At 43.3% G+C, this 129,662-nt stretch overlaps 2 protein-coding genes across 3 annotated transcripts; one reads left to right on the top strand and one right to left on the bottom strand.

Moving 5' to 3' along the window:
• Positions 1 to 5,755: 5,755 nt before the first annotated feature.
• On the bottom strand, positions 5,756 to 30,152 carry GXYLT2 (glucoside xylosyltransferase 2). Its single transcript, XM_068409586.1, has 7 exons — positions 29,938 to 30,152; positions 22,177 to 22,366; positions 21,832 to 21,963; positions 15,366 to 15,617; positions 14,198 to 14,321; positions 10,835 to 11,007; positions 5,756 to 10,091 (listed from the first exon to the last, which is right to left on the bottom strand). The coding sequence occupies exons 1-7, from the start codon at positions 30,150 to 30,152 to the stop codon at positions 9,909 to 9,911; spliced, it is 1,269 nt and encodes a 422-aa protein (XP_068265687.1). The 3' UTR covers positions 5,756 to 9,908.
• A 4,967-nt stretch (positions 30,153 to 35,119) lies between these two features.
• SHQ1 (SHQ1, H/ACA ribonucleoprotein assembly factor) lies at positions 35,120 to 89,028 on the top strand. 2 transcript variants are annotated; one of them, XM_068408982.1, is made up of 12 exons: positions 35,120 to 35,171; positions 37,690 to 37,870; positions 40,068 to 40,132; positions 41,016 to 41,138; positions 41,958 to 42,109; positions 42,201 to 42,313; positions 44,303 to 44,430; positions 55,010 to 55,164; positions 56,905 to 56,958; positions 59,586 to 59,709; positions 66,966 to 67,086; positions 87,894 to 89,028. In XM_068408982.1, the coding sequence occupies exons 2-12, from the start codon at positions 37,728 to 37,730 to the stop codon at positions 88,540 to 88,542; spliced, it is 1,827 nt and encodes a 608-aa protein (XP_068265083.1). In that variant the 5' UTR covers positions 35,120 to 35,171; positions 37,690 to 37,727; the 3' UTR covers positions 88,543 to 89,028. The 2 variants fall into 2 exon arrangements, with proteins under 2 accessions (XP_068265083.1, XP_068265084.1); XM_068408983.1 differs by lacking the exon at positions 87,894 to 89,028 and adding an exon at positions 80,667 to 80,873.
• The last annotated feature ends 40,634 nt before the right edge of the window (positions 89,029 to 129,662 follow it).

Raw genomic sequence — 129,662 nt, 5'->3', positions numbered from 1 at the left:
TTCTAGCATTAGAAATCTGTATTAACTGAAACTACGTTAGTTTGCTTTTATAATTTGACAATAATATGCTCTCTACAGCAATAACAATATCCTCCCCCAAAACATCAGTGAAAAATCTCTTCAATATGGAAATAGCTGTGTGGAGAAAAGAGTTGGCAGAGGACAGGGGAAGGTAGGTTTCAAAGCATGCAGTGGATGCTGGGCTGAAGACAGAAGCACCAAGGCCTGTATGCAGATGCACCGACAGTAGAAAGGACATTACAATTCAGATTACAGGTTAGCCTGTGTCCTTTTCCTTGAGGTCCACTTCATTATTTTGAAAGAGGTATCAAAGTCCAGCTAAAGCAACAAAAATACTAGTTTACCTTTGCAACCTTCAGAAGAGCAGAGACCAGACCTTTCCCAGAGCAGAGCACCTCTTACATAACTTCTATACCCCAGCTGCCTGCATTTCCCCCAGATACCCCATTAGCTCCTGTCCCCAGCACAGCTTGCTCTTTGTAATAATTCTCAGAGCTGGTCACATGCTCTCAATTTTCAGCTCTTCCCGAGGAACTGCATTTCGCAGCATGTTTGCTCTTAAAGAATCCCACCAGCCCAAACAAGCCTAGAGAGGCCTAAACATGCATATTAAAGTCTAGTAGAGTTACACAACCTACTTAAAAAACCCTAGGAGAGCAAATTCAATCATCCTAAACAACATCTCATTCCATTTACAGGTATCACCAAAACGAACAAAATAAAGCCCATCATTGTCAAATTGAAAGCTTGTGTTGCTAGCCTGTTCTTTTAAAACAGAAAAAAAAATACAGTTGTTCCCAAGATACCTAGAATCACTATTGAAAACTGGGACAACATAGCACTTCTTCACTAAAAAAGCAAGTTGCAGGAAAAAAAAAGTATGCTTTTTCTAAATTCTTGTACTACAATCTGTAGAGAAACGGAAAACTAATTTAACAGTTTGTAATAGCATAAAACACACTCAACAGTTTTATTAAGTACTTTAGAGTCACTTTGCACTCACAAAACAACAGGTGAGGTTTGATTCGAATGCTGCCTGATGCCGGAGGTATTCTTGCAGCCCCGTGCCTTTCTGCACCTTTGCTATTTAATAGTTACACATTCCCTTGGCACTGCTTGGTAACAGCCCCTGCTCTGAGGATGGGGCACCCTGAGATCCTGTCTCTGAAAGTGAGATAGAAGCTAATAGAACAGTTTCTGCAGGATTTACCTGACAGGGAAGAACGCCTCCGGTTTCATTTTGATCCTTTTAGTTCTTACTTTGGAAAAAAGTGGAATTTGGAATTTCTGTTTGAAAACAGAAGGACCTTTTTGGTTTCTACAGGAAAGACATTTTAAATTGAATTTTTCCTTTTTTTTTTTTTTTTAGTGGAGGTTTGCATCTTTTGAAACCCATGTCCCCTCAACTAACTGAAAAATATTTCAGTTCACAGCAAATAATCTTTTCCTTCTGTTTTCAAAGGAGAAACATTGAAATACAATCCTAGAATACCAAAAAGCTTGTCGGTAGTTTCATCATTGATTCCGTGTGTGATCTCAAGCAAATGAGTTAGGCAATCATACCTGCATTTCTTCGTTAATGAAACAGAAGTGATAATTACCCTTCTTTGTCAGGTATTTGGCACACCTTGTAATAAAAACATACTCAGGGAGTGTGATTTCATTTTGTGTCAGTTCCCAATGCTGCTTGTAGGGTATGTACTGAGAATCAACAATGAAAAAAATCCCCTAGTTACGAAAGGAGATGCGGTGGTTTGAAGCTTTTAACAAAAGAACGATGAGAAATTGTTTTCCAGTCCAGATTTTGGTTTTCTTCTTGCACTGAAGTTACACAAAGCCTTGTTCAGATTTACATTTTAGATTTCTTTTATACTTCTGCAAAACGTAATTTTTTGAGAGTTTTCAAAGAGAGGAGGACCAGGTCCTGCCTGCAATATGAGTCCAGTTCTGCCTGATGCGCTTGGACAAATCTCTATTTCCTTACTTGGTCTCACACTTGAGCAGCTCAGATGAAGCATTGGTAAGAATTATGTTCATATTCATCCGTCCTGAAGGAAGATACAGAAGTAACATCCAAGTTCTATAGTGTAATTACGTACTTTCACATTCTCATCTTCTTGAAATACCAACACACCAGAACAAACTAGAAACCAAGCGACAGCAACATAATCATGTCACGCTCTTTTGAGACAAAAACAAAAACAAAGGGCAGAAAATCTATTGCCGATTCTGATGGATCTTTAAGGGATTCACGTGCACTACCCACAAAGGGCACTCCTGCATTTCCTATTCCTTCCTTCCTGTCGATCCAGGTGAAAACGATTATTTTTGCAAAGTTAGCTCTCAACACCATCAGCAGCTCTCCAGCACAGCGTGGCCAGGCCAGCTAATGCAGGGAACAAGCAGCAGCGCATGGGGAGAGCGGAGGAGCAGAGTGGGGGCTCAGCTGGGCTAGTTTATCTCACTGCCCTAGAAGGTCTTTGACTCCACAACAACCAACAAAACCTGATTCTTGAGGTTTAGGAGTGTAAGACTGCTGCAAGTTTCCACAGAATTATAGACTGTCCAACCCCTGGGCACAGATCAATAGGCCCGATGCCCATTAAAATGATGGAGGGCGTAGGACCAGCAGATATTTTTTGCTTTCAATATTGAAGCTTAGATGAGCTATCAGAGATCCCTGACCTAACCTGACTTAAAGTAATTTCATTCATTGATGTGTGGCAGCAATTTATAAGGTATTTCAACTCAGTTTGAACTGAAATTGATTAATTGGTTCATGTACTTTGAAAGAATCTGTAGCAATTCAATACAGTACCAAGCAAGTGAGATGCAAAGGAATCTGAATGGTGAGTACAAGAAGAAAATGAGAACAATCCTATGTTTCAAGACCCACTTAGATCTTCAGAAAATATGGTACATCAATACACATCAAAGGATTTACAAAAGGAGGTTAGGGGTTTTGTTTGGTTGGTTTGGTTTGTAATTTATGGCTGCAGAAGCTCAAGTCTGGTACAATAAAATGACATTGAAATATTGTGTGTCTCTGAACCATTCAGAATGGAGAAGTGTTTTGTTTTTTCTTTAAGGTACCTCATAGCCACTTTGAGACAAATTATGTCCCTCCTCTGAGAGAATGACTAAAAATCTTTAATAGGCTTTTAATAGATCCGGAAGACTTGGGAGTATCAAACGATCAGAATAGCTCATGCGGTGCCTCAAATCCAGAAACAGCTGACAACATGAAGGTCGTATTTGTGGGAGCTGGGTTTTACTTTGAAAGAGGACTCGCAGTAAGATTAAAAAAAAGGCAGTTACATGTGATAACCATTCTAGGCTTTACCTAAATAACTAATCCCTACCCTGACACACATCAAGTCCACACATATTTTCTCATATTACCCCGAGAGCCCACGGCAAACGAGTGCCAGTGCCGTTTTCTTCCCAAGCTGCTTTCTCACACCTTCCTCCCAGCACATCCCTAGGACAGAAAGCTGCTTGTAGGCCACTCTACAAACTACAAGAGCATTCAGATTAAAACCAGACTTGTTTTTTCACTTGGAGCCACAAGTGTGAGGAAGCCAGTATTCAAACCAAGTTGCCCTTCAGGAGTGCTGAGCAGAAGAGGAAGGAGATCTTTTTTAAAGGTGTGTACCCTGAGAAGGCACCTGCTTTGCACAGTTCTGACCACCACAGCGGGGAATTCACCTGTTTCAGAAGGATTCAGGAAAGACAATTCTGCAGGAACAGGTCAACTGATGCCACTTTTTTTTTTTTAAAAAAAAAGGAACTTGTAATTTCAGCATCATTATTTCAGTACGACCAAAATATTTTAGTTCTAGGACACTGTTACACATTTTTGGACTATACTGTAGTTTTCACAAAATAACATAAGCAATTATGGTACATTTATAGAAATGTAAAAGTCAAACCAAAATATTTTACCTCAAAAGAAAACATTAACAAAGTGCTTTGTTAACTTCAAATGCCGATTCTCATTTTGGTGTTTTGTCTCGATTTTCATTTCAAAGGAAGTGTTGACAGTTTGGGTTTTATTCCAATCCAGAATGAAAGCAAAATTTCCAAACATTGCTATTTGTTTTGAAGCACAAATAGCAGTTCTGTATCTCATGCCAACAGGAGGCTGTAGCCTGTCGATCCCAGCATCAATACGTGCTTGCCTCAAGAGCACAGTGGGGGAATGTTCCCAGCCTCTGTGGGGCACAACCCCTGTACCTCTGCCATCCCACCTCGGGGTGGGCACTTAGTGTCTATTTACTGGTATCGTCTGTTACTAGAGCTGATGGAGAGGAGCAAAACATTCTCTGAAAGCTGGCTCCTTTATGGTTACAGGTACCCGATTCACAGGAGAGGAATCTCTTCTTGAAGCAGTGGGAAGGAATTTATTTGAAATTAATGATCAACAGTTTGTGCTAAAGTTGATAAAGTGTTGAGATTTATCCAGTATTAAAGTCTCACATTTTTTTCAGTTAGCTGTACTTTATTCCCAGCTCTGAATGTCACAGAACACACAGAGAAGTTATCTCTACTAGGATCATACTTATGAGGATGAATGTAAAATGATAGCTGAGCTCCATGATGTCTCCTGGCATCAGAGCCATGGTTATCGATGTGTGTACAGCAGTGAGGGCAGGAGAGAAAGAGACCATTCCAGCACCAGGTCCCTCAGCTGTGCTTAACTGAGCTCCAAGGCCTTGCTTCACTGAATTGAGAGTTTATTTGTTCCAAATAGGAGAGCTGCAGCCAGCAAGATCCAACTGATGTAACGAATCCAGGAGCACGGCAACAGGGATGTGGGAAATCACGGTTCAGGTCCCTTCCTTGGAATCACCAGCAAAAGGCAGGTGCCCATCCTGTTCGCTGTTGCGCCCGCGTTACCTCTGCCTGGCCTGTACCTTGGAAAAAGTCTCTGTTCTCCCCACAACACCACTGACTAAAGCCACGTTTGCAAGTGAAAAACCTTGCATGAGGACATCACTGACCAGTCTGATTATGGACCACATAACCAGCCACCACACAACCACATGCCTCCCAGGCCAGAGATGAAGCAGCCCTGTACAGAGTACTCTTGTTTTACAGCTGGCCTTACCTTTTCTCATGAATATCAATGGGAGTTTTATTCTTGACTTCAAAGAGAGCGTGACTGAGCCCAACATACCATACAGCTGAGCAAGCGAGAAAACAATTTCATCACCAGGTGGACAACTGGTTTGGCTGGACAGCTCACAAACTTCTGTCACACAGAGGTGTCACAGGAAAACCAAGGACACAAGGACATCGCAGCAGTGACTGTACAAGAGTGTCAAAAAGTAAAATTAAATACAAGAAGAAAGGAAGGGAAATGATGCTAAATGACCAAATCCTTTAAGGAGAAGATGATATTGGAGAAACAGTAAGACTAAAAGGTAAAACTTCAGTTTCCTTTGAGCGCAGGTTCTGATCTATGGTCACCGTAACACAACTGGAGTTGCAGCATGACACATCAGCACTTTGAGGAAAGTTAAATGTATTTGTCTCTTTCAGTAACATTTCCAATCTAATACTCTCTCAGTACGGCAAAATTGTAAAAGAGGAACATTTTTCTCTGCTTGATGCAGACATACCCTGTATACATACACTGTAACATCACTAATACTGAACCCCATCCCAACCAGACCCAGTACACACACACACAAGATCTTGTATTTAAAAGAAAACTATCAAAATACAGAGCTTGCTTAAAACTTCATTTATTTGTAATGTAAGCCAAAGGATCTTAATCAACACAGAAATGCACTGCTAGGCCTCCTTGGGAGCTATAAACAACTGGTGCACTTGTCACATAAAAATACACAAGCAATTAAATGATAGAGAAAAGGTACAGAATTCTTTACACACGCTCCTGTTGTGTACACACACACACAGAGCAGTTTCCAGTTTCCACCTGTAAGGGAAATACTAGCGGCGCTACCTAAGCCCACTTTGTAATATGCAGGCAAATAGCCTAGAAAAACTCTCACGTTATAGAAATGACGCAACCAAACGCTTCCCACTCCGTCAGTTGTTTGCTGTGCAACACGCACTGGTAGCCTGACACTTGCTTAAATGGCTTTGGGCTAAAAGGAGGTGCTCAGCAGCCCTTAACACGAAGCCCCTATTTATCTGTCTTCAGCAAGTTCAGGTATAATATAGCAAATTTAAAACCTGAATATTTGAAGCTGATGCAGCAAGGACTTGGTTACATGCTTAACTTTATGCGTTGCACATAAGCCTACTGACTACACAGGCAAAATTCAGAGCATCAAACATTTGCTGGGTTAGGGCTTACGTTCAAACAACCCGGGCACAGGGCTCTGGGCTGTGCCCTGCTGTTTCCCTCGCGGTGGGAAAGGCGATCCTTTCCCTTTGTTAGCAACACATCCCATGTGCTGGAGGTTCTGTTCATTTAAAGAAAACTATTTTTGTTCCCCCCGCTATGTTATGATGACCCCGCTCAAGGTGTTACATTAGCAAAGGTGTTTTGGTTACATTATACCACTGGAAATAACTAAAATACATGAGAGGAAGGGGAAATGAGGATACAAAGCCTACATAAGTATTTACACATCCCATTATTAAAATAAATGAAGGCTAATTAACAAGGAATTAGCCACAAGTATGAAATATGAAATGAATGAAAACTGGTTTCTAAGATTAGTATTACAATCAACTACTGTTAAAACCAAAATATAACATGGTTTTGGAAGCTGTAATAAAAATATAAATTAATAATTCTAACAACAAAAAAAACAAAGTTACATAATTGTTTTAAAACACTTTGGAGAGCTCAAATTATAGCTTTATTCTCAGAAAAAGCACAGCAGGGGGAAACCTCCCCCATTCTTCCTGCAAGTTGATACTACATTAACAAAAGTCTTCATGTTAAAGCATATACTTCATATATTTTAATAGCTGTTGAGAACAGAACACAGTTCTTTCTAAACATAATGTAGCACCTCCTGTAAACATAAAAAGCACTGTTCTAATCTCTAATCATTTTATATGCAATAATGCCTTTGTTTTGTAATGAATTCCATTCCTTCATTTTAATGTGCCCATAGTTGCAGGGTTCTGCTGAATCACGGCTTACACAATCACAGCCTCCGAGACTTCAGAGGCTTAGCACCAGAGTTGCAACTGTCTGGGCAACAAGACTTTTGCTCTGCAACTTTCTGTGGCTTGTAGATGCCAGAGAAATGAGGAGTTCAGAGTGCCCAGCACGCGTCTCATCTACCCTTGTTTGACCTACAGTCAGCTTTGCCCTGATACTTGAAAGGAAGGATCAAAAACCAAGCTAATATTTTTTACAACTCAGCACTGCTAGCCTGAAAGGTTTGCCTGTTGTATGTTAGGCTTACATTATCTTAAACTTTTTAAAGCAGCATGCTGAATTTTTCCTTTCATTGCCTTCTGGTTCTGAAGTTTTCAAGGTTCGTTTGGGTTACATTTTCAAACTTTCCTCCGTAGCTAGAAATGTACCGTTCTTTTTAAGCGACAACTAAAACTTCAGTTAAAATAGAAAATACTAAGGCAAGTTGTGAGAGACACTAACGTCTACACTTCAGTTTAAATGCCTTTCTGGGTCCCCGGCTTTCAGTCAAAATAGACGCAGAGCTGCCTCTGCCCTTTGCATGTCAATCGACACTTAGGTGGCAAACACGGCAAGGTAGGGATCTGAGTCAGAAACACGCACAAACTGTTGATTCGAATTTGCAGCACACAGAGGCACGAACCACAGACGTTTCTGTCTGTCTGTCACGCCTGTGAGGACTAGCGCAGACCAGCAGTGACACTGCCAGGACCAAGACCATATGCCCCTTCTTCCAAGCCTCTATCTTAACACCTCCTCTCTGAGACAGCTCTGTAGTGACGCTGTTTGCTGCGTCGTGTCGTTCACACAGCATGCTTGTGGATGTGTCACAGACATTGTCACACTCCAGTGTTTGGAAAAAGTTTGCCGGCACTTCATCCTGTGTACAGCCTGTTTATCTGGTGCCAGAGACACCAGCAAGGCTTGCATTTTACCTCCTCTTGCCAGCTGCTGCACAAGGAGGGAGGAATGTGCATGCTAACAGGACTCTCTCTTGGGGACTGTCTTCTTATGAAACTGTGCATCAGTCCTGACTGGATAGTGTAGAAACCCCCAAAACAGCAATTCTTCAGAAATCCTACCTTTAACTTAGGAAACATATCCTTTCCCTCATCCACACACCCCAAGTATTTATCTCTAATAAATGTATGTTACATGTACAAGATATACAACCTGTATCAGTTTTCCTCTCATGAGAGAAAAGCTTCATGTAGCTCACCCTCCTCACCCCTCTCCTACTTTGCCTATTAGATATAAAAGTGAGTAGTTCCAAGTCATGGCTAATTTTTTTTGCTGAACAGACTTGAAAAGTAAGATCATTTTCTCTGCTGTTTTCTTTAAGCACTCACCTACGCACATTCCTCAGGGCTTACGCTTAGAAAATGCCCTCTGGGAGTCTTGCTCTCCTGTAGCTGCTCTGTAAGAGCGTCCTCACTTTCAGCTCCCCAGTCACCTGTCCCAAGCACCTTCCAGCTACTGCAAGTTTCAATAAGCTCTTGTCTGTGCATATCCTAAGATGATCGTCATACTTTCAAAATCTAAACTAAATGAAGTATTTAAAATAAACAAAGCCATCTTGTATCCACTTTGAGGCTACGCATTATGATCCTAGCATAAAACTCACTACTTCCAGGAACTTCCAGGCAAAAATATGTCCCTGTATCCCAGGTTTCTGGGGAAGCAGAGAAGGGGGGGTCAGAGGCAGCATTCTCAGTCTCCCAACACAGGGATGGAAGAACAGTTCTCAGTGGCACACCACTGTCGCTGTGCAGTAAATAGCAATTAAAGAGGAAAACAGATCAATAGTCCCTGGTTTCGTACTCTTCATTCACAATATTCGTGGACTGAGTCTAATATAATTAGTATTACCAAGTTAGGGAATACATTCTTAAAACTGTATGATAGTGGAGGGGAAGACCATGACTGTACTCCGTGCAAGAAAGGATCCTCTTTCCGTTCTCCATTAGCTGTGCAGGTGCCACAGCTGCCACTGCATCCCCCTCCCACTTCTTGTACACTCTCCTCCTATTTATGCTGTAATTATTTGCCTTCTATTTCCTTCATGAGAAGCCCTCACAAAACTACTGAAGAGCAGAGGGAAAAATGACAATCACTAGACAAAAAGTGCTGTAAAATACGAAGTAAATAGGCACTTCTATTCCCCTAATCTTTTCAAGTAAGAGAAATCTTAGGTCCTACATGTGAAGAATAGCAGGTAATACACCTTCAGACAGAAGTGCAATTTTAAGCAAATACTTTCCCTTTACTATAGTAAATCTTAACTCATCCTATCACAAGAGTGATCTTTTCTGTAATTCAGCATTCTCCTGACAGTCAAGAGTATTTGCCCTATCATTTCAAGAGTTATATTCCGTATATGTTACATAGCTCAAACCGTAACTTCTCCGTTAAACCTAAGATCAGTACAAGCTTTTGCACAACTTCATAAAAAGTTACTGTGAATACAGCTGTTCTAAAACAAATAATCAAACTAAACTCATCAAATAAAAGCGAGGATTATCACCTCTCCCTGTTGCAACCAAGAGAAATGTAGGAAGAGAAAAAAAGGCCTAAGAAAGGACAGTTTAGGTAGACTTCTAAGATTTCTTCTGGTTTTGTAATTTCAAAGGTTATTAGGAATTGGATAAGGAAAATATTTTAATTCTGAGTTTCAGTAAAAGAGGTCATGCTCTTCATTCATATGCTCCATGAGATCTGGGTGCAAGAATAAAAACTCTGCGTAAAAATATAGATACATTTAGTATCTGTGGTTGGCCCCCAAGTACACAATGACACGATTTTCATACACCTTCTTCATAGTTTTCTCAATTTGCTTCAAAAATACTTGTGGAATTCTCCCACATAACGTGTGCACTGTATCCAGAAACTTAGACTGCAGAGGGTAGTACAAAGACTGGAAGAGATTGTCTTCAAATGGAAACTAAGAAAAGAAAAAAAAATCATTAGTTTTCACTAGTTACAAAATGGCATTTCAGAAGTTTCTGCAAGATGAAACCTTATATAGGTGGGCAATGAGTTGTCCCTCACCTTCCCAGAGTGTCATCAAAGCCTATCAACTTCAAACACTGGTCTGCTTCAGAGTGCTTGCTTTCAGGAAAGTTTGTCTGGGTGCATTAGCTGAAATAGCCAACTTTCCAGAAACTGTATTTCTGGAGTCTGTATTTCAAGGGGGTTCACTAACATAGGGATAGTGTAACAAAGCAGGTGTTTTAGAGAGTGGAGGTGTACACATACAACATTCCAAGTGGAAATACAGACCTGTGTCTGTATGCAAGTTTCTGCCTTCCCCGCGCCCAGAGGCTCTAGGTGCTCAGGAAGGACAAGCTTTCCTTGGGTGTTCATGGACCAGAGCTGCAGTACCAGCAGGAAGAACTCCATTCAAACACTTTTTTCCACCTCTAGTATTATAGAAAAGCAATTTATCAGTCTTTTTGATTAGATATTTACTCTAATATGAAGGAGGATTGTTTAAACCACCTCAAATACACACACGTAGTAAGACAGGAGAGGCCAAAGCAGCCTTGTTATTTTGTGTCTGATGGGAATACATAAAGCCCAACGATGCTCAGCCTGATCTGCTGTAAGAGCAATCTGAATGACCCAGTTAAAGCAGTAACCTACACTGAAATAAAAGGATTGCCTCTATCAAGATAGAAGACTTACATCACGTATCACTTCATAGAGTGCCTTGAACGTAGGCTGTTTGTCATCATGGTAGACACCTCGATTTCCATGCAGAATAGAGACACCTTCTTCTTCTGCACCTTTACAGTTGCTTCCGTACATACAGTGATCAGGGCGGTAGTTCCACTGACATGGAAACACATAGAGACACTCTGCCAATGTTGGTCAGGGGAGATAGGGAGGGCGGGGGCAAAGAAGAAAGACACGTCAAACGAGTTACAACAAATTAAACCATGTTTCTGTGAAAAAGCTGGGACTGATGATCAGAAAAATTTCAGTTACTTCTTCTGCAAATATCCCAAGCAGGAGCTAGACACAGAAGCTTCCTCTCCCCAGGGGATGACTATACAGATCTCGGCACTGCTAGACCTGAACTAACAAAGAGAGGGCAACACAAAGACTGGGTGCAAATATAAACCAAGGGAGCACTTCACAAAGCTAGAAGTGACAGAATCAATCCCAGAGAGTATGCACCAGGTGGCACTATCCAGGGTCCTCTGCCCTTGTAAGAAGCTTCTGGAGTTACAGAAATGAGTAGGGAAGCACACACAGCAGTGAGGGTTATGCAGAATCCTAAGTCCTTCTGGAGGCCATGGGAAAGCTTGCAAAGTATATCCAGTGTTCGCTGCTGAAGCCTTCACTGAGGCTATGACAATTTGTTATACTGAGATATAGCAGAGCATAAGAGGTAGTGTACTTTACCCACAGGCCTTCTGAAAGTTGTCACCCATTAATTTCACAGGTCCAAGTTATTTAAAGATAAGCCTAATTTCTCAAAAGGGCTTATAACCTCCTTTCTCCTACTGATTTTTTTTAAACTTTCTCCACGTACCCACAGCATTTGCAATATTCTTGTAATAAATCACACCAGTCCCTGTGACCTTTTTTCTTCAGAAATGGCATACAATGAATCATTGCACTATGCCAGCAGGTTGTGTTAGAAGTACTGAAGACTGAATTCTTCACTTGGCCTTTTTTAGCTTCCCAGGAAGTCTGCAGCTGGTCCTGTGTGGTTCTTAAAGAAGTAAGAGAAAAAGTTTCTGAAACATTTCTTCCCTTAAGGCCTCTCCATCAGGAGACTGCTCAAGAAAGTGTAGATTGTATGTGGTTTCCATTCAGTCTGACCTATCACACACTCAGAATTGCTCCCCTGTGTAGCTGGAAGGGCAGGAAGAGCTGTAATGCCTGATCCAAACCCTGTTACACTTAATGGGGATCCTTTTGGTAACCCTGGACAGATGTTTGCAAGTACAGCTCATGAGCAGGTCACTACAGGGAGAGGATGTCATCATGTGCTTATTAGCTTTTGTACACGTCACCTGAGTATTCTTGATCTTCTCCTCACCATGAGGCTTTTGTGCATTTTTTGCTGTCACAGCTGGACCCAAACTCCAGCTGCTCTGCAAGCCTTCAGATCCATTAATCATCAGAACAGCCTTCAGAGATGGGAAAAAGGGTGCATCTCTTCAGGCCTCAGGTAAGAGAGTTCTGTGTATTTTTAAGCCAACACACTGCATCTATAAAAAGCCACCTGCAGCAGTCTTGACTGATTCCTTCTCAGCTCAGTCTCAACAATCCAGCAGCTTAAAACCTCAGGAAAGTCTAGTTTGCTGTTTTAATTGTATCCAGTTCTTTTGTTTTCTTTTCTTGTGCAGTCTGATATTACGTAATTCGTAAAAAATTATTTACCAGTTACAAGGAAAAGACAGACTATGGTGCAGAAAAGAGTCTCAACATGTGGATTTGATAGAGAATGCTCTCATCACAAAATTAAAGTATTTTTGCAATCTTTGTTTTTTTCCTCCACACTTAAGTTAGAAGCTTGAGTTTGACTTCATACCTTCATCTTTTTCTTCGTCCAGTAGAGCCTATTCCCATAATTTCCAAAAGGAAATGGATGTTAATTTATGACTCTATAATGAAGATTTCTTCCACTTTATTTTCTCCCTAGGATTGAGGGCGATACATAGTGTACCAGGGACACTGATGTTTGACATCTGTCTGCAGTAAACAGATGTTAGCTTATTGCTTTGCTTTGCTCTCTCCTTTTATTTGCCTGGATTTGGGTATATCCAATTACCTACCCTATGACTCCTTAGAGAAAACGAAAAGGGAACGGAATATATAAAGATAAATCCAAACTTATACTGTTCTTAAGATCACTTGAGGGAATACAACGTCACATATGAAACAAGGAAAAGCAAGTAAGTGGATACTCAGCATATTCAGAAGCATGAAATAAGGTTCTCAGCTTCTTTGGGAAGCACGTACTATGCTACAATTTTGAAATCCTTGCATTTTTCAGATGTTACTGTTTTTGGAAGCGCCTGAAGTCATTTCTGTGTGGTCAGTGCAAAGTACTTACACGGGGCTGAATTTCCAGAAACTGTCTCGGCACTTGTGGAAAAAGTCACACCCTTTTAAAACAGAGGTGCCTAAACTTGCCAGTTCCTTGGAAATGTGAGTAAGACTCCAATTCAAGAGGAAACGAAGGACAAACCAAAAATGTTATAAGTTGCTTATGGAGGCACTGTGAAGGGTGACAGGCAGGAATCAGATATGACATTTTGCTGGGCTGACAAGCACATACATATTGGTCATGCTAGTCCCCACTAGAACAGGTGGGTTATGCCATCTGTTCTCTGAGAACAAGGTTTTGAGAGACTTGAAGTCCTTCATAGCTCTTCATAGTCCCAGAGCAAGCAGAATACAGACGAGTAGAAAATGCACAAATCTAAGCAGCAGAATATAGATGACACCATCCTGGTGCCTGCTGAGACTGGAAGCACCTTTCTCAAAAAGTACCTTTTAGTGAAGGAGTGAAAGTAGGGGGGGCAGCAGTTTTAGACGAGATATTCCAACGGCTGTGTCCATTTTCTGTTTATATTAGCTTTTTTACTCATTTGCATAAATATCAGAATTCAGCTGAATTTCAGAAACATAGAGCATAGCTTTGAAGAAAGTTTGGCAATTTCACATCCAGATAAACATGTGAACTAAAAATATTTTCCAGCTAGGCACTCGTCTAGTGATACTCTTCAGCATATATAGAACCTGAACTTTATTCCCCCATTTGATCATTAATCTTATACTTCCTTATTTTCTCAGAATCTCCAGAAAACAGATATACATATTCAATAGGACCAAGTCCGAGTCCCACTACCTGCACCACTTTCAGAAGTATTTTCATAGGTTGTAAATCCTAGGTGCGCTTACACATTAACTTCATGCCAGAGTACATCATGCATATCATAAATAACAAATAGCAGGGGCTTTTTAATTTTTCAAGTTCAAGAAATTCTCTTAGCACAGATAACCATGACTCCAAGAATCATTACTTACCTGGGTTAAAGTAAAAAATTATATTTAGTAAATCCTGGTCTCCCCATGTAATGTAATTTTTGTACTTTTGGTATAATGGATATAACATTTCCTCCCAAGTCAAACCACTCGGTACCATGCTGTTCTGCAGGGTAGAAAAACAGAAGCAATGAGTTAATAACATAAACAGTGATGTGATATATGACTCAGTGTGGCACCCACAGAGCTGTAAGTCTGCTAAGCCATGTCTGATACCTAGGTGAAAAATGAAGAACTGTGGGGAGATGTTAGACCTGGATAGGGTGGAACAGCAGAGCTGACTGTGCTCCTGTTTATCTAAACAGGAAAGTGGGGTCTCCTGGGTCTAGCTCTGATGTCAGCTCCTGCTATTCACAATCTTCCTATTCTGAGCACCAGGAAGGAGAAAAAGTGGAAAAGTGGAAAAGTGGAAAAATGCAAAAATGCAGGGACAAGGCGAAAACAGGTTTAAAAGCACGGAAAAATGCAGACTAAAAATTATCTTCTTCCCTGGGAATTCTGACATTAAGAGCAAGGGCTTTTTTTACTCAAGCTGTTCCTGTAACGGTATAGGAAACCCCTGGCCTTGACTGAGGAACAAGACCGCTGGGGGTAAATAAAGGTTTTAAAGAGATTAGAGAATACGTGCTCAATGAAACAAACAGAGAATTTATAAGTCAGGCCTTTCACAGAAGAGGGGAGATGTCAGATGTCAGGGAAAACGTTCCCTTCTCATTTATTCAATTCATGGAGTCACTTGATCTGCAGCAGGGTAAAGAATTCTATTTGTAGCAGATGCAAAACATCACCAATTTCTCTGGGTATTTACATCAAGCTTCCCAATTTTAAAAACAATTCAGTGACTGCACTGAAGATCCTTGAGTTTATTCTTTCATGTATCTTTCAAGGGAAAATGAAACATTGAAGAAGCCATTTTTACTACTGCTAACAGACTGCTTCATCTCCAAGTTCTCGGTGCTCCAGCCTCTTGAGGAAGTTTCACTAGTTTTAATAATCATTTTCACTAAATTGCTTTTAGTATCCAATTACATATAAAGAATCTGAAAAACATAGAATATATTACAAGCTTTATATAATTTTATACTAAATTTTACAAGATGTGAAAAATATATAAATCATTAGTTTCTGCAACAGCTGTATTTCTTCTCACCTTGAACTGAGTGTTGCGTATCCGTGTTAAATTCATTAGCATCACTCCAGAATTGACTCCAGTTGTCCCATAATAAGGGTGACGTGCAAATCGACTATACCAGCCAATCTTTGGTATTTCGTGTTCTGGGGCCATAGCAGCTAGCTGTGTGGAGTTGAACTCTTTCAGGATGTGCCAGATGTCATCGATGGGCCTCAGGAAGAGAACATCAGTGTCCACGTAAAGGAGAGAATCCACATCCTTTAAAATGACCTTTTGGGTTTGCACAGCAGGGAGAGGAAGAGACAAAAAAGAAACCAAATAGACATCAAAAAGGAAGATTATTGGCAAAAGACACTTTTATTTTAAACTGATAATTTGAAAGAGATTATTGATTTATCAGCTAAATGTAATTACACATAGGAACAACAGTTATCAGGTTATTGGCTGGCCGTTTTTTTGGGTTTGGTTTGTTTTTGTTTGTGGTTTTTTTTTTTTTTTTTAAAGTGCACAGTAAAACAGCTACCAGACCACAGAAGTTAGATTCTAACCTTCATATGAAACAGTACTCCACTAAGCTCTCAAAAAAACCCCCGCAAGGCCTATTTAGTATCAGTTCAGAAATAAAATGCAATGAATATATGTTTACATAACTTTGTTAGTTCTGTTAAAGATCTGTAAGTGGTATTGTTGTACAAAAAAAAAATAACCATTTGTAGAAAACATGTAATTTTTGCACACTGTATAGTGAGGATTCTGAAATGTTACTGTTGAAAATGATATACTAATAGTATCCTATGAATCTGCTACTCTGTGCATGTGTGAAAGATGCTTTCATGATCAGTCACAAAAGTTAATTTGGACCCGGATCCTGCAGCTGGACTGGCTAGCACATACCTTGATGAAACACAGCGCTTCCTCCACAGACAGAAAGGGTAAGCTAGTATAACAGAAAACTTTTCATCTCCATTTGGTATCATGTTTTGTTCTGCCTTTCTAATGACTGTTTTTCTTTTTATGACCTTGTGCTCCTAGGAGACTTACATTCAGTATTAATATATATACAAATGTTTTACATTAACTAAGAAACACCTATCGATCACAAAAATGTATACGCATCCTCCTGAAGAACACAATTCGCTTGGTAAATAGGAATGTCATGTTAAAACTTATCAGGTCAGATTGTGATCTCTCTTATCAGACTCTATATCAGCAATAACCACAGTAAAGTTAGTCAAGTCAGAAGGGTGTAGACTGTAAATTAGATCCAGGATATTTAATCTATCCTTGTTGACAATGTTCCCCCTTGTGGCTATCCAAATCCTTACATGCTCATTCATTAATTTTAGTAGGGCAAATTAGTGCTTCAGCAGTCCAAGAAAACTCCCCTGATGTTTGCACCAGCTATTTGTAAGGTTGTCTGTGGAGTAATAAATATCATTAGCTAAAGCTGACCACCAGTTCCAACTGCATTTTTGTTGCTCTTCTTCATTATTTGCTAAAACTGCCCAAAAATTCCTGAAGGACTGAAATTTTCTTACTTTGGTCTCAGCCAAAAGCCCAATTTCTCTCTCTTTCTTTCTTTGAAAAGCAAATCCAAAAGGCTATTGATTTTCACCATGCCATGGAACAGAACAATCACTCTCTCATCCAATTGCAATGATACTAATGAAAAACTGCTATTTATGCAGGTAACAACAAATCCTAGTAAAGGAATTGAATTTTACATAAATTGAAATGTGTTGTGTCTGAAGATTACCTGTGAAATAGAGTGAACAACATTAAGATTTTGAGTAACCGGGGGGAAAAAATTACGTTTAAGGTTGCTCAACAGGCATCCACTAAGATGCCAAATCAATGAGTATGGACTTAACTGAGGTTTTTCACCTGACTGAACACTTTGGGATTCAGACTGACATTTAGCCAAGTTTAACAAATCCCTGACCTGTATTGCTGACATGTTCTTCCTACATAGCAGGACAAGGCAAGTGTCTCTACATTTTAAACAAAAGCTTACAAGAAACTCCAAGTAAACAAGTCCAACACAATCCAGTCACTCTGGATGGAAGGTTATAGCAATACACCATTCCTCCACAAAAGATACAAACAAATAGTTCAATAACATGCTAACAGCTCAGAGGTAAATATTTGCAAGTGTTAAGTATCCTGGAGTCCAGTACTAAAAAAAAAACCCAAGTAAAAAAAGACAGCTACTTAAAGAGTAAATCAATAGAAGACAGAGTTGAAAAGAAGAAAGGGTTTTTCATCTTAAGGATATTCTGGATATTGTAGATTATTCTGCAGCACCTAGAAGCCCTAATTCATAGCGACTTCCTATATGAAGACATATAAAATCAAAATATATTAAAAAAGAAATCACGCCCAAATTTCATCTGAGACAGGAGATAACACATGAATACAAACAGAGCAGAAGCGATTAGATTTCGTCTGAGGGAGCCACGGCGCACTGTAGACCACGTAAGATTTTTTTCTAAGGGTCCCCTGGTAGAGAGACAAGCTCAGGCATTTTCCAGCAGAGGGTTAAGGGGCAAGTTTAACAGGTGCATATAGACACTCCTCCCAACAGCCTGGGCGCTGCTTCTTCCAACAGAAAACTGTTCTTCCAGCAACCTTAAACATACACATAAATTTAAGTCTGTGGAAGTCAATGGACTGTAATAATTTTCCTGTATGTAAATAGATTCAAGCAGGTATTGCAGTTCTTTGTGAAGTGGGTGCCTACCAGCATTTGACCCCACACTTTCTGCCTTGTATCCCTCCACTCAGGATTCACAAGCTCTCCTTTCTGGTTTGTCAAAAGATTCTTCTCTCTCCTGTGTCCGAGGTGTTGCCCTGCAGTGACACCCAACAGGCTAAAAGAAAAGCTGTGCTAGTTCCTTTAAGCCCTTCACAATTTCTCTTTCATATTTGAAGTGTTAAGAATTCTTTAAAACCTACGCATGTCAGTTTGAATTGATCCCGTCCCCTTCTGGCTTTCCATTTAACTTTGCCTAGGGTAGGGGAATTTAATTTCAGAAATAGTGGCTGTAAGAGTTCCTTGCATAGCTCCCGGGATTTCAATGGAGTTACACTGGGGACAAACTTCATTTAAGTAACTCCAACAGTCCCAGTGTCCCATGGCTTTCAGGTAGCTCTGTTCCCAAACTAAATAAGAGTTTTCAAAAAAATACTTTAGGCTTGACACAACCCTTAAAATAATATTTAGTTTTTACTTATTCAAAAGCATGAAAGAGGAGACACTGAATTTTTGACTCTGCCGATTTTCAATGTCAAAAGGAGTGGAGTACAAGGCCAGCCTGTGGCACAAGAGACCTTGTTCTAGCTTGCTCCACCCGCATCAGACACCACACAGCTCGGGCTACCAGGAGGGCTAACCAGAGGGACCGTAGGTTAAAAATGACATGCACCTGACCTGGAGCATAAGGAATGCAAGACTGCATCTGGTAGTGTGAGTTCACGCTTGCTACCACAAACCGTGTAGACACATCTGACAGACGGTGATTTTTGAAAAGAATGGTCAGGAATATGGCTTGGCTGTGCTTGTCTTCCTCCTCGCTCTACAGGCGCCTACAGCTTAAAAGAAGTGTGATTTTTTTTTTTTCAGCTATACAGAGTATTCTTAGTAAATCTGTCAAAAAGTTCTGCACAGAACTGGCTATATTTAGCCTGACACTTCACTTAAATACTCAATTATCTGTAACTTGATTTCACAACTTCTGTCTCCATAGATTCTCCCTGTGTTAGCAAGGTTGGCAAGTAATAACACACTACTATCTAACCACATCTTGGTGTATTGGGAAGCTGTGCTACCTAATGGTTTGTAACAGCTAACGTGGCAGTTTATCAGAGCTTTATCCAAAATTGGGGACAAATCACAAATATTGATGCTAATGTAGCAGTACCATGAAGTAACTTAATTGTAGTAAGCAATTAACTGAAGTTACAACAGAGACGGAGACTTGTCTAGATAAGGTCCTGGCATCTATTCCCAGTGCTGCCACCGATCCACTGGGTTGGATACTTCAGCGTACTCAAGAGGACAGCTATAATAGAGGGATATTGCTGATCTACCTTAACAGCTCTTAACTAGATTGTGTTTTGAGAAGGGTTCTAAATATTAGTTACTATTAGAACTAAAATCATCCAAAAATCCCTTAAGCATTTCATGATACTTTTAGCTCCAAAACAGCTTACATGGAGGCTCAAACTTCTTTCCCTGCATATAGTAGCAAACATGATCAGATGTCACAGAATGCCTCTGTAAAATGTAGGAAGCCGTATGATCTTCCTTAATATTTTAGTAACCCAACTCAATGCGTACATCATCCTGTTACCCAGGACAAAACAGTCATTACTACAAGCTGCAGGATCACATCCCATAGCTCTAGTTTTATCAGTGAGTAAAAACATTGAAAGATTCTTACACAATCTTCCCTTAACACATTCCTCATACCCTCCTGTCCATTTTCACACGCCTGCTGGTGCTGCAGGAGAGAGAGTTCTTTGGCAGGAGAGGCACTTGTGAATCAAAGACTCACATTCCACTCAGGCTTAGCATTATCAGGAGCAAGACAATTTGCACAACTGAGGGCTAAACAGCTGATAAACTCAACTACTGCTCTCCTGGGGTCCTCCCTAAACCCAGTCACATTTTATGCCACTGCAGGGGAAAATACTTAGGACAGGGAAGGATAAGAAAAAAAGGATACTGACATCCTGCTGGTATTTATTTAAAATACAAGTCAAAATAGTTCTCTAAACAATAACACTAGAAACCCTTTGCTTCTGCTGTGTGCAGACTGGATCTCTACAGGATTGTCTCATTCAAAGGGGACATCAGAACCTAGTTATCAAGAACTGATAGAAATAGTGGTGGCTCAGATTACTCAGAAACAGCCCAAGGTTCTGTCAGCCTGCAAACGTGAGTACCAAAAGTCCAACTGGACACTTGCCACCTCAGCTATTACTACAACTTGTTTTCTTTACTATATCTGTATCAACTCAGTGTCGGCTGTAACTACTCTCAGACAACCCTTCCTATTCAAAACCTCAGCCTGCTCACACACAACATTTTGCAATTGCCCCAAGAGAAACAAACATTTACAGTTCATGCTGCCTCCTAGTTTTGCTAAGATAACATGCAACAGTCTAATATTCCTTACGAGAAGTTCCTGGAGAACTTCAGCAACATGTAAGTGACCAAAAAGGAACCAAAAAAGCACTGCCCAGCCTAAAGGAATCAGTATGAATACATAACTCTTTCTGTCATCAGGAGGGTGATGACAAATAAAAATGAAACTGCTTCTGTGATGAGAGTCTACCGAAATGACAAAAAATACCACAGAAATAGGAAGAACAGAAAAGTGCATTTACTCAGTGAAAACAACCCCATTTGAGTACATCCTTACAAACAATCTGTATTGAACAAGCTAACACTTAGGGATTATTTTCCAGGTGATATAAATATTTACTCAGGGAAGAGTGGATCCCTGCTGAAGTTGGAGTTACTTTCAGCCCATCTGGCCTTTGTGCATTTGATAGGCTACCCCTAAATGGCAGATAAACAGAACTGCTGACAGCACATATTTTCTCACATATGTATTCATAGTCTACGTATCTGGACGTGCAGCTGTCTCCTGATTGTTTCCATCTGAGAAAGTAAAGATTTCTTTGTCCCTCCTCCATTTCTCATAAGACAGCAATGAAGAAATCTGGATCATGTGAATAGCATGTCACTTTGTTGGAGTCACCCCAATCAACAGCAATGCACAAGATATTTTCCATAGATGTTCTCAATTCCACAGAAATCGCTTGATGCAAAAGTTCTTTCTGATATTTCTGCATATGCAAAATTGTTCTCAACACCTTCCTTCTCTCCAGCAACCTTAAATACTTTCCAAGTTTATGACATGAAGTATTATACAGTAAAGAATACAAATTTTCAGTGAACCTGAAGATCCCAGGATACACGGGGCTCTTGAATGAAATCTGACCTTGAGCACAGTGGAACTTTTACCTTAAGGGCAAATCTGACAGTCTTGGAAAAAGGAATAAAACTCAAGGAGAAAGGATTGCTGAAAGCATCAGTCTAAGGACTAGCACATGGAAGGGGAGATAGTGGGGAAAGAGGATATGATGACTGCACGATGAAAAGAATTTCATTTATGGAAGTTATGCAGCATCTCCCCTGAAAGCATCTGCCCTGAAGAGCTCTTGCACTGAGTCTTCAGAGTCTGAGAGGCTGATGGAACCAGAGACAAATAAGAAACACACATCCTTTGTTAGCAGGAGAGAAAGCGAGGCTGGATTTCTGTTTTGTTTTTTTAAGTGGCTAAAGCACAGACTAAAATACCTTTAAGCAGATGTTTCAGCCTAAAAATGGTTTTAATATTACACCAGCAAAGCTTCCTTTTTGTGGAATTAACCGTTTCCTGAAGCAACCTACTCAGAAATCCAGGTGCCTTACCGGAAGAAAAAGGCGCTGGGCAGCACATGGTTTGAATAACTTTTTCCATTCCTGAGCATTTCCTACTGAGAAGGTTATTGGGTAAATGTTGTATTCAAACTTCTTTGTATATGAGGAAGGCCATTCCTTTAACTGAAAGACATGGGGGGAGGAATTAGACACTACATGTTATAGAGCTTTTTTTAAAAAAAAAAATGCATGCACAAGGAATTTATAAACCACGTACAGTAAAAAAGTGCTTAGTTGCTACTTGTTGATGTTGTTGATGTCAATATAATTTTTCTCAGAGATTTGTGACTTACAACTAACTCATTTATTTATTTACCAAATGACAAAGAAACTCACCTTCTTCTCAAATTCAGGCTTAAGGGAATCCTCAGCAAAAATGTGAAAGCAGAGCCTCCTGTTGCTAAAGAGAACTGCTGATTTCAGCATGATTAACGTCTCTTCCAGCCGGTCCCCACACGCCACAACTGCCAGGTGCATGCATTGGGAAGATGAAGGCTCTTTTGGATGTTTCTGTTCTGCAGGCTTCCTGAAAATTCATAAATAGGCATATCAAAAACACTGAGGTAAACATGAAGAGAATCCCGCATTAACAGATATCAGGGGTTTTTTCTTCCCCTTCATTTTGTAAGAGATCAGGATTTTTTTCCTGATTAGACACCCACAGAACATGCAGGTGGCACACCAATTTTTGTCAATGGTACAAATCAAGAATGTTAAAATTACAACACAAAGAAACACACTATTTTCAGAAATTTTCTGGTTATTCCTACACTTCTGGATTTGCACAAATCACTACATACACACGTGAAACTAATTCAATAGCACCTCAAACCAGACAACAACTTGCTCTGTGCAAATTATAGCCTTTTTTGGCAGCTTAGGTTATGAAGCCAGAACTGACTTATTACTGCCCAGCCAACTTTCTAACACAATGCAGGTTACAGAACGACATCCAGTAACTTCATTACCAGGCCTATAACTTTTGGCTAGACTGGAAGAAGACATCCATTCTTTAAAAAAATCCACTCCATCCATATGTAAATTATTCTAACAGTTAATTAATTTTGCTGTTAAAAATGCACGCCTTAATCCTGGCCTGAAGGTACTGGCGTAGTTTCAAAGGACTGCTCTCCATTTCACCCCATGGAATCCCTGAGATTTTGCTAAAATAGAGATTTTTGAAAACAAACATATTCACATGTCCCAGGTGACTCAGACTATATTCCACAAGCAGTCAAGGGCCAAACTATGGGTTTTCACTCAGCATGCATCTGTGCAAGCTTTAAATAAATTTCAGCTAGACTACAAGGGAATCTGCCTGTAAAAGGCACATTGAACCTACTTGCTAGCCAGAAAAATCAGGGTTATTTTGGGGAGTTGAAGACATGTTGGAAATAGAGCCTTTTGGTTTTGTGTGCCCCCTCCCATCAGTACCGAGGTAAAATCACATCCTCCAGGAATGCTTCTACCGTACTGTATTCACATTCCAACGCGGATCACATTTATACTCCATTAGGTGGATGTGTGCTGACAAAGCAACTAAACTACAAGCATCGTAATCATTATAGGAGAGTTCAAAAGGCTAATCATAGATCACTACCAGTTCTCGACATATCACTGAACAGAGGACATCAATCCCTGCCTCTTCTCAGCACACACAGTTACGTACATACAACTATTCAGCAGAGTTAATACTAGAAATAAAAGTTCTAAATAAAGAGAAATATGGTAGTTAATAAAGCTGTCATTATCTTTTTCCAGACAATAAAATGCTGCTCTGTATAATGGCAGCATTCTAGACTGCAGAGTAATCCACTTCTGTGTTAAGGAATACCAGCCAGTGGTACTTTACTGACTATACAAAGCAACATGTTTCATTAAGGGTTTAAAGTCTCAGGCTTTAGTCTTAATTAAACCCCAATTTCATCAGTGTATAAATAATGGAATACTACATCTATGTGAAGTGGTATTTACTTTCCAACCTATTAGTGTAAAAACCACTGAATTATTGAAGTGAATAATTAGCTGCTCGCACAGATCCCCTTTTCCCCCCTTCTCCCTCTCTCTTTAATGTTTCCTCTTAATTGAGTCTCTAAATCAAGCCATATGCAGGATGAGAACTGCTTTGATATAGCTTGTGGCAATGGAATTCACTGGGAGAGGGACTAAACTCTAAGCTTTCATTGCAACATTCCAAAACCCAGCACTAAAGCACTGAGCTTTTCTTTGTAAATTTTAGCCACAGTGAACTCTCCAGTATGCAGCTATTTTATAGCAAAAAATCCAGTATACATAGCCAAGCACTTCCAACGAAGAGACCTGGCAGAAGCAACCCTCAGTGAAAGCAGAATGCCCCATAAGCCCATGGGAGCTACGGATGAACAAGACATCCTGCCTGCCAACAGACACCCTCCCAGCCCCAGAGAGCGCAGGAGAAAGCTGAGCCTTGGAGGAGACAAGTAATTACCAAGTCACGAAGGTCTGGGCTGAAGGGGTTCAGGAACGTGCAGTTGCCTATGTGGGAATAAAAATCCCCAAGAAAAGGAGCACAAGGTAGTATTTGAACTACCTCTGTAGCAGTCTGGGACACTTGAGGGCAACAGTTAGTGAGGAAAGTAGCAACGAGGTACAGAAGAACGTTGGGACACAACACTTTGCGTCTTTTTTAGAAGTGTATAAAGAAACCAAGGGGACTATGAGAACAAAGGTGAGCTGGAAAGGGACATACAAGAGTGCCACAGCAAGATGCATTTAACTGCAATTTTAGCTTAGCCTTTACAAAATCACTATTACTATCCAAAAGTCTGAAAACAGGCAGGTATGAAGGCAAAGTCAAACTGCTAGGAAGGCAAATGAACAGATTACAGCAAAGAACATCACAACTCCCCTTCCCTCCTCTGCTTATAGAGGCACGTACATACAGTGCAGGACGAAGGGAAGGGACAGGGAGATGTAACATCTGGATGAAAGGACATTCCTTAAAGATCTACAGCATACAGCCAATGTCTCCAAACCAGAACAGTTCCAGTTCGACCAACAGCATGTAGGATGCTTCTGCTTTACACAGAATAAATGGCTATGCTGGCTTATCTGGATCCCCTCTTGAAGATAAGAGGGTCTCCAGCATGTGTTGTCAAGAGAGAAACTGGAGGTTAGAACCTAGCTCATACCAGTGCAGCAGCTACTTCATTTCTTCTGGGGCAGGTTGGGCTGGGCACCAGGAGCCTTATCATCCAAAGACTTACTGCTTAATGAAAGGCCTTCTTTAAGCTGAGGTTTCATACAAGGTATACACTGAATCCTGATTTGATACAGTGTATCTCCTCTAATTGCAAATGTTTGTTTATGGTGTAGTTACCAGTGGTTGATGCAAACATACTGGGAAGCTAAATGTTTTCTGAAACACTACCTGTTCAGATGTTCCTAGACAATACAACAAATGGAACAGAGGAAAGATGCATACTTTGTTTTAAAGAATGGAGTATGTTAATACTGTGGTAAATTGTACAAAGGATAAAATTTGTTACACAGAAGAAAAAACAGCTGGCAAGAAAGCAAGAATATATTGCCAGGTTATCAACCTGAAGACATTAACAGGGTTTTGACACAGATAAGTACTCAGGTAGCAGTTGAAGGGTAAGTGAGCACCATTTTTGGCTTTATTTCAGTAAGTCAGCCCCTGCAAAGCTTTGGGTGAGTCATTAATTCTTTATGCTTTAGTTGTCCTACCTGTAAAATGCGAACAGCTGTTACAGTAGTAACAGTTACCTACCTCAAGAGACTTCCAAGCACATTAAAAAGCACATAGATCCACAGAGCAGTACAATTTATTATTATTAGACCATTCTTCCTAATATTTTTACATGCATTCATTCATTTGTAGTCCAACTTACTATGGATAGAGTCTATAATTGGATTTTATGATCTAAATTAAATGTTTAAATGCATCTAAAACAATACTACGACCTGGGCCTTAAATTTTAATGTGTGTGACAAGAACAAATAAACTACATACAGAAGGTCTTTGTTGCCTTGATATCCTTCTTTTAATTTCAGTACATAAATGTAGCTTGTCCATATATTATAAATCTAATATAACATTATGTCAAACTCTTTGCTCTGTTCCCTGTTTTACCCATCTGTTCAGAGAAAATTGCTTCCCGCACTCGCTTTCCTCCTGTTCTCCTATTATATTATTATATGGCTTTAAAATTAAGCATTGTTGCCTAAGATTAAGCACTACAGAAAGCATCATGAAATACTTGCAGAATACATCCCTATGAAACAGCTGAAGACAGACTTGGTAAGACACAGCACGAGAAAATGTTTACAGCAAAAGCCTTCCAACGATACAGACCAACTCCTATCCACTTGCCCAATGGTATTTTATTTACTGAATCCATTTTTTTCTGACAGGCATGGCTATTGACATCGCAGAAGAAGCCTGAGTGCTCAAGCACAACAGTGTACATTTCTAGGTCTTAAAGTTTAGATTACATGCAATTTTCTTATTAGTCACAGCCAAAGTGTCTCAAACATAATTAACCCCAAACCTGTCTATATCAATCCAGATCCATTCAAAATAATGCATTCCCATCTCGTTACAGAGCCTGCTAATCTATTCAAGCCTTCAAATTTACTCCTGAGAGAAAGATAATGCATGCAGATTCTTACAAAATGCAATATAGTTCTTAGTTTTTGAAACCTTCTTCCTAATATGATCTCATTTACTCTTGCAGCACAAACAAGGTTACATGTAGGCAATGTATCAAAACTGGTGATTCACTAAATAGGCTCCTTTCCTGACAGTCATCGCTGAGTCAATGTCCCAACAGTGGCTCCATTATATGAAACACATTCTCTCACACCCTTGAAAATATAAATTAGAAAGGCTCAAAATGTTTTTAAGTAAAGTTTTCTCACTTTAATGCAGTTACACAGAACTGACTGTAGTTGCTGACAATCAAAAATCGTTGAAGTTTCAGTCTCCTTCTACCACTCAGAGAAAAGGGAGAAAACCACTCAAAACCAGGATGGGTGTTTATATCGTCTCCTTTTATCGAGTGGGTTCTTTGTTCGACAAGTATGAGGTATTTGGGGCTTCAGCATGTTATTACAGGCTACCAAACGCAAGCCAAACTTGCATGTGTGTGCACACAGGCTGCAAAGAAAGTAAGTATCTTGACAGGTTGCCATGTAAGAGATGTTTTGCTTTGGACAAGTTACTTCCAGGGAACTAAATGTGCTGGCAAAGGTTCACTTCCCGAGCCTTGCCACGCTGGTTTAATAGAAAGTGTGGTCACATCTGCCCTTCAAATGTAAAATAACCCTTTTGCTTTTTGATACTTTGCACACATTGGTTTGGCACATACTTATAATTCTTCATATGAAAACAATCTTACAGAAGGCACAGGACTTGCTACTTCCAACAGGAAGGATCAGTAAAACCACGATCAAAAAAATCCGTTTTCAAAGCTAACCAGAAACTTAAATGCAACACTCATCCAGATTTGCCAAAATTATCTAACGACCCAAGCAGGACATATGAAAGTATTTACTAACGTTTGCTAGGTACCAGCCAGCTAATGATAAGTGACTAAGTTAAGCTTTTATCACACATGACTACCTATATTAGAAGAAACCTGCACTTCTTAAAACTTAAAATTAATGACTTCTATTATTATCAGGCGACTATAGAAAGCGGTACTACAAAATCCCCATTAAAATACAATTCACCTTGCCTGCAACACGACTGATTCTTGTAAAGCAAACACACATCCTAGAGAATGCCTTTGATGAGTTCTGAGTTCAGCCCAAAACCCGGATCCTTCTGATGAAACTACACAAATCAACTTGGCAAAACTGAATTAAAACAACTTTTTACATTCACATAGACAAGACTTCACTAAGGTTATTTGAATCAGTCATGCAGTCTACATATAAACACATACGCCATGATCAGATAACAAGATCCTACATAGTCACTCTCAGATTTTTTTATCATCCTGAAGGAATCAGTTAGATTACACATGATCTCTCACATAAATTTAAAAATATCTCCCTTTGCTCATAAGGAGTAACTAAAATAACAGTACAGCAGTAACAACCCTGATTCAGCATGTTACATTGGATGTGCTTTACTGTAAGCACACGCATAAGCAAAGCCTATTAAATCAATCGGAATACTCACCCCTGAAGTTGATAACTAGTTAAATCATTGTTTCTTCCACCCCAAATTCAAGCCCTCTGGAAACAGCCTCACACTGCTCCCAGTATATCTTGGATCAGGCTTTTTGAGCCAAGCAGATCCCACCACCTCATGCCTTCACTGTGCTAACGTGGATGTGACCCATTCCAGAATAGCACCCGTTGGCAGGTATTTCTGCCTTTACAAGAAGGCAGGCATCTCCTTGACTTGGACCACGTTATGTCACCCTCCCAAAAAAGTTATTTTTTATGGATACCCTCACTTAAATAAATTTTATTTTAGTAGTAACTAACACAATACAGAATCTTTCAGCAAGGGGCAGAACTGGACCCACAGAGTTGTGCTTCTCAGTGATACAAACTCCTGCTGGTGCCAATGGAGCAGGATCACGCCCTGCCAGCAGATGTGAGGTAAAAAAAACCCCAACAACCAAACCAAACCAAATTTAAAGAAAAGGCATGCTTTAAATACAGCATTCCTCTCTTCTTTTGTTGTTGTGTTGCAGACCTTGTATAATGTACTTGCAAAGTCAATAAATAATAGAAAAGTTAGATAATGTCAAATTTTGGAACATGAGGACGCTCACTGAAAAGCTCATTGAAATGGAACAGTTGTTTACACTCTCTTGCAGTTTCATACTTTCTGGGCTCCTTCCTTCAGTGTTCCTCTTGATTTCCATGATAATCGCAGAGATATGCCTTAAAGAAAAATGACTTCAGGAGGTACAGTTGCTAATGGAAATAATCCTGCTTTAATACATGCATTTGAATTCTGTCCATGATCCATTCTCAGCCACAGTAAACATCTCTTGCATTCAGTAGGGTAACAATGCTTGTAAGAAACCAACTGCTTTAATAAGTTAAGGAATAAGAGCTCGAAAAACAGGCATAGTCTTTCATTCAGAACATCTCTGTGAAATCATGAATCAAAGACACAAAGACATACCAAGTTAATTAGATATATGAGGTCACAGTGACCATAATATAGTTGGAATGCAAAGGGGAAAACAGTCCTCCACCCACCGAAAGCACGCTGCCCGTATCTTTTTCCCGAAGTAATTACAGTTTTTTAAAAAATATTCTGCCTGTAAGGTGCTGCAAGAGTGAACACAACACACCATGACTTCAAACTATTTTTAAAGTTCTGCTAAATTAATTTACATGTAAAAAGCTTTCAAAACAAAAAGCTCATCAGCTTGAAGCCCATCGGTGCCTTGCAGTTTGGGACCCAGCAGTACCACACAGAAATAGCCAGCCACCTTCCCCTTCCCTGCACCATTAATGAAAAATCTCCCAAGACTGACAGCAGCTCTTCACAGGCACCAGCCAGCGAGTACCACATGCCCCACGTCAGCCTCCAAAACAAGGCCAAAACTCATGGAAAAGCAGCTATTTCAGAGGCCACCCTCGCACAGGCACGCAGAGGAGGTATTGGCCCCGTCGGGCGCAGGGACCAGAGGCGGAGGTAACACCTCCACGCACTTTCGTGGCATCTCTGGCAACCACGCTCCAAGGGAAAACATGCAGGAAAAAGTTTGCGGTTCTAGAGCCACAGCAGTTCACGCAAGGGTTTCTGATCACCGTCACTCGCAGGGGCGAGGGAAAAAAGATGTGGGAAAGGGAAGTGCCCAAAGGACCAGGCGGCAAAGAGACACCAGGGAGCGGCTGCAGCAGAGGGGACCCACGGGCACGCGTGGGGCTGGGCACGCCTGACAGCGGGCGGCTCCAGCGGCCGGGCCGGAGCTGGGCAGGGGGGGCCCGGCGGGCTCCCCGCCGAGGGCAGGGACGGGGGCGGTCGCGCGTGGGGCGCCGGCCGGTCACGCGTGGGCTGGGCAAGCTCCCGCGTCCCGGCACCGGCCCGGAGCGCGGAGGCGGAGCCGCTGCCGTTACCTGGCGCTGGCGAGTTTGCCCCCGGCCGGGCTCCTCCGCGGCGGGCTCCGGCTGAGCCGCGGCTGCCGGCGGGCGGGCGGCGCGGCGGGGCGGGCGGGCGCGGAGGGCGCGGGCGGCGGGCGCGGGGGCGCGGCGGCGCTGCCCGCCAGCAGGTAGAGCAGCAGGAGGCTGCCGAGGCCCAGCAGCGCCGCCGCCACCTTGCACGAGAGCCGCATGGCGCGGGAGGTCAGGGCGCGGGGCGCGCCGCCCGCCCGCCCCTCAGCCCGCCCGCCGCCATCGCCCGCGGCCCGGCGCGGGGACGTGGCCGCCGAGCCCCGGCCCGGCTCCCGGCTGCGGGGGCGGGGCGCGCCCTACCGTACTCTCTGGACTAGCCGCCCCGTCCCCTCGTCGGCCCCCGAGAGGCGGGGCCAGCCTGCAGCTGCGGGGGCCCGGGGACGCCCGACGCGGCAGTGCGAGCTCGGCAGCGCTCGCCCGATCGCCACAAAACCTCCGGGAGACGGTGCGCGGAGGTAACGGGATCGCGGAGGCGTTGTGAAAGTCTTGTTATTCCAGCACGCAGTCGCCAAGTAGCGTTTCCTCGTTGCAGGAAGCCCGGCGAGGCAGGGCGCTGGGAGCCCAGCTGCTGGCAGATTGCGTTACTCAGAGGTACCTTTGATTGTCACACCCCGCAAAAATCTCTGCTTGTGCAGGTGGGCAGTGCTGGGAGAGCGTGAGTGGGCACAGAAAGGTGAGCAGGAGAAAAAGGCGAGAGAGGAAACCGGTCTCTGAAGCGTGTTTCATCTGTCTGTTCCAAGAAATAGGTGCTGAGTTTCCCTCCACCTGGCAGCCCCAGTTTATCACCTACCTACACGCTATTCTCGTCCCACCTGCTACGAAGGCAGGTCGTCTCGGGATAAACTGCACTATGTATAGAACAGTGAAGGAATATAAGCATTCACTTACTTTTGTGTGGCTCTGAACTTGTCCTCATATGACTGATCAAGTTACTTAGCCCGTCTTCTGTGCAACATCAGCAGAGATGGCAACACTGTGAATTTAACAAAAATAAACCTACTTAGGTTTGTAACCTGATTTATCACTTTAAAATGTATGCTATGACAGAAATACAAGTATTCTTGCTGCCCCATGGAGCTGGAGTATAAGCTGTGCAAAGAATGGAGACACCAGCCTTAGAATGGGGAGAGCAGGGCAAGTGGAGCCTTGAACATCCCTCATGGTGTTAGTTCTGGAAGTGAACTTGACTCTCTGCGTGGCCGGTTTCAGCTCCAGGGCCTGCTGTGCTGTGCAGCAGCTACACGCTGCTGAACTACACTGGAGAGGGGCTGTGGGGCTGATGCCCAGCACGGCTCTCCTCATGCCCCTCACCTCCATGGCGGTGTGCTCTCTGCAGGGCTATTTGATGTCTTAGTTTTAAAACAGATGCTCAGTGACAACCATCCTGCGAAGACCACCGCTGAAGTCACAGGGCTACCTGCGGGGGAGCATTACACCTCAGGCAGGTAGCCACGCAGACTGCGAGGACTACTCTTGAACTTGCAGATCAGGACCTTGCCAAGGTCAGGGATCAGCATACTGTAACTGATGCATCTCGAGCAGAAGGGTGAACCTCCTGCTGCACAGCCCTACTCTGCTTTTAGGATAAACCTTCAAGAGTCGGTCCTTTGTGACTTTAATGGCATTCGCTTGGCAGTGAAGCTATGCAGCCTGGCCACTTCATACTGCTGTCACAACATGCCTTCACTACTGGTATTCCAAAATGTACTGTACCTCAGTACCAATGCAAACGCAATAAACAATTACTGTTTCAGAATTTCATCCAACTCAGATTCTGAGCAGATGTAAAAACATAAATTACTTCATGCTAAGAGAAAATAGCAATACTAAATGAGAAACTGCAGAAAAACCACAATGCATAAACATACGCTCTGTTCTGAGCATGTGCATACTATAATAAAACCCTACCAAACTTTATTCTTAATAAAAAAATGATACCAGTAGCAACCCCCTGAAATTCTCAACCTGTACAAATGTGGCATTTTATACTATCAATAAAATCTCTTTCATGTAAAGGAGATGCGTTAGCAATGTCTGTATAAAAATACAAAGGTAAACATGATGAAATCTGAAAAACATGCTAAGGGTTTTTAGAGACTTTTCCCCTTGTTTCTGTGACCACTTACCTGCCCACTTGCACCATTTTCTTTCAAATTAAGTTGTGCAAATATCAAGTCTTCCATGGCACCAGTGTGCATGCTCAAAATCAGTTCCACTGCTGGACCGAAACACGATTACGCTGCACAGCTTCAAATCACCGCTGCTGAATCCACTGCACCCTCCGAAGTGCTCAACTTTGGCAGCAAAGCAGTGGACTGGACACGAAGTGCAGTCTGGATAACGTGACCGTGGCTGCTGAGATATTCAGGCAAACTGATGGCTTAGATCTAAAACAACAGTGAGAGACAGCTTAAGTAAAACTTCACATATTTTAGACTTGAACAAATTTATTAATACCAAGTTTTTGGCATATTGTGTATTGCAGACACAGTATCATGGCATCGTCATATATAATGAGAGGCAAATCATTCAAAGGCCTGTACTATAATGTAGGATTTTTTATGTAGCTCTTTAAGGAACTAATTTAAAGCAAAGTTATATTTTGAGAAAATTTTAAAAATTAAGACTTCTTAGTCAATTTTATTTTTTTGGATTACAATTTCTAAGGTTGTGTAAGAGGTGCTATTTTCTGCAGCAGCCAAAGATTCAAGCAACACAGTGGCAGAGTAAATGACTGGGTTAAAAGAGCCAGATGCCCACGAACAGGCCTGTAACAGAAATACACCCTCTACAGGTGTAGAAGGTTGGAAGGGACCTTAAAGATCACCTAGTTCCAACCCCCTGCCATGCGCAGGGACACCTTCCACCAGACCAGGTTGCTCCAAGCCCCATCCAACCTGGCCTTGAACACTGCCAGGGAGGGGGCACCCAAAACTTCTCTGGGCAACCTGTTCCAGTGTCTCACCATCCTCACAGTAAAGAATTTCTTCCTAGTATCTAACCTAAATCTACCCTCTTTCAGTTGAAAACTGTTACCCCTCATCCTATCACTACATGCCCTTGTAAAAATTTCTAAATAAAACTTTTTAATTACCATGCTAAAAAACTCAGTATGCTTTTTACAGAAGAAAGCAATACAAATTTCTTAGAGATGCTCCTTCATAAGTTACTTGGATGGAAAAGCAGAATGGCTGATGCACCAGTTTCTTCACTGAAATCAGCAAATAAATATTTCCTTTACAAGGGAAGTATTGCCAGATGAAAAAGGCTGGGAGCTCTTAGACTCTAAAATAAATAATCCTGAGGCAGTCTTAGAAAGTGTCACTTAGACAAGAATAAACTCTCTGATGAAACTTCTTCATTATCTTTCATAGACTTGTCTTATGCAAATTTGAACTTATCCAAAGAAGATGGTGCCTACTGGTTCATAATTCAGCTTCCTGTCCCACATTCTTACTATAGATTACATCGGTAAGGTCCAAAAGTTAATTAGTGATGAAGTTCTCTGCGGATGCATCAAAAGTTTCTGGGGACTTGATCGAGGCCTTGGTCCAAGTCAAATCAGCATCTGAAATTACATGTCATTAACTTCTTAATATAAAAAATGCATTTTATATGCCATGCATCTTCAATTTCTGCATGTCAAAAACTGGGACACAAGAAAGTTTAGGCCAAATATTAAAATCATCCATCAATTTTAGATCAATGAGGAGAATGGTCTATTTTGAAGCAAGTATTATTTTTCGTGCATGTCAACAAAACACTTTGCGCAGTATTTAATCTGCTAATTCAGTTCTGTACAAGAGTGGAGATGTTTTCTCATGAAGAGATGTCATATTCAGTGGATTTTCAGCAGGAAAAAACAATCTTTATCAGCCTGGAAGATTGTTTGCCTATTTTTTTAAAAAAACCTCATTACCAGAAGTTACGTAATTATGTTTTTTTCCCTCCAGGAAAAACATTTGAATGCATTTCAGAGGGGGCAGGGAGAGGAAGAGAGTCAGTAGCATTTAAAAATGTAGAGAATTATCTGGAACCATAATACCTTTCATGGTCTAATGACAGAAAAAACAGATTAATTCTACATTAGGTACTACATTTAAATGTAGTAAATTATGGCTTTTAAACCAACTTTTCTGCTAAAAGCAATTTTTTGAGCTTTCTGTTGCATTTTCTCCTTAATGCTATATTTCTTTTGATTCTTCAGGATCTGCCTCTATTCACATTGTCAATCTCGTTCACATTTATCCGCTGTCTTAGAAGAGACTTATGTAATCGGGAATTCCTGTTCTGAGAGTGCTCACGGGGTCACTCTTCTGTTTAATCTATTTCTGCAGCCCTCCACTTCAATGTATTTCAGTTCTTGAAATCATTTTATCCTTACCACCGCAATTTAAATTACATTAGGTCCAAACCTGTTCCTGTTTACTCAGTTCTTAACTTCATTCTCTCTTCTCCAGAGGTATTCTCACTGCATGCTTATACATACAAGCATTTCTTTTATTCTGAGCTGCGAGACACGTAATTTACTTTCAGTAGCCTCTTATGTTTAAGAAACAGTATGCGACCATGTCAGACATTGACAGTTTTAGGTATGCCCGCAGCTACCACCAAGGAGGAAAGAGCTGAGGTTAGGAAGCCAGTCTTCACCCTGCAGCACCCCATCCTCGCTAGCATTGCGATAGATGTATCCGGATGACAGTTGTTGGGGGTTAGGATCTTACCAAATACTGCTTTTACCTCTTGACATCGTTAGAATTCCCTTGAACCAGGATGTCAGACCCACTTTCGTTAAAAAATAAGACCAGTGGGGGGAACCTGACGGAAGGACCCCCTCGCCGGCCCGGGGCGCCCCAACCACCACCAGACCCTGAGGGAGCGTGAGGGAAGGCCAGGTCCGAGGGACGGTGGAGGCTCCCTCGGCCTCCCCCCGGGCCAGAGACCGCTCAGTTATCGGTACTACGCTCTCACGTGTCTTCTTCCGTGCTTGCTCTCTTCCGAAGGCGGGCGGCGGCGAGACGGGCGGCCCGGGAAGGAGGCGGCCGGGCCGGGCCGGGGCAGCCCCTCAGGGCGGAGCCCGTTCCCGCCCCGCCGGCACTACCTGCGCATGCGCGGTGCCCGCCTCGGCGCCACGCGCGCGCGGTGAGGGCGGGCGGCGGCGGCGGCGGTACGCGCGCGCGGTGAGTGGCGGCGCGATGGCGGGCGGGCGGCTGCCTCGGCGGGCACGGCCTGAGGGGAGCGGCGCGGTGCGGGGCTCTCCCCGCCGCCTGCTGCGTCCCGGGCGGGCTCGCTCCTCTCAGAGGCCTCGGGGAAGGGGGGTGGCGGCGGTTCGCGGCCCTCGGCCGTGGAGCGGGTCTGCTGGTGGGAGCCCGGCTCGTCCCTTCCCTCACTGCGTCCCCCCGGTCTTGGCGGCTTCTCCGCTTGAGCCGCGGTTGTCAGGGGGTTGTTCCCTCTTGTGTGCCCCGCGGTACGGCTCGACAGCCGGGCTTTGACCCCGCGTAACGAGCAGCGGAGGGAAACTGTGTCTTATTGTAGTGACTTTGAGCGAAGGCAGAGCAGAGCGTTTGTCCCTTTTCCTGCCAGCCCCTTGCTGCAACAGGAACATTTTAGTTCCGTTCACTGTTTTTTTTTCCTCTAGTGCATAGCGGTGTTTTTACAGAAAAGGCTGAAAAGCTTAATTATTGTGGGATATGTGATTTTAATGTGCGATATGTGATTTTAGATTGGAACAAGCGCTGCTGGGGGTGGAGTATGGTGGTGTTGTGGGATGGGTGTCAGCCGTCCCTGGGCTGCGGTCTGTGAAACACCTGAGGTTTGTGTGGGAACCTCCCCATTAGTTCGGGGTCATTAATTTGGGTCAGGGGTGCCGAAAGTGCAACAGCACCGAGAAACTCAGAGTGGGAACAGCTGGGCCTGCCTTTGAGGCTGCTGTTAAATGTTCTGAACCTCTGATTGAGGAAAATAAAAATGCAGGCTGGCATATCGCCCTTGAAGGGTCTAAATGAGCTAGCGAGGTTTTGTTACCTCTTACCCTGTGTTGTTAGACAGCGTGTGGTGGTTAAATAGATAAGAAGAAAGTCTGCAGAAATGTACATCGGTTTACAGGTGTTCTTTGAGCCAGGTATTTCCTATCTAGTTAAAACTCGATAAGCACATGGCAGCCTCTCAGCTTGGAGTCAAATGACACGGTGAAATGGAAAGTTTCAGGTTTTTTACACCTGTCAAATGAAGTAGATTACCCATATGAATTACCTGTATGAAAAAAAAATGGGTAATCTGTTAGTTTAGCCCTATTTAACCCATTAACCTATTAATGGTTAATGCTCCCTGTTTGCTTATGAAGTTGTAAGAATGGGGATATATTTAATAAAGATAACTGTGAAAGTCAGGGAAAAGTAACTTTTTTTCCAGATAATAGTTCTGATTTGTGTTTTTTTGTAAAAATATTTTTGTCTGAAAAAGTTAATTTTCAAAAGTGTGTGATCCTTCGTACCTCCCCCCCCCCGCCATTAAAACTGGATTCTAAATGAAGCCTGAGGAATTGTCTGACCCTTCAATAGCTTTTAAATACAAGATAAGTTGTCTGTCAGGTCAATGGTACTATGTAAATTCCTTTTCTCATGCTAAATACATGTGCATGCACATATGGTTCTGATGGATGTTGAGCTAAAATGTCCTTAAAAACACTTGGTGAAGGAGATCCCAGATATCCTCTAGATAATTCAGTTACAATTACTGTATTATTTAGTAGTTGTGGCTGCCCCCTCCCTGGCAGTGTTCAAGGCCAGGTTGGATGAGGCTTTAAGCAACCTGGTCTAGTGGAAGGTGTCCCTGCCTGTGGCAGGGGGGTTGGAACTGGATGATCTTTAAGGTCCCTTCCAACCCAAACCATTCTATGGTTCTATGATTCTAATTTATGTTTTCTTTGACTGAATCTTCAGAAGGAATGTTGAGGTTTTTAGGATGCTGCTTCAAGATTTGTGAAAACCCTGCAAACTGACCAAAATAGTCAGCATGTTCGTGTTGGACATCCCGAGTGTGTCAGCTGCTCATGTTTAAAGTGTTCAGACAGCTCTGGTGTCAGGAGCCCACTGCAAAGGAGCATCTTTGACTTACTGTGCATGTACTATCCCAGTGGCTTGTGCATTAAATTTGACACGAAGAGCAGTATGCTTTGTGTGGATGCTCAGATAATCTGTTTGAGGTGTACGGAATCTGTTGCTTGTATTCTGGCTAATATGTGTACGAATTACAAAATACAGCTCTAATTTTTTGAAAGTATTGCTGGTTTTCAGTATTTTCTAATAGCAATTTGCGATCAGTTCACTAATGAACTGTAGACATTTAACATCTGCTATGTGTGAAATGATAAACAACAATTATAAAAAGCTGCCAAGTTCTAGGACTGAATGTAGTGTGTTTTTAATGCAGAATATAATAGGTGCCTTCCTGTGCTCCGAATGTTTCCATTCATATGTGTTCAATTGTTTCATTAAGGTGCAGAGAGGTGGCACCTTCAAATTCTTGATAACACCTTTTTTTTGTTTTGTTATTGTTGTCATGAGTGTTTTCTTCTTGAGCGCGTGGGAGATAATTTTGTGAGAATCTGAAATGTTCTTACAGAATTTTGAAGAGTCACTATTTGCTCTCATAAATTGGAAACTACAGTAATCTTTTCTTGTTTTTCTGTTTTGATAGGACCACGCAGCCAGTGTTGCTTTTTGTGCGGATTCATCATGATAACTCCAGCTTTTGAACTGACCCAGGATCCGGATTTTCTTACAATAATAATCAAAGTACCTTATGCCAGAGCTTCAGAGTTTGATGTGTATTTTGAAGGGGAAGATTTTAAATTTTATGCTAAGCCGTACTTTCTCAGGCAAGTAGTAGAAGGATTTAGAAAAAAATGAACTTCATAAAATAAATAGAAGTCAGTAGAGAATTAACTTCATTTTGGTCTCTTCAGAATGTTTCTTATCTGCAGCTCTTACACTGTAGACCACAGACAGCCCATTTTGTGCAAAGAATTGTTTTTATGGATCTAGCCTCTTTGTTTCAAGGCGTTAAATCACGTTAAAGGGAGTTTAAAGAAATAGTTTCCTAAATTTACTTTACAATAGATTTTTAGTTGTAAAATGACAAGACAATTCTCTGAATGTATGCAAGTTGTGTAGAATAAGTGTGTCTTTTCCCTGTTGAGAGCCAGATACAGTATATTTGGTGAAGAATGGATTTTGATACCCTTATAACATAAAGGGAGAAAAGTCATGCGAGCGGAGGCAGTAGGAAGTGAGGTTCCAGGCTGTATCTTTTCTCTAGATAGCAAATTCCCTGCTATGCTATAGAAAAGGAACAAGAGGCAATCTCAGTTTGAAAGTGTTAAGAGAACCTTTGGCATGTAAGAGCTGACGAGCTATTAACCTTTCTTATTTTCTGTTTCCTGTATTCTTGGACATGCTTCCCCCATATACCTTAGACCACAAGGGATTTTAGTGGACTGGTAGAACGCAGTGGATTGGTTATTCTGAGTAAGCAGTACAAGAACTCTGGATGAGTTCTCATACTGTCACTGTGGGTTAACTTAGAGTTTTTAAATTGCAGAATCTTCCAAGTGTTGCACATAGAATCACACAGAATCACAGAATCACAGAATGTTAGGGATTGGAAGGGACCTCGAAAGATCATCTAGTCCAATCCCCCTGCCGGGGCAGGATTGCCTAGACCATATCACACAGGAACGCGTCCAGGCGGGTTTTGAATGTCTCCAGAGAAGGAGACTCCACAACCTCTCTGGGCAGCCTGTTCCAGTGTTCAGTCACCCTTACAGTAAAGAAGTTTTTCCTCAAATTTAAGTGGAACCTCCTGTGCTCCAGCTTGCACCCATTGCCCCTTGTCCTTTCAAGGGATGTCACTGAGAAGAGCCTGGCTCCATCCTCTTGACACTTGCCCTTTACATATTTATAAACATTAATGAGGTCACCCCTCAGTCTCCTCTTCTCTAAGCTAAAGAGACCCAGCTCCCTCAGCCTCTCCTCATAAGGGAGATGTTCCACTCCCTTAATCATCTTCGTGGCTCTGCGCTGGACTCTCTCTAGCAGTTCCCTGTCCTTCTTGAACTGAGGGGCCCAGAACTGGACACAATACTCCAGATGCGGCCTCACCAGGGCAGAGTAGAGGGGGAGGAGAACCTCTCTCGATCTGCTGACCACACCCCTTCTAATACACCCCAGGATGCCATTGGCCTTCTTGGCCACAAGGGCACACTGCTGGCTCATGGTCATCCTGTTGTCCACTAGGACCCCCAGGTCCCTTTCTCCTACGCTGGTCTCCAACAGCTCTGTCCCCAACTTGTACTGGTACATGGGGTTGTTCTTGCCCAGATGCAGGACTCTACACTTGCCCTTGTTATATTTCATTAAATTTCTCCCCGCCCAACTCTCCAGCCTGTCCAGGTCTCTCTGAATGGCTGCGCAGCCTTCCGGCATCTCAGCCACTCCTCCCAGTTTTGTGTCATCAGCGAACTTGCTGACAGCGCACTCTAATCCCTCATCCAAGTCATTAATGAATATATTGAATAGAACTGGTCCCAGAACCGACCCTTGCGGAACTCCGCTAGACACAGACCTCCAACTGGACTCTGTCCCGCTGACCACTACTCTCTGGCTTCTTTCCTTCAGCCAGTTTACAATCCACCTCACTACCCGATCATCCAGACCACACTTCCCCAGTTTAGCTGCGAGGATGCTGTGGGAGACCGTGTCAAACGCTTTACTGAAATCGAGATAGTGCCAAGGGTGTCATCTCTCTGGTGGCTGTGACCTCATCCAAGCTGGGAAACCAGGAGTCACAAATTTTCTCTTATCTCAGATGCTGATCTCTTGTAGCAATAGTTAGGGGGGAAAAAGTTTTGAAGTACATGGGTATTTAACTGCATGACTTCCATTAGTATCAACAAGAGTCATGTAGGTAAGTCCTTTGTGCTGCTTTTGGAACGTGCCTTACGTTTTTATAGGCTGAGACGTTAAGTTGCAGAGTTAGTCAGGCATTCAATAGGGCATCTCATTTTTTGCCTGCAGATTGACACTTCCTGGAAGAATTGTAGAAGATGGCAGAGAAAAAGCATCTTACAATACAGACAAAGGTATTAGTTAATATTCTTAGTATGTGTCATTAAAAATGCTACTAACTCTCAGATAATTTGTACTTTTCTGCACTGGAATTGCGTAGAACTTTAGTGAAGTATATGATACTGTAAATAAATATAAAGTTTCTCCTGTGTTACATAGTATAAAAAAATCTTGCTTGGGATATACTGTACGTACTTAGGCCATCCTTAAGCACAAAGGACGTGTTCAGAACTGTCCTAATAATGAAAAAATTATGTACAAGTCCTCTTCAAGCCCTGTGGAGGCTGGACATGTTACTGTACCAAGATCATTATTCTAGTCAGTCTGCAGAGAAGTCAGGTAGTGCTGAATAGAAATGAGATAATCCTGAGGCAGTCTTCTGGCTATGTCTTAAGAGAGAAGACGTTAGCCTTTTTCCACACCTTAGGGTGGAAGGTATTTCTGGGACAAAATATGCACCTTCTGGAATTGATGTATTCCTTAAAAAACCTCAGCAATAAAACCTGTAATTTGCTGCTTGCAAAGCCTTTATTACGTGCTGGACCTAAGACAATAATCAGATTGTTGAATGTAGTTTCCTATGATCTTCTGTTGATTGCTTGATTGGTGGAGGGATTTAAAATAAAATAAAGCTTGTATTCTGTTGGTTTGTGCTTATACAGTATGAGTCAAGAGACCACAACTGGTTAAATATTCTCTTTCATGCTTTATCATTAAAATCTTTGATTTTTGTGAAACTTGTGAAGTAAGGTTAAAAATGTGCACAGCGATTGTTGCTTAATAAAATGCTACCTGCACGTGTCCTAGTTTCTGTGAGCCTTTTTCATTAGAGGAAAAATGCATGTTTTTTGTCTTGGGTATTTTAATGCAATAACTGTATTCTGACTTTCCTTTAAGGAACATTTACAATTCAGTTACCTAAGGAGATTCCTGGCCAGTATTTTGAGGGACTGGACATGCTGACATCTCTTTTAGCACCAAAGAAAACAAGATCAGCAAAACCTTTAGTAGAAGAGATAGGTATGGCAAAAAAAATCTTGCTCATGGTAGTGATACATGTACATAATGAAATAAGTTACAGATCTACATGGCGATATATGTAGAAAAATACAGTATTTCTATTATTGTCTAGTTCAAGGTATGAGAAAAGTGTGAATGAATCTGCAAGTATGGCTAAGTATAGAAATAAATGTGTTGTAGGTGATATACATGTCATCTTTATAGGCTTAGTTATGTTTACACTTTTCCAAAATATGCTTAACGTATGCTAATCCTCTGTAGGTCTTTGTACCCCTCTAGTGGCTGTGTCATACACACACGTTTGAGTCTTCTGTTTTCTACAAGCTAGCACAACTGGACTTCCAGCTGAAATGGTAGAAGCTAATTAAAATCACAGGTTCTAGTGGATGACTTGCTTCACATCAGCATTTAACAGACAAGAATGTTTGACTATCTGTGTTGAATTTTTTAATACCTATCTTAAATTATTGATAACATCACTTTGCTCCTGTCAGGGTTCTCTTAGCATCAAATTCTGATCTTGTTGAAATCAGTGGAACAATTATTTCAGTCTTTGAGGGAGTATACTTAAAAACTGTAGTGTTCCTAGGCTTCATTTTTGAAAGCTGGAGAATATGGAGCAGGACCTATGGATTACTGATGGACCTGTGGATTACTGATGGATTACACCTGCCTGTATGACCCAGTGTTGTATAAGATTTCTTAACAGATGTAGTAAAATGAGAAAGGCTGATTGTGTTATCAGTGTTTGCATTTCTGTTAGATCATGTATACTTTCTATGTAATAATTTTCTTTCTCTGACCATGCAATATATACAGCTGCCTCTGCTGAGCTGTCTGAGGAGGAGGAAGAAGAATTTGACTGGGAAATAGAGCAGACCCCTTACAATGAAAGTGCAGAAAGCACTCTACTACCACAGTACTGTTATGGATTTGGGAATTTGCGGTCAGGGGTGTTCCAGCGGCTACAGGTAGATGCATTTTTGTCTTTTCTATCATAAAAGTTCTGGGTATGCATATCATACCTGTGGTTTGGTCCTATAATTTTTGTTCCGTTTGCAGGATGAACTCAGTGATGTTATTGACATTAAGGATCCAGACCAAACTCCTGTAGATGAACGTAGGAGGAAACGCCTGGCAGCTGAGACTGCCAAGTTTGGCCCTGATCATTACCTGTGAGTATTGATTTACTTCACCTGGTCAAGTAAAAGTACCTCAGCTGAAGTATGTTCACTTTTTCTTTTCATAAATGATTGGTTTTAAGATAACTTTTTGAAATAATAGCTTTACTTTTTATTTGTCTGTTTCTTTGTCTCATCACAGCAGGCCTTAGAGGGTATTCTTAAGTGTGACACTGACACAAGACATTGCTCATCTGTTTTGGGGTTACTCTGCTGTTTAATTACTGCTTAAGCCTGTACTCAAGCAGGGGCTGCTGTGAATTGTTGCACAATGTTGTTTCGTAGTTCACCTATTCACCAGCTGAGTAGCCAATCCCTGCCAGCATTTTGGGTTGTAGAAGTCAGAACTTTGTTTTCCTCTTGTGAAATGAGGATTACTGAACCATCCTGGTCTATGAAGAAGTAAATTCGATTTTAGAAGTTATGAAGATTTTGTCTAGGCCACTTTGGTGTTTGCCTTCATCACATGAAACCTGTTTTACAGCAGAATGAGGAAAAGTTCCACACCAAGACTTTGTGTTTCTTTGTGCTTCATGTCATGTAATGAAGGTGGCAATGATTCTTTGTGCCTTTCAAGTTGGAGTATTTCAAGTCAAGTTAGATTCAGAAACTGCCAGATAAGTAAACTTAATTGAAGCCATGAGGTCTATTAATGTACAGTAATTCCTGCAAGATTGATTTGGTGGGAGAAGAGTGTAGTCCCCAGTAGCAAGAATTGGTACTTGTGATGTGTTCTGTGCGGAGAGGTAAGTTTAACCCATTCTGAGTTGTTTCAGAAGGTAACTTTGCAAACTTGGAACTTTTCCCTATTCAGATATTTCAGAGGCAGCTTCATGTCTTTCTGTAGTGTATAGAAATTAGAAAAGCTTTCTTGAAACATCACTTGGAAGTGCATTTCACTAGAACTGAACTAGTTCCTAACCTAGAATGTGAGGTAAATTACAGTAATTGTAAGTTTACATCTTAGACCCTGTGTTCTGGCCTGGTAGATGAGCTACAACCATTTAGTTTAATGACTGTGTTTTGGTTGCTTCAGAACAGACAATACCAACCTTTCTTCAACAAAAATTGTTTCCCTCTGTACCGTGATGAGAAGGACCATTCTGGGAGAAATGGTGGCAAAGAAGTGTTCTGTTGCCTTTAAGGGAAATGTACACTGGCTGGTGTCTTTAAGTTACTTTATGAAGACACTAAAGGAAGGCAACAAAAAATCTGTCAGTGTGAGAGTAAAGCATTCTGTGTTTAGTAGACTGGGCAGGTTTTGTATGATGATTAAGAAGGTATTAAGAAATTTTCTGCTTTTTTTTCAGTTCTCAGTATTTATACCACTGTTTGGGTTGAAGAAAGGGCTAAAATGATAAGAGGAGGCTTAGAACTTGAATCCTTTAGTATAAATCCTCCCAGAATTACTATATTGAGATTTTTACCACAGTGGCTTTGTGCTGAGGTGGAAGTAATCTCTCTTCCAGAAGTCATGTACAACTCTCCTTTTTCTACCTTGCTACAGCATGCCCTTGTTTACCTAAAAGTCCGCCCCCATCCGTACTTCATCTTTGCCCTTCAGCTGCATACCCTTCCTCCCCGAAGTATATGCAGTTTTTTAAAGTGGGAGAGCTTCCCAGTAAAATCAAGTTTGCTGCTAGTGGCGTTGTCTGAGAAGTCTTCTCTTTGCAATATTGTCCTTTAGATACATCCTGAACAAATCAGGTTTGTTCACCTTCATGTCGTGCTGCAAGCTCATCAATTTCCTAGGCTTCTGGGTGGCTCAGGAAAGGAGGAGGAAGTAAGGAAGGGGTACTGTAAGATAAGAGAATATTATTTATGCTTTTAATAATGATTATTTTCTGATTTTAAGTCAACATATTTCTAATGTATGGAAAATAGCCTGGCGCCAAGTCAGGTGTAGTCTGTGTATGCATTAAAATACACCCACATACACTATAAAATGAAATAAATAGCATGTGACTTATTTTTTTTTCCTAGAGCGGATCTTTTTGAAGATGAAGCTATTCAGCATGTTTTAAAGTACAAACCATGGTGGGTTGATGCTCATAAGAAAATGACAGCCTTGCAGGGAGAAAGTCATCAGGAACATGACACTCATACGTTTGGTGAGAACATATACATATATATACACACACCTGTTGCTGGAATGATAATTGCTGTGATGCCATGTTATGTTCTAGGTTATTGTTCTTAAAGGGAAAAAGTATAGTTTTGCCCTACAATTTTCAGTCTTAACCGTTCTTCATAGAGGAGTAGTACGTTACTTCTGTCCAAAAAGAAAAAAAAAATTCTTTGAGGGACAGTTATGTACTGAAATCTTTGAGACAGTTATGTGTGGAGCAGTTGACAGTATATTATAAAGGGGTCATTTTATCTTAGGCATTTGTCCATTAGTTACGTAGTGTAGTGTGTGATCTCTTGTCTGCATAACAAATTTTGGAGTTAACTCTTCATAAAGGCTATTCTAGAATTTCAGGTGTCATAGAATCATAAAGTTCCCTTTTAAGGGTATGGTGTAATCTTTAAGATTTCAAAGGAGCTGCTAGTGTCAGTAAGTCACAGCATCTGAAATCACATCAAACCTATCTTTGTAAAGTGGTTGTAATAGCTAGGAAATGGGTCCTTTGTTGCTGGTGCTTATCTTCTCTTTTTTTCTGATTTTTTGAGTAACTGTTGTCCCTTTCCTAGTTGTATTTTCAATGGAAAAAATAGTCAAAACTACTTTTTGTGCCCACTTCTAAACATGGTGCAGACACCTCACAGCAAGTTTTCCAAGAATCAGCTGTGGAAGATGGTACTAATATCAGCCCTTATCTCTGTATGATGAACGTGTCTTCTGTAGGATGTTTTATTTTATTTACACAGTACCACAGAATTTCATGGCATTTATTATTCTACTGTTAATTTTATGGGTCTTGGAGGGTTTTTTCAAAGGAAAATCTTTGTGTTGTTTTAGAAACTAAAAGGGATGTTTTCAGGTTTAGTAGATGACCCTGTAACAGTACTGTTAACTGAGATACCGTTCTGTACACAGTGACTGCAGAGAGCATTAGAAGTTACTATTATGCATATTCTTTTATTGTCCTTCATTCATTTCCTATGTAGTATGAAAATCTGATACTACTAAAGTAGATAATGATAATCCCTTCACCAGAGGTTCTTAATAAATATTAGTGCACTAATAATACCTGCACTTTCACATTTTCTACAGGAGAACAGCAATGGAATTCGAGTAAATGTGTATTTTACTGTGAATGTGATCTGATCTTTATTACTGGTCTCTTTTCAGCCTCTGAAGACAGAAATTGTTAATTATATCTGTCATAAGCATTTGATTTAAAAAGCATTGGACAAAGGTACAAGAGGCTTGAAAACAGAATAATGAGGGTTCTTTTGTTTGTTTTTACCCATTCACTCCGTAGTAAATGAAGGACTTCTAATGTTTGCCTGTGTTAAGGAATATAATGAAAATGAAGAGCTGCAGGATGATTTTATTCATAAAGAATATTTTTACTCTAAATTGAGATTCTGAAGCAAAACTCATACGTGTGTTGCTAGGTTTTAGGGGCAACAACAACAGACAAACTACTCGAAAGCCTGGCAAGCCTACTAATGAAAGTTACGCAGAAAATGGGGCTACGTAAGGGATCATCTTTTCTCTGAACCATTTGTTGTAACAGATATATATTTAATAAGGATGATCAAAAAAATGTAGTTTGACCTTCGTATGGCTGAGTGCAGAGACTCATGTAGTTTTGTGGATCTTGAGGAAATTTAAGTAACGTAGAGGCCATCTGGTGTTTGGGTTATGTTAATGCCAACAACCCGCCCGTTCCCTTAGAAAGACCTCAGTTTTGATAACATCGTTACTGCTGTTTGAATGGCAACATCGGCTGGGCAGGGCAAGCACTTGAGTGAGGATCTGAAATCATTGGAGGTTCCGAAACCGGAGTGAGCTGTGGTGAAAGAAACCACCATGAGAGGGAGTACAGGTTCCACCTGAAGGTCTCTTATGAATGGAAATACAAAAGGGCAGGAGGTGGATCCAAGCTGTTGGACCTGGAATCTGATCATCAATCAGATGAGTTCCCTGTGGTTTTGTGTTGCTTTTATGCTTTATCCAGTCAAAGGGATGGTCTGGCTAATCTGGGTTACAGATCCAGGAATTCTTCCGAGCTGAATGCAATTTTGTTGCATATCTGCATTAATATGTATTCCAGTATGCGTGCTTGGTAAGTGGAAGTGATACAGAAAAGGCACATAAAAGAAAGAAGGCCTGTGCTAAGTGAAGGACCTTTTTTACTACTTGAGAAATTTTATTTCCACTAGAGCTGGGGAGAAGTCTGACTGCATTGAGCCAAGGTGTGCCATACAGCTAGAAGGATAAGGAGGCTGTCAGTGGTGTTAGAGTGTGCTTGTAGTGAGAAGCCTTTGAACACTAGTGCTTAGCTATAAAAAGCCAAGGGGTACTCGAGCACAGAAGCTCTAGGGTCACAAACATTACATGTATTGCAGGACGTTTTAAGGTGTTTTATGAAGTGGGGTGTGATGAGTCTTTGAGCCTGTGTATGCATATATCCCCTTGCAGGTAGGTGTGAGGTCAAACTTTTTTTTACTAATAATGAGATACAAATGTCCCCTGTTTACTTTTGAACCTGTTTAAGGGCATAAAGGGGGAGGGATTGAAACAGTCATGCAGTTTCTTTTTATTGCTTATAGAAATGAGGAATACACAGATTTCTTACTCTTCCTGAGTTCCAAACTCATGTCTTGTGTTAAGGAAAGCCTATAAAATAAGGTAATTTCCATCATCTTCCATGATGAAATGAGGTACTTCCAAGCATACAGCTTGTAAAGAGACTTCAAATATTGGGGTGTTTAAAATATGTACAACTTGTGGTAGGTGTACTGCCGTGGCCAGCTTGCAGAAACACCTGTCTGTCCTGTGTGGAGGAAGGTTATGTTCTGGATTAAACACATACTGTCCAAAGCCGTCACCCAAGAACATGGAAACTGAGAGATACGGAAATTACATGTTGTCAGACGTGCAACATCTCATACTGGGGAGGTTCTCTACCCTCAAACATGAAATGGTGAATCTTTTTAGGAATGGTAATGTTAAAACCGACAGGAGATTGCAGTGTAGATGACCACAATATCGGGGTACTGGCACTAGAATTTGACGCCTGGGACCTTTAGAGTCCGTGTATTTTGTGCTCTGTTACTGCTGCCGTTCGGACAGTTCCAGCCTACGTAGTGTCTTTGGAATAGGGAATGTCACTGGGAACTGACTCCTCAAGTTACTACATGGAAAAGTGAGTTTAGTGTGGCAAAGTGACGCAAAAATTAACAGGTTCTTTGAACACGTTTTCTTATTCAAAAGCAATGAAGAGAATTATTTTTTGTTTCTTCCTTTTGCTGGTTTATATTGATGTCGTTGTTTTTATCTTCGTTGGTTTCTTGGACCCAAAAACTCGATTACTTCTATCTTCGTAATGTCTTTAGCTACAAGGAGTAATTAGAAATACAGATCACTGCTTTTTTTTTTTTTTCTTTTTGCAGGGCATTATAATTAACTGAAGGTTTTGTTTGGTTGATTACTGCTCTTACTTTCACCCTGGTTATTCTCTCTTTTGTTTTTACATCATCAGGTTTTTTTAATGTCTCATTACCAGATTTTTTTCTTTTTGGGTCAGCTCTTCTCATTAGCATTTAAAGCCTTCAGCTCTCTTCTGTGCTTCTCTTGAATCTATTTTTATTTAACTTTTTCACTTTTCCTCTAGCTTGTGTGCATGGTGTGTGTATTTTGTCCTTTTTTAACGTCTTCTTTTCTTGTCTTAAGTGTCTTTTCTTCCTTTGGTCCTTTTTTACATTTTACTGTGTATTGCAATGATTCTTCTCTTGCCCTTTGCATCTTTATGTTTGTTTATTTTCCCTCTAGGCTTGTTAGCCACCAGGCAGCCAAGTTTATTGCCTTTGCAGTATGGCTGAGGAACCGGAAGAAGTACTAGAGAGCAGGTTTCACCATCATGTTTGTAGCAAAAAAACATCTTTGGAGTGGACAATTTCTAAAGCTGAAAGGCCCAGATTTTGTTCACGTTTATAATGTCTAATGCAAGTCAAGTAATACTCCATAAAGCCTAACTAATTACACAGCCGTTCCCATGAGGGAATGAAACTTTTGGAAAGCTTGCTTTCTGCTGCTGCTGAAGTTCACGTTAAAATCTTGCTTGTACGGATTCCAGATGATAGGTTTTATGTTTTGTAACAGTCACATTCAACTTAGTTATAAGATCATTTTTATTCTACTTCAAATTGCACAACTGTAAAAACTCCTTTTTAGGCAATGCAATAATCTTCAAAGGCTCGGGTTGACATATGTATTTAATATAACATTTATGTGCTCCAGGGATAATTTATTTTGTTTATGGTAACCTATCATGCTTACCAGTGACCATTCTCTCTTTCTGATCTCTTTAGAGAATGAGAAGCAATTTCTTTTTAAAATCTTACCTTTCAGTAGGGCTCTGCTCAAATATATACCATTGCTGGTAGATTCGTAAGTTTAAGATGAATCACTTTTCTATTTTATCAGATTTCTGCAATTGTTCTATCTACCTGTTCTACTCAGTCTTCTGGGCCTTTGCAGCATGTATACCTTCCTGGCACTGTTCTGCAGAGCAAGGATTCTTCATGTGAGGAAAGATTGCTGTTTATTCATGCAAAATTCTTAACACACAAATGATAGGTCTCTGTTGGAAAGTATCTCAGATTTTAAAAGGCAAGAACAAGATACGGAAAAAAGAGTGATGTATAGTTTTGTTGTGGTTTATAGGAACTACAGATTTGTTAAAGAATAATGAAAAATTTTTATAAAGGAAATTGCGAGATCCAGGAAAGACTGTCCAAGTCCAGTGACTTTATGGAGAATGTCTGGAGGAAGAAGGTCAGAAGTGATATGGAGGAAATGTGCTGTAAATGTTGATTTGAGAATCTTTGCTTGACATGGAAGCAAAGATATTTGTGAAGGAGCTAAAATTTGAATGGAAGAACTGTGAAGAAAGGGGAGGGATGAACAAGTGAGACTTGACTGATCATAGTTTAGAATGGATATAGGTGTCCAGAGGAAGACAGCTTTGTGTTTTTAGGACTTTTGGCTCACTTCCTGAAGAACTGAGGCTCGTCTGATCACAGTCTCCTTGACAGAGCTTTAGGGGGTCTCAAAGATGGCCTCTTCCTAAGAATATTGCAAAAATGACCCTATGTACAGGGAAAGACTGCTTTTATTGCATCTTCAGTGCCATCTTTTTAGAAGTTGTAGAATCCGTACAGGAAAGATATGTTACCAGCCTGTCAGCACTGTGGAAAGTTTCAGTAACCTTTCATACCTTATCAGATAGCAACAAATTCAAGCACAAGAGGCAAATCAATAGAAAATCAGCTTCATAATTCAGTTACTTGTTTAAGTTTACAGTATTATTATCAGGTATTTTTAAGGCAGCATCCAGCACCGGGGGAAATGCTGATCCTGAGCAAAGCCTTTGGGCGTCTTTCTAGTCAGTAGTGCTGCGTTTCCGCTTTTCATGTCTTAGAGCTTGAAAAGGAGAGACTTGCTTGCTACTGATTGAAATCAATAGCTAACTCTATTCCTGACTAATTTGCTCTCTGCTGACTAATCTCTTATCTGGTGTTACTGATTCCTTAACTTACAGGGATAGAAGTACACGTTTAAAAAACTTAATATTGTAGTATAATATTTTAGTTAACATTTAAAAAAAAATAAAGGGATCAGTTCTGCTGAGTTATTTTGCTTCGAGGTAGCTGTGGAATTCAAGACTTGGCTTGACAGGACCATAAGCCAAGGCTCTGCTTTCACCAGAAGGCTAGACTAGCTGATTATCAGAGGTCCTTTCTGACCTCTGCTTCTGTGTGGTCCTCTGAGTCTGACCACTGAGTTGGCTGTCTGTCTAGCAGACAGATAGCTAACACATTCAGAACTAAGTGTCACAGTAGTCTTGGCATACAGATCTTACACTGGCTTGATTTAAGTGATGTGATTGGCAGCGTAAAACATCAGTAAGACCATGACAAAACACCCTCTAGATGTCAGACCTCATCCACGCCTTTTGAGATTAAACTGGACTTTATTGACGGTTGGGTACTGAAGAGCAATTTGAAATACATTTATTTTAACATGAGGAGTTTAAAATAAGTAAAGGAGATGATTAAAAAGTAAGGGCAATCTCTGTAGTGTTGTCAAACAGTAACTTTGTGTGTGAAATTAATTTGTCTGATTCCTTTAGACATGCATGTATTAATACAGTTATACTGTGGCAGAAGCAGCATGATTTTCATAGAATCACAGACTGGTTTGGGTTGGAAGGGACCTTAAAGACCATCTAGTTCCAATCCCCCTGCCATGGACAGGGACACCTTCCTCTAGACCAGGCTGCTCCAAGCCCCATCCAACCTGGCCTTGAACACGGCCAGGGAGGGGGCAGCCACAGCTTCTCTGGGCAACCTGGGCCAGTGTCTCACCACCCTCACAGTAAATTTCTTCCTAATATCTAATCTAAATCTCCCCTCTTTCAGTTTTCATTTTGGCACTGAAAACGTACAAAACATTTTAAAATCAAACTTAAGGAAAACTTGCAAATTTAATCTTGATAAGTAGCAGCAGATGCTGCTTTACATTAGATTAATGTTGTTGTACAGGTATTATTAGATAAAACATTGGTAACGCAAGTGTACAAAACACAGGCTTAATATAGCAGAAATGTAATTACAATTTTACTTGTTCTGTTAATCTAATTTTATGTACTTGTATTTTTGAATTAGGCAAACAAAGTAGGTGGTGGTTTTGATGTGTTAATAATGAGTTTCAGGCCTGGATAATTTATTATTCAAAAACTTTAAGGAATGGATAGACATTTGTTTGTAAAATGGAAATATTTTCTCCGGAGAGAGAAATTTTATTTACAACACCTGGCACTTTGCAGTGAGTTAATGAACATCTTGTAACATTTACTTTTGGGAATTCTCTAGCCTAGGTCTTGTTTGCTGTTGTCTAGTAGACTTGCTTTTTCTGTGTTTATGGTCCAATTGTCTATGTTATGATGCTTCAGGGAGTTTGTATTTTGGAGGAAGAAAACTCTGTCTCCTGTTACATGAAATTCACGAGGAGTTCTTTGCTTTCTACTTAAGAGAAGTATGGCTGACATTTATGTATTCCTCTGGGATGTGGATTTTAGGGAATCTAACAAATACTTGTTCATAAAACTTTAAAAAGTCAATTTGTTTGCTCTCGGTGTTGGACTGTTTCTTATCTCTGACGATATGTATCTCATCAGTTAATTTTGATCAGCTGTGAGACAAAACCAAACTTCCTGTTGTAGTTGCTGATTAAGAAGAGTAGATTCTCAGTAGTGGATCCAGTACTGAATATAATGAGTTTCTGAAGGAGAACAGTTGCATTCCTGATACGTGTGCATCTTGACTGCTGACTGGAGCAAGCACATTGAAGTGGACCTAGAAATAGAGTGCTGGCATAACTGTTTAACAGGTTTTCTGTCTGTGATAGATTCTTGTGTGCTTTGAAGGAATTATTTCGCTTCTTTGTAACAAAATTCTTTATTACTGTAATCATCAGAAGTGATTTTAGCTTTATGAATCTGATCTGCTGTAGTAGGCTTTGCTAGCAAACTTCTGTCTGTTTGCTTTTCAGAAGTTCCCTTTCTTTAGCTTCAGTTTCATCTCTTCTCTTTTGTGCTTCTCTTCAGGGTGAAAGTGCCACATGATTTTATAATAAATGGTATTGTACTCCAGGAGAGGGTTTTCTAGTGAAAGCTAGCTGAAATTGGAAATGCCTTCTTTTCTTTCCAGTTGGACCTTCTATCTGTAAGCACCCTGTTGTGATACCTTGTTAAACCCACCCTACTGTAGCAGCTTACAAAGTGGTTTTATATTATGTTTGTCAGAAACTAATTTTTTCAAACGTGCTACAACATTGCACATATGGTTTTATGGATAATTTTAATATGAATGATAGAGGGGACTGACTGAAGAATCAATGCAGTTTAAGAACTTACAAAGAAATTTGCTGATGGAATATAGATACATCATCTATATTTGTGATTTAAGGAGTAATACTGAACTGCATTGCATTAACAGAAAAACAGAGTTAGAACTGCCATAGTCTTGCTAAATTGTCACTTTGTGCTAGATCATAGCAAGTGGAAGAGATTGGCTTTCTCAAGATGATATAAAAGCTGGAATTTCTTTTTGTGGGAGCTTGTAGATAAATGGAGACTGGCTTGACTCCAGAGAAATGTTTAGCTCATCAAGAAGTTTCCGTAGGAATTTAAATCAAGTATTTCATGGTTGTGAAGCTGATAGAAACATTTAAAAAGTTCATAAAGAAGAAACATTCAAAAATGTTTCTCCTAATTTGTAATTTTACGTCTCAAGATGAGGCATGTGCATATGTATGTGCCTTTGGCATCACAGACATTTGTTTCAAAACATGTAATAAAATTAGAAAGCTTGTAGAAACCCCTGGGATAAAGACCACCACATGTTTTATAGGTGGATTGTATCCCAGAGAATGTGGATTGTGTAAAATGATGATGAGCAGTGTTTGAGGAGAAACAACTATAAGCACATCTGCAATCATCATCAAATGGGCAAAGGGTGTAAAAAGGAACTTGGTTTTCTAGGAGTTGTAACCTTTTCTTTTTTTAACCTGTTCTGTAAGCTCCTGCTGGGAATTTAGCTGCCTGTGTCCAAGGGTCCAGGGCTCTGGATTATGGGTTATGCCCAGCTGCGTAACCTTGGCTAATGCTGCTGAGGAAGAACTGTGAGAAAGTCTGCAGAAAAATAAGAACAGTAAAATTGCAGGTAGGATTGTTGAGGCAGGATCATTAGTAGCTCAAGGATTCCAGAGGTGAACACCAACTTGGAAGATATAAAATCCTAAACTGGAAAAACAGGGAATCAAGTTGGGGCAGGAATTGTTGGGTTATCAGGTCAAGTCTTTAGCGCTGATGAAGCTGGTGGAAGATGGCAGCTCAGCAATATTCAAGGATCTGTCTCAGGGAGCCACAGAGGCTCACCCTTCCCAGGTGCCTGCCTCATCTCAGTGTGTTAATCTTTAACAGTTTTACACTTTTAAGGTTGTACATCTTGCCTACAGATTTTCTCTGCCCCCAGTTAAGTATGCCAGAACATAATGACTTAGAAAAGGGATGGTAAAAGAATAATTGAAGAGATGTTTTGATATTAATTGTAGGGTTTTGGTTTTGCCTGCCCCCCCCCCGCCCCCAATAAATAATTAAATGAGTTAAGGGGTACATCATGTATTTACCCTGGGCACTTAGGGCTTGTTTTGAAAGTGTAACAAGAGTGCTGCATTAGGCTTGTTCCTGTCCTCAGAGAAATCTCCTTGAATGAGTGGTATTTTAAATTCGGGCTGCTTCCAGTGTTACTGATTTGAACAAATCACAGAGTGGGACTTCCTTGGTGCAATAAAGCATCCGCTGTCAAGCTAGTAACACAGCTTTCTCCTGTCAAGTCACTTTGTGCCTGTAACTTTCTGCTGCGGTGTGACCAAAATGTGCTCATTACCTCTATCCTGTTCAGTAAATCAGGGCCTGTGGACATGGAATGCCTGTGTTCCTGCAGCCTGGATGAAAATCTCATCGCTCTGGCTTCTGGCTGTTTTCATTGTACTAAATGGCTTCTTGATTTACTTTGAGTTTGTGCAGAGACAGCTTCTAGTCAGTTATCTACTTAATCTCTACTGTTATTTCAAGGCAATTCTGCCATCCTTTCTGAAGTGTGTTAAGTACCATCTTAGCTGTCCATGTCTAGACCACTGTTTCCTAGAGAAATGCTTTGATGCGTTGTCACAGCATGCCTGCTGCGGTGTTGTCTTCTTCCTTCTGCATCCCAGAGAGAAGGTGCTGGGTGAGAAGACTCTTTGGGTTGGCTCAGTATAGCCATTCTTAACTAAATGAGCTACGCTGAAGGTAAGCAAAATATGATGGTCACTGATGGTGGATATCACAACTCTTTGGAAGGAAATGCAGCTTTCATGGGTAGGGATAGGATTTTGATCTTTGATCTTCCTCATGCACTGGAAGGATGTTATCAGACAGTATAAATGAAGCTCCTAAATCATGCTTAGGTCACGAGTCAAAATTGATGAGGCTTGGAAATACAGAATTGTACCTTTCCTTTTTTTTTTTCCTTCCCTATTTCTTTAGTTTTTATGCTTTTCTACAATAAGAAAGTGTATTTGTTTTTGTTACCCGGTTTTCTTATTTTTATGCCATACAATGTGGGCTTAAGAAACTTCAATTTACTCAGATTCTGATGGTACATTTATCTCTATATAAGATGCCAAGGATTTCTGTGGATGCCTGGGTACTTTCAGAGGGGTTCAAAATTGCCGGTGTGTACATGTGGTACTTTGCAGGGTTGGAACTTGACTTTGAAAGGACTATATCAGTTTAATAAAAGTTAAAAATGGAAGTAAGAATGATTTAGGCTTTTTCTTGAGTGATGAGTGACTTGTGATTAGTAACACACTTCTTTTTAAAGAGACTGTCGAAGTAGTATTACCACCTATTAAAATGAATGTGCCAGCTTTAAATTCATGATCAATTATCCTTTTACTTTTTATAGTTGTCTTCTCTGAAGAAGAGAGAGAGCAGCTGAGAAAGTTCACAAATAAATCTTTTTTTCTGGATAAAAGAAGCCGTCATCATGTATATCTCGGTTTAATTGATATCCTTCTGGCATATTGCTATGAAATCTGTATCAATGAAGGAGACAAGAATGTAAGTAAGAAAAAAAAAAAATAGTGGTATGTTTTAGGAACCTAATGCTGGACCATGTACTGTCATTTAAGAATCTTACCTTTTAAAGTGAAGTTACTTCCAAGCATTAAAAATATATAATCGCGTTAAGTTAAAGTGAAAGACTGTATCTCTAGATTGAGCTGTTGGGATGTATTTAGGGATTAATATGACTTCTAAATACTTCTGTTCTTCTGGAGCAGCATTTTAGCTGTAGGAGAGAAGTGGAGATGCAGGAGACTCCAGAAAATTCTGTTTCTGCTTCGTTTTGGGGTGTGATGTGTCTTGATTTACGTAAATGCAAATTTCACAAAATAATTGTATGTTTGTCTGTAATAATACCACTACTGATTCAGAATCTGAAAATGCATGGGAAATTAAGTCTGTAGGACTGAATCTGTGTTTAGCGTTTTATATAGGCTACCATTATATCCTTTTAACAAAACGGATTTTTTTTTTTTTTTTAAGCTTACGCACTGAGTATGGAAAGTGTTTCCTGAGGCATTCTGGAAACTAGAGTGAGGCATTTAAAATTCTTAAAACTGACACACATTTAAAAAATAAATCCTAATGCAGATTGTTGGTTTTATGTTTTCCCTAGTATTGAAACACTGTAGGGAAGTAGGAAGGCATGTTTCCATATTCAGGATTCTGGTGTTTGCCCTTCTCTTACACAAGCAGCAGCCAGCTTTGTTTTGTGTTCTGTATCCTAGGCTTTTTACAGGAAAGAAAGAATTAAGAAAATAGTAGAAGTTTAGACTGGATTCCATGCTGTTGTGTGGAAAGCTTGCCTTTTTGAAATGAACTTACTTCTCAGATACAACTTTGTGCCTAGCATCTCCTCTGCTGATATTAACCAGTGAGATGTTTTCTCAATGCTTTTAATCAAAATATTGGAACATATAATCAAAACCATTTTGTCTTACTCGGACTGAATTGCGGGGCATGGATTTTAGAATGGCAGGCAGAAACGTCCAGACCTGCTTATTCAACAGAGTAATCTAGGATGCTTTTTGTATTGCGTGTTAGTGTTGCACAAAATTGCAAATATTTGAGGAAAGCAATTGTACAATTCTTTATTGATCTTTGCAATATCTGTATGGTATTTGTGGAAAACACACTGTGATTCCCTACCCCCCCTTTTTTTTTTTTTCCCCTTTTTAGTAGGAAAACCAAGACATTGAGGCCACACAAATCTTTACTGGAGCTGGGATTATAGATCAAGGCTTCCTGGCTTTTTGCCCTAATATCCCACCAGACCACACTACCACACAAATACTATGAATCTGTCACATTTTAAGAATAATGACATTTTACATGTACTGCTGGCTTTAGGACCCTCTCTGAAAGCCAAAAATCTTGAGCTGTTTTCATGAAACAAGGTATTTTAGCTTGAGCTTTGTTGATTCAAGTTTCTGTTACTTGGTGAAAAGGGACAGAATTCCACTAAAATACCATTTTTGTGATTGCTCTTGTATTTTAAAGGCTTTGTGCATGGGCTAGATATTCCCAATACGGAAACCAATTCAGTTATTTAACATCTACATTGCAATATAATTTTTAATGCTGTCCTGTGGCCATTTGAATGCACATAATATAATTACTGCTTCATATTCACAAAGGTTCTTAAATTGCTGCCAGAATGTTATCTTAAATAGTTTGCCAGCAGTCTTGAATGTTGAATTACATAATAGTTGTTTTACTGTCTCCTCTTAAAATCAGGTTGAATCATGCTGGAATGTCAGGAAACTGAGTGCAACGTTGTGCTGGCTGGACGTAAGTTAAAATTTAAGTTTTGCATTATGTGTTTGCTGTATTATTTGAGTTTTCTGCTGTATGTTGCTTTTGTGGAAAGCTTACTCGTTCAGTATTGAAGATGAATTAAGTGTATGCCATCTTTTTAATAACTGTTACAAGAAATTTATAGTGACTTCTGGGCCCCCAGCTACTAGTAGCCTTAAGAGGCTGGAGTATGACCTCTCGTCTCTCTGGGTGCTGGGCCACTTTCTGGCCCATTTTGGAGAAGCTAAGGATAGGCACTATGAAAAAGCTGCTCGTCTACATGCTGTCCCTAGCTCCTGGGCTTGATTCACAAGCCCTGACCTTTATTTAGGAAGTAACTAGTTCTTCCTCACATATATCCACAGTATGTGTGTGCAACTCCATGCTTAGGGCAAGAAAATAGAGCCTTCTAGCTCCTTGGTCAGAAGTCGTAGATATCTTCCCGTTTAAGTGGCTAAAGCATGTTAAAATAGAAAGGGCATAAAAAGCAGGGAATGTAATTTCATAGTGTTCTTGTGTCAAAAAAGTCCTGCCTCAGATACATGTTTTAATAACTTTTGAAGATGGCAGGCCTTAATAAAGCAGCTTATTGTTCACTTCTGGGGATTTTGACTGCTTAGCCTTTCTTCAGCCTTCCTAGTGCATCATTCAGCACTTCTAGCATGCTCTTTTTCGTGGCTGCAAATGAGGTTGCTTCTGGCTTCTCCATTCTGCTGTGTGGCTTCAGGGTACGTTAGAGAGTGGAACTGGGAAGCCCAGAAGTAAATGCAAACCCAATGATAGGAAAAGCTCTTGGAACTCAGTCAAAAGGTTTGAGTGTTTGGATTTTTTTTTTTTTTCCCCCCTATCATGGAGAAGCTGAATTCCATCTTTTTGTAGCAAAAAGACCTCAGTTCTGTAGATTTAAAACACTTGTCTCATTAAGGCTTTAATGATTGTGTGATTTTTTTTTTTTTCAGGCAAGCCCTGAATACTTTTGTTTCAGGTTTCTTGCAGAGTCAGTGGACGTGTTGCTTTACCCGACCCCTTCTTTTCAGGGTTATTGCCGCATCCCTGTTTGTTTAGTTGCTGATAGCCCTTTGAAACCAACGTAGACTAGAGGAAACAAACTGTGTTCTATTCTTTGCACTTCCAGATTGTTTACTGAAAGCACACAGGCCTGTGTAATTAAGTTGTTTCGGAGCTGGAAGTGGAGAGGACTTAACCTGGCCTGCAATCCACTCTTTCTTATGATGGGAGCAAGCTAGAAAGGACTGTCCCTCCCTTATTCCTGAAATTACTGAGCCAAGTCTCAGTTTGCAGGATCAAAAATTATATTTGACAGGATTTTTGCGTTCAGTCCTTCAAACGTTTCTAGTAGTGGTGAATGTTATATTCAGTAATAACTTGTTCTATGACAACTGGTTTTATAGATCTGTTGGTTTTAACTTGTTTCCAATTGAATGTTCTGCAGTAGCAAGTCACAAAGGCGTGCAGTTAAAACGCAGTGATTGCCTTAACTCTCGCATTTTTTTCAGATCCATATCCTAACGTCGTGAAGGAGTTTTCTGCATGTGCTTATCCTATAATGTAGCAGTTCTTGGCGCAGCCTGTGCCAACAGTATATTTCACACCCAGAAAATTCAGTCTCCTGGCACCAAGCTGTTAATAACTATATCTGTTATACGAGCCATGTAGAGGCGGGGGTTTTCGTCAATCTGTAAACAAAATTGCCTCAGCTATGGTTTGTTTGAGCTGACTGCCATTTTGCTGTGCATGACATGCACACACCTTAGACTCTAAATGTTAAATAACAAAACATAAATGATTTAAATGCTTACCGGCAATCCATTACAATGAAAAATGGGTTGAGGTGGTCATATAATGCAAAGAAGTGCTGGCTGTCAGCAAAGCATTTTTGTTAATTTTAATGAATTGAGAGTTCAAGATGAAATAGGTATTTTTACTTGAATTCATAAATGGAATATTTTGTCTTGAAAAGTGAAAGCTGGAAAGGAAATCACTCTCAAGAAAGTCTTTAATAACTCATTAATGCCTTTAGCCTTAGTAAATTAGAGGTCTTACTCGTAAAGGAGGACAATGAAGTGTTTTCCCTAAGCAGATATATTTATCCCTGTCTCAAATATCTATAATTTGCGTGAAAGTCAGAGTCATGTATCATTTTTAAAGGTCTTATATGTACACATGTATTTTGTTAATATCATGTGGTTTTAATTTTTCTTTATTCTTAAAAGGCTTTTTATAGCTTCCCCTTAATATGTATAATAATGTGGGACAGATGTAATTTATTGCTTTAATCTAAAGAATGGCAAAGTCTTGAGTTAGATGTTTTATTCTAATGTTTTCTACATTCTTTTTTTAATTCAAACCCACTAAAACGTATAGGACTTGTTATCCTGCAATCCAAACTAAATGTGCAGTGTCTTGTTTCCATTTAACATCTTGATTTCCATATCGATTAGAATACAGATTTTTAGATGCATAATATATAAAAATGTGCTTTTTTTCCCTATGCTGCTCTGACTTTTTTCCTTAAAGGAAAACAAATGAGCAAATAAAAAACTAATTCTTTGTATCGAAAAGCACACAGACTGATTCAGATTTTTCACTGATACACACAGAGTTTCACTAGCATTCATGATGTCCTGGTATCCTTTGGAAGAAGAGTGCTGTGCTATCCCCTACACAGACATTTCGGATTAGTGACACGTGCCTTCAATGATACAGTCATGATACTGCAACTAGGTAAGTTTTTTAGGGATTGGAAATGATGCCTATATAGCCACATGGTTTGTATGTCTGTTATTTTAATAACTTCTGAATCTTTTGGCCAATATCACCCAGACTTGATAGATGCCAACATTCCTGGACATCTTGTGGTTTTATGAAAATGGAGCTGGGGAGAGAAGAGAACAAAATTAGTGTCCTTACCAGGAAAAAGCCCCTGAAGCGACTCATTTATTAGCTAGTGGATAATACATGCAGTTGTGGTGTAAATTCAGCTGTATTATTCACACCAGAAAATCCACACAGAAGAAATGTTATGAATGTCTTATCCTTAGAAAAATCTTTTATCAGATCTTGTATCTTGATAAATTAAGTTAGTCCAACCTGTGATTTGTAAAGCTTTAGGGAAATGGAGAGAAAATTATAGTTTGTTGTAATTGTTCACACAGTGTTGATTTTTGAAGTATTTGTCTGTAAAGAGATTTTTCTGTTGGAAAAGACCATATTAATGAAGCTTTTGTTACGGTAGGTTAGATGCTATAATTGGTTTAGACCCTATTCTAAAGGTGTCTAAGTTTTTATTTCAAGGCAGGGTCACTTATTGTTACAAGTGTAGCAGAAGTCCTGTTGTTTTCTGCTATTCTTTGTGTTCTTTAACTGACTGAAGCCCTGTTAAAAAAGATTGGACAGATTTCTGATACCTTCCCTGATTTGTCTCCACCTTAAGGGAAGTTTTCAAAGCATCCTCTTCAATTGTTCCTACTGTTCTGTTCCACTAAGTTCTGCTCATCATGGTTTTACAGTTGCAAATCTGGCAGCTTCCCTGCATGGTTTGCTGTTTGGAAGAACTATTGTTTTAATTTAACCCTTGTCAGTGATGTTAGGATTTTGACAGAAAGGAAGCTTACTGAAATGTTGAATTCCTGCTCTCCTTGTCAGTTTCTTTTTCTAGAATTAGATCTCTTTTTTTTTTTTTTTTTAAACTGAGCCAGTCCATTCTTTTTTTTTTTTTTTCCCCTGTTCAAAATAACACTATTTGACACCTAGCCATTTAATTCCTAACCTGTTCCATTGCACGTGCCAGTTTAGTATTGCCATACAGAACCACACATTTGAGGGCAAGGGGTAGTTTTGTGGTTCATATTCAGTGTTATAGATCTTTGTAGGATTAAGGCAAAATGATTGAGATGACTCTGTGATAAGTCCAGTGGTTGTCTTGAGAAGAACAGAAATCCTGAATTTGTATCAGCATCAAAACTTATTTTGCATCATTGTTCTTTTAGTACTTTGTATATAATTTTTCTCTCTTAGGAGCAGAGGCCAAAATCTGACTTGTGTAATTATCTTAGTTCTCTGCTTGTTATTAGGAAAATAAGTTCTAAATAACAGCCAAGCAGAGCTGTTCATAAAAAACAAGCAGTGAATACCATGAAAACTATTCTCTTGAATAATAAATAAGTAATAATTTTTAAAAATAATTTAAAACTGAAGTATAAAAAGCTGACTACACACTACGTATTTGTAATTTGTTTTGTTTTACATTCGGGAGTGGAGCTGTTGTCATCGTAATGACTGCAAATTATTCTCTCAGCAGCGACATTCTTTTTATAAAGTCCCTGTTTGTCCCAGACAGTGTTTGTGTAACAGTATGAATTTTCAAACCTATGGTTATTCTAGCTTCAGTTGTGCAGTTTTACACAACCATGTTTATATCTTGGGTTGTTAAAGTTACTTGCAACTTTTCTGTTTATCGTGAGTTACTACTTTCAAAAAAAGCATTCAGTGTTAGATTTTTTTTTTTTGATTTTTTTATGATTATTTCTCAGAATAATCACTGAGAAGCAGAACTTTGGTGGTTTATTTTCAATGCTTGCGAGTTGGAGGATTAAAAAAACCACAAATGGCAATATGAATCTCTACTACTGCCAAAACTATTGATGATTCAAAATACCATTTACATTATAACAGTTGGGTAGTGAAGTTTTAATGGGAAGATATATGCTGCCCCTCTTCACTTACCTCTGCTGGCTTATGCTGCTGTTCAGAAGTGTGAAAAAATAAAATTCTGATAACAAAACTGAAATCATACAGCACTGCCAGCCTTCTCGATTTTTATTCTGAAGAGGATAGTACTTCAGAGGTAAGCTGTTTGCTTTTTTTTAATGTTATGGTGGAAAATGGTATTGGAGTGAGCACTCGATGATCCAACAAAATATTTTCAGTAGCTTGGTAAGGAAGGTGGCATCTACAGTGACTGTGTCTCAGGTGTCCTGCTCCATCCTCCTACATTGGACGTGTGGCTGCTGTTGCCTTCTTACCCTGTGCTTCCAAAACATAGTGGCCCCAGTAGTGCTTATCATCATGGTCTCCCTTCATTACCCATGATGGTCTTGCTCCAACAACAAAGTCCCGTCTTCTCTGGAGCAGTAGTTTGGATATGCTAACTCATTCTCTACTGCGATGGGAGATAGGCTAGCCTTGTTTTTTCTGACCTCAGTGATCTGCATAAAAATAACTGCCATAAGCTTTAACAGAAATTCAGCTTTATGGAGTTGATGGTTAGAATGGTTTAGAAGCAGCAGCAGAAGTTAAGAAATGCAGGAGGTCTAGTTTTGTTGTGCTGCATTCTGTGCATGGCTGTGCTGTGCTGGTTGCCTGGGAAACGGTGCAGGATGGGGTGACCGGCTGCCTCCGCAGAGCTGGCCAAGGATCTTCAGGATGCTGAAAAGGCACGTGCGAGCCTCAAGAAAAGAGGACGTGCGATCATTTCGACTGGAGTTGTTAATAGTAGAGAGGAGGACGCTACCTCGAGTATGAGCCGTGATAATCTCCAGGTGATGTCTGGGAAGCAGACACAAAGATATTACTTCCTTCATGTGGACATAAATCTATTGGGAGGGGCATTAGCAAGTTAGCAGGGTAGTGATAAAAGTAACGGTGATTAACTTTTGACAGTTCTGGGGTTTGTGTATCAAATTAGTATTTACTGTTATGGTGTGTGTATAGTGTGAAAAGCGCTAAGTTTTTTGAATAGCCAACTACCAAAGAACTGGGAAAGATACCAAATGGATGTATTGCCTGTCTGTAATCAGAAGAGGAGGGGAAAAAAAAGTGTGTGTCTGTGTATTCTTAGAAGAAATGGATTTGTAGGTAATGCTTCTACTGCCAAGGCACATGTGTTCGGCCAAAATGTTTCCTCCTTCAAACTTCAGTGGAAGTTGAGACATGCTTTTGAGGAATTTCTGTTTTTACAAAATCCTTAGCACACTATGCAGCGTGCAAAGCATAGTAGTTCTAGATAGCACTGGATGCTCTGTTACCCTCTTTGTTTACTGGAAATGATGCCTCATCAGTTTGGCACTGTATTGCAATATGTGTGATGATCATAGGTAAAAGTGACTGTCAAGTAACAGATAATTAATTCAGTTAAATAGTGCCCCAAAAGTATTGCTTTTCATGGAGCTGCGAGAGGTCTGGTGTTTAAATTAAAGGAAGAATTGGTCTGAGCTGATCTCATCCTAACCTGAGGTTTCTTTCAGGGTGCCGGTAACAGAAGTTGGGATATAGTTTAATACAATGTTTTGATAATAATAAGCACAGTAAACTAATTTATTTAAAAATAGTAAAGAATTCTTATGGGACTGAATTGTTATGCTTCTAGTTATGTGACTTGACTTGAAAAATATTAGTGCTATGTTGGTGGCTCACTTCCAAGGTACAGGATACTGCATTTCTAAGCTGTTAAGGATCCTGGAGTGTGGTTGAAATGCTTTTTATTTTTAATTAAGACTTCCTGCCAAAGTGTTGATTGTAAGATTAATGCATTAAGCTGATTAATGTTGAGGTCCTCAACAGATTTTTTCATATGCTGTTTTAGTGATCTATAATACTTTGAACACTTCAGCAAAACTGTTCAAAATTCAGTGTAGTCATCTAGGATATCTAGTGTATTTATGTGTTTTTTGGATAGGATTAAAAAAAGGGAGTGTAATGCAGCGGCACATCCAGCTACGATGGTATTCCAACAAAATGTATATACTGCATTTGTCAGCTGATTAACCAAAATTTACTAGGTGTGGTTTTTATGTAAATATATGGAGCCCTTTTTCTTTTCAGTAGACCTGTAATAAGTGATATGGGCTGGTTCTGTCAGTATTTAGTGACAGTGTGTTAACCATTGCACAATATTGATTTGGAAGTTATCATCTATAAGCTAATATTAAAGAGAAAACTCATTTGTGCTCTTTTCTGGGACATAAAATACCGTTTGCTTCTTTCTGTACAGAAGTTAACAGTACTAGATTTAGGATTATGTAATTACCCATTAAAAACAGTTAGTACTGTTGCCTAGCTGGGTAAGTTATTACCAGGATGTTTTCATTTAGAAGTCCTTAAGAGTTCTTTTCTTGTTTTTAAGAATGCTATTCTTGTCTCTTTTTACTGAGACAGTAAAGTTCAGTTTATCTTTTTAGATTATTGCTCCTTCTTGAAAATGTGGAAAAACATATAGAAGTCTGCAGGGAAAAGAACTTAATGTAAAATAGAATGATGGGACTATTAATTTCCTTTGCTTCCAAATATTCAGTATGAAAGCTGGTAGAATTTCATGATGGTGTAAAATCAGTAGGTGGTTATATCAAAAGGCAGATACAGTGCTGGAGTCAAATTGTATCCTTTTTTGAACTGATCTCTGGAAAGAGGACTGGATTTCTGAAACTAGAATTAAAGTTGTGGGCTTTCGTCTGCCAGCTGTCATAGCAATGAACTCCAGAAGAATCCAGTGATCTGCAGACATATGCTCTGGCTTTTATGATTTTTGTCTCATCTGCTCAGCTTCTCTGCTGCTTCTCCTGTGAAGTTGCAACTTGTGCTCTCCCCAACAGCAGTGTAATGATTTTTAACAGCAGGAAAACAAACCCACCTTTGTCTCAGATAAACAATGGGTTAGTACTCAGATTTTCAAGTTAGTTGTTATCCTCCTTTGTCTCTAACACAGATCTTCATGCCAAAAAATAGAGGGTATTAAGTGTCTGTCTTAAGTCATGTACTTTTAAGTTCTACATCTTAAATTTTGATAGCTTAGAAGATCAAATATTTTTGATTCTGTTACAGAAGTTGGAATCTTTTTATTTGTACTTTTAAATATAAGTAGTTGGTTTTTTGAATAATCAGGAAATGGTATCTGTACATAAAAAGCAGTGTATTTATTGATCAGTATAATGCAGAGCTTAACTTTACACAGAATTTATGCAAAAACTGACTTAAAAAGAAATAATTCATATTTTCCTGAGATTATTATCAAAGTTTCTTGTGCGTGCTGAATGACCACAGCCTGAAAGTTAAGACCAGATGTCTACTGAAGACTGAAATAGATATCCAAAGACAGAACCTACGGTGTGGAATTTTGCAGAAATAGGCCAAGAATCATCTGTGTGTTAGGGAATATCCTGCATTAAGGCTTAGATAGTATTTGCTCTTTCTCTCTTTTTATTACTGTGTTAAGGAGTTAAATGCAGTTTTGTATAAGGACTTCTTGATGATAAGGTGCATGTAACAGTATGAATTTTCAAACCTATGGTTATTCTAGCTTCAGCTGAAGCTAGAAGATGCATATTCTGAAATCAGAAGCGTGGTAGTTTGCCATGCTCCATGTGTTTGCCTGTCTGTAGGGTTCCATATATTATTAAGTCTGGCTAGATTTGCAGCCTCTCTGATTAGAGCCCATTAAGCTACTCTAATCTAAAACTGTAATTTATGAAGAAAGACTACTCTTTATTGAGAATTAGTGTTGTAGTCACTAATTTACATTGTTACTTGGCAGTGGTGGATGTTGTAAATGGCTTGGGCTGGCAGCTTGACAGCTAGAACCTTAAAAAATTAGCAAAGTTTTAATTCTGTGTATCATTTCTTTTTAAAAGAGCACACTTCAGTCAAAATAGCTAAGTTTGACAAGCTTGGCTTGACAGGCATTGACAGTGATACAGTCTAAAAGTTAATCAGCTATATTTGGGATTTTATGTTTTCTTTCCTGACTTTTCTTCAATTGCTCTCATCCAAACCAGTGGGTTTTTTCAGTTCTGTTTGCCATGGCTTTTTACTCTCCAGGTACTTTTTAACTTTCATTCACTGTCTGTATTTTTTTCAGCATCGAATTGCTTAAAAACAAACAAATTTTGTGCTTGAACAGCAGGGGGAGTTCTGATGTTTTTGGTTTTGTTTTTTTAAACCTGTAAAAAGTAATTTCATCCATGTTCAGGTTTCATAGCCTAGGAGGAGCCAGCCTCTTGGGAGAGGGTTATTAGATTCCATTTGCACTAGTGGCTGTTTTTATTTGAATGTTCCCCCTCCCCCCCCCCCCCCATTAAACAGTGAAAGTAATAGGTTTTTTTTTTAGTGTTCCAGCACTTAACCCTTTAGCAACTTTCATCAGAAAACTATGGGAGGAGATTCCAGCTAGTTGGAGGTTACATTAATCAGTTCTCTTCATAAACAATGGTTGTGTATGAAGAAAATTAAACTGGCTACAGAAAGACTTCTGGTTGTGGAATGAGAAAACATTCAAGTTTTAATCTTTTACCCCATTTATCAATTGTATGTCGAATGGCACCTTCTTGAGGCTGAAGTGAATTTTTCTTTCTGGGGCTCAATTTGCCAAATCATTCTGTAACTACCAGAAGTAGGAAAAGTTCTGCTTAATTTAAGGCAATGGTTAGATGTTAGGCGACGGTATCGCTTACATGGGCTTGCACAATTGCTGTGGCTCCTGGGTGCTTGACCCTGCTGTGGGCTCTGTTCCCAACCTTATTATTTTCCAACACAGCTATTTGTGTAGGCATACAGGGAAATAGGTTCTCTTTCCTCCGGTAAATGATGGGGTATAACTTTTTGTTAGTTGTGAGATACTTTTCAGCTTGCCTCTTTTTTTTTCCCCTTAATATGGTGCACTGTATGACTGTGCTAAAGCTTGGGCAGGCACAGCTCGGAGAGAAGTGGAAAAGCTGGGGGAGGGGGCTTCTTCAGCTGCACAGAATTACACGCATGCCTATGCCTTGAGGCTCTAGTCTTGCAGAGAGGTTCCTACTGAATTCGGAGGCTCCACATCCACATCGATGTGGATACTGAAGGGCATAGTCATATTACCGCCGTTCAGAGTCTGTGAATCAACTTAAAGTTAGAAGGTGGTTGTAGAGAGCATGGTTATTAAAGCCTCACAGGTGAGAAAGATTATCTATTATGATTTCTAGTGAATTACAAAAATAAAAATCTCTTTCCAGGAAAAGCTGCAGTTTTGAAGTGTCTGCTGGACATTCACAAGATGTTTATGGAGAATGACCCGGCCTACATCCTTAATGATCTCTTCGTTACAGACTATTGCATCTGGATTCAAAAAGCCAAGTAAGTTCTTAAGTAGTTACTGATGTGGGAAAAGTTCTTGGCATACTTCATCTATGAACAAGTATCAGTAAAATCAGAAGAAATGCTATCTCCTATAAAAGGAAATGTGATCAGTCTTTTTCATTTAGTAACCTTGGCTATCCAGCTATTCTTACTGCATAAGCGACGACATTCAGTGCATCTTTTTATGTAGTGACATCATTGGAGAAGGGAGGGAGGAATCGCATTTTAAATAAAAATGTGAATTTTCATTAATTTATTAGTGGTTTAGGGGGGAAAAACAGCTTCTGGGGAATTTTCATTGAGGTCTTTCTTAGAACAAAAATGTTTATATAGCACTTAGGTAACATGAGGAAAAGGTTGGAAACAATTTCTGTTTCAGGATTAAATTTATAACTTCCAACAAAATTGACAACTTCCAAGTCTGGTCAGATGGGCCTGCAAACCATTTACATCTGGATGAAACAGTTGATTTATGGACTGTAGCAGTTGTACCAATAGATGATTAACACCAGAATAAGTGTCTCGAATCTCTGCGCTGTGTGCTCTTGCCAGGGAGAGCTGCTTGCCAGCTCACTCTCCCTGGCAATATGCTTTGGCTTCCACTTGAGAGGAAACAGTGACTCGGCCACTTCCAGACAAGTCCCTACACTTCAGCACCTTTGTGTCTCACCTGTGTTCTTTCAATTGAGTCAGCATGGCTTTGCTTATTTCCAGAGTCTTGGGAACTCTGCAATCAGAGTGGTTAGAAGTGATGGCTTTAATGGTTTAAAAACAAAAGTATTGGTAGGAAAACAGGGAGAAATGGATTAAATGAACAAAGCAAGCTGCATGTTCAAATCTTACTGAGCTTTATATTGTTGTTTTTCATGCAGCTTTTGTTTTTTCTCCCCCTCCTTTTACGTCTTCACAGCCTTCTCTGAAGACCCACAAAAGCACGTGTATGAGTTGCAGGTAACATTTCTCTGAAAAGGAAGGCGTTACTGATAAACACAAAAAATGCCATTGTCATATTTGTTAATATAGCAACATATAGACTCATAAAACAGTGGTTAAAAATAGTCTTTGCATTCCAGTTCACAATTTAACAAGAGACTGGGAGAAAAAACAGTTTCTTAAGTGCCCAAGACACAAGAAACAGTGAGGGGATATAGAGGGAACTTGGTAATAATCATGATCAGAAAGGGGAATATGAAAGAGAGTTGAGCCAGCTTGCATAGGCTGTACGTTTAGGTGTGACCTTACCAGTACTTCTTAATTAAAGGCCTTCAGTTCATAGCTGCTGATTGCATATTATAGATATTGTTGATTCTTATTCTTCTCTGTATGCTTTCAATGACTACAACAATGCACGAAATATTCTAAAACAACTACAGGTGTTTCCAAACATTTTGATTCCTCAATCCTGATTAGTTACAGGAACAGCCACTTCATTTTACACTGTTGTTTTTGAGGAGGCCTTTTTCGGCCACACCTTAAATACAAGTATGGGGAAATACTTGTTCAAGTTGAAGTTGAGTTGAAAAAGTAATATCATTGCTGCCCGTATCAATGAATATGTTCAGCAAGTCAGTCATAAAACCCAATGCTTTCTTTAAATACAGCAGAGGAGAATGCATGGTAGGTATAAGTGACTGATACATTAACACATTTACTCCCAGACGCATACATTATGCACCAGTTAAGCAGAACTGACAGCTTCTGGAAAGAGGGCAATTAAGCTATCTTATTGTCGTAATGACATGGCACAATGTCTGTCATTAGGAGAACAAGGGAAAAAGGAACTGCAGAAACCATTCCTATTTTTCAGGTCTGAATCAGGAAAGCATATGCTCAAGTCATTCCTGTTCAGTTTAGCAGTGAAGCATGTGTGAAGTAAACAGGAACACTTTGTTTTTTCCCTTGTGTTGAAGGGAACAACAAAGTTCACTTGTCATTCAGAAAATACCTTAACAGATACAGAAATGGGTTGTGTCTTGTCTGTTAGGGACAAGGGTTCCCAGCTCCCCAAGGTAAGGTGTCTGGAGAGGGGAGTGTGACATCTTCCATTCCAGGGGAAGAAGGGAATTGCCTTTGTGGTGAAAGAGCTTTGGGAGGTGAAGGTATTTACAGGTATTTTTGTGGTGGTCTTTCAATGAAGTTATTTGTGTGTCTGATCAGTCTGGATACTTTCTCTGTTTTGTTGCTTAGCTATTCTTTGCTCTATGCAAGCTTCATTAACTTTCTTTGTCTCCATTTTCTCCTCTTTTCATAGCTGTAGTCCTAGGGCGCTCTCAAAATCTGTGGAGGGTTTTTCTTCCCCTCTTTCCCTGGTATGTAACCAAGTCCTAGTGCAGGTTGGGGCCTCTTTGTTTGAACAGTTAAAACAGACTGTAGGTTCTTTGTAGTGAAGAAACTGGGCACTTCAAAAACAGCTGGAAGCGAGCTTTTTAGCTCACCTGTACTGGCAGAGAAAAGTCTGGGAGCTGTAGGTTTAGGAAAAAAAGTTTGGTACAGGCAAAAATGTACTGGATGTATCGAGTGGTAGTAAGCATAGAGTCCTATTGCAGATTAAACCTCCAGGAGAGGAACACCGCTGGCTGGTACTAGCTTTTAAATATTCAATGTGGAAACAAGAGTGTTATAGCCAACAGTTTGTCAATAGCTGATCACAAATTTGGTTTTAGGTCATAGTTTGGCTGTCACTAAATTAGTTGAATAAGTGAATGTGTCACTGGGCTGGCAAAAGATGATTTATTTTAAGCACAATGTATCTGTAATTGGAAATGATTAAGCTGCTGAATAAAACACATGCAGGTGGCCAATAGTCAATTGGGTATGGTGAGTACAAGCTAGTTCTTTAATTCTAAGGATTTTTTTTCTTTCAGAAGAATGATTTTATTCAGGTACCTGTTACTAAGAGAAAAGTAGTTTCCTAGAAGTCCTAGACAATGCCAGATATTAGCAAGTGTAACTAAAATTGCATCTTCCTGTTTGCAATCTTAAAGCTAGTTTTACCCGCTTTCTAGGTTTCTAGTATCTCCTTGAGCTGCTTGTGAAGTTACTATTAATAATTTGGTCTATTGTATAAAGTGGCCTGTAAAATCCTTTTAACTGTTCATTGGATTGTGAAGAAAGGGAGCATGTTGCTTGGTAAAACTTGTCAGAAAAGAGGGAAAAGTAAGTGTTAACCTGGGTAACAAAAGCTAGACAAAGACCTATGGAGGCAGCTTGTAGTAAATCTCAGCAGGTGGTGTCAACATTTATGTTGAAAAGCCAGATGCAGCCAGATGGAAAATTGCATCTTTAACCCCTGAGGTCATAATGACATGTCATCACTTCATTTGATCCCCCTGCTAAGTGAGCTTATCATCCACCCTGCTGTCACTTCTGTTACTGCTTTCATTTCCATAATAAAATTAAATTTAATTTGTCTGGTTTGCATACTTTTTTTTCTTTAGGTCAGAGCTTTTACAAACCACTATGATACATATGGCAGCCTCTCCGAGGTGAAGTTATAACTGAATTTGTATTGTAAGTCTGAGCTTTTCTCCATCTTTCATACCTTACTCTGAGCAGAAGATGGGGGAGAGGAGAAAGAGCTTTGGGCAAACCAGTGGTTGTCCAATAGCTGCAATACAGGAATCTGCTAAGACCAGGGGAATCTAGGTGTGGGTTTGTTGCAGGAGAGCTTTTTCCCTTCTGCAAGAGAGAAGTTATGTGTCTGTGACCTCATAGGAGGTGTGTCCTTTATAGAAGTCAGAGTAGTTTACCCACTGACTCTTGCTGTGCTGAGGTTCCTTTGTGTAGCCTGATGTCTTTCTCCAGTGCTTTGTGTTCTCCTTTGTGCCAGTGTCTATTCACGTGGCTTTTTGTTGTCCACTGTTGTACATACGTGCCTTTTGGTACCTTGGCCGGTGATGCCTGCTGGCCCTAACATGAGTGGCTAGGTGGAAGGCTGAGCAACTTCCCAGGAGTCCTCCTCCAGGCCAGCAGCTAAGTGCATACTGTTCTGCATCCCTGCATAAGAGAACAGTTGAGCCCATGCCGATTTGAAGTATTTTTACCTAACATTTAAATGCCTGTTTAGTTTTAAACATGTACCACTTTAGTATTAGTAAATGTATGTTTTCCATGTTCCCAAATTGGAAGTGAATCTGTTAGTGTTCCTGGCAGTTTTCCAGGGGTGAGTACACTTACTTACGCACAGTTGTATACTTCTGCAAGTTTTATGGGTATGAGGAATGCAGGAGAATAAGGTATTTCATCCCATATAGTTTGTATTATATTTTTCATTAGCACTATTTTTCCACTCTTTAACTTACCATCTCACACTGTATTCATTATCTGTTCTATTGCAAAAAATTATAAAATCATTATTTGTGTTGTGTATTGTAGTAGCTTCAACTCGTGCAGTAAAGGAGATCTGTGTGTTGAGAGATGAGCTGTGTGTCCTGTGGAACTGTACCTGCAACTTCATTTGTTATACCAGTATATGGGCTGCTTTAATGTATGTGTGCACTGTGGTTGCACCTTCACAAGTGCCCCACAACATAAGACAAATATAATCTTGCTAATTTTGGTGACTGTAGGTGTAACATGCCAGTTCAAGAATGGCTTTAGAGTAAAAACCAGGATTCCTGGTGGCATTTATACAGTCTCTGTAGGAGCTGCTATCTTTATTGCAACTAATTAAATTAAAGCTAACTCAGATAGTCCTAAGCATGTTATATTTGGTTCTCTTGATTTGCAGGTGAGACATACCCTAAAAGATAAGCTGGCTTCATAGGTCTGTTTTCCTTTTCATCTCTTTGTTATAGTCGAAACCTAGTCCTTGTTACAACATAATTACCTAGTCTGAAGCCAGCAGGGAGTTGCTGCTTTGTGTAGGGTGTGAAGTTCTCTAAATAAATGTAGGATTAATTACATTCACAGCATGTCGTTGAGGTGATGAGATTGACTGTGATTGTTCAGCCCCTCTTTTCTTTTCCCCAGGTTTTCTGAATTACTGTTTTAATCAATATAGTGTAATGTGGGCCTGCAGTGTTAAGGCCTGATGTTGCAAAGGTATTAAGGAGCCCAGGTTTTTCAGGAAAAACATAAGATTCATGAGATTTAGGATTTTTACTGCCTGTGTCACATCGGATCGGAAAGTGCACGAGCAAGTAAGGAAATCAACCTTCAGCATCATAGTTTCAGTCCATTGCATAACTTAAAGTTTGGTAGAGGGATTTCTTTATGTCCATTCTAGCTTAACTTGACTTTAAAAATTTACTTTACAAGTTATCATCTGTTTATATTTGCAAAAAAGAGCGGGGTTGAATGTATAAGCCTACTAACATTTTTTCAAAACACACATTTGATAATCAGAGTAGTGCTGATGGTTTTACTGCTGTTGTGCCCATTTAAACACACTGTACCACACTGAATCTTCAAAAGCCTCTCTTCAGTTTGGGTAAGTATTTGCATAGCTCTATAGGTCTGTTATTAATTTACATTAAGTTCTCTCCTCTGTAGAGCATCTTATTTATTTTCCTTGTATCTTGTTACACATACCAGCTCCCCCATATCCTCTGCTGTGCTTGCTTGTAGGGCAAAAAGCATTTGAGTACAGATCATGTGTGACAGCCTTCCTGAAAGAATTATCTGAAGCTTTTTGCTAGATTTGGGAAAATAGTTTGTAACATATAACATCTTTAAGCTTGTGTAGTCAGAAATTATGATCTTTAGATGAATGTAAATAGAATTTTAATATATATTCCAATTGTATGTTTAAATTATTTGTGATGCTGATCAGCCATCTGCAAACTTAGAAAATTTGACCTGGTTATTATTTTCTAAGATCTGGAAAGCTTTGAAAAGTGTTTCAAAGTATGTAGAAACTATTTTGATTGTTCCATTATTGCAGCTGTTTCTTCTTGGCATTTGTGGTTTCTTTAGTGGCTTAGGGTTTTGTAAAACTCAAAATACTTGAATAGAGTAGAAACAGGCTTTTAAAAATCTTTTGCCATTTGCTTTTTTGCTACTTTTAGGGTTGATGTTCATGAAGTCCTGTTTCCTCTTTGTGGCATCGATGTGTTCCTAGGAATGACTCAACTGTAACATCTGAAACTCAGGACTGTGCTGCTAAATGAGGGGCGAATAGAGTAACTCTTGTTGGCTGTGCACCTCTGCTACGAAAATATTGAGTTCAGATAGGAGGATTCAGGAACAAAGCTATCCTAAAAGGTTTTCAAAGGGGTGTACTACTAACTTGTTTATTAAATTTTCAAGCTGTAATGGGAGGGGGGAATTTATTAACAGATAAGGAAAATTAACCAGGGCTTTAAAGCATTCTCAAATGTTAGAGGAATATGCTAATTTTCAGCTGTTAACCTCTTGGATTCAGCAGCCATGATTCAGAAGAACAAAGGCATAAGCAGTAATATATTCTGGATGAAAATCCTGCTTCTTGGCTCTGTGAGATTAAGCTGATTTGTACGGTGTGTTTAAAGCACTTCATACACAAGACCTTAGGAAGATCACACCTCATAGTATTGTACTTTATGTGCGTTACAGTTTCATGATCAACTGCATTCTCCTTCGGCTGTAGTTTAGGTTTTACTTTGCCTTCGTTGCTGCCCGTGTTAACCTTAGCTTAGTGAAGGCTGCGGTAATTTCAGGTTTGATAAAAATGCCAATATTCAAAGTAGGCGGTACAGAGAAAAGCCAAATTGCTTTCGTGTTGCTGCTTTGAAAGCAGCCTTGCCATTAGCATATGCTTTTAGCGTATGTTCTGGTGTAGCCAGTTGTGTTGTTTATCAGATAGTGGAACAACCCCATTGCCACCATCGCAAAATCCCTTATTTTGATCTGTCTTGTAGTTAGAGGGTTATATTTTTCACTATTATTCTTTAATGGTATTGTCATTGTGGATACACTGAAGCCACTTAATTCCCTGCTCCCCACCTCCCTGCAAAACAACTTGTTGGATTTTTGGAGATTTTTAATTTGAAGGCTATTCTTTCCTTTGCTCTTTTGGCTTAAGAGCCATACAGGTACAAGATGTTAACAAAAAAAATCTTGGTGCTGCTTGTGATTACAACTTTTCCATGAACACAGTAAGAAAGCTGTGTTCTATCTGGTTACACAGGCTTCACCCTTATTGTCCCGTGATGACTTGCTATAGTAGCTCATGACTACAATCCCCAATTATTGTAATTCCTTAGCAGGCTTTGCAAGCTGGCATCACTACTGCTGGCAGCTAGTTCAGCATGCAGCACTACATTTGCTTACTGCTTGGAGTAACCATGCTGCATTAGGTTTGCTTTTCATTGACTGCTTTGGTGGCCTGTAGCGGTGTATTAACTTTCAGCTGTCCCAGCTGGTTTGCAGGGTTTTACCAACAATGAGAGTGGCCATTTCAAATAGTCTCTTTGAGGTTCATTTTATGCATATTTCAGTTTACATACCACCAGATGTAGGGGTTCCTAATATGTCAGTGCTCTAGGAAATATTGGAAAAAGGGGAGGAAAAAAACGAACTGGGAAAAGACAGGTTTTTGTTGCTTTATAAAGTTATGATCATTCTTTGTTTTCAGAGTTTCTGTCTGAGTACTGTCCTATATCTTTAACAATCTGTAAGAAAATATAGCATATGTCTTTTTTTTTAATAAAAATTTTTGGTAACATTAAAAGTTATTTATTTAAAGGTAGAAAATTAATTGCACAGACTGACCCAGATTGGCAGCATGTGCTTATTTGGTCTACATGTATTTTAATACAGTTAAGTAGAAGATGGCAAATTCACAATAAAAGATTGTAGATCATAGTTATAATATAAGACAGTTGAAGGCAGCAGCTCCAGGAAAATAGGTTGGGTTATGCTTGAGAACAGTTTGAACCTGAACACCTATTTATCTCTGAGGAGGTAAGAGGGTGAGTGCAACGTTCAGCTGAAGAAGCGGAGTAGTATCATTTAGGAGAAGGAGGTGGCATGACCTTAGAATGCATCATTTGTGAGACTGTGCTAAACCACAGACTTAATTCTAGTGTCTGTTCAAAAAGATGTTGAAAAATTGAGAGAATTAGGGGAAAAAAGGTTCTGTGGATGTACATGTCTGAATGACCTACGTTATGGTGAGACACTAAATAAACTCAGTAGTTCATCAGTAAGAAAGGTTGATTTGGACTTGTCTGTAAGGCTGATGGGACAGATTTTGGATTTTAGCCACTGTGTAGTATAACAAAAAAGAATTACAAATAAAGTCCGTCTAGTTGAACAGGAAACAGGAGAAATTTGGACAGCAATAAGTTTTCACATTTTACTAGTGAAGAGCAATGATGAGTTGGCTCATTCTCCCTTGGTTGTTGGGTAATTCTGTACTGTCTTATTAGTTTCCATCAAGACAGTATAGCTCAAAAAAATACCTCATGGTTCAAACGCTAGGTATGGGTCTGGTGCAGAAAGTATTTGAGATTGTGCAATTTATTATGCTACTGAAACAGCCTTTTCTAGTCTTACAAGAGGAAATGCTATCATTTTCCTTAGAACTTAAATAAAGATTTACCAATGTATCAAAGAGGATGTTGACTGTTGGTGCCTGAATTCAGTAGAGAACCCAGATTTATTTATTTTCATCCCAAGTCATCTGCTCTTAATCCTTAGATCGCAGTTCTTTGATTTAAAAATAGTAACTAATAATTTGCGAGCACATTATATATGTCTCTTCTTTTACTGTTTTGATGCATGTTTTTAATACACTTTCTTTTTGTTTACTGTCATCTTGAGCTGCCATGCCTCTCATTAAATGTTGCATCTGATTTAAGGCCTGAGCTGTCACTTCAATTGTCTGTAAAGCAGTAGGTGCACATAGAGAACTTTGTAAATAACAATACCCAAGTTACATAATATACTGACTTGCGAGGCTTAAAGCAAAACACTGTTTGCCCTGAAGGCTGAAAAATATGATAGACAGGTGGGTAGAATACCAGAAATTCCCCTTTATATGTGATTTAGCAAGCCCTGTAAAACATGGATTTTTAACAAGGGATTTAATCTTTCCTCCCAGCTGCTAGCTGCAGTTTCCTTTGATGTTTTTCCTCTCCTTTCCTCTGTTGTTTTTTTTCTATTTATTCCATCACTTTTCTGTAGCTCATATTCCTTCAGGCTGTGTCTGAATGCACCTTGCTGTGGGTAGAGAAGGCAAAGAAGAAAGCCATTTTTTTCCCCCCCTCAGGCTACTGCTTTGATTTTCCAAAGTTGTTGGGAGGCAGTTCTGTCTGCCTACAGAAGGGTCAGTGATCTGTGTCGTGTCTTTTCAGTCAGCCCATCTCAGCTGACTTTTCTTCTGTTTTGACTAGGGGAAGGATGAGCTTGTGTAGTTGTTGCCTTTCTAAGCAGGTGGAGTGTACAGCTGTGATCAAAGTGGGAAGCCGACCTGCAGGCTGGTAATGTCTTCTTGTTTTGTTTCCAACCTTGCCAGTAGCTAGCTTGCTCTCTTCCACCTGCCCCTTGCAGTGATCGCCCCATAAATCTCAAGAGGTAGAATGAGGGAGAAAAAATGTTCAATGAGATGATAATTTAGTCTGTGGCCTAATGCCCACTCCCTACTATTCCCTGGGGACTTCTTGCACGAACTGGGCAGTGTGGGCTGACTGTGTGACACTGCATGCATGGCCTGCAAGTTTCCCTGCCGCTGTCAGGAAGCCAGATCTGCAGCCAATTCAGTGGGGTGTGGTGGTATTATTATTAATCATTATTATTCATAAGAGGCATGATGATTCTCTAGGCCACCTCATACTAGGTGCCCTACAAACACAACAGGGTGTGTGTGGGGTAGAAGATGGGAGCAGGCTGTTCAGTTCAGGCCCTTGCAAAAATCTGCTTTCCTGCCAGGAATTTGCCAGATGCTCAGATTTGGTGTCTTTTTATGTTTATGTTTTGTGAGTTGAGAATGGACGGTGAGTGGGAAGGCTACAGGTGGTGTTTTCCCTTCAAGTGTTAAGGGTGTCAGTCAGAAGGAACGGAGCAGTGTCAGCGTTAAAACTCTGATCGGCTTCGCTAGGGCTTTTGTTGTTTGGTGGATAAATTCCGTTGTAAAGGGGTGGGATCATGTTGGAGTAATGCATTTGTAATTGTGCCTTTAAGCCTATCCGTTGTCATTGTTGTTCTTGTTACTTTTGTAATACGTGACTTTATTAGCATTATCCTGACACTAAAATTCACATCTTCAGCACTGCTTTGTGTGAGTACCTTTCATTCCCATATTGTAATACGAATTGTATAATTTACAGTGTCAGGAGTGCTGTCTCCGAGATCACCAGCAGTGATGGTGAAGACCAAGTTCTAGGCAATGGCAGTTAAGAAATTCGAGGGAGATGGGGCTAATGTAGAACAATTGTCAGCATTCAATTTCTGTAATGCAGCCAATACTTACTATCACATTATAAAATCTGTTCCTTTCTCTGGGTCTGTTTTGTGGTGAATTATCTATTCGTCTTGCATTATTTGTATTTATCATAGGTAACTTTGGAAGCTGTGCCATTGTTAGATGTTTGGACTGGCTGCAACTGACTGAAGCTATTTTGGCAACACTGTGCTGCTTCTAAGCTCAGTTAAAGTATTCTTAAAACATATAAATACTGTTCAGTTTCCTTTCATAGTCCAATATTAATTTTAAGTCTGTTTTCTCCTATTAATATTTTCATAGTATTATCTACATAAGTAAGCTGTACTTGGTTTCTTTTATAATCCATCATATGTTTTGTTTCAACTTCTTGAAAAGACCAAGTAATGAAAGTAAGATGTTATGTTGGAAAGCTCCATCTTTTTAAAAAATATTTATAAATGTGAAGTTCAGCTCATGCAGTATTTAGATTCATTATGAAAGAAGCACTGTGGAATTTCAGAATAAATACGGAGGGAAAGTCACTTGAAGTAGTCAGACTTACTAACATAAAAGAAGTCACTTAAATTGAAACGATGGTGCTATGTTTTATGTTTGATTTATGGTTAATAAACTGTAATACTTTAAGCTATGTAGATAGCAGTTCATGTTTACAAGACTGCAAGTTGGATTGCAGTGTGAGTATATCACTCTCTTAGTTTCAGAATTCATGTAGTGCCCTTTGAAAGCCAGAATTTCAAGATTAAAGCGTTTTATGTTCCCCTTAAAACCCACTGGATTCTTCAACATCAGCCGTTGTTTTATGGTGCAGGACTGCTTTCTGTCACCTGAAGATAAGTGGTGGGTTTCTTTTGTCAAGAGTAGTCTCTTCATGCTGTATTTCTGCTCTTCTAATCCTGTCAATTTAAAGTGGTGGCATCTTGCTTAGAGGGAGATGTATTTTCCAGACTTCTTTTTGAACCCAGTGCTCTCTTTTATAATGTGCTTTTCCTATAGTTAAGATAAAGATTTGGCGTGCAGTGAACGCTTTTCCAGTCTCTGCTTTGTCTGATGTCTGCAAGGGAGGGAGGAAAAAAAAAAAGATTCTATAAACTTCCTACAAACCCAAGCCTTGTGCCCTAATCTCTTCACCACATCCTTTGACACCTCCAGCAGGCAAGAGGCAGCATATGCAATAGCTGGTCTTGGCGCTAATCACCTGCTTGGTATGTGCATGCTGTTGCCTCCTACCAAGCCACTACATGATAGCTGCGTTCTGCTGGCTGTTTCTCATGAGGGTCATTATTTACACCTCTGCTTATTTTCATGAAATATGTAGGAATTTGAACATCTTTTTTTAAACTCTAGTTGCTCTTAAATTTGATTGAAGATGCCTGGTATTTCCAAGAGTTGTTAGAAAGGACGTTATTAACAGTAAGTATAGACATGGATAGTATAACTGTGTAAACCTGAGTTATTTAGGCTAAAAATCAGAATCCATCCGCTTGAGAAATGGAAAGAATGAATTCTTACCTGTGATTGTGTAAAATATCTTGAATAAACTGAGCACATTTTATTTTAGCAGCTGGCTTTTCATAAAGAAGTGTAGAAATCAAGCAGTCTTTAGTGCTGTGTTGTGGAGATGGTTTGTTTCTTTCCTATGAAGACAGTGGTTAATTTAATAGTAAATTATGTGAACAGATGTTGTGTTATTTCTGTTGTGTTTACACTCACCTATCTTTCTTTTGCTGCAGATAATGTAGAAGATTAGTTAAAGTTTAGGTCAGTTTTTACCTGAGTCCTGAAGAAAATGGTCCTGTGTCTCCTTCATTAACATTAAATTCAGCTTTGTTCTTATATGAATCTGCCGTACTCATTGATTAGAGCTAATAAGATTTTAATGAAGTAATTTATTGGTTCTGCCTCTTACTATAAAAATGTTTAATAAACTAAGCACATGAAACTCTTGAATGGTGCTGTTTGCGTTTATCTTGCTGGCTGTTAATTGTGCTCCCTATGCTGTGGTTCTTTCAGATCTCATAAGCCAGGGAGGGTTATGATGAGCTAACCAGCTACTGAAGGCTGGAAAGCGATTTAGGAAATATTGCATATTCATCTTTCTGTTTAAACAATAAGGAATTTTGTGGATAGAGGTGCCATTTTTGGAAAGAGATGTAAAATAGGTTTTAGACTTTTCTGTTCACTAGGAACCTATGATATTTTCTGTGCGTGACACAAGTATAAGAGAGTATTATCTGTGTTCTTCTGAACGAGGGCCTTTTGTTTCCATGAAGGGGTTGCCCTGTGGTTCAGGTGCTGTGTGTATTCTCTTTTCCACTTCATGCCTTAAACTTCATGGTAATATTGTTATGCTTTGTTAAGTTTTAGCCATGTTACACTGTAGGGAATAGTTGTGTTCCCAGAGCTGGATGAAATAAAATCTGTACATAGTTTCCCCAAGCTTGTGGGGAAGTGGGGTAAAGGTGTGTATGAGGTACTTTGCAATAAAAACAGTGTAAAGTTAGGTCAGTTGCCATAGTCCGGAATGCAACAGTGTGTACAGGTAGGCAAAGTGGTTGTCACTATCTGTTAACATTTACCAAGACTATGGGCTTTCTGCTATGAATTTCTTTTGGAACTTAATTTGAAGTATTTTTGTTCACTGATTCTGAGCTTGCTTTTTCAAAAGTATTTCACTGTGGTTGGAGGTCATTGACTAGTGTATAACTTGGAGCACTCATTAGGAATAACCTTGAAAGTGAAATAAAAAAATGGTGAAATATGACATCTCATATAAAACACATGCTGGAAGGTGTAATTGAGTCTGTCTTTTATCTCCAGGCAGGTGCTGAGGCTCATGTTCTTTGTAACCCATGACTTTTAAAGAGTAGTTTTGAGAAATGGATGGTGTGTTTAGTGTGATGAGTTTCTTATTATTGCAGCTAAATGTCCATTTGTAAGGATTTTTTTCCTGAACTGGAGGATTTTTTTTTGTTATCCAATCTCATTGTTCGACCATTTATGCTTTTTTGTGCATGTTGACTTTAGATGTTCCTACATTAACAAAGTCAGCTTTTGCATTCAACGCCATCATTGTTATCACTCCTGTGTTTTACCTGTCGGGGTTTATCAAACCTAGACTCTTTCATGTCTTGAATATTTTATTAAAATCAAATTGTCTTTCAATTCTGTATCATAAGAATTAAATCATGATATTATTTTTTTTTCTTTCTAGCTGTTTGAAATTGCATGTCAAGTGTGGAGGTATGTTTGACTTTGTTAGCATGCTTCCTTCAGAATGGCAACTACTGTTGGTCCGAAGCCCTGAAGTTTAAGTTATGTTACAGTAATTCAAGAGTATGTGTCTCTACCTCACTTTCTCCTCCACTCCTGGGCATCAGAATACGCCGTTCCAGTGACTGATGGCGTTACCTAACAGGGTGAGCTCCATTATCAGCTTCAAGAGACCTTCCCCAAAGATCACCTGTTTGGTTGCTCAAGCAGCTGTGCAGGACTAGATCAAAGCTGACATCTGAATTTTAGATTGAAGAACAATTTATTTTCTTCTTGAGTGTATGTAAGAATAGTTGGATGCTTTGTCAGCTGTGTCATTCTTACATGAGCTTACTTTCTTATCTTTTGATACCATGTTTGGCTGTGACTTGTTGAGCCTTCTGCTTCAAGAGAGCTTAAGCAGTAGACTTACTGCCATAAGGATATTAATTTTCATCAAGATCATGACAGAGTTCCTGTGGGAAGTTAATATTGGCATTATCAAGGGACTGAATGTTGAACAATGTCTCTTCACAGCCTTTGTGTCTGGACAGATAAGGTTTGGGCTGGAAGACGGTGATGGATGGAATCCAGTGAGAGAAACACTGGGCAGGGGAAAAATAAGATGATCTGAAGGGTCTGAAGAGTCTAGCCCTGTGGCAGGTGCCCTTTTGTTCACCAGTGACAGTCCATGCAGAAACGTCAGTTAGATCCTATTGCAGCCTGTCTTCAGCCAGTCTTGGGGCAAGGCAGAAAATTTCATTATCCCTTATAGTTCAACTGACATTTCAGTGGCTTGTAGATACTAAATTTACACATCCTCTGTATATGAACTGCTGAGGCTTTACTTTGGGGTAGTATCTGGTGATGTCTGAGATAATATTAACTCTAGAATTGTCTTAATACTTACAATGCCTCTGGCTAAAAGAATAATTGTGGGAGATTGTAAGCAATGCTGCCAAGTATGTAATTTGGAACACATTTAAAGTGGTTATACTCTTGGCTGGTTGTATTGCTTGTTATCTTACCTGTTTTATCTAAGAAAGAGGGTGTCTATGAAACTTCCTCTCCTGAGTCTGAGTTTTGCCAGGCCTTGTTGAGAAAGGTAGTTAAAATACAGATTGACACTTTCTCCTTAAACTTGGTAGCTTCACATGCAGTAAATGTATAAATTAAGGCAGTTGGGAATACCTCGTGATCCAGCAGACAGAAAGCCTTTTGCTTAATTCAACAGCTTTACTATTAGATGGATCCTATGTGTCCAGAGCTCCTACTGAGTGGAGATAAGTTAAATAACTGCCCATTTTATATTTGTCAGCCCTGCTGACAGGCACAGCATGCTGCTGGTGTGTATCTGAATGCATCTCAAGGAATTGTAGGCCTTCCAGGGGATGGCTGCTTGGCAGTGAGACAGGCCCATTTTCATATGTGGTGGAACCTACGACACTGCAAAGGCATGTCTGCACTTGAAGTATCTACTGTTTCTTTGAGACGTGTTTATCTTGCCTGTAAGGCTTAAAGATAATTAATGTAAAGTGTTTTACATTTAAAACAGGGCTTGTCAGCCCTGTAGAGCCAAGTTAGAGCATTGCTAGCACGGGGGACTGATTCCCATTGTAATACAGCCGTAACCACATTCAAACAACATAATATAACAAGACTTGAGCTGCTTCCAAGATTAGTTAGGTTCCAGCTTGGTTCCAAGACCAGTTAGGTCACATTCAAACACCAGGCTGGTAACCAAAGCTGTTGTCAATGTGTTTGATATACAGGTTCCCATGCTTTGTAGCTTTTGTGTTGTGCTTGGGCAAGAATATCTCCATCTGCCGTGACAGCACTTGTGCACTGTACACGTCCTTGGTTGTGATTGAGCAGGGGTAGATAATATGAAAATTCTGTTGCGTTTTGCCATGTCTTACACCTAGTTTACACTGTGTATTTCAGAAAAGGGAATGTTTGTATACATTTGTGAAATGCAAAGCCAAACTTACCAGGTAGTAGAAATAATCCTTCTATTGTTTACAAAAACAAAAGCAAGCTAGAGCTTGTGCTGGTACAAGAAAAGTCCCTTTTCATTCCATAGTGAAACGTTACTGACTCCTGCTTGGAAAGGCTGTGCTGCCAGTTTGACCATTTGCTCACATGTTTGCAAATACTCTGCACAGTGTTTTAGATATGTAACTCCCATGGCATGATAGAGTGTGGAGTGCCACCCTCACACAGAATGAGGAGCAGAATGCTGGTTTTCCTATTTTCAAGTTCTCATTGAGTTGTTTGGTTTTTTTACTTAAGTGCTAAAGCAAGAGAACTGGATGCAAGGCCAAGTACCAGGCAGATGGAAAGGCCTGGCCCATTAACACTTTTTCTTTAAACCCTTTCCTTTTGTAGTGCTATTTCTGATTGATTGACATAGTATAGAGAAGCATAATTACTTATTTTTATTTTAACATTTGGGAAAAACTAGAAGATTTTGTGGCTGGATGTATCGCCCAAGTCCTGCCTTTATTTTTTACTTTCTGTGGCTGGATTGACTTCTGTCTTTCCTTCTAGCTTATGTTAAATCTTCTTTGGAAACAATCGAATCCCTAATATATGTCTTCTATGAGACCTTTTTTTAGTAGCTCTGTGTTCTGGAGGTAACAGCTATCTTGATTCATCAGATCCTAGTGCCCTCTTTTCTCCTTGGAACAGAAGGTAGAACTGGAGCTTGTAGCAGCATTAGTCTTTAACTGGAGAAGTTGTGTTCTGCTTCCCTCCCACCCCGGCTGCTGCTTGTGTCTCAGCACTGCAGTCAGTCCCCATCACCATCACTTCTCTCCGTGCTGCCACAGGTGGGCTTTGCTGTAAACCTGTAATGATTTCCCTTTCCTGTTGCATAATCCTCTTTTTTTCCCCCCCCTCGTTTTATCCATCTCCCTTTATTTGCTAAATCTCCTTTGATTCTTTGTTCTTTTCACACCAGTTTTACTCTTTTATAATCTGAGACCTGTGGAACAAGATTTTTTTCTTCTTCTAGCGCATGGAGATACTCATCTGCTGCCTAGACAAGGATTACAGTAGTTCTGTCTTGAAATTTTGATTCTAGACTACATGGGCAAGACCTGAGATGCCTCTGTTGTTATCTGTTCCTCAAAGCTATACATTAAACAAAACATTCATCTGATCAGTTTAACCTGTAATTAAACATTTTCCTTAAGCAACTGACATCTCAATAACTAATAATTATCATATGTAGCACCTTTAAAGCCTATTATGCATGTTTACATAAGAACACTATTACCATAATAATAAGATACCATTACTGCAAATGTGCGTACTGAATGAGCATGTCTTAAAGTAATCATGCGATTCCATTAATCATACTTGAAAAATTAAAGTATTTGCTGTCTAATCTCTGAAACAGTACTCAAAAGATTTTGGAAACAGCAGGACCTGTTTACTACAAGTCTCTAACACGTGGTACCTCCTTTCTGGTGTCTCATTTTTGTTTCTTGAATTGTTGCTTATCTTTCAGCTAGGATGATCATTAGCTCAGAGACCCACAGTCTCCTGTTGAAACCATTTCCATGCTCTGGTTTTTATACTGTTTGCCTTGTTTTTTGTCCAGAGAGTGCTGCCACATTTTTTTAAGGCTGATGTGAAATGCACTCCTGAAACTCAGTTCTCCTTGAAATTAGATAATTGCCTTAAACAAGATGGACTGATAGCTAATTGTAATTCTGTTAGTCCCTTGCACAGGGGGAGAAAAAAAAAAAAGCTGTTCTGCAAGTGCTCTTTTTTTTCTCTTGTAATAGAAGATTGGAAAGTTGGGGAGTGGAGTTTTCAGCTTTTATGACAGTTTGAGTTTGTTTCTCATATTGAAATGTCGAGCTCTGTAGACTGTCCATTTTTTTTTCTGGAAGAGACTTGATCAGAGTGAAAGTTGGGAGGAAACATTTAGCCTACTAAGAAATCTGAATAACTGAAAAGAGACTTTTTCATGCTGTTTAAATCCAGTTGAAATAAAATACATGATGTGGCTAAGAGCTAAAGAATAGTAAAATAATCTTCTCTTTTTTTAATGATTTATTAGAAGATTCCTATTGTGGTTGGCCTAACGTGGTCTTTGAGGCATTGATGGTGCAGAGAGAAAGAAGGTTGTGCAGGTCTACATGAAGTCCACACCCCTCCGCCTTTCCCTACTGGTCAGTAGCTCATGTTCTGTGTCCTTGTGCGTGGTGTTGGCAGTCACGCTGCTCCGTGGGACCACTATGTGAGAGAGCTGAAGGCAGGCAGTTGTGGAGGTTAAGAGGATAGATAGAATTGTTGGCCTTTTGCAGGCATTTACTCATCCAAGCAGAGCATCCTTTTGTGCTGTTAGAAGGGAAGAGCAGGCTGTTTAATCAATGGCTTTTTTCCTGTAATCCTTTGTAAAGATAAAAAGCATGTCCTCTCTCAGTAGTTCTATCAAAACTTTTGGGAAAAAGGACTAAATGTGAAACTTGAAGCCACAGTTGTTTTATGAAATGAGTTATTACAATTATTTTGTAGTGTATTTTGATCACTCAGAAGGAATTAACCCAAGGTTTTCAGACTAAGAATGTCTTCTGCAGTTTTATAGTTGTCCCATAGGACAGGTGTTTGTAGCTGTCACGCACCAGCCTGGTCGTTCATTCTCTTTGCACTCATTGATAAAAATGCATTTGTGTATAGAGTGATCAAACACTTGCTGCTTTAGAGAGGCTGTTCTTTCATCTGTCAGTACTACCACATCTAATTTAGTAACATAATGTGTCTTGAGTCACATTAGTATATCACTGTGTATTTTCTTCCTTAACACTTGGCATTAGGTAATCTGGAACCATACATCACTGTAATACTTGATTCAGTTATGTGATATGTTTCTGTATCTAAGGTGTTAACTGCATTATAAGAGAATAGTAAATGAGGAGGAGAGGATTTTAAGGGAGTGATTTCAAGGACAGAGTATCTAGCAGAAAAATATGCATGAAAATTAGAACAGCAGAAACAGGGAAAAGGCAAAAAAATACATATAGGACTGGGAAACAAAGTGACAGACATGACAGAAGAAATGAGAGGACAAACAGGACTTTCAGCATTTATTTCCTATCTATAATGGCAATAGTAAAACAGGTGGGTGAGACTGAGGGAGCTGGAGCTGAAGATGTAACACCAGAGGAAATCGTGCCTACAGTTAGTTGCTCATGGCTGTCAATGAAATTAAAAGGAACTGCATATAAAATGGGTATAAAACAGTGTTCTCTGTCACAATGCACATTTAGTTTTTGGAGCTCGTTGTATTCTTGTGGACAGTCAGGCAATAGGACAGGAAAAAGGATTGTACCTTCATAGTATTAACAGCTCTTACAGGGGAGGGGAGCACATGCACACACATACCTGCGTATAGTTAGAAGGAAGGAAGGAGACTGTTTCAAAAGCAAAGCAAAATGCTTTCTGAGAGGGATATAAATTCTTATGACTTGGGGATTAAACCAGCTTCTCACCATTGTGTTCAGGAAACAGATTCCCCTGCAAGCCAGTTATTCTGTTACCAGCTACCTGCGAGGCTTCCTGAACCGCTCTGTGTATCACTGAACTGCTTTTTCTTCCTTACCTATGGAGCAGGGAGAATGCTTTCTTTGTTGCCAGTTCGGTTGGCAATTTCTCAAATCCTCTGTAACTTTTCAAGAAAAATTCAAGTTCTTGGCAAAAATAAAATGGAAATAACTCACCAAAAAGAACAAATTAGAATAGTGCTTTTTAAAATTTGCTACTCGTGTTTATATTGGAGGCTGCTAAGGTAATGTTGTGATTTAATTCTTAGCTTTAGATTTAAAAATCCTAGAAATATAAATTGTTCTCTGTTGCTTTGGTTAGCTCTGGGAAACGCTTAGTTTTCTAGTCTATGGGTTGAACTAAGGAAGTTTCATATGTTTTATTCCAAGTTCAGCTTTTAAATGTTGCACTGTCTGTAAAATGTGTAAGAAGCTGCACTGAATTTCCCTTCCCCCACTTTTAAATACAATTCCTTTAGGAGCAAAAAAAAATTGAAGCGTCTATGTTATACTGAGTAATTATGCCCCCTGGGAAATAGAATATAAAGATCTTTAAAATCATTCAACTGAGAGAACAAGCACTTTAACTTTTGCCTCGCAGGAGTCATGTATTACATTATCAGCTACTTGCTCCGGTGTCAGTGTGTCATGCCTTGCAGGTTAGCAGGTTTGGCAGAGGAAATGAAACCCAGTCAGTTACTGCAGGATTTATAGTAGACCTGCTGTTGGAGGAAGTGGTGAAAAGTTGATTGATAGTCTGAGGCAAAGCTCTACAACAAGAAACAGGATGTATGTTTGTTATTTTATACCCGTTTTCCCCTCTGACACACCCCCCCCCCCCCCCCCCATTTCAAGGCACTCTCTTACTTTTTGTTCTCTCTGTTTATAAATCCATGATGCATTTTTCTGGTAAAGCATGTGCTGACTTCAAACCACTCGAGGAAATGGATAGGGCTGTACCAAAGATTTGAAGCTGACGTAGCATGCCTGCTTTATTAGAGGTGTTTATCTAAATGGTCCTGATATTTTTGATGAATTACATTTCAGTGGAGTTACAAGTGAAAGGTAAAGCACATCTACAGACAGAGTATTGATCTTCTCCTGCTATCGTGGGTGCAAAAAGCTAGCTGTGAAAGAAGGAGAATGTATCACTGAGATGGACCTGCTCAGCGGTGCTCTATCTGTTCCTCTGCATTTAACAGACATATCTGGAAGGGTAGTAAAACAAAATGATTTTGCTGTATATAAACTTAATCAGCAAGCCACACACTGCCGAGTTCACTGCTAAAGACAGCAATTCTGAAAAGGTTTGTTCTGAAATCCGTTTTCCCTTACTGTGCACTGCTGAAACATCAAACCAGCAGTATCTTTTCTGAAAGTGTCACCAAAGACTTTCAGTGGGATATTGTTTAGCCTTGTGGGAAAAGTTTTCCAAAATAATAGTAATTAGTAATTATGAATACTTCTGATTTTTTTTTTTTCCCCTGTAGCATCTGCTTTTACAATCATAATTGAAGAACAACGTTGTTTGGAAACCAAGCGAATAGTAGAAATGTTTAAGATTTATGTTCTCGTTAGCAGATGGGAAAGTTCTGTTTGTAAAGTTAAATTATATATCTTGTTCTTTGTTAAAGGTCAAAAAAGTTGGCTGCACTCTCTGAATCCTTGCAGAAAACAACACTCGCCAAGTCTCACTTAGGATTTGAACTAGAAGAGCTGGAAGCAGCAGCAGTGCTGGTACAAGAGGAAGAGAGCATGTTAAAAGCTGCTGGCACAGTTTCCAAGCAACAGCTGCCTTCCTCTGAGTCGGAGACAAGTGACTCTGAAGAATCAAGCAGTACTTCATCATCTGAGACAGAAGGCTCTGATTCAGATGAGCGAGAGTCCTCAACCAGTGAAGATGGGAAAATAAATTCTTTACAAGGCGTGCTTCAAGAGGAGAGGACAGCTCCACTTATTGACTGTAATGGATTAAGGCAGGGTGCAAACACTTTGACGTTTGAGGTTAGTGATGAAAAAGCAAAGGTTTCTTTGCAATCTACATCTGTTCCTGGAAAACTGATAGAAGAATTAGAAAAGCAAATGCACACTGCGATTAGACTTTCAGAACAACCTGAAGGATTGGCTACTGCAAGCTGCATTTTACAGGAACAAGAAGAAAAACACGTATCTGGACCTGACAGATTGTCAAAAGATACTACAGGGAAGGGGAATTTCTTGGAGGTGCCTTCAAAGACAAACCCACTGCTTTTTCTTTGCAGCACAAATGAAGAAGAAAACTAAAGGACCTTGTTAGAACACGTTGTGACGCACTAGCAGCGCGGCTCATTGCAATCATGAGGTGTTCCCAAGGCTATCCTGAGCTGCAGAAAGAAGCTGATATTTTTCTTCTTTGTTGTGTTGACATTTTGGAGGACAAGACTGCTTTGGAAAGAATTGATATGGCTGTATGATGGATACCCTCATAGTTAGATTTTTATTTTTCTTTGATTCAACAGCGTCTCAGATTTGATCTCTACATGTAGGAATGTGTAATTTCAGTAAACTTCTAGAAACAGTTTCCATTAAACTTACTTGGTAGTAGAATCATGTCCTAATCAAATACAACTGAATCGAGTTGTAGCATCATTTTAGTTATCTTTAGCTGTTGGGATTTACTTGAAAAATATCTTTTGTTATGCTTGTGTAAACTTGTTTATGATGTTTTGCTGCATTTTTTAAAATTTTAAAATGCTTTAAATAAAGGAAATTTCTCTATCATCAGCACAAGATAGAAGGTAGCTGCTATTTCTACAAGATAGAAGGGTTATAGCTTATATTTCTGCAGTTCTTATGTAAGTTATTTCAACAGTTTTGTCAAGTATTTATTATTTTGTGCTGGTTTTGAAATGTTTACACATGTGTGGACACTCCTGTTGCTCTTTAAAGAACGGAAATCCTAATTATTTCTTATTTCTTTCTGCATGTGCTGTTAATATCACCACAGTAATGTTAACCACAATGAAGAAACAACACGGTACAGCAGTCTTTGAGTATCGGACTGAAAGCAAACCTATGCTCTCTAGACTTGGCTTTGCTATTAGTTGTCATGTAGCTTTGGCCAACGCATTTGCTCCTTCTTGTCTTTATAATGTTAAAATAATCCAACCAGTCAGTATATTTTGTGCTAATTTCTGTTAACTGTAGATGAGTTCTTGAAATTGGGTGGCTACTGCAAATTATATGCTACTATTCAATCTCTACAAAAGGATTTAGGAGGGAGGCAGGGTGGGACATGGACCACCAGGTTTGGTTCAGCAGGCTGACAAAACAGCAGCGCCTGATTCATGCCTGGAGGAGCAAGCTGTGATTACTTGTCAACCTTTTTACTATTAAAAAGTGTATAAAAATCCTAAGCTTAAAGACTTATTCTTCACCAATGCTACACCCTGCTGGAAATCAGCAGGCTAGCTCTGTTCCTGTGCCGACTCCTGCTCAGTAAGAACTGCAACCCTGATCTGCCAATATTTTTTATGTTCTTAAATACCTACCGGTCTCTTAATCAGTCTCTCTGTTCTGTTCCCCAGGGAAGGAACCTTTCGCACCTTGCATGTCAGTGAGCACTTACTCTTCTAAATGCTAGCAATAAAATCTACACTGTAGCTGCAATTATGCAGCGTATTCTGAGAGAGGGGAAAAAATGCACTGAAGGAAAAAAAAGTAACCCTCCTCCCTCTCCCCAAGTTACAGGTATGAACCCATTCCTAGGTTTATTCCCCTTTTTGTCCAACGTTGATATTCATCATTGCCTTTTTGCAAAACTCTGTGTTTAGTGGTTGTGGAGGTGATAATGAATGTTGATTTATATATTGACTGATATCAATTTTGTGACCTTTGTCGTGATGGGGTGGGAAGTTTTTCCATACTGAGTGATAAGAATTTCACGTGTGGCTGCATTATCCAGCACACCCAGGGTGCTCAGGATGAGCAAGGTCTGTATGAGAGGCCTCACTTCTGCAAAAAGAACACACACAGACACTGTTAAAAGTGGAGCTCTGTAATGTTGTTTAGCCAGAACTGAGGCTTGCCAAATCCATGAACTACAAACACTTGGGAAACGCAAAAACCCCCAAACCCCCCAGCACTGTTATCCCCTCAATCCTGTAGATTGCTGTGGGTTCTGAAAGAAGAGTGAACTCCAATAAGGAGTCAAATTTATGTAGAGGAGATGTTTGGGTGAATCCATAGGAATTGTTCTTATGCAGGTTTTCCAGGCTGGAAATAGGTTGTTATATGAGGCATTCGATACATGAGTAGTGTGCTTGGTTGGGTTTAAAATTCTCCTTGTTTGTAGTGCCCCTCCCCACCCCATCAACCCAAGCGTGTTTGTAGCACAGCCAGTACTTTGTTTCAAGGCATTTGTTGCTCATCATCGTAATCAGCCCGAAGGAAACAGAATTGCAGTGTCTGGACACAATTCCTACTGAAAATAAGTTTGAATATGAGCTAAGGCTGAGAGGGGCAGAGCTGTGGGATTTTGCTGCAGGAGGGGAAAGCAGGTTGTCTGAGGTGTACGGAGTGCCCTGGGGGAAAGATTAAACGGAGCTGGACATAGAATTTGTTTAATGTCTTGTTATTAATCAGTTAACTTCATATTAGAGATTTAGGGTTAATAGAGCATTTTGTCCTGACCCTATGTTGTGGCAGGGGTGCAGAGCTCCCCTGAAGCCAGCTAAGGCGGCCGTGGGGAGATGGCTCCAGTTAACGTCCTGACGCTTCTGTGCCGCAGCAGACTGTCATTGGGACAGTGCCGACCTCCCTTCTTATCCGGACCCAAGCGAAGGCAAGGTCTCATTCCCAGCCTCACATCTTCGCAGAGATGTTTGTGAGCCGTCCTTACAGAAAGCTGATCTCCCTGGGTAAGTGAACAGCAGTAGCCTGGATTCATGCCTGAGGCCCCGGGGGAGTCAGTTCTCCATCCTCGCTGCTGCCTGGAGCGCTGCTCCTGCCAAGGGGAGCAGGAGAGGGATCTGCACGCTCTGGTGGTGCTCGTGGTGGCATGTGCCAGCCCTGCTGTCTTGGGGTGCCCGAGTGTGACGGAGCCCTGGTAGATGAGAGCGAAGGCGAATGCGGTGCTCTCAAGCCTTGGCTCCATTGCTTGGCAGGACTGAGGGGGCAACACGATGTGTGTGTGCAGAGGGAGGGAGTCCCTTGCATCCAGGAGCTGGCTCTGGAAGAACGGAGATGCACTTACGTTAGACAGGGAGACACTAATTCATGTAGTGCTTTCAGAATAAGGTTTTAAAAGCAACAAGTGAAATACTGGAAACAGTAGATAAAAGTTTTCCTTTTTTTCCATGGGGACAGTGTCACCCAGAGGACATTGCCACCTCTTCATTTCTTTCCTCAAAGAAAAAATTAGTGCTGAATTGATTAAATAATTGATTTCTTTCCCCCTCCCCTGGCTTTTTTTTAATTCCAGCCAGCTTTCTGAAAACTTTGTAAAGGCTTTGCTCTATATCAAAACAAGAAAGCATCGATTAGGCTTGATTTACTACAGTAAATGATAAATATGACAAAGAAATTGATTCACAGCACTGGAGTGAAGGGGCCAGGCAACCCTCCGCCGTTGACACAGCTGAATATTGTCAAAGCCTGAGCAGACTGTCTCAAGGCTGGAGAAAACAAACAGGGAAACACATGTCAAACAGATAAATAGCTCTGCTGTTCAGAGCTCTCCGTGGAGGCCATTTGTCTCCGAGATAAGGAAGAATGCACTCCAGAGCTGTGAGAAGATAAGCTGGGAGAACAGAATGAATATGGAATTGCTGTGGTTGTACTTGGGTGTTAACACACAGAGCAAATACGGTACCCCCTCCCCGGGGTCTCTACAGGGAGGAGGGTGTAGCACCCAGGGAAATGTCTAACGTGAACTTGCAGACTTTACTTAAACATTATCCACTGCTGAAATATTTACACCTTTACAGCATACAGACAAATGACATTGGTGTCAGTTGGCTTAGCAAGTCGCTAATTTTGAAGTATTTTCTGAGCGTGTCATGGATCTGTTTCTCTTCTTTTTAGTGGTAGGTGGGCTGCAGCCGGTGGTTATATGGGCATGTGTGAGGCGTGAGTTAGCATTGACACAAACTTGGGTTTGTAGTACTGTGGTACCCGTAAGTCATACTGGTTTTATGTTCTTAGGTTTTGGAGAAGTGACAGTAGCGTTTCCACAAATGCTGCATTTGGAGACCTGACTTAGATCGTATCTGAAATGCGTTTGGTAATGTTGGTTTGCATTTCATTAAACGTGTTCTCACACTCAAAACCCGCACTACAACTGAGCGTAATTGGTGGCATTTTGGAGGATGCTTGAGGACAAGAACAAAACCTGTGTCCCTTGGGTGAGGACTGAGATGTTGGCAGAGCTCCATGAAGGAGGACAGCTCTGACCCAAAAGCCAGTCATTTCTGTGGGAGAAGTTTCCTTTAGTCAGGTAGTGCTGGTTGGTGATAGCATGGAAAAGAGCAGAAAGGTTCAGGTTTATAAACTAGCAAGGTCAGCCATGTGGTAACCTTACTAACCAGTAACCCCAGGAGCTCGGTGGCCAGTCCCTCTCTTCACTGTTGATGTTCTGAGTGACTTTGCAGATCATTTTCCCTGGTTTCACAGAGGTACCGGGCCTGACTCGGAAGGTCCAGACTTTGGAAAGGGAACACAGGAATGCAGTAAAAAGGAATAAAGCTCAAATCTGATAGCAGAGACTTGTTTCTCTGCTACTGACTTGTGCTGAGCGAGGGCAAGAGGCTAAAATCTACAATTCCTGATGTATTCTTAAATATCTTTCTGTGTATCAGTATCGAAGTGTTTGACTCAAGGCCATTGGTGCCTCGGGAGCTGCTGGTTGTTACACACCAGCTGGAGTCACTACTTCTCTAAACCCCTGAAAATCAGACAAACCTGGCCAAAATTAGATGCCAGAAACCTCTTTAACAAAAGGATGTGTCTGAAGGCTTGGCTCTCCGTTCCACTGTGTATCGATACCTCTGTAAAACAGACCTTTTAGCCCTCTGCCCAGGGGCATCTGTGAGGCCTCATCACCACTTGGACAATGCTTTGGTGGTTGTCCTCTGGAAAGGTCCTGTTCTTGGGCGATCCCTGGGCATAGCCTTGCTTCGAGTCCATAAACCAGCATAAAACCCACTGTGTGTGCGTGAGACCGTTTCTAGCACTGGAAACGGATCCCTGGTGTTTCCTCTTGGCAGGTTGATCATCTTTGAAGAGCCCAGAAATTTAATAGCCTCTCTCATTCCCATCCCTGCTTTGGCTTTCACCACTCTTCTCTGTGCGTGACCCCGTTTTCCATGCAGAACCCCCCTTCTCGTGTGCTAAGCTGCTCTTGGAGGTCCCATCTCTGTACCTCGCTCCCCTTGTCGCCTTGCCCCTTTGCCGGGCACCTGTCCGCAGCATCCTGCTCTTTATCTTGGTATATTTTACTTCTCACGCCTCTGTTCTGCCACTCAGATATGGAGAGACAGACCACCTCCTGCCTTTTGTGGGGTGGGAGCTGCAAGGGGTGAAGGAGGAGAGGAGAGAAGCTGCTGGGCAGGGAGCACGGAGCCAGCGTTGACCTTAAACAAAGCTGTGCCTGGGGAGCGGTGGGAGGAGAAAGTCCAGCAGCCAGTTTTGTCAGGAGGCAGCAGCCCTGTGTGCTCGGCCTCTGCCATGCGAGCTGTGGCTTTCTGTGAAGGGCAGGGAGGGCTGCTGCTTGCAACAAGGGTTTTGCAACCTTCAGTTGTGCTTTTTAGTCTGGAGTCAGGGGTAGAGTGAATGGCAGTAAACATCGTTCTCTCTAATTATGGATGAGTGAGAGGTTTGGGAGTATAACTCATAAATGGTAATGAGATGTTGAAGGCATAAATCAACTGCTTATCAAGATGAGAGCAAACTCCCCTCAGCTGTACTCCAAATAGTCCAGGTAGTGACCTGATTGTGGCACCCAACCTGCCACGGCTGTAATTACCTTCCCTCTTGTGTCCGCAATTTTTGGCAATTATGCAGCAATACCCAATTTCCTGTGGTAAATAAATTGGGATTCGTGTTTTGCCTTGATGTAACTCCTCCTCCTCTAATATGCTGCATTGTCCATTGATTTGCCTAATTATGTGTATTACAACTGCATAAGGCGCTGGGTAGCAGCAGGGGGCCATACTGTGGAGAGGAGGAGGGTGATTGCTCCATCTGTTCCTCCGAGCTGCCGGGAGAAGCGTCGGGGAGTGAAGTGGGAAATGGAGGGAAGGAATTACTGTTTAGTGCAGGTGCCTCTGGAAGGGGAATCCCACTGCCAGGTGCTGGCAGGCAGCTCTCCTGAGCTCCTCGTGCACTTAATTACCCTATAGCGAGACTTCCCATCTCAAATTAGAGCAGGCAATTGCAACCGAAGTCTTGAAACAAGATGGGGAGCGTAGCAGCGCTTAATCTATTTCACTATAGAGACCTGTATTTCTCATTCAAGAAGATTCATGTCCCATTCGGCTGAATTTAAAAGCAGTTATCTGGAATTAGATGATTAGTTTTAAAATCTGAATGTAGAAGTGTAAAAGCAGGCAAGGTCAAAGCATCTGAGCCTGCAAACCTGGCTTTCAGTGAAGATATTCTAAAAAGTAAGTGCAATACTTGGTACTGCGGATTTAGGAAGAAGTTTCCCGGGACTATTGGAGCCAGAGCAGGGAGTACCAGGCAGAGCACGGGGATGAGCTGTCATTGCTTTTCAATATTTGCTGTCCAGGACAAATAGCTTAATGCCTTCACAGCAGCTCTTCCCTTTCACGCTCTCAGGATCGCCGATGGATCAATAGTGGCAATAGGATAACCTGTTGCTCGCTCTGTTGAGTTCTGCTCAGCTGCTGCCACCTGGAAGCAGGTAACTCACCAGATCAGTCTGTCAGTCTGACTGGAAAATACCTGAGGAATAAAAAACGGCCAGAACGTGTCGTGTGCCATCGTAATGAGTAATGCACAGGGACTGTAACGCCCTGGGAATAATGCACTTGGAAGGGGGGAGGCTATCAAAGTAAGTCATGGTGTGTATCCTTTTGTATTTTAAGTTGCCTCAGTGCTTTTTTGTGTGCCTCTGCACCTCAGAACAGCGCTGCGAGGAGATGGCACTGCGTGCATCTGTGCAGGCTTGGTTGTGTCCGTGCGGTGTATCCTACCTTTGCTGTACCTGGCGGATTACTCGGGAGTTGTTAGTCCTGTCATTAATGTAGGAATTAAATTGTCTGAAACGATCACATAACCAAGAGTGCAATAGAAAGTTGAGATTTTTCGTCCTTCCTTCCAGTCACCTTCCCACACTGCTTTATACCTGTCCTGACTGATGGGTCTGTTTGTGCCTGGTCCCTACAGCTGAGGGTAAAGGAGCGAGCTGAACTCGCCTCTCCCTGAGACCTGGTGTAAGTTACAACACTTACTGTGCTTTTCTTCCTAACTCTGCGGTGTATGTGTCCTGCTCAGGCCTGCAGAGCAATGCCATGCCTGCTGCTTTGGGAACCGGCAGAGGCAAAGGTGCTGGAGCAGAAGCGTTGGCGTGCCTGGGAGCTCGCCGTGGCACTGTGCGGGAAGGATCACGGCTCCATCCGCAGTGACATACTGGGCTGTATCGAAGCCAGAGTTGTGAGGATTATCTGTGAGAGCCATGAAACTAAACCAAGGTGCCTGGCAGCGCTCCAGTCATTCATCCGTGGTCTGAAGCATTAGGGAAGGATTTGGCGTGGGGCGCCGGCGGAAAGTTCTCTTTTGTCTTCAGTCGTCCGACAGCAAACTTCATCGGTCACAGTAGTGGAGGATATGTAGGGTCTGTGAGAGTAAGTGGAATAGTACAGTCTAAAAACTAGAAAAAAATCTTTATTCCAAGAAGATACTGATGCTAACGTGGTTGTGCTCTCAGATCCTTGGGGATTTGAGTTATGAATAATTACAGTGGTGTGTCTAATTGCAGTGGCGTGTCTTTCCTGAACCTATTCTGTATTGCTGAAACAGGGAGCTTGGGGAGCCTTAATACCATGCTCTTAATGACCCTAATGAAGAGTCCTAAACCATGCTTTTCTTATTAACTGCAAAGCTGATTGGGTGTGATTGAATATCTAAGTAGTACAGGCGGCAGAGAAAGCATGTGTGTGCACACACGAGTGTGTGTGTGTGTGTGTTAATCGATTTGCTTTTCAAAGTGGCTGAAAACAAAAGTCTGAGGAGCTCCCCACCCTCTGCGAGGTGATTTCCCTGGGTGCTGCTCAGTTCGCAGCCCCAGTGCTAGCTGCTCCTTGCGCTAATGGCATCCTCTCACCAGAGAAAACATCGTACTTCAGATCTGAAGTGGCTGGCAGAAGCTGTAATTGAGGTGTGAAGTGACTTTCCACACAAGAACCTGCCTTCCAGTGTGGGGCTGCTCGCTCATCTCACTGCAGAATGCTGGTAACGGAGACTCTCTGGCAATTAGCTGTTTATAAATGGGATTGGAAGCCTATGTCTACTCCTGCTATTCTGTTTGGATTGCTGATCCTCCAATTTGCGCTTTAAATCCCTTAAAACAAACGTGGAAATGCTATCGCACTGATTGCAGTGATAAATGGAAAAGAACAAGATATTTATAATGTAAATAAATATTTTTGGCCCCAACTTGATCAAAACCAAACTGCAGTTAATATTATTTTTTTTTTAATACTCGTAGTTACTAGGACAAGAATTCTGAAGCTTGGCAATATGGCTTAAGATCATTTTCGCTGAACGAATCATCAGCTTTATTAATTTTGTATAGATTTATATGGGGGAAAGAGAAAATAAATAACGATGTGTTAGGTTGGTAGGAGCTATGATTCAGATTAATCCGAGGAAGTGGGTGAAGTCCCAGACCAGTCCTTTAAAAGAATCGGTTGGATTTTGGCAAGTCATGGGAAGATGCTTTCATTGATAATGCGATACAGACTCTGACACGTGTTTGCGTGCGTGGGAACTGCGCCGGGAGCACCAAGCGCGAGCGTGTTGCCTGTTGCCTCAGGTCGGGGATTGACGTCTGCCTTCCCCAGGGGCCTCTGACCTAGCCAGGCCCTGCAAAAAAAGTTTGGAGCTGCAGTATCAGGTTTTCCTGGCTGCTAATGTTATTTTAAAACAGCCCCGAGTTCCCTGAAACCGGTGCCTCCTGGTGCCTCAATTCCCTGTCCTTAAAATGGAAATAGTAACGCGTCCTTGCTGTGCAGCGGTGCTCCCCGGTTAAAACCAGTAAAGAGGTGAAATCTGTGTTCATATTCTGTTTTCGTCTTAAACTTACATTTTACTTAGAAATTACTGAATTTACAGGTTAATCGATGGTATAGAGTAACTGGACAATCTAGCGTAACGTGTCAGAGAAAAATACAATATTTATATCGCAGTGGGGCTTTGGCAGCTACAGCTTGTAGCTGTCAAAGCCTCACTGCGATATAAATATTAGATGGATGTTTTATAGATTAGGGAAAATGGGCTGGATGACTGACAGCGATGGGGAAAATGTAAGGACCTGTAGACACGCCACACTGGAAATGTGGTTTGAGTGCTAAACTGACCATTGCATTACACAAGCAATTACGAGCCATGTGGGAAGCAGATGTGAACTCCAGGGAGATTTTAAGCTGGTGTAATGCACGTGTGAAGTAAGGCAGAAGAAGATACACAAAACCCCCCTGGAGAGCACGAGTTGTGCATGCCAGAGTCCCGGCTGGATTTGGTCCATGAGCATGCCGGTGTGAGGGTGTAACTCCGCTCTGGTGAGCTGGATGCTGCCCAGCTGCCTGCACCCAACCCAGCTGCCCGCTGCCAGCCTGGATGCGGGTCTGGAGACACTTCTGCTCGGGAGAGCACCCAGCTGCAGGGCTGTGTGAGCCCGCATGGCAGCAGGCACTGTGCAGGGTTGCTGCCTGGGATGGAGCAGAGGGGCTCTCTTTAATCCATCCTAAAGATGCACCAAGAAGATGTTAAAGCGAAGTGTGTTTGTCGAGGCTGCCTGTATGCTCAGCCGCAGGAGGTGCTGCAGTCCCGCGGGCTGTGCTCGTGTTCCCTGCAGCACGCCCTGAGCTCCAGGTCTTCCAGGCTTCAGTGGGACTTTCTGGTGCTGCCGTGTGCTGGAGGAGAGCCAAGGGCATCGTGCTCAGGTGTGGGACAGGACAGTCCTTTGCTTTTCAAACTCTGTTGTGGCTGCTGATGTTTTGTCCCCCGAGCTCAAACTTGTGTCCTTACAGCAGCCTGGCACAGCCGATTCAGTAGAGCAAGAGGCTGGGAGCTCTGCCAGAGGTGAGACCACAGCTTTCCTGGCCTCTTCCCTCGCTGTTCAGTTTGCATCTTGCTCTGGGGAGTGTAGACAGGAAAAAAAATGGACACACTCGACTTAAACTTAAAAATAAGCTGCGGAATTGCAAATTCCATCGGCTCCAAGAGATGCTGAGGTGCCCGGCAGTGGCCTCTGCCCACTGTGGGTGCGGTGGGAAATCGAAACCTGGAGATTTCACAGGCAACAAGACGTTGAGGCCGAAGAACTATGCAAAACAAACTAAAGAACTCGATGAAAAACTTTTCCAAGTCGCCAGCCCGTACTTTCACTCCACCCTAGTCCAAAACCAGCCCCTGGCAGTTATTTGCTGGCTGAGATTAGTACGTGGGCGTCTTTAATCTCAAGTGCTAAATCTGAGAAGCAGTTTCAGTTTGTGCAAACCCGCCTGGGTTTGCCGAGTTCTGATTCTCTTTTTCCGTTACTTTTTCCCTATTGCTACAACAATTAATTAAGAATGGTTCTGCTGAACCCTGTTGATTCATTTGGCACTTGGAAGCTTAATGAGGTGTGAACCTGCAGACTGTGGCAACGGTATCGCTGACATGGTAATTTATATCAATTGGCGTGATTAGTCCAGGTCCTCAATCACCGCATTGTTTCTCCCTGCAATCTGTCATAGCCCTAACAGGGGGACCTTAATGCTGGTTTTCTCTTACGCTGGCAGTAATGTTCTCGAGGTGCTGCTAACAAGGAAAGTACAACTCATGTGATGCTTTGAGAATAGCAACACACAAATTGCTTTGGTAATAACATGTACTTTTCACTCCAGAGATGACTGAGATCCAGCCTTCGGAACCGCCTGCTGTCTAATCTGTGTTTGCAGTTACAGCAGCTGCAGGTCTGTGATACCTGCCGGAGGTACCGCTGCCCGCTTCGGTTGGGCCGGCGTTTCGAGAGGGTTTTTCTTTCGAGACAGAGAGAGCACCTGGCCGAAGGTCCTGCTTGCTTCAGACTGTTAGGAGCCTGCTGAGAAAGGGCTGTGAAAATCACTTTGTGGGTTGCCGTGTGCGCTCTGCCTTGACGATATTATTCATCGGTAACTATTAGTTCTGCAAATTCAGTCCAGGAACGTTAGAGCCACCCTAGATTTCTTCTCCCTTGTACCACTCATAGTAGAGGGGTTGCATAGAGCAGAGCAAGGGTTGTGTGACCTCTGTGCAACCCCACGCACCTCAGTTATATCATTAGTGATGCTACTGCATCCTATTAACTTCCATATTCCAACAAAAAATGCAACTATGCAGAGTTTGGGGAACAATCTGGTTGGTGAGATATGACAAGAAATAAAAGGAAATGCTCCCTTTTGGCAGCCTAAGCTCAGCAAAGCCAACGACAATGAAAACATAAATCAACAGCCACATCTCTGCTGTTCAAAAATAATTGGTTTACAGGGTGAGCGCTCAGATAGGCGGTGCGGTTTTGCAAGCTCTGGTTTCACAGAATCACAGAATCTATCAGGTTGGAAGAGCCCTCTGGGATCATCGAGTCCAACCATTGCCCTGACACCACCATGTCAACGAGACCATGGCACTAAGTGCCATGTCCAGTCTTTTCTTAAACCCCTCCAGAGATGGTGACTCCACCACCTCCCTGGGCAGCCTGTTCCAATGTCTAATGACCCTTTCTGAGAAGAAATGCTTCCTAATGTCTAACCTGAACCTCCCCTGGCGAAGCTTGGGGCTGTGTCCTCTTGTGCTATCGCTAGTTGCCTGGGAGAAGAGGCCGACTCCCACTGTGCTACAACCTCCCTTCAGGTAGTTGTAGACTGCAATAAGGTCACCTCTGAAAGTACTTTGCTTGTTGCTGTATCGTCTCCAGGTATCCCCATACACGCGTGCCTTGTTTGTGCCTTTTGTTGTGCAAGGAGGGCACTGGGTGGGCCACCAGCGAGCCCACAGCCGCATCCTGGCTCGGGGCAAGGGCTGGGACGAGCAGCAAGGCCGTTAGTGAAAGCTGGTGCTGAAGGCAGAGGGGTTCAGGGCACAGCGGGACGTGCCTGGAGTTGCTGTGCGGCAGCGGTGCGATGCCTTAGCAGAGGGCAGTAAATCAGTGCTGGTCATGGGGGGCGCCTTAAATCAGCCTAATTGAGTTGGTGCGGTTTGTATGGAGACGGTGCTACTTTTGTCTAATTTTTTTGGCCTGATAATGGAAAAACAAACAAACCAACTCCCTCCCCCCCCAAACTGAAACCAGAAATGTGAGAAATTGAGCTGCACCAAAATAAACCCACCTTAAAGTATTCCTTTAAAATGGGTCTGGAAACAGGTTAAATGGATACATGAATCAATGAAAAGCAGTACAATTAAGGTAAAGATCTTTTTGATGTTCACAGAACCAGCAGGAAACTTTAAAGTTGATTCTTATGGAGAAGAAAATCTGTCATAAATTCTGCATATTCAATGTTAATGCTTGTAAACGGAGCAATGAGGCACGGGCAGATCCATTTCTGTACCACTGCAGTTGTGTAAACTCATTCTAACACTTTCTATTTTCAGCGCAAAGAGTCCTTAGAGTAAATGAGTGTTTGACCTGTAACCACGGAGAGTAGTATTCACTTTGGGGCCTACATGTAGAGAAATATAATTTATTTTAATGATATTTAAACTAATGAGCTTGGCTAATAGATATTTTTGAAGCCCTTTATAGGGGTTCAGTCATGGGACAACATGCCACCGGGCACAAATGCTCATTTACTCTGCGAAATGTCAGAGAATGGCCCATCTATTAGAAAAGTGCATTTTGTTTGATTTTTAAGAATATATTTCCATAAATTACCATCTCGAGAAATAAAATAAATCAGCCAGCTATTCAGTGAAATCTTAAATGTTAATTGAGAGTCACGGGAGTGACTCGAGCCAAAGGAGAGAAGGGCACGGGGGGGCGAGCTGTCGGGATGGCTCCGCCGGGTGTTTGCTCAGGGGCTGTGTCACCTCCATCGCACGCTGTACCCACGGGTCTCCTGCAAATACCTTCACCCCAGGTCTGTATGAACTTCTGCTCAGGGGGACCCTGGCAGGAAACCTCCCCACGGCTGGGCAAATGTCGGGCTAGCCTCCATGCAGGAGGCCGAGTGGGTGGGGGTTAGCTGGCTGTGCCGGGCTGCTTGGACAGCCTGGAAGGGAGAAGTGAGCCTGGGAGGAGGATTGAGAAACTGTCTCAGGACCAGAAAGGTGATGGTCAAATGAGTCACCATGGCTCCATCCTGAGTACCTGGGTGCGGGCACTTGAGTTACCTCATGTACAGGCTGGTGTCTAGAAGCCTAGCTGTCATCCCTAGAGACCTGGTCGAATTTTGTGTGCCACGATTGTTCCTTGCATGTTCCTTTCTACGTAGTTGTTTTGCTCAGTGCCGGCTACCCAAGGCTGCCCTTTGAGGGAAGATGGTTTCTACCACTGGCACATCTGTGGCCAGCTTGAGCTGGTCACGTTTTCAGCAGCCCCAGAACTTTCCAGGACCAGGGAGGGAAAACTGTAAAGTCATTGCATCAGGGAGCATAGGAAGGGAACAGACCTTGCAAGGTCCATTCTCCTGCCCTCAGGCAGGTTGATCTGTGTCAAAATCATTCCCAGCAGCTGTTTGTTTAACCTGTTCTTGAGCTCTGCTGACACTGGAGGTCCCACAGTGTCTCACTGCTGGTGCCATTAGAGTTTCGGTTACAGCCCGTGGCGTGTATTGTTATACAAGTGTTTCATAGCAGGGACCGCGGGTTTCTCTTCCTCTTGTTGTTAGCAGCAGTGACGTGAGGCTCCTTTATGCCACAGAACAGCAGCAGCAGAGGGAGGGGGTGAGGGCAGCAATTAAATCTGTGCGAGTCCTGTCTGCGGGCCAGCCCTGAGGCTGCTCAGTGCCGGAGCAGGGCCTCGGATCTGAACCCCCCCATCTCCTTTGCTCTTCCTTCTGTCACGTGAAATGGTTTGGGTTTGTGCTGTCCATCCTCCTCCCTGGTCTCAGTCCGGGGAAGGAGCGAGTGGCACCAGCAGCACCACGCAGCCAGACGGGGCTGCGAGCGCCTGCAGCGTGGGTCTGCGCTGAGCACGTGAAAGATTATAGCGATCAGTTTGGTGAGAAGGGAGATTTTTCTCCATCTGTCCACCCTCAAGGCTCTATTTCCTCATAAACCATTCTGCGAGACATCAAGAAAATTGAAGCTGTTTAGCAATGGAAAAGATAGTTAGCCCGAAATGAATGACGATCCGTGACACTGGCTGGCTCCCCTGGATCCGAAGGGAAGCGGCCAGCTGAACCCAGGCCTTTCCTGCGGCACAATGAGTTTTTAAAATAGGAAAGCGCCTTTGTAGCCTCTTTTTACCCAGCATCGCTCGTCTCCGCGCTGCGCCGCTCAGGGAAGCGCCTTTCAAACTCTCCTCCCCCACCGCTCAAAGGTGCCTCTTCCCCAAACTGTGCAAGATGGGGGCTGAGATCCAGCCCCCAAAGCTCAGCTGCTGCTGTAGGAAAGCCTGGGGCTGACGGGCTGGTCCTGGCCGGCCTCAGCGGCTGCGATTTCGTCATTTGGAACATGAGCTCCCAGGCCCCGAGGCTTTCTGTTCATTTGGTAATCTAACGTGTAATGTATTTTGATTTTATTTTTTTCAGGGAATAGCAAAAGATGAAGAGAAGACGTTTTAAAGGGTATATGTTTGTGGAGCTTTCATGTCCCGTGCTTCAAATCCTCTCAGCTTCATTAACACTCAGTGCAAATTGTTTGAAGCAGGAGGGGACCTGCAGGGGGTTCAGGTTAGACATTAGGAAGCATTTCTTCTCAGACAGGGCCATTAGCCATTGGAACGGGCTGCCCAGGGAGGTGGTGGAGTCACCATCTCTGGAGGTGTTTAAGAAAAGACTGGACATGGCACTTAGTGCCATGGTCTAGTTGCCACGGTGGTGTCAGGGCAATGGTTGGACTGTATGATCCCAGAGGGCTCTTCCAACCTGATTCTGTGATTCTGGGTGGGAAACACAAGACTGGGCAAGACTGTCTACATGGGCCAGTGCAGGAGAAAGGGGCCATTGCCCAGATGGGCCAGAAGAAAGGGGTGAGACATTGGGTTTGGGAAGAACCTGCAAGGAGAATGCTATGGATGGATGGATTTGTGGGTGAGCCTGCTGAAGGGAAAATCTGAGGGGTTTCTGTAGGGGCGTGGGGGTGGCTTTCCTGAGGGCCAGGCAGGGCCAGGGAACATGAGCTGGAGGTTGCTGTTGTTCCTTGGAGAAGTTGAGAGCTGCAGGGCATCCCTCTTAGCCCTGTTCAGCCAAAGCCTTGAGGAAATGAAGGCACTATGTGATTTATTTTTGCCTAAAGCCATGTTTCTGCCAGGAAAACTTCTCCCACGCGTGCTGATCCGGGTCTGCATGTGCAGCCCCCAGCAGCTGGTGCTGTGTCCCACCAAAGTCTGGTGGCAGCGACTGTGGCGTGGAGGCCAGAGCTGCATCCCAAAATAGTCGGGATCCTCATGAGATGGAGACTGGTGACCTCAATCCGAGGGAACAAAAACCACTTGTCCTACAAAAATACGCCAGGCATGAGCCGTAGGAGATGCTGGAGGATTACGGTGCAAGGGAGAAGCTCATGGGAGCACCTCGCTGTCCCCCCCGCCTGTTGATGCTGCAGGTCAGGGCACTGTCCCCCTGCCGTCCCCATCTCCCTGCCAGCCCCGACCCATGGCTCCCTCTGGGCTTTCTGATGCTTCTACAGTGCCAGTGAGGGTACGGAGCAGCCTGCTATTGTAAGCATGAATGCAGGACCAGTCCTTTTCCTACCGGCTGTCAAAAAGCATTACTTAATGTGAAATAGCTCTGAGGAGCTTTTTTTTTTTCTTTTTTTCCCGTTGCTGTTGTTTCCTCTAGTTTGTTTTAAGAAGGTTGTTGAGTGTGAGAAAGCAGGAAGCGGTGTCAGTAACACAGTGGGTTTTTTCTTTTCACAGACACCCTTTGAACTCCCTTTACTCTGCCTCCCCTCCAGTTACATTTACACACCCTATAAATAACCTTCTAGTGCTTTGAAACGCTTTTATTAAAGCTAAAAGGGACTTTTTTTTTTTTTTCCAAATCCAGTGTTATTTTCTGCATTATCTGTGGACAACCTTCAGAATAATTATTATGAATGGCTTTAGGTTTTAACCCGTTTCACTGTCCATGCTAAATGAGAAGGAAAGCTGTGCATGAAAGCGGCAGAAGCTTGCGAAGGCGATGATGGATGCGATGGGACCCCACCAGCCCCAGGTCTCCTGCCAGCCGTGTCTGTGAGGCGAGGGGAGCCGAGGCCAAGCCTGGCCCGGTGCCTTTGCTGCCCGTGGTCCTCCTCAGGGACAGCTGCCATGGATGCTTGCAAGTTCCTACATGAGCCCTGGACATCGGAATCCTCCAGTCCCTGCACAGGATGGGTCTGCTGGAAGGCACTGGGGGTAGTGTTGGGGGGGGTGAAGGTAAGTGGGTGAGATTTATGGCTGGCTTAGTGGAGCGGGTGCAGGTACGCCCATGAGCTCTCCCCAAGTCCCGCCTGCTCTACCTGAGCAAACGTGTCCCCTCTGCACCCTGGGAGGGGACCTGGGGCCAATGTCCTCATGCTTGGGATGAGCTCAGCACAGTCTGACTTTCTGGGATGGATGTTTCTGTTGCTTAGTTGTTACTTTAGACTTTACCTCAGTATCTCCGTGGGCACTCCTGATTTACACTGATGAAAGTCAGAAGGCGGTCAAGCCTTCCATGGTAATCCTCTGCTGCCCGCAGCACTGTGTGCTTGCTTCATCATGCTAGAAGCATTGCAGATCTTGCAATAAGGCTTTGGGACGCCTCTGCTCCAGGTCCTAGAGCTGGCTGTCCTTCATGGCGTGGCACATTGCTGACACAAGCACCCTTACAGCTTCTATTGACCTGCATTTCTCTCTTTTCCCAGGTTTTTGATATTAGTCAGCACCAAGGCTGTGGCTTAAAGAAGTGCTTGATGCAAGTTTTGCTGTCTCCTGGAGTCAAGTCACTGGAAAAACCACCCAGTCCCATTAGCGTAGCACTTAATGACAGCAGATGAAGCTTTCTGGAAACTTAATGAACCGCGAGGTAAGACCACTCCTACCAGCCTTGCAGCCTACAGAAGTATTTATCTCTGCCTCTTCTTATCTCACTGAATGATGAAAATCTTGCTCACAGTCATCGATCTTCGACTTTCTGTATCAACAGGTTGATCCCAGTAGGTGCCCCTCCAGCTCACTTGGGTGAGGGACGGGGCTATGGGGTGTCTCTGCAGGGCTTCCCGATGCATGGCCCTTGCAGCCACCTGCCACAGTTTTTGATGAGGGATGGTGTCACCCTGAGATGAAGTGTGTCTGCTCTCATACTGGGACACCAGATGCTCTGCTACACTGTTTAACACGCCCAACTTTTAGTGAAAGATTAAGGTTTGGTTCGGGGACATTCCTTACCAAGTATCTGAGGCTTTTAAGGTACTTGTCACCTCCATTGACTAATCTTGTCACCAGTTTAAGCCTGGCCAGGCAGGCAGTCACATTTTCTGGAGCAAAACAAGTCTTTGACTTGCAGTTTAAAAAAATACAATACAAACAGCTAATTTATTTTGAACCAAAGAAAGAAAAGAAATCAGCAAGCAGTCGTGCTGTCTTGTAGGTCACGCCACATGGTCTTGCATAATTTGGCTTCAATAGCAAAAGTATATTCTTTTTTGAGGGGGATTTATAGAGATGTAACTAGCTTGCAGTAGTTAACTTGCTAAATCTAAGTAGAAACAGGGATGTCACGTTGCCTGCATGAGGTGGGATGGACGTGCCCAGTTCTGGTACTCGGTACCCACAGGCTCAAAAGGAAAAGCCTCCAGTAAATCCCTGCAGAAGGTGGTTTAAGCAGAGCTCTCTCCTCCCATTGCCATGGGATTTACCAGTGGCTCCAATTCCTTGGCTGCAAAACTCATAATTTACGTTGTTGACCTGAAAGTGGGAGAAAGATGAATTTGAAAGTCAGGAGATGGCAAAAAAACCCACATTGTTTTGAAATAACTGAAATACTTCTATTTGCGAGCCTTTTTTTTTTTGTTTCTTGCTTTGTTGATGTCTACAGATGTACAGTTAAAAAAAGACAGCTCCTTAATATGTAGTGTGAGGCTAGAAAGTTCAGAAGTCTTTATCATAATTTTAAATAGAATAAAATATTGTAACGGCAGCAGTGGATTAGATGTTCTTTAATGTATTTACATATATTCCTTTGCAACTGAGTGAACTGGTTTGAGGTGGATGCTTCTGGTAACGTGAACTAAAACAAACAAACAAGACTCTTGGGAAAATGTTGTTATTGTCTAAGAATAAAGGCACTAGTCCTGCAATATTTATAAACACGTTGTTGGTGGTGTTGGGACAGTGCATTTTGGAGGAACTGAACGAAGGAGGAATCTTTTTGAGCAGTGTGCTGTGAGCCTGGCAGGTCATTTTCTATTCTATCTGTAGCTTTTGGAGGAGAGTGCGAGCGCTGAAGGGCATTAGCTAAATAAGAGATGATTTAGTGGTGATGGCACCGTTGGTCTGCATATCCCCCAGCTGCTAAATTTCAATATAAACTCCATAACTCTAGATGCAGAAAGAAGTGAACGCGCACAAGAGACTGTTTCTGAATATATTTCCCCCCTCTCTCCAATAAAAGGCACAAATAATAGCATATTTTTCAAAGTGCAAAGCACTTTACATTGCAAATAGTTACATTAAATTTACATTTCATGGGTGAGTGGCCATAGCCGCTGCTTGCCACGTCCTCGCTGGTGACACTCCAGCAGCTGTACGTGATCTGCTGCCCGCGCGTGCCTGGGGAGCCCAGGGCTAGAGGTGGCTGAGGGCAGGATGCTGGTGAGCTCCACGAGCATCTTCCACGATCTTCCCTTCAAAGTCAAAAGGTGAAGGAGTGAAGGCGCAGGAGAGCAGGTGCTGGGAGATAGGCCTTGTGCAGCTACGGAGTGGTTTCTGGGCAAAGCCACGGGCGTACTGGTACGGGAAGGAGATGAGTCCCGTGCCCCTGAGGCAGGGGGGAGCCAGACACAGAATCACAGAGTCAATCAGGTTGGAAGAGCCCTCTGGGACTATCGAGTCCTACCATTGCCCTGACACCACCATGTCAACTAGACCAGGGCACTAAGGGCCATGTCCAGTCTTTTCTTAAACCCCTCCAGAGATGGTGACTCCACCACCTCCCTGGGCAGCCTGTTCCAATGTCTAATGACCCTTTCTGAGAAGAAATGCTTCCTAATGTCCAACCTGAACCTCCCCTGGTGAAGCTTGAGGCTGTGTCCCCTTGTCCTATCGCTAGTTGCCTGGGAGAAGAGGCCTCTTGGGTTTTTGTGGTAACAGGCAAGTAGGGCACTTCTGCTCTGCAGCAGAAAGCCTGCAGACACTTGGTGCGTCCCCTGTAAAGGTCAGTGCACTCGCCGTCCCCATTTTCTCCAGAGATAATCGATGCCATGCAAACACCCTGTTGACAGTTATGTCTGCCACGGAAAACTCATTTGCTGCCGCTCCTCACTGGGACATGCAGAACGGCTGCCGTTACTCTGAGACCGGCTGCGCACCCTCCTGCCCTGGGTGACCTTTTTGTTTTGTGGTGGTAGAGACAATTCTAACGCACTCCTTTGGGGAGCTCACAGGTCGCAGCCATCCTGGCAGTTATAGGGTCCCCAATTTTCCTACCTAATCTGAAACAGTTGCCCTCCCCTCCTTGTCCCTGCAGATGATTGCTGCTGCGCCTGAGGCCACCGAAAAAAACCTGGGTGCTCCCTGGGGCTGGGCGGGTTGTAGGAAGGAGTGTGCAACCCCCTGGCCACAGCCGGTCCCTCTGCCATGTCCCTCTGCCACCAGCACGTCGCAGGGAGGGTGCCAAACAGGAGCCCAGCGCTCCTTCGCTGCCTCCCACTGCCATAACCAAGCATGGGGATATTTTTTTCTCCTTTCTTTGCTTATCTGACTTTAATGGTCAGTCCTTATCGCGACCTTTCCACTCAGCACATTGTTTTTTTTCTAGTCTCAAGGTTCATTGTTTGTCATTTATCTGTGTTGGCTTTGGCACCTGCTCGCCGGGGGTATGCGTCTGAGTCACTCCTTACCTGGCAGGGATTATTCCTCATTAGTTGCTGTGCTGGCATTTACCACCCCGGCAGCCCTGCGATCCTTCCTGGTGCGTGAGGCCGGGCTGAGTCACAGCTGGGTTTGCTGCCCTGGAAAATCAGAGGTGACCTGGGAAGCAGCGCTGGGCTCTGGTCCCATCTCTGGAGGGGGCAGAGGACAGGGGTGCGGACACGGGGAGCCCTGGCAGGGATGTGTCCATTCCCCAGCCTGGCCCAGGCATGGGACAAGCGTTTATTCCTTGTGGGATTTCTCCTGCCGTGGTTTTTGTCCAGCGGTGCCCACGCTCACAGATTAAAGACCCACGTGGGTTTGCCAGCCCGTGCCGCAGCCGTGACTTTGCTGGTGTGCAGCCGTAGCTGCAGCCCTGCTCCCACCTGCCTCTTGGGATTTGCTCTTTTATGTTTGTTCGCAGCCTCCCGGGAGAGATCTCCCGTTTTACGGCTCTTTTCTGCACGCTGTTCTGTTCCCCATGAGCGGCGACGCAGTGGCACCATGCCACCAAGCCACAGGCCGTGACCCCGAGCCGTGCCGCAGCGCGGGGCCAGCTCCTGCTCACAGCATCACGGTTTCCAGAACGGTCCCCTCTCTAAAAAATCTTGAGCAGCTCCTTAATAAACTAGTTCAATGTATGAAGTATTTAACTGTTGTGTAATTTCCTGGTGAGCCAGCGGGTCCCCTAATAAATGCAGGAGCGTCGTGCTGGCTCCCTGCCCGCGCGCAGGCATCCCTGGCGAGTTGCCCTACGCCAGCTCGTAAAACCCTCCCTCGCTGTCTCCCCTTCCCTCCTGCTCCCCGCTCGGGACCCCTGTGGTAGGGTCTGGACGGTGTCACCCGGCCACCGTGTCCCCGTGGCTTTTGTGACAGAACCAGTTTTTCTCCTCCCCGTTTGCACGTGTGGGGAGCCCCGTCCCCGGGGGTCAGACAGTTTCTGGCGTCTGCAGCGCGGCCACGTGAAATATCGCCAACTTTGGGGGTTTCCCTTGGTTTTAGCTGTCTCTCACCTTTCCAGGCAGGGGGGAAAAGTGATTTATCCCACCCTTGAAAACCAAACCAGACCCCACTGGGGAACCAGCTGAGCCTTGGGCAGAGTGTTAAACCTCCCCGTGCTTTAAACCCAGGTCGTGATTTTGGGAGCCTTTAGGGTCTGATCCGGGGGCCTGACAGCTCACCACAAAGGCTCATCCTTTCTTTCTGCTGATTAACTCCCTGCAATAACCTCCCGAGCTGGTGCCTCCTCCATGAATCTCCCTCAAGACACGGCTCCTGGCAGCTGGACCGGGATGGTGCTGGGGTGCTCAGCTGCCCGCCCAGCAGCCCCCCGGCCATGTGCTGCCGCCAATGTGCCGGCCAGCTGATGGAGGCACGCCGGCCGTGCTGCGTTTGAACTGGGAGGGAGGTGGGACCAGGATGCAGCTTCAAAGGCTGCGAACCAGTTGCCAAGAAGTTCAAAGTGGCAGCACGAGGCTGAAGCGATCCAGATTTGGGTTTTATTTCGAGCCTCACGAGAGTCTTGATACCTTATTTTCTGAGCCCTCGGGCTGTCGTTAGGGGGTTTGGGAGGCTCTCCTGGCCTGGCTGGCTGCTTGGCTTTGAGACAGGTCCTGTGTCTGCTGCAGACCTGCTCTGGCCAGCAAATGCTGGGTGCTGATGGCTGGTGTGGTGCAGCAGCCCCTGGCCCCCCTGGCAGGCCCGGAGGAGAGGGGGGGACGGGGCGGGATGCTGTTATGTGTGAAGTGAAACCATCTGTGACAGACAGACAGACAGACATCCCGTGCTGGGCTGTGCGAGCCCAGGGTGGGGAGAGGAGGACGCGGGAGCTGGGCTGTGTGGAAACACCCGGTGTTTCCCAGCCGGGCTGCGCTGGGAGGGGGTTGTCTCTTATCCAACTGGCTGCTGGGACTGGGCAGACTGGGCACACTGTGCCTGACTGGGCACGCTGCGGCAGGCCCACCACGGAGGGGACACCTGACCCAGGCTGCCTGCGCAACGGGGTCTGCTGGAAGGGGGTTCCTCTGTCTGGCATCTGTTATGATTGTCCCATTCTACATTTCACATTTATTTTTCTTCAGGCCCTCTACGTCTTTAAACGAACATCCATTTGGGCATGAGCAAAGATTAAGCTACAAAAGCTGAGCATGGCTGTCCTGTGTTTGAACCACATTAAAACAAAGAGCAAAGGAGACTGTCCTGTATGCGCCAGGCCTGGTGCAAAGTCCACTGAGGCTGATGAGATTTTTCTGCAAACTTTGTGGACGTTGGACCCTGCCCTTTGGCACACGTGTCCAAGTGCTGTAGGAAGCGATTAGTGCCCCGTGTGTAAGAGAGGGAACTGCTGGGGAGCCCCTTGCATTTTCCCATCCACAGCACTTTTCTTTTAGTGCTGGACCCTCTCCCAGTGCTCGACCTCTTCTCCCAGGCAGCTAGCGATAGGACAAGAGGACACAGCCTCAAGCTTCACCAGGGGAGGTTCAGGTTGGACATTGGGAAGCATTTCTTCTCAGAAAGGGTCATTAGCCATTGGAAGGGGCTGCCCAGGGAGGTGGTGGAGTCACCATGTCTGGAGGGGTTTAAGAAAAGACTGGACATGGCACTTAGTGCCATGGTCTAGTTGCCATGGTGGTGTCAGGGCAATGGTTGGACTCGATGATCTCAGAGGGCTTCTTCCAACCTGATTGATTCTGTGATTCTCTGACCCTTCATTGTATTAATGTGTATTTATTGGGTAGGTCAGAGAAAAGCACATGCAAAATCGTTATGCGTATTTCTGAAGGAGAATCGCCTATAGGACCTTTCACAGCATTTGAAAAGGCATCCTGGCCTGAATCTGCCCGAGAAACGTAGTTGTGCTGGGGATGATTCTGATCTGTTTGGGTGATTTGTGCCAAGCCAGAGAAGAAGCAAGATCATCATGCTCCTTCCACAGATTGAATGCTCATTGGAAGGATTTAGTTCCCCTGGGACTTTTGTTAATGCAAATTGGCTTAGCAGGGGTTGGCACTTTGGAGTTTGGCAGTTCCTACACTAAATGCACACGAAGGTAAAATCTGCTGGCTGATCTTCCTCCAGAAATGCTCTCAAGCCCCCAGCTTAAACTCATTTCTCGTTAGCCAGGCCCTAAAGTGCAGATTTCAGTCCTGTCCCCATTCGTGGGACTTACACCCGCCCTTCCATGTTCACCACGTCTAGGGAAGTGCCCGAGCACCTGCTCAGGTGCTCTGCTGAAGCGTGTCTTTAGAGCACAACTTGTGGCTATGGTACAGTTCAGGACTTTATTCACTGTTTTGTGTAAGACCTGTACGTACCTTGTTGCTCAGTGTGGTTTTTTTCTCTTTCCAGGCAAATTTGCCTCGCTTGTCCTGTAGCCATTTGCTACAAGCAGCTTCGATGGGTGGGGTTTTGTTTGGACACACCATCTCACAAAGAAATCAACTGTGTTTTTGTTTGAAATCGCACAGAAGGCAACTAGTTATCGATACTTCTTTATTTTTGGTTAAGTGGCCATCACCTCCTAATTATAGTTTCTCTTTTTTTTTTTTAACTACTGTACTCAATTTACAGCCTAATTACCCTTACCTTGTTTGTTTAATGAAGCTTATATAATGATTCCTGTGATCTTCATGAAACATTACACTGGGATTTTATTTTTCACTTTATAAACTGTGATTTTATATTAATGTTTTATAACCTCAGGTTTCTAATCACACAGTCATAAGGAGTTTAATTGATTTGAAACTAGCCATGCCCTGAAGTGTGTACATGTCAGATTGATTCAAATTGATCCAATGTGTTTAAATAAAGCTCGTGCCAAACCACGTAGCACCTTATGCTACCAGATATTTGCCCAAAGCCCTCTGGAAACTTAATTACGCTGCCATCTCAGTATAATAAATTATTGACTAGGACATGTTTTTATGTGTGTTTGTTGTACTTTGAGAAGCCAGAGAAATCCCCCAATCCCACAAGACAGCGCAGGCACATCGTGTTGGAGGCAACCGGTGCAAATCCATTTGGTGCGGAGAGCTGAGGCTCCAATCCCTGCTCACTGCAGCACTTCGCAAGCGTCTGGTCGTATCCTTCTATCTTCTCACAGTTCGGGTTTGTTTTGGCACTCTAAGAAGCCACTTTTGCCATTTCAAGAAAGGAATGGGCGATCAGGGAAGAGAATACGACGTTGTGGGGCCAAGCCGAAGCCGATACAGTGATGGCATCTGATTTCAAACTGAACGGTCAGCCTGGAAATCCTCTACCTCCAATTTGCCTGATACAACCTTTGTGCACAGACCTGCAAAGTTTGTTTGCCTCTGACGGACCCAAATGGTATCAGATCACAAACATTCGGATCTATCACGCATAGAGGCGAATAGGGGCTGCTAAAGCTTCAGTCCCACAGTAAGTCCCACAAGCTATAACCGGCACTGCCTCCCACAGGATGCTAAATTTGGTACCTCTGGCCGAGGGATGCAGCAGCTATTCCTGCTGTTCAAAACATCCAAGAAATACCAAAAATCCTTGCTGGATCAACCCTCATGGCAAAAATCCTGCTGACCTGTATGAAGCAAAAGGGTAAGGATGTCAGCAGCTGTGGGAAATGCCTTTTGGAAAGTAAGATGTGATCCACGCAACCCAGGGTATGATCCATGGAACCCAAGATGCAATCAGCAAAATCAAATGCTTGTTTACCTGAACCTGCCTGAGCAGAGCAGTATCGCCCGGGGGTGTCTCGCCAGGGCCCCCATCCCTCCCTTGGAGGCATTTACATGCCTAAAAGAGCCTGATGGGCTGATTTACATGAGTACAGATTTGTGAAGTACAATGAAGATAGTTTAATCTAGAAAGACGGCAACAGGTTTTTGTCTTTAATTAGACCTCAGTATTACTCTTGGATTTTTATTTATTCTGTAGTTGGAATAGATTTTAATAAAACAGTTACATATGTTAATACAGACAGATGAGCAGAGAAAAAGCTGCTGAATAGGCTAAAACACGGCAAAGTTGATTACGGTGACTAGTGCCGTGCCGGCTAGGAGTAATGAAGTCGTCATGTTCAGCAGTTTTTCCCTTAGAGACTCATCCTGTTCTCCCGGCGCTGCCGGCTGGGTGCCTCCGTCCTGCCAGAGCGAAGCCAGCAGGATCCGTGCTGGGCTGATGAGAGCGTGACCACAGTGGTGGGTGTTTGCAGTGCACCTGCCATGCATGGCTTAGACATGCGGTCTTAACTGGCCTCCTCCTGCAGCCCAGGAACCGCCTTGTGATTGAAGAAAATACTTATCTGTCCTTGGGATGGAAGAAATAAAAACCTCAGCTTCTTGTTTTTAACCATCTCGGAGGCCGCACCTTGAATACTGTGTCCAGTTCTGGGCCCTGCACTTCAAGAAAGATGTTGAGGTGTTGGAGCGAGTCCAGAGCAGGGCAACCAAGCTGGGGAAGGGGCTGGAGGGTCTGACCTACGAGGAACGGCTGAGGGAGCTGGAGTTGTTTAGCCTGGAGAAGAGGAGGCTCAGAGGTGACCTTATTGCAGTCTACAACTACCTGAAGGGTGGTTGTAGCGCAGTGGGAGTCGGCCTCTTCTCCCAGGCAACTAGCGATAGGACAAGAGGACACAGCCTCAAGCTTTGCCAGGGGAGGTTCAGGTTGGACATTAGGAAGCATTTCTTCTCAGCAAGGGTCATTAGCCATTGGAAGGGGCTGCCCAGGGAGGTGGTGGAGTCACCATCTCTGGAGGTGTTTAAGAAAAGACTGGACGTGGCGCTTAGTGCCATGGTCTAGTTGCCATGGTGGTGTCAGGGCAATGGTTGGACTCGGTGATCCCAGAGGGCTCTTCCAACCTCATTGATTCTGTGATTTTATTGTAAATTTATGCAAAAAAAAAAAAATGGCTGAGCTGTGTTATGTGTTAATGCAAAGATGCAGAAATAAATCACAAAACCCAGGTCAATGTTGAGCCCCGGTAAATATCTCCTGACACAGCTCTCCCTCCCCTCGCAGCCTTCACCGCATGAAGAGCTGAGTGACTTGTCTCCTTCGTAATGGCAGGGCTGAGAGGTTGTGCCTGCAGAACTCCTTGTGCTGGAGGCGAAGGGCTCCAGCTTGGCCGCTCCTGCTGCGGTGAACAGCGAGGTGGATCACGGAGAAAAGCATCCGTGGAGCTGTGGGTCCCCTCCCAGAGAAAGCATCTGTGGAGCCGTGGGTCCCCATGGTTTGCCTGGGTCAGCAGAGCAGGGGCAGGCGGCACAGGGGTAGTGTAATGCAAAAATGCTGCTATCTTTTAAGCACCGGATTTCCAAGTTCCCGGGTAAATTTCCTGTGCCGCTTCAGGTTTGGTTTTGAATGCTCTTTCCTATGTAAATGGCACTAATTAACTAGATGAGATCTCTTCCACACTGACAGGACTTGCGAATTCAAAGAAATCAGAAACTGCACCTGGCGGGTGAGCTCAGAAAACTGATGTTCAGAAAACTGATGTTTGATGTTCATTTACTTTTATTTGAATCTTGGGTCCCTCGAGAGCACAGGAGCAAGGGAGGGCTTTGCGCACAGCAAGCGCGCTGGAGGGGCTGCAGAGCAGCGCCTGAGCATCCCTTGGGAGCTCTGCATGCCGCCTTGGCCTGCAGCAGGCACAGCAAGAGTCTTCGCAGCTGTAATTATACCCCTGAACTCCCCAAGACCAGATTAGTGAATGTAGATCTTATTTTAACCATCACAGATTCCATCTGTTTTCCTTAAGCAAATCCTGACCGATGGTCTACGGAGGGTCTGAACCAGCATCCTCCGTCCCATGAGGAACCTTTGCGACTGATTTCCCTGAGAGCTACAGTCAGATCAGGGCAAGGAGCTGGCACGTCACTGCTCTTTAGAAAGTGCCTTGAGATCCTCAGGGGTCAGGAACCTCGAAGATGACTGTCCCCACGTGCAGCTGGGACCGGCTCGCCATCGCCCTGCGCTGGGTGACGTGGACATCACGGTGAGCAAACGGTGCTGGCCTTATCGGAGGAGTTTGTTTCTCTGCAAGAATTCGACCCAGTGCCATGCATCTGGAATATATTTTTATCTAGATTTTCATGTTCGGTTTTGTGAACACATGGAGTGCTGGAGGAAATCGCTCTGTTCTGCTGAAGGTGTTTAAGACAATAGTAAGAAAAGATGCAGGACTGCTCTGGATTTTATTTTTTTTATTGCACTGGATTTTGTCCTGCTTGGGAACATTGCTGTTCAAAGCACCTACTACTCTTCTAACGAGATCCACGTAAATCCTGGCTTAGATCATCATCTCTCTGCAGTGACGTTGTGCATTGATTCCAGGGGAGAATTCCCCCCGGAGCACTCGTGCTTGTGCTGCCCACATCAGGGCAGCCCTCTGTGTTCCTTGTGTAAATCACACATCTCTGCACTCACTCGCTAGTAAAATACTGGAGCTCTGGATATAATGTGCATTGCTCTCATGAGAATATTTTTTATCAATTGGCCCATAAAAGTTCACTAAGGAATTATGCGAGTACCAGTATATCTCTAACATCCTCCCACTGATGATAGCATCTATTTGGTATAGATGAAATTGAATTTTAATTTGTTCTCTTTCACACACGCAGTTTTATTTTCCGGGTGTGTGTGTGGTGCTTACATAAAACGATGAGTCTTCTGGGATTTTGGTTATATGCATCACTACTTTTCGTGACTTGGTGACATTGGCCGACAGCAAACGCAGGCCTTACACTGTATATCTATGCCCAGCCAGCTCTGTTTGCAGCCTCCTGAATATTGCGTGCCTCGTACTCATTGCTGAGTCAATCGGAAGGGACAGATTTCCCTGGGTGGCCGTGGCAGCCCTGAGTCCCCTCAGCACCGTCCGCTGCCCGCGCTCTGGACTGACAAGCGCTGCAGGCACCGGCTGTCTCTCTCTTTATGCACAACCCGAGATCTGCACCAACTTCTCGCACCTGAGGACATCTCTGTGCTGCCTGCACGGTCGCTGGGAGCTGGCGGCGAAGTCGCCCACGCGAAGCCTGGGCTGCTCTGCCAGCAGCCCGGCCGCTCCACCGATGTGCTGCATCCCCGCTGAGCGCAATCCCAACCCTGCTGGCAACGCCGAGCGCTTTGGGCCATAACAAACCCTCTCTGCAACAGTGACAGGGCAGACCTGAGCTTTGGCCTGCGTGGTTTTCTGCATCCCACTGGGGGCTGGGGCTGTCGGAGGTCTCAGGGCAGGGAAATGCACGTCATGGAGGCAGCCATTTTCACAGGATCACAGAATCCATCAGGTTGGAAGAGACCTCTGGGATCATCGAGTCCAACCGTTGCCCTGACACCACCATGTCAACTAGACCAGGGCACTAAGTGCCATGTCCAGTCTTTTCTTAAACCCCTCCAGACATGGTGACTCCACCACCTCCCTGGGCAGCCCCTTCCAATGTCTAATGACCCTTTCTGAGAAGAAATGCTTCCTAATGTCCAGCCTGTACCTCCCCTGGCGCAGCTTGAGGCTGTGTCCTCTTGTCCTATCGCTAGCTGCCTGGGAGAAGAGGCCGACTCCCACTCCACTACAACCTCCCTTCAGGTAGTTGTAGACTGCAATAAGGTCACCTCTGAGCCTCCTCTTCTCCAGGCTAAAAAATTCCATCTCCCTCAGCCGTTCCTCGTAGGTCAGACCCTCCAGACCCTTCACCAGCTTGGTTGCCCTCCTCTGGACTTGCTCCAACACCTCAACATCTTTCTTGAAGTGCGGGGCCCAGAACTGGACACAGTATTCAAGGTGCGGCCTCACCAGTGCTGAGTACAGAAGGTATTTTTTTTGTGGGGTTTGTGTCTGGTGGGGCAGCAGCAGGTGCTGGCCTCCCGTGGGACCTGACAGGCAGCCGGGGTGGAAGGCACAAAGGGACGGTGACACCTGCGAGGCTGGTGAGTGTTGTCTGCAGGAAGAGGGGTATTGCCCGGCTGGTGCCTGGTCCCCAGCTGCCCCTCAGCCTCCAGCTGAGGGATCCAGCCTAAACACCAACCGGATCCAAGCGCGGGGCCAGCTGGGCGCGTATTTAAGCTGCGGTCTCCATGGGCTATCTAGACCACGTCGTTTACAGCTGAGCTGTAAATTAAGCGCTCCGTCCTTTCCCACACTACAGGGCGAGCACCAGGACGCTTGAGAAAGACCCAACCACGCTCCTTCGTCCTGGCTCTTGCAGCTAACTCGTGTGACGACTGGAAGGGGCTGAGCAGAGGTCAGGCGTAATGGCAGCGCGAGGACAGGATGATTTATCCCGAGTCAGTGCCGGGCAGGGGGATGTCTTTATCTCCGCTGAGCCCCACAGCTGGCTGATAGAGCGCAGCTCTCGCTCCCCTGATAAGCACGCGGGCAGCATGTATAATTCTTGCAGAGGTTTCCTGCTAACCTAAACAGAGATTCTGCAAACTTTATGTGCTCGGAAGATAAAAGGTAATGAGACCCCATACATTTCCTGGCCAAGCTCCTTTACCAACCTTTCAATTGCTTCCAAAATGCCCTCTTGTAACCTCTCCATTAGAAATAGATTGGAGGTCTTAATTCTCCTCTTATCACAGACAGCACCCAGGGGAAAGAGTCATGTCCTTCCCCTCCTGCTCTCCGGGAGGGATCTGCTGTAACCCAGCGCAGGTCCCAGGCTGTGAGGCACGCAGCTGGGGAGGTGGCAGGGAGTTGTGGCAGTTCATACATCTGCGCTGACGGAGAAGAATTAAAGAAAGGGGAGTGCATTGAAAGCAGACGATTGTATTCCTGAGGTCGGGCTATTACATTTTATTTATCATTTAAAAATAATATGTCTGCTGCCCTTTGAAAGCTGCTGAAATCCAGCCCTGCTGCTGCTGTCCTTAATTCACAGAAAAGAGCAATTCCTGTTCTTCACTGAACAACGATGCCACCGGCTTTTATCTTTGTGGGTCAAAGTTGCTCAGATGTGTTTTAAGCTTCCGGATAGTTTTAAACCACAGCTGGTGCTCGCCATGCACAGGCTGAACTCTGTAATTCCTGTATTCTCAGTGTCTGTAGGTAAATAAGCTGGTACGTACCCTTCCTGCCTTGTTGCCTTCTGGAGCAGGCTGGGGGCAGGTCTGTGTGTGCCAGGGCTGGCCCCGAGGAGCTCTGCCCGCTCTCCTGCCGCAGATCAAGCATCCACGCTGGGGCCAGCTGGCGATACCTGTTGCTGGTGTAGGTTGGGATGTGTTTCAGATAAATCTGACATCCAAACCTGTGAAGCCTCCAGCGAGGTTGAGGCGAGGTGTGCACCCCATTTTTCAGGACTTTCAGGGTGGGCAGGAGCGAGGATGCAGCAGGGCGGGACGATGTGGGGAAGCCAAGGGACCTTTCCAGCCTGCTGCCCGGGCTCAGGCAGCCCCTTGGACAGGCAGCAAAGGAGGCTCCTGACGTTTCGGACAGATTTATCAGGCTGTGCTGCTCAAATGGCCCAAGAGTCTCTGCCCAAGGCCAGTCCGATCCTCACTGGTTTTTGCTTGCTCTGGAGACTGGCAAACCGGAGCTGCTCCTCCCAAGGCATTGCAGCTCAGCGAGCCAAGTGCCAGAGTATCACCAAACGACTATTGATTTTCTAGCAGGGCGCCTGAGCTGTAGGCAAGAACTGCTCTTTAGCCTGGCCGCACGTTGTGAAGAAGAGAAAATCAGCAAAGTGTCATTTAAAGACACCAGTGTGCCTTGCCGACCCGGGCACTAAACAGATCTTTGCTTCCACGGGCCACAGCAGGTGCCCGTGTTGTTTCTGCATAATGTGGACTGAACACTTTGGGGGCTGCGCTAGCCGAGGAGGCACACGGGGCTCTCTTTTTTATGGCTCTGTGCCCACAGGTGACGGTGCAAAGGCGGCTGGGGAGCTCCCATGGGCTCGTGCCATGCCCGAGAGCCGACCCCTCGCCCGTGCCCGCAGGTTTTTTGGTCGTTGTTGCTGCTCAGAAGCTTCGTGCAGCGAGTTGCACTTTCCAAGGTGCAGCCGGGAGTTGCACAAGTGCTGCTGATAAACAACGGCGCCTGTTGCTATAACTACAGCGCTCAGAAATCCAGCCCGTCCTTCCACGCGCGTCTCGCGGGCAGCGCTCCCAGCGAGGCAGGGCGCAGGGGCTTGGGCTGGTTTAATATTTGTCATATCAATTACAAGTCTCGAAACCAAATTCTGCCAGGTTTGTTTCTGTGATTCGGAGACAGCGGGAGAGGCTGGATCTCCCACGGCAGAGCGGGGAGGGTGTTCTGCAGCCACTGTGCTGGCACCAGGGTGCCTCCCCGAGCCGTGGGGCTGGCCTCCAGCAACAGGCAGGTTCATTCCCTGGGGCCATCACTGAGAGGGATGCACGTCTGGGCCAGGGCACTGAAGCGATGCTCCTCTGGCACCTTGAGAGCCATTTGTGTTGCAGAAGGTGCTGCCTCAGTTTCCCCTCCATCTCTCCAACAAGCTCACACCTACCCACGGTACAAACACAGCTCCTCTCCCTGGCTGTTAGGAAGACATGATAAGAGCAGACCTGACCTCAGTGGACAATCCCCTCCTGCCTCCCCCTGCCTCTGAGTCCTGCCTGTCCCTGCCGCAGACCCCTGCCCATCCCTGCCACGGCTGCTCCTGCTCAGGGACAGCAATCGGGTCCGTGCCAGGCCAAGGTCAGGGCAGTTTGGAGCAAGTTTTAGCTGCTCAGCATCAGCTCCTCCTCTGTGCTACGGCAGGACAAAGGCAGCCGCTCTGCAGGACCCGTGGTTTGCAGCTGCACTTGGTTTTAAAGCCTCCAAACTGGCCGGCTCTGCAGCTCGAGGAGATCTGCATCCTCTCGCGGGTAATGACTCTGCTTGGCTAATTTAGCCCCTGCCCAACTCTAAATAATTACAAGCCCTTTTAGCTTTGCTCTTGCATAACCCTTTAAGCGTTTCCTTTGGAAAAGGCTTTGCCCGTGCTAAAGGCAGAGCCTGTGAGCTCCTCAGAGCCGTTCTGGGGTAGCATCAGATGCGGGCTGCCAAAAACCAGGCTGCAACACATGCAGAAGGGCTGCGGGGTCTGGCGCAGGAGTGCCCAGGGCAGGGAAGGTGCCGATGGCAGCCAGCAACTTCATTTTCCTCCTCTCCTTTACAAGGGTTCATTTTTGGTGCCTCGGGGCACTGCTGGCAGCGGAGCTGTGGGATATCAGCTCCTCTGTGGGGTCAGGCTTTGCAGCCCGGCGAGGGGGAGCGTGGGGCAGCCTGCTGGGGGATGTTCCCCGTGGGAAGCAGATCCCGGCCAGGACCACCCAGCCCCAGCAGCACCAGCAACGGGGACCCATGCTGCCTCTCTCCCTGGCACCCACACACGTGTTGGGGCAGCTCGTGCCCACCTCTGTCCCGATTTGGCAGGCTGGGGAGGCGAAAGCCGGGCATGGAGCTGGCAGTCCCATCCCGCTGGGGCCGGGCACCTCGGGGCTGTGAGCGCAGCCTGGGAAGCGAACGGGCAGTGACGGTGTTAAAATAAAGACAATTTGCGTGGTGTGGGCGAAGGCGGTTTATGGCAATAAGCAGCTACCAGAGTTATGAAATGGGTCTGGTGATAACTTGATGTGCTTCAAGCTGGGGGAAAAAAATGGCAGAGATAACCAGGGATCAGCAACCCCCTCGAAATTTGTTAACAGCAAAGATTCGGTATTTATGTCTTGATTGTCTGCTAGACACAATGCCGCAGGCAAGAAATGACTTATTTTTTTGGCTCTAAAACGTGGATGATGATCTCTCCCCTGCTTTAAGAAAAGACTGGACGTGGCACTTAGTGCCATGGTCTAGTTGACATGGTGGTGTCAGGGCAATGGTTGGACTCGATGATCCCAGAGGTCTCTTCCAACCTGATTGATTCCGGGATTCTGTGATATAGCACTGTCAGAAACTGCTGGGGGATGTTAAAATGCCAGCGTCCGGGCTGGTAAGATGGAGAAGGACCTGGTAAGATGGAGAAGCATCACAACTTAACTTCTCCTCCAGCACCACCAACAAGCTGGCATCACGCAGCGCTCCGAGAGATGGGAAGGTGTGTGCAAGCGTGGCTGTGACACGGAGACATGTTTATGAATGTAAAATAGTTATTTAGCAAACCGCCAGAACTGGAGGCTAACTGATGTTAAATGGAGCAGCTGTTGGCTTCTATTTTCCTCCAGCAGCTTATCAGAGATCATCTCTTCAATCAAAGGCACTTAAAAAATCTCTGACAATCAATTCATATTCTACTCTGTGCCGGGGAGAGAAGAAATACTAATAAAAGACCTCCCATGATTGCCTCTGTAATTTCCTTTGTTCAAGATAAGTTTAGGTCCCAGTTCATAAAGTACAACACGTAGGGCATTAAGTTGTTGTTTTATTCAGAAAAATGCTGCCAGCCCTTAAAAAATTCAATTTTGTGATTCATTAAACCTTTATTCCAAGTCTCTATATCACACTCTTTGAATACATAATCCCAGACAGGCTTGATTGGTAAAAAGATAATCCTATTTTTAGCTTGGAAAAACATCTATACAACAGCAAGGAAAACTTTGATAGCAGAGCAAGGAAAAGATATAAGATCCCGTGACGTTAGGGTAACAACTAAATGCTCATTAAAATTGATGGCTTTATAGAAGCTCGCTGGAGCCAGGGAAAATACAAGAATGGCACTTCGTTGTGTCATTATCCCGTGTTATTCATGTCCTTGAAGTGTCTCCTGCAGGAAAGAAGCACATGTTGGGACCCCATGGAGGTGAGCAGGACTCGTGCTGCCGATGCAGGGGGAGCGGGCTCCGGCCGGGGGGATGGCTTGAACGTCCGACGGGGCGACGGGAGGAGAGGTGATGGTCTGCTGCTTGCCTGGGAGCACGAGGCAGCAATCCTGCCCAAAGAGACATGGGGGGACATCCTGAGGGGTCTCAAGGTCAAGGTGTGACTCTGCACCGCTGTGGCTCGGTTCAGGTTGGACGTTAGGAAGAATTTCTTCTCAGAAAGGGTCATTAGACATTGGAAGGGGCTGCCCAGGGAGGTGGTGGAGTCACCATCTCTGGAGGGGTTTAAGAAAAGACTGGACATGGCACTTAGTGCCATGGTCTAGTTGCCATGGTGGTGTCAGGGCAATGGTTGGACTCGATGATCCCAGAGGGCTCTTCTGACCTGATTGATTCTGTGATTCTGTAAAGAAAGAGGTTTGCAGTCGTTCTGCAAACGAGAGCAGGTATCAGGTGAGAGATATTCTCTCTGCCCAGGTGTTTGTGCTTAGACACAGTCATTTGGGTGTGCTAGCTTGGATTTGGCTTACTCCTAATTGTAAGTAATGGGAAAGCAGATGTTTAGGGCCATATTCAGCAAGGCACTTAGGTAACTAACTATTGCTGTAGGGTTTGCAAGCCCCAAATGCACATCTTCAACTCCCTGCCTCCCAAATCTCTACAAGGAGGAGGATTTTTTTTTTTTTCACACGATGCTCTTTTATCAGTTAGAGATCAAACGGAGGAGCAGGGAGCCAGGTGCTGGCAGAACTGCAATGCTTGTGCTGCGGGCAGGCTGCTGCCAGCCCCTGCCCTGGCCACCCCCAGCTCCCGAACCTCCCCGGCTCCTCGGGGCAAGTTTGGGTTTTTACTCTGTGATTTGCATTTTTTAACTGGGTGATGTTGGGCACATGGGTACAAGCTCTGGGAGCTCCAGGGGACCCCAGCCTTGGAGCTGCTGGGCTTGTTGGCACATCATCAGATTAAATGCGAGTGGCTTAATTAAGACCCGTGGCAGCCCAGCAGCCAGGACACCACGGCCACAGCCATCACCTCCGCCTGGTCCCTTCCCAGGCGCCAAGAGAGGCTGGACAGGTAACAAAGGAGTTGCTACCACATCCCTGGCACTGCAGTGCTTTACACTGCAGGGGCACTGGGGCTGGGGGGTGCCGAGGTGCCCAGCTCTCCCACCCTGGCCGGGACCGCCCCATAAATCCCTAGGATCCCGTGCTCCCACTTCTGCCTCGCTTTCTGCCAGTCCTGCTGGGAACGGAGCTGTTTGTGTCTCCTGATTGATGGTGGGCATAAAACCCTCCTGCTGAGACGAGCGTGGTTTATTGCTCCGTAATTCATCCCCCGGGGCAGGCAGCTGCCCTGTGCCCTGACTGTGATACCTGGCTGCGGTGATACATGGCTCGAAGGCCACCACGTGCCCTGCAGTCCCCGGCCGTGCCCCGCAGTGGGATGGGGCTGGTGGCCGGGGGAGAAACCCCCAGAGCTGCAGAAGGGGTTTGGTTCAGGCTGCTCAGTCTGGAGCTCTGCCAGGCACAGTGCCAGGATGTGTATATACGTGTGTGTATATATATATATATATGTGAATGCATGTGAAGACCCTCTCCCCAGCATCCCCCTCGAGGTGGGAGGGTCCAAAATCTCCCAATTAGCTGGAAATCAGCCTCTGGGCCACGCAAGGAGCAGCAGCCCGTGGGCACCCGCAGTCTCAGGGCAACAGGTAGCAGAGCGAGCCGGCACGCAGCGAGCATCGCCTGGTGCCTGACCTTTATCTGGCTGAGGAAGGAGAGCGATAACTCACCGGCAGCATTGCCACCACCGACTTAATTGGTCTCATCTCACGAGCAAAGATAAAGGTCGCTTCATAGCCGAGTTCAGCCAATATGTTCTCCATATGGACAAGAAATGTTGCTTTTGTGGTAGCCATGTGCTGAAGTAGGGCTTGCTCTTTTTTTTTTTCCACGGAGTTTTAAACTTCAATGTGGTCATTAAAAAATAGCTCCAGCTACAAGAAGAAGTTACGGTATTTATAGGCAGTTAAAATAAATCACTGCTTCCCATTCAATGCTCCAGTTCAGCAAATCACTTAAGCGCACGGTTAAATTGCAGCGTGTGATGAATCCTCCCCGCGTTCGGCAAAGCATCACAGCACGTGCGCACCTTCCCCTGCCACCCGAGGGACTTAAGCGTGCTCTTAAGAAGGGAGAAGCAATATTTATGGGCTTTACTCGAGGCTGGCCTCAATCAAGGCCATTTTATTAGCAGAAAATGTAGAGATATTACATCAAAGGAAATGTTATTTATAAAGAGCCACATTCCGTTTTCTGACGACAAGACAATTGTGGGAAGTGATCAAAGAAGGTTTGAAAGTTAAGGCGAAGGCTTCACTTGCGCAGCACATGGGAGAGGACGTCCTCGCCCGCCCCAGCTTATCTGCTCGCTGCTGCTCGCAAGCTAATATTAACCTGGGCTCCCAAACACCGCGCTTAAGGGCCCCGCTTGTTTAAGTCGTGGTATTTAACATAACCAACACAGTAATATTGTGTCAACACTCACAGCTGGGAGATCTTGCACATCTGAGGAGGGTTTCAGCCCCTGGGAGCTGGCAGCAGGGAGGGCCATGGCGATGCTTTGTCACAGGGGCATCTCCCCTCCGAGCTGGCCCTGGCAGGAGGGCACTGGGGGGCCCGTGATGCTCATGTCCAGTGCAAGCAGCTGTGGGCCATCTCCCCAGATCCTGCTGCCTCGGGGCAAAGCTGAAGCCTGGATTAAAATGTCTGAAATCAAAAGCCAGTCCCGGAGCGAGGAGGGAGGGGACAGGGGACAGGGTGAGGCGCGGAGGTGGCACAGGAATGTGAGGTCCCTGGAGCCCAGCCTGGCAGGGACATCACCTGAGGACCCCCCACTGCATGGGACAGGCCGCCAGGCCCAGGTAAGGGGCTCATTTACCTCCCAGGAGGATGGGGAATGCTGGCTAAGGGTTCTCTAAACACTGCGTATGATCCGCCAGGGTGCCAGGGGCTGGCGGGACAGTGGGTGGGCAGGGGTGGGGGAAGGCGAGGAGGGAAGGAGCGTGTCCCTGCGTTGAGGAGCTCCCCTCCAACGTCCCCGCGTGTACGTCTGGGGATGGCAAAGCACATTTCTGAGTGCTGAGTGTTGCAAGCCCGCCCTGTCTGACTTGGGCAATCCTTTGCAGCAGGGTCGACAAAAAAAGGAGCATTTTCTCTGCAAGGTAATGCCCAGTGAGTGCCGGCTTTCACCAAAACATAAATGCCTGAGTAATCTCAGCTCATCTTTTTTCACTTCCCTCTTGGGACTGAGGTGTGGAGGATCAAATTCCTCTCGTCCTTCCTGGAAACACAGTTTATCCAAAGAAATCCTGTTGTTATCCAAAGAAATCCCGTTGTTTTCTAAAGAAATAGTGTCTGCGGGACCACAGCACTGGCGACCAGAGCCGGTGCCCGCCCCAGCCGAGGTGGGGAGGTGACAGCGTGGCAGCTCCCTGGCACACGCCGCCTTCCTGCCGCAGCGGGCAGCCTGTGGGGACGGCCACCGGCGCCAGCCTGCGATTCACCGGGGTTGAGGTGAAATCTGATTGCTTCCTTTGCAGATGGCAGTAAGGCTGTGACCCAAGGGCTCGGGAATATCTCCGGTTCCTGAATTTGCTTCCCTTCGAACGCTCGATGCCAAAAAAAAAAAGAAACCAACAGAAGTAGCGAGATCCCAAGATGTTTTGGGATCTGCTGCCTGAGAGCTCGTAATGGTTTGTGTGGGAGGCGGTGAGGGCAGCCCTGCCCCAAAACGGACGGCTGGTTGGGCAGACCCGCTTTGGGCTGCCTGGGAGGGGGTGTCTGCGCCCAGGGCCACTCCTCCTTCAGACATCTGTTAAGGCTTGGAGCCCTCGAAATCCATTATTAAAAGCTTTGACTTCAGCGGGAGCAGGATTTCATCTTTAGGCTGGGTTTTGAGCAGGGAAGGGATTTCAGCTTGGGGAAGCTGGGCTGGATTAGTCTTTTGTGTATGGGCTTCAAACATCTTTCACATTCACTTCAGCTTTACCTGTGTCGAACCAGGAAATAAATAATGTATATGGGAAGTAGGGTAATGCATTGTGGCACCGAAACTCTGGAGATGGCTGAATAATAAATAAAAGCCTCTCTGCTTTTATCAGTGACTTATGTCCTCGCTGGCTCAATATCAAGCTGGGCAGCCAGAAGAACAGTGTAAGGGTGAAGGGAGAGGAGAGGGAAAGGCAGAGGGAGCACAATAGCTCTGGGATTTTGTCCTACAAAGCAGCGTCCCCCTCGCAGGGGGCTGTGACCTGTTTCCAGGCAAGGGCTGAGACAGGGTTTGGGGAGTTTTGCTCATTATTGCTCGGTCCCACTGAGCCACACCAGAGGCACGCCAGCACCTCCAAAATTTGTAGGGGAATTCAGTTCAGAGTGACCAGTTTAGAGTGTTAAATCCTGACCTCCATCCAGCACGGAGTCATGAATTGCAGGAAATGCTGGGAGGGACCGTGGGGAAGGGGAGGGCGGAGGGGAGAGTCGTAGCCTGAGCTAAATCCCGGGAGCAGAATGTGTGTGTAAAGACCCTTGGAGCAAGACCCACCTCCATGACAGCAGGACCCAGCCTGCAGCCCCGGACCACAGCCACGGGAGCTGTGTGTGCATCCCAGCAGCTGCTCAGCCGCTTCAAACAGAGGAGGCTTTGGAGCTGAAGGGTTGGCAGCTACAGGCACAGATTGCTTCTCTCTCTGCATACCTGTCTCCAAACCTTGTAACTGCATTGTTCATATTTAGGTTGCAGCGAAGAAACGTGTTCTGTACTTAATGTTTGTCTGATCTGAGGAGCGATCCTGCGGGGGCTGGCAGGTTTCTGAGTCCTCCTGCCCCAGTGTGCGCTCCTGGAGGGTTTGGCCTTGGACATCGGAGAGACGGAGCAAACAGGGGCTCACCCCATGGCTCTCCTCGGGGGAGGAGGCACAGGGGGATGCTGAACCACCTCCCTAAGGAGAGAAACACATGGAGGAGTTTGTCTCCGTGAGACCTGCTGAAACCCAGCTCATTCCTGCAGGTCTCTGTGGCTGCTGGAGTTAATCGATGCAGTTTGTTTGCCTTTGGGGCAGAGGGTATCGATCCCCTTTGTCTCCCTCCCTCCTTGCGTGATGCCAGGTGTCTGAAACGTGTCCAAGTTGTGCCGGTGCCAGGCCAAGTGGCAGCTGAATTATCACCTGGGTCACCCGGTTGCTGTTGGAAATGCACAATAAGCTCCCAGCTAAGAGAGAGAGAGGGGAAAAAAAAGCCAAACAAAACCCCGCCAGCAGCTCCCAGCTGCCGGGCTGGGAGTGCTGCCTCTGGGGCGGCTTTCCCTGCTCGGCCGTGGCAGGGGCACAGCTCTCCTCCTCCTGGCAGCTTCACTCTCGTGGTTAAAGAGCTTAATGCAATTCCCCTTTCAGCCTGGCTCTGCAACAGGTACCAGCTCTAACGAGGATAACTCGAAAGGCCACGCGCAGGGCCAAGGGCTTAAAAACATATAGTGGGCACCAGAAATAGTGATTGAGCTAAGAACTGGGATTCTAAAATAATAATTATTCATTGCTTTATTTCTTTTGCACTATGGTCACCGAGGCTATGCACGGACCAGGCTTTTTGGGGCAATTTGGAGAAGCAAGAGAAGACTCTATAAATGACAGCGACAGTCACACGACTGCTGGAGTTGGAGGGTTTGTACAGTTGATTATCATTAATTTCCCAATCGGCTAATGAGAGATAATGATGCTAGTGCCCTTTTAGTGCTAGCAGCGTTGACAAGAGCTGGGTCTGGTGGTCACGCTGATGCCAGCCAAGCCCGAGCGACCAGAAGGGCTCAGCCACATAACTACAGCTGGAGTTTCCCTCCTGTTGAGCCCAGGGATGATGTGACATTGTCACAAAACACCCAGCCTTTGGGTACTGTGCACCTCTCAAAACTGGCTAAGGCACCCACGAAGTGCTCGGAAACCCACCCCTTGAACAGAGCGGGTTCAATGGGAGTTGCCTGTACCCTCCAGGAGCACAAATGAGCCCTGAGGCAGCAAAGCGTGTTATCGTAGCGCAGCCGAAACCGTCAGGAGTGCCCCCGCTGAGGCTGGAGAGGCAGGTTTAATGCCTCTTTGGATACACAGCAGGAGCATTCATAGAAAGCAAGGAACATTCATCAAACACCTGAAGCCCACGGCTCTGCGCGGCTGACGGGAGCCAGCTGCAAATGTTTATGGTCGTGCCCTCGCCGGGGGAGCAGAGAGGGGGTTCCTCTGCTGCAAGGAAGGGCTGTGTAAGCTACGAGTAAGTGTGTTCGGTCTGGGGCTGCTGGGCTCTGCCCTGTGCCACTCGGGCGGAGCGGTGTGATGGGGCATTACAGCAAGTCAGTGCTGGAGCGTGAATAAATGGCCAAAGGGAGCTCAGCACGGGTCGGGTCCGGAGCCCCGGCGGGCAGAGAGCAGCTCTCCGCAGGCGTTACACCAGGCTGACTCCATCAGTTCGGGTAGCAAGGGAAATCCCAAACCAAGAATGACATTTCTCTGTAGCAGCTGGGCTGCTTAGGCACATCGCTGTGCCCAGCGCTCGTGCCTGGATCGCTCCTTTTCATTTTCCTGCGGGAAATAGCAGAAGCAGCCCTCCTCCTCCTGCGCCGTGTCTCACCGGGGAGCTTACGATTTCCCCGCGCAGCTGGAAACATCTCCAGGCATCACACCCCCACAGCGTGGCCCCCGGGTACCTGTGCTGCGGTACACGGGAGATGCACGGCCCTCGGGAGATGCAGAGCCCTCGGGAGCAGCCTCTCGCCAATGTAGCGATACCGGCCTGAACTGCGCTGCCAGCTGCATCATCTCCCCAGGCGCCTTCGCTGTAAGAGGGTGCGGGGGGACTCGCAGGACCAGCAGCACCCATGAGCGCTGGGGCTGGTCACCTCGTTTGTCTTCTTGCTGCTCAGCCAGGCATTGACTTACACGGCTGCTCTCGAGATGCGATTTAAAATCCTACGCACACATTATTGCCATTCACCGAGAGGTATTTTGACAGGGCTCTGTGATACAATAATTAGAAACAGTCACTTAAAATCCATGTCTGAAACGTGTTGTGGAATGGAGGTTCAAGGAGTGCAGGTTTGCTACAGACACCAGATTCCTAAAGAACAATTTCCCACACCTAAATAATGATGTTTTCCATCATGTTACATCCATTAGCTATAGCTT

Source organism: Nyctibius grandis, chromosome 10 (genome assembly GCF_013368605.1).
Source record: "Nyctibius grandis isolate bNycGra1 chromosome 10, bNycGra1.pri, whole genome shotgun sequence".
Lineage (NCBI taxonomy): Eukaryota > Metazoa > Chordata > Aves > Nyctibiiformes > Nyctibiidae > Nyctibius > Nyctibius grandis.
Note: the sequence above shows the minus strand (reverse complement) of the source record. Positions and strands in the feature narration are given on the sequence as shown.

Excerpts from the sequence above, each read along its gene's own strand:
- GXYLT2 (XM_068409586.1), bottom strand. The coding sequence starts at position 30,152 with ATGCGGCTCTCGTGCAAGGTGGCGGCGGCGCTGCTGGGCCTCGGCAGC. Across the intron at positions 22,367-29,937 it reads GGCAAACTCGCCAGCGCCAG|GAAGCCTGCAGAACAGAAAC; the intron begins GTAACGGCAGCG and ends ATGAATTTTCAG. Across the intron at positions 14,322-15,365 it reads TACGCAACACTCAGTTCAAG|AACAGCATGGTACCGAGTGG; the intron begins GTGAGAAGAAAT and ends TCTACCCTGCAG.
- SHQ1 (XM_068408982.1), top strand. The coding sequence starts at position 37,728 with ATGATAACTCCAGCTTTTGAACTGACCCAGGATCCGGATTTTCTTACA. Across the intron at positions 44,431-55,009 it reads ACATGACACTCATACGTTTG|TTGTCTTCTCTGAAGAAGAG; the intron begins GTGAGAACATAT and ends TACTTTTTATAG. Across the intron at positions 67,087-87,893 it reads ATCTGGATTCAAAAAGCCAA|GTCAAAAAAGTTGGCTGCAC; the intron begins GTAAGTTCTTAA and ends TCTTTGTTAAAG.